Source organism: Bactrocera oleae, chromosome 3, assembly GCF_042242935.1.
Source record: "Bactrocera oleae isolate idBacOlea1 chromosome 3, idBacOlea1, whole genome shotgun sequence".
Lineage (NCBI taxonomy): Eukaryota > Metazoa > Arthropoda > Insecta > Diptera > Tephritidae > Bactrocera > Bactrocera oleae.
Window position 1 is genome coordinate 71942078 of NC_091537.1, and position 129373 is coordinate 72071450.

Here is a 129373-nt window from a genome sequence, read left to right on the forward strand (position 1 = left end):
GCAGCATACCGCCGCCTCTACGCCGCAGTTCATTTTGAACTCATCCGTAAAGATTGAGATAATATGCTCCTCCTTATTAACCCTCTTCACCATTTACAAATTCATAAAAGTTGTATTTTATTGATAATTCGAAAAAAAAAGTTTCACAAAACTAAATGAATTGACTTTAAATTTAATGTGTCTACTTTTTTTATACTCTTGCAACATGTTGCAACCCCCGCCCATTCCCCACATAGCGGTATTGTTAAAAACTACTAAAAGAGCTATAAATTAAGCCCTAAACACGCCAGACACATTAAATTTTATTTCTGGGATGATATGAGGGTTGCTATATATATTTCTGGCCTAATAATGGAAATACGAATATTTATCAACGAAAATGGTTTTTTTTTCGGTCGATTGCTGTTTTGTTTCGGGCTCATACGCATAGATCCATGATTCGTCACCTGTGACGATCAAATAAACGTCTTTTGAAGCACCGCGATCGTATTTTTTCAGCATTTTTTTACACCAATCCACACGAGCGATTGCCAAATTGTGCGGGATCCAACGAGAAAAAACCTTTTTTACGGCCAGGTGTTCATGCAATATCGAATGTATGCTGGTGGGAGAAATGCATAGGCATGTATGTTACATGACGGTCTTGCATTATCAGTTCACGTACGGCATCGACGTTTTCTGGCACAACGGCTGTTTTTGGACGACCTTCACGGAATTCGTCTTTGAGCGAGCGTCGGCCACGATTGAATTCGTTGTACCACTTTTTCACAGTGCTATAGGATGGTGCTCCATAGCCATACAAAGATTTTAGTTCATCGATGCACTCTTGTCGTGATAATCCACGTCGAAAGTTGGAAAAATGATCGCACGAAAATGTTCACGAGTTAATTCCATTTTTTGGCCGAGATGAATTTTTTTATTCCCTGTAAATAAAACAATTCACGATTAAATGACAAAACGTGCTGAGTGATGTTATGCTAAAAAATGTCAAACTTTCCAATGGAAATGTCAGATTGCACCTGGCAACACTTAGTGTTGCCTAGGCCAGCCAGCTATATAGCAGCCCTCGTATGTGATGACTTTATAGGAATCACGTTCAAAATTAGCAGGGGCGTGGCACCGCCCACTTTTAAGTGAAAAGCCATATCTTGGAATCTGCTCAACCGATTTCAACCAAATTCGATACATAATATTCTTCTCATATTTCTATGTCATAGTGCGAAATCGCATTACAACCACGCATATTTCCCATATAACAGCATTTTAAATTCCATCATATTCTTTTACTTTCCACTATGCAAATTAAGCAACAATGATTTTATCGATGGAAAACTTAGCGCGAATGGTGCTTCTGAAATGTGCCACCTTGTGACCAAAAACCAAAACTATTCAAACCCCCAGGTACTGAATATTCGGACCCCTGTGCCTATAGTTTACTTTTTACCGAAAATACCGATCAATGGGTAAGATATATAATTGAAATTCACATAATAAAATAATACAATTTTGCCAACACCTGACGTAATTTCCCGGACTTTGATCCTTGTAAGTGCGAGAGTATAAAATATGCGGTTACACCCGAACATAGTACTTGCTTACTTATTTAAAGTGGAATCTATATATATAAAGAAGGATGTGTTTATTATATATATAGACTCAGAAACTATTTGACCGATCATTATGAAAATTGGTATGTATATGTACTTTTGCATGGAGAAAGCTTTTATGCTATCGACAATGACGTAACTCGCCACCTGAAACTTGATTTTGACTTATCTTACTGGATTTATGAACATAAGAGCAATGCTTCCTAAATACAGTAATCAGGATATAATAAAATATTTAATAATATACAGGAGTATTCCAATATATTATAAACTTCGAAACGGCTAGACCGATTTCAATGCATTTTTCGGACGATCTTCAAGATGGCCCAGCGAGTGATCTTGTAAAGGTTGGTGGCGATCGGAAAATTAAAATTTTTTTTACTCCATAGATTATCTAATTTATTTATCTTTAATTTTTAATTTAATTTAATTCTTGTGGTGTTCGCCTGACATAGGGTCTGTCACCATTCCTAAAGATGTTAAACTTGGATTCATCACTCTAAAGCACTAGATCCCAGAATTATGCTTTTCTTTTCTTTTTTTATACTTTTGGTAACATACCCATATAATTTCTCTTTCACAAGGAGCTGAGCTCTTATTTTTGACCATTCTTTAGAAAACTTTTAAAACACGTATTTAAATTAGTGAAGACAATACACTTTTACTTTCTTAACATATTATATTTTTTTACGTAGATCGTTGCAATAACGACTTTTGTTAGAATGACTTGATTATGTGAGCATACGCAACTAGACCAACTGCGAAACAATTTAAATTTTTTCGCCAACCGCATTGCTAATTTCTCAGAAATTGTTGTTAGCAATTTCGACACAGCTAACTGAACTTTTGCAAAGCTACTTCAACTACTTTATATTCTTAAACGTTATTTTGCCATGCAGTGGCTAATCTATGTGAGCACAAGTGTACATCTAGAGGGTGTCCTCACATGGAATTAACTATTATGAATGGACTAGGTATTATGTTTGTTTCGAAGAGATAAAAAGTGATTCACAAAGACAACACAGAAGGCGATTTTAAGTGAACGACGGCTATCTGGTCCTAGCGTAGAAATTACAAATTAAGAAGTCATTAACTTTTTTAATGAATAAAACTTTAAAAATTACTTCAACCAGCCAATGCGATGTTAGTACTCTAATTTTAGTACGAGGAGTCTTAAAAAATACATAGGTTTCAATACTTGGTTCAAACATATTTCAATCTAAATTTTTATTTCTTTAGTAAATTCATTAATATCACATCAATTGCTGTGCACAGACATATGTTTGTATATACAAATATGCACCTCTTAAAATATTGTCAGAGCTAGAGTGTGTTAGTTTAAGTTCTTTTTCTGCTATTTCGCTTCAAAGCCACAAAAACCGCAAACACTTATACGACACGTACTCCAAGCGCTTGGCACACGAACACACACACACAAATCAAAACCGATATACATATTTGTGAGCAATACATTTGCCGTTAGACATATAAGAAGGTGTTGCTATCGGTGCTTCTTTCGCATGTTCAACAAATTGAATGAGTTGGTGTTTTGCCATGTTGTTGTATTGTTGTTGATGTTGTTGTCGGTGACGAAAGAGACATATGGTAACTGCCGTTAAATGGAAGGCAAAAAGCGACACATCAACATTATTAAAGAAGAATTCATACCCGCATACCCGAACGCCCAACAAACGTTTGTAGAAGTTAATGTTTTAACAAACGAGTTTATTTGTACGTCAACAGCTACAAACATGCAGCAGCAATGCAGAAGTAGTGTTTCTGCAAGCACCTACATTTGCATAACCACACACACATGCACATGCGCGTATTGATAGGCAAGCATGTATGCGCACACACATCAATTATTCAGCCAAGTACGTGCTAGTCGTAAGTGTTGCTTAATTACAAGTGAAATGTTTTTGTGGGCTGTAATGTGAAGCAATGTTTGCTGTGATTGTTGTTGCTTGTGTTTGTGTGAGACTTTTGCTGGCAGCATTACTCAACTGCCATGGCAAATATGTTTTTCCTAGAGTTATGTAGATTTAGCCAATGCTTTACTGTGAGTGGAGCTGTGTTTTCTAGATATATGTTTGGTTAGGTTTTCAGACTTATTCTACACAATCAAGAAACAAGTGCTTCAGAGTTTTTGCCTCCATGCTGAAAGAGATCATATTGTACTAATGTCACGTAAGTCTACAGAAACCTGTACCTATAGTGTATACAAATACTCAAATTGTGTCACTACAGCGGTTATTATCTGCTTAAACTTTTTCTCGTTATATTCTCCTAAGTCCATACATCCATACGGATTTAAGGTATGAGGACCTAGCTGCTGCTACTAAACGAGCTGAACCAACTTAATTCCGGCTATTAATCTGTGTTCTTGTGCCCAAATTAGGTTAACCCGATTGCAAACTGATTGGCTGTTCATCCTTTACATGCATCTGTGAGACCTATCGGCAGGCAGACCCACTTCGGGCCATTTGCGTTTTTCGAGCCGTCGGTGTACTACTGAATGTAGAGTAGTTATAGAGTTAAGCCTTCCGCTCTAATTATCCTTACAAGGATAAGGGTAACCTAATTGGTGCAGCGAATGTTTTTAATCATCATCCAATGTACGGTAGACGATTGCAACGACGCTTTATTTCAAGTGTGCAACGAAGTATTAACTTACAGTATTATTACTACGAAAAACAAGAGCTACTATAGTTCCTTTGTGATGCTCCTAATTATGAAATAAGTTTGAATGCAATGTTTGCAACTCAGTCCAAAATTATATGTATACTTGACATCCGCTTTAACCAGCTATATGCTATAACAAAAAGTCTTTGCGTTAATTTTCGAAAAATTTTAAAATTTCTTGTATCATAAGCTAAGCGCACCGCCCTCGTATAGTGCAGCGGCTTCCATTTATACTGGTTTTGAAATGATTCTATGCCACAGAATGAGAACCTTAAAGCAATTATTTGTTTCCAAGGCTGTCTAAATGGTACTGGTCCAACTCTATTATTATATATACTTGTAGTATTGAAATAATCTGGTATAAAGTAGAAGTAGAATTGTAAAACACCGGCGGTGTTCCAAATTTATTTCTAAATTACTGTCTTCCTTAAATAAAAATAGCCAACATTCGTGAATTTGGTGTGCATGTCGAAAGGTAATTCCTGCCGAATTATGCTTCACGACCGATCAAGTAGTGATCATAAGCGAGGAGGTAAATATTTTCAAGTATATACTGAACTTAATTTTCTTTAGTTAAAAAATTTAAAGCCTGTACAGCTGCTTTCAAATTCACCAAAACCCTTACCTTAACTCTTTTATAGTACAGCGGAAAGACCCATATACAAACAAGTAAGGAAGGGCTGTAACCAAACATTTCATACCCTTGCAACTTGCAAAGAACAAAGACGGAAAAACACCTTCAGGTTTTGACAAACTTTATACCAAACTAAGGAAAGTATCGCCGTGAGTTCATGAAGATTCTATCTGAATTTCTTTAAGATTTCTCACATATTGACTACGATACGGTATAAAGTGAACCGGAGGATCGAAAATATTTAGGTACATACATAGGGGCTAAGGGAAGTATTGAACCTGCTTTTACCTATTTTGGGCACAAGTTATAGTGCGATTTGGACCCTTTTTAGACATAAGATGAAATACCTTGAGGGCACTATCGCAGAGTTTTATTCTGATAACTTTATTGCTACTTGATTTGTATACTGTAAAGTAAAAGAAGCAGACGGAATTTAATAGTTTGTTATATGGGAGTTAAGCGTGATTGTAGTCCGATTTCGCCCATTTTTGCAGTGTTTAATAGCAATATTTGGGTAACTTCACGCACCAAACTTGGTCGAATAATTTCAGGTTTTCACCTAAATGTGGGTGGTGCCGCGCCCCTTGTCCAATTTTTACACCAGTTCCTAAAAAGCCCTTCTCCTGTGTCATCCTGGTTGTGAAATTTGATGCTTGTGGCCTATTTATTCAGTGAGTTATAGCACTTTAAGTAGTTTTCAACATAACCGTTACATGTCGAGTGGCGGTAATTATTCTCCGATTTTACCTATTTTCACATGGTTTGAAGAAGTGATAAAAGACCTTCTTCTTAGTAAGTTAGGTTGATATATCTTAAGCAACATGTTGCAAGAGTATACCATAAAAAAAAACGATGAAGAGCATATTTGATTTTCTGATAATATTATGCAATAGTAGAAAATCATTAAGGCTCTTTCATTCTCTTATAAGACTATTAAATCACTGACTGCAACAACAAAAAGTGTATAAAATTACCTTCATATAAATAATTTCGGAATTTCACGAATTCCCAACGTATTGCCGCATTGCCAATGACAAAATTATTTTGTGCGATTAAATCGCTCGCGTTCTGGGTAGAAGAATAAATTTTAATGAAATTTACTAACATTTTAACTTTTTATAAATAAATATGCGCTTTGAATCAAATGATAGCTACTAAATAAGCTTGTATGTATGTATTTGTAATTCTATGAATATGTAGGTGTGTATATATGTACAGGTAAGGCCTGTGTGTGTGAATATTTAATTGCACTTTCATATCAAAAATGTTCAAAGAACGGTAAATGAATTGCATTTAAAATATTTATGTACATTCTTTAACCACTTCCGCCCCATCAACCACTCACCATCCACTTCCACCCAGCGCTGTGTCAGTTTCAAACCATAATATTTCATTAAACATTTCATTGCTCGTACTTTCGGAGTTTTCAATCAAATATTCAGCAGGCTCTCGCGTAGCCGCAAATAAAATGTTCGGCTGTGAAATTACTGTAGCACAACAAATCTCAATTTGTGCGAATTACTTCCAACCAAAATACTGTTAATTCGAAATGATTAAATGAATGAATGAGTAAAATGAAACGATCCGCGAAACCAGAAGCAGCGGCGTTGGCTAATGGCCAAAGGCAATGACCAAAGCCAACTAAAAATTTTGTTGTGGTGATGTGGGTGTTTTGGTATTGTTATGCGCTTTAAAATTTATTTAAGGTACTGCGAAACTGGTAAACAATCAATTGGCGTAACTCAAATTTTATAAGACCTTCACGCTTAACGTCAAGAAGATTTATAAAGCACCGCACGTTCCAAAACAGACGTAAGCTTAGAGCTGAACCTGAAGGCCGACGCAAACGTCTTCCAACTAACGTTCGCGGTTGCTTGACGGAGAAGTTCTATGCCTTAAGGCTTCACCATTGATATTCAAGATCCCTCTTGCCAAAAAGCACTTAGCGATAGAAAATAATGAAACCCTCACTTGAATAGAAATATGAGGGATGCCTTATATATCTCGGGACTCGAGAACAAAAACAAATATTAATCATCGAAAATCGCGTTATCACTTTTCAAAATATTCTCCAATAATATCTGAATACTTTAGAATGCGTATGAATCAATTGTCGAAGCTCTTTTGCAACTTTGATTGAGGCATATCCAAAATATGCGTTCTGAATGCATCCTTTGCACTGCCTTTTCAAATGCCGAAAAACGTTGACCTCTTAGTTTATTTTTTACATAAGGGAATAGAAAGAAGTCGGTTGTTGCCAAAACAGGACCATACGGTGGATGAGTCATCAAATCGATGTTTTTAGTGCTTAAAAATGCAGTTGTTTTAGTCAATGAGTGAGAGCTGACTTTGTCGTGGTGGAGAGTGATCCGTTTTCGGCGGTTGGGTTTCCTGATTTCTTGAAAGACTACTGGCAAATAAATAGTTGTGTACCATTACCATTTGCTGTTCTGCGTTGTTCTAATGGTATGGTTGCGTCATGTCCTGTTTCTTTCAAAAAAATAGTATTAGAAGTGCTTCGTTTGGCAAACAACTTTAGTTGGATTCGGCTCATCTTGAAACACCCATACAGTCGACTGCTGTTTACTTTTGGGCTCATACGCATAAATCCACGATTCATCATCTGTCATGGCGATCTTGCAAAATCAGCTTGCGCATAGTTTCCGGAACAACAACTGATTTTGGACGACTTTCACGAAATTCAACCTCGATTGAGTTCATTATACCACCGATAATCACTGGTTTTCGATGGAGTTTCATCGCCAAAAATTAATTAAGTTCATCGATGCACTGTTGCCAAGTTAATCTGCGGAAATTTTCGCGATTAAATTCTAATTTTTAGCCGAAATGAATATTCCAGAACAATCTAACCGTCATAATTAAACGAACTTTCACACCATAATTTAGATTATTGTTTTCATTGTCTAGGTTATTCACAAGCTAAGTGTCAGCAGTCTTAAAAACATGTTAAAAGTTTTCTGATCAAAAATGATCTGGACTGACTGATGAAACAATAACATTTTCTCGCATTTTAATACAAATCTTTATTATCAACTTCAAAATATGCTCCTGAGCCAATCTAAGCACGCCTAATTCAATTTTCATTTAATTGCAATTTGTCATAAGCCTCAGTACAGTTTCATCAGGGAATTTTGGTTTTTTCGGCTTCAGTTTATAAATCTGATCACCAGTAATGATGCTTTTGAGGAATTTAACTAAAATGTGTTTAGTTGATCCATAAGAGATTTTGAGATTCTCTGCAAACTTTTTAATACCAGCACGACAACGATGTTATCATCAATAACAGAGGTGGATGGACGACTCGCACCTCACTGAATGTTTTGCGCAAGTCAAATACTTGTGTTCGAGATAATGTAGACTTCCCAAAATACTGGTGTAACATTTTTAACGATTATTACATATTTTAAAGATACCGCAGGACAAAGAGCCGTCTTCTTTCCAGGCTTGGTTAGTACAGAAGTAAATAGTAAGAGATATATTTTATATTTTGCCCGAGAAGCCTTCTTATTAAGATAGTTAAAATCCATTAGCAGATATGTCATTGGTCGAGAAAAAAGTCATTGCAAGGTTATGAAAGTTAAGCCGGCGATGAAGAGATCGCGTTATTTTCTAAACCTTGAAATATCGAACACAGTCCTTTAATTTTATAACATAATTTTAAGTCAAACAATTAAAGCTTGGTATTTCTTTCGATGCCGATACGATATTGTCTTCTTACCTCAGACAATGTTGATCAAAACTGATGAGTTTCAAAATAAATAAAAAAAAACAAGCTCGAAATCATTTACCTTAGTTAAGAGCACTTTAGTAGAACTATTTGTTATCAAATAAGCTCACATCTCTCTGACCAGTGATCGACGATGAGGGTAACGTGCTCGGCCAAAGCCCTAAGGACGCAACTCTTGCTAGTTATAAAGGCGGATAATATGGCAGCCCCTCCATCGTTGAGCTTATGCTTTTGTTCGCATAACAACAAATCCCTACTGAAGCGATAAGCATCACTGCAGAACAAAATAACTCGTACTGTGGTTTTTAAAAAATTCAAGCTGTCAAGAGAAATTTTACACAAAAACGTAACTTTTCCACACTGACCACAATATTTGTCTCACTTGTTCGGTGTTAAAGCTGGTCACCTATATCCGCGAAAAATGCTCTACAAATATCATGAAAGTGATATAATCAAAATAGTTAAATAAATAACAGATAACATTCTTGTGCATCCTACATATTTGTTTGTTTGCCTTGATATTTGCTTATGTTGCATGTAAATATACGTGATTTTGCATTCAGCACGTCAAGAAAGTTAACAAAATTAAAAAAGTGTCAGCAACAACTTGCAATTCAATGCTGAAAACATAATAAAACTTCAAAAAAATTTAATAACAGCAACTGCGTGCAATAATAATAATAATAACACGCACGCAAAAACAAATGCAAGCCCACATATTTATATAATCGTATATGAATACATATATATAGATATGCAAAAGTCGGAATTTATGTACAAGAGCTAAAGCATATGTCAAAATGTTGGTAAAATGGAAATGGAGTTTTTGCAGAGAATTTAATGAGAGGAGAAAGTATAAGAGGCGCGTATATGTATGCTTTTATGTAGAAAACAATCAGTCTTGCATTGTACAAGCTCCGCACTGTTACTCATACATAACTGTTTCTACGCACACCCAGCAGAGAATGTAAGCCATTTGTATCAAGTCATTCATTTCATTTAGAATCCACACGGTCAGAGGAAAAATATGAAAAGGCAGATGTAGCACATTGTTGTTGCTCAAAAGTGTATGGACTTCCACTAAGTTGAGGGATAACTTCACTACGAAACATCTGTAACAAAAAGTTTCAAGATAATAATGCAAATCTTCAAATGCTAAAAACTAGCGTTTTAGTTTTTATTTCTGTTTTTTTTTTGGAAACCGTAACTCGAGAAAATTAACTAAGTCTTCCAGGACTAAAAAGTTCAATAGAAGCTTGTTTCATTTTCAACTACTCGAATTCGAAGGTTATTAACATCAGTTCTCCTAATCATATATTAGATCAATTAGACCTATGAAATATTACTAACTTTTAAGTATAGGGACAGATTCTGTGTTATAATTGATTCCTTATAATATTATCAACCAATAACTTTCTCTCAAAAAAATATTTTTATATAATATGAAAGAATTTTGGTCAAAAACGTGAATTCATCTTCCTCATATTTGCTTATGTTCGTCGCTCACTGAACTGGTTTGACGTCTATCGGTTCTGAAAGGGCAACGTAGCACGAAAGGTATGTAAAAAATATTATTTATTCGAAACGATAGTTCGAGTGGTGATCTATCTATTAAGCTCAATAATCTGTGATGATAAAAATCGTATACCATTGTAAAGTTCGTATACCCAATAATTAAACAGAATTTGGAATCTGAAGCGGTTTGGGTTCCAATATAAATACCATGGCACTTCGAGGCGAGTGGAAAATTCCCCTTGAAGGTCCAATAAAAATGGGTATTCTGCAACAAGACAGTTTAAACCATGATAACCACTTCTTCCGGCTCCTGACTCCACAGCAACTTATAATCCAATTGGTCCAAATTACTTACCACAGCCTACGTGTATGGCTAACTACATAAAAATCTAGTATATGAAGTTAGGTTTTTGGTTCGGCAGCCATGGCTTACAAGGACAAACTTGATCTCAAGGTACATCATTTGAAGCAGTTTAAATAGGAGAAGGTTGCAACAAGTATGTTTGCTTTGAAGAGACGACAGTCTTCTCGAATCACGAAGCTTTTTAGTCCACATTTCTCTGCAAGGCTCACTCTTGAAAACGCCTTTGCTGTTGCTAAAGTTCTGTTTTGTTATTGTTTCCTTAATTCGATTTACATATACGCACACACACCTATACAAACAATGCCACCCGCTAACAAATCGTAAGCTGTTGTTTTTTAGCATCACAATGAATGCATCAAGAGACATGGAGTGGTGGTGAGTAAAGGAAAATGCGTACATTGGCCTGCATTCTCAGGCAGCGGCAGCAGCAGCAGTTGTTGACTGACATTGTTCAAGTCGTATTTGTTGTTTCTGGTTTGAAAACGACTTTTCCACATCAGCAGGCAACAGCAGAAACGTTTATGTTATGCATTCACACACGCACACATACGCATACATAAACACATATGGGAATACATTTTAAGCATTCACTGATTTGAGCACACACATATGCGAGAATTACGTGATGCTATGTTTTAGTGGCAGGTTTTACGTATTTGTGTGCGTACTCATGCATATGTATGCAATTTTGTAGAAAACTGCAAGTGTTAACAAATGCACAAACATATTGCGATGTCAGTCAAAAGTTTGCGAATTCTTGCCAGCACAGTTTTCCTTTTGGCTCCGTCCAAAGAATGGAAATATTATTAAATGCAACAATTTCAAATTGTATTATTTTATATTAGTTTGGCGTAATGTTGCCGCTAATAAAGTGAAATTTGGCGTATGGCAAGTTAAAAGCATTTTTCAACATTCTTGCTAGAAACCTACAAAAGAGGAAATCTAAAATACTTATGTAGTTCGAATAATCTTTAAAAACCAACCAACTGGAAGCAGGAAAAGCAGAAAAAATCGCCCACTTATGGTAGGTATTACATTTGTAGAGTTACTGTCATTAGTATCACCCTAATTTGAGCACGCCAATGTACCTAAGTTTAATAATTATACTAAACATCAAATCAAATTTGAGCCGGACTGATATAAAAAACAAAAGTTTCGCTGAAATTAACACAAATCTATATTATTCCCTTCAAAATAGGTCCCTGAGCTAATACAAGCATGCCAATGCTTATTAAAATTTTTCATGGACTTGTTATAAGCCTCGGCTGGGATGGCCGAGTGCCTTCATCGAATTTTTGTTTTTTTATAATTCGGCTCAGTTTTCGAGCATCATTCGCTGGACTGTTGCACAGTATTCATAAACCCACATTTCGTCATCAGTATTGATACATTAGCTGAATGTGTGGCCTTCAGTTATGTCGTCAAGCATCTTTTTTGTGTCTTCTAATATACGTAGAATTTGCAACAGATTTAGGTCTTTTAGTAAGAGTTTATGGTAAAACTGCCACGCGTCATACCCAAAATATTAATTCAAATTTCATGCGAACATTAAAACAGATTGAATCTAGGAAAATGTGTACGAAGAAAATTATTTCATTATAAAAACAACTAGTCACCCTATTGTTAACGATTTTTTCTATTATTTAACTATAATATTTTATTATATTCAGTTTTTTTTGAATGAAAAATATATATTAGGCTCTCTTTTGAAAATTCATAACTCTAAAACTTTTCATACTGAGTCAAAATAAAAAGAAGAAAAAACATTTACTTCGGTTGCAACGAAGCTATAATACCCTTCACAAATACAAAGGTTCCTTACAAAAACTTGCTTCCGATCGTTCAATTTGTATAGTAGCTATATGATATAGTGATCTGATCTAAATAATTTCCTCGGAGAATACATGGTTGCCTTAAACAATAACTCGTGCCTAATTTCGTGAAGATACCTTTTTAAAAGCAAAAAATTTCCATGCAAGCACTTTACTTCCTTCGTTCAGTTAATATTACAGCTATATTCTATAGTGGTGGATAGGTGCAAAATTTCAGATCGAAAGCTTAAAACTGACAGTTTTTGAGACATCAACATGAAATTTTGCATCATTTGTAGGATTCGATACCGGACGACTTAAGCATATAGCTGCCATACAAACTGACAGATCCAAGTCAAGTCCTTGTGTGGAAAACTGTTTTATTTGACGAAGCATTTTCACGAAATTTGGCACAGATAACAAATAGCTGTCATTTTAACTGGTCTTATGCTATAAAAATGCAGCTGTGAAGGGTATTAAAACTTTGTTGCAGCCGAAGTTAATGTTTTTTCTTATTTTTGGTACTATAATTCTTTTTAAGGATTTCGACTTCTGGATGAAGCAAAAAAGAAAGGTAGCAATAAATATGAATAAATAACAGATATCTTTAGAAGAAGCTTCTGTTTTGACTTTTGGTAATTTGTAGATCTTACGCAACTAGCAACCAAAAAAATTGGGAGAAAACAGTTTTTTAGATGTTTACTTGTTAAACTTCTTTAGCCTACATTTACTGGTTACACTTGAAATCTATTTTTATGCCATGAACAGGGTATATTAAGTTTGCCACGAAGTTTTAAACACCCAAAAGAAAACATGAAGTATCTTATAAAATATAATATATAATATATACGAGTATAAATCATGAGCATGATGAGCTGTGTCGATTTAGCCATGCTCGTCTGTCTGTATATACTCGAACTAGTCTCTTAGCTTTCAAGACATCGATCTGAAATTTTACATGCGTCCTTTTCTTCCCAAGGGCTACTCATTTGTCGTAACTGCCGATATCGGAATAGTATAACATATAGCTTTCACAGAAATTAAACGAAAGGAATCAAGAGCTTGTATGGAAAGATTTCATTATAGGATACAAGGCTTTAAGCCAAGGTAACGGTGCAATCTCCACAAAAATTGTTCAGTTGGAGCCACTATAGCGTACAGCTGCCATACAAACCGAGCAGTCAAAATCAAGTTTTTGTAAAAAATATTTTGCATTTGTGTGTATGTGTGGGTATTAATATATCTGCGATGCAATCTAACATTTCTCTTTTCAAAAGTGAGTTCAAAAAGAATTCAGTGGATAAATTAGAGCACGACATCTGATTGGTGCAGATATTAAATTTCATTGCATGGGCATGCTTAATGATTTGCTCCAATAATTTGATAAAATTGTTAATTTTTTTTATAAATATCTCATTTTTTTTATAAATATCTCATGTTTACAGCCATAAATTTTATATTGCTACCGATGACTTGCAATTTATTTATTTGACTTTACCATATACGTACACTAACAATATATTAGCATATGTTGCATGTTTACACAAACAAGTAAATATATAGATACATATGCATAAGGATATATGTATATGCCCTTATGTGTGTGAGTGCACGTTGATATATACGCATATTACTAATTCGAAATTGTTGTTTTTTCTGCATTATTTTGGTTGCTTTCGGTTTTGTGGTCACACGCATAAATTGGAGTTACGGCACACGCACACAGGCACACCACATCGTTTGCTTATTTAATAGTGGTTGAGGTCGCATGCCAACGACAATGTTACCACTACTATCACCACTATCACTGCCACCGCTACTGCCGCTGTCAGTGTCACTTTAATCGAACATCCGTTTCACTATTTTTTTTTTCTTCCCGCTGGCAATGATGTATGGCCACACCAGGACGCCACCGACATATCCTGCGAGATAGTCCATATGTAATATTAATATTTTAAAATACATGAAAATCTGCACTTGCACTGCACATATTTGCACATGTATATAATTGTGTAGACTCGCAAATGTAGAAAAAGCCGAAAAGTTACTCGCTATATACATACGTATACATACATAAATGTAACACAATAAGCCATATGTAGTTAATTTTTATGAAATATTTCGTTTCGAAAAAATCCTCTTATTTTTTATTTAAAATTAAATATTGGTCACGGCATTCGGTGGGATTTATTTATCCAACGATTGCTATACAAATAACACTCTTTAAGCTTTCGGTTTTTATATTTGTGTGTGTTTTTTTTTCACAAAATATTACAGGAGTTATTATATTTGTGTATGTAGGTGCAGTCATAAAAATACTTCTCATATTGCCATACTGACAGTGGCGTGCAAAACCAGGATTATAATTAAAAAAATGTTAATTTAAAAAAAATCGTATTTAAAAAAAATTGGTCTTTTATGATTTCCCTTACTTTGATTAAACATTTAAACTCGCATTGGCTTGCTGTCAATTGTTTTGAGCAACATTTTTTAATGACTGATCAAGATTGTAGCTATTAAATCACACTTTAACATATATGTATGTATTTATGTATTTAAATTCATTTTATTATATACTGTCTTATTTGACCTAACGAATTGCAAAAATACACGTTTTGGCATATTTTAATACTTATTGTCGCCCTAAATATAGCCTCCTTTTGAACCAAATTAACGATTCAAGTACTGTTTCTTTAACTTTTTCGATGTTATCGTCATTAACAGAGGTGGATGGACGACTCGCTAGGAAGTCGATGACTTCATGATCGTCACTGAATAATTTGTGTCAGTCAAATACTTGTATTCGTGATAAAGCAGACTCCCCAAAATACTTCCACAATATTTTCTACGATTCCGTGGCAGTAATTCTATTGGGAACACAAAATTTCAAGCAAACTCGTTGTTCAGTTTTGTTCCAGTGTAGAAGTCGTGAGACAAACTTTTCGCAGCGTAAACAAACTGCTCTCAAACACTCTAATTGACTTATGAACTGAAAATGTTTGTAACAATCAAAGAAAAAAATATTATATTCCTAATTTGATCAGATAGTATATGTAATTATTTATTAAAATCATATATTTGGTATAAACTACTCCTATGAATTGAAATCGAACTTATCCAATCCTTATCAAATATCTCGATACCTCGCTTCGTTAAGACTATTCACAGTTTAGGGTTTGCCATTGTGAAGTATAATGTTATACGAAACAATTTCAACACCTTTGTTTGCTTCAATCTCAGACTTAACTTACTTGTTTAATAAAGGGAGCTACATAACTCAAAAAATCAAAATTTTGTATTTTGATATAAATAAGCTGTGCCTAATACAAATGTTTTCTGAAGGCAGAAAACTCTCATATTTACATTTTATGTATCGTCAAACCGCTTTTAACCTATCAGAAATCAGCTGACGCACTTCATTTCTATTCATACTAGTTGACCTGGATACTTGTATCGGCAGGTATGAAATCGCGGAGAATAAGTGTCGTTATGACTCTACCTACTCTTCTCCCAAACAACTGCTACAACTGGTATCAGATAACATTTTCAATTTGACTCTGCTGAAGGTCAAAAGCTCACTAGATTTATTTCAACTTAACTCAGAGATCAAGGATCTTAAAACTAAGTGCTAGTATCTGATCATTGTTCGCTAAGCAAAATTGAGGCCCAGCGAATTAGTTGCAGCAAATTGAAAGACAGCTATCTTAACAAACCTATTCCACACGATAAACACCACACTTGCTACCCAAAGCCGCTTGGTAAACACGTTGAAGCTTTTAAAAAGTGCTGCTTTTTCTAGCGTCTTCCATCATACAGAAAACATATAAAACATAATAAGATTATACCTAAATAACATCGTCATAAAATCCTTTCCAAAGAGGCAACAAATTTTGCACTCTCCTTATATATCGCTTTCCCCCTTCTCTATTCGGTAACCAAAACTAGCTCAACGTGCAAAAAGCTTCCAAAACACTTTAGTATGTCTATAAGTAGTTCCATAGCATATATCAGATAATGTGAGGAATTATGGTTAGAGTTCAGCCAGCTTGAGTCTTTGATTCTGGCTATATTGATTCACATCACTCAGTTACTAGTATTGAAAGGTGTACGAATAAAGTTAGGATCACTTTATTATTCAACTCTAGGGATTTATATATGTATCAATTGGATTCGAGTTTTACTATAACCAGCTTTCTAAAAATGTCTTGAACTTTATCTGAATTATAAAGCAATCCGTGAGCCAATTATCTGTTTTTTCTTCGCTTATCAGTCTAGATTTTGCCACGAGGTTTGTAAGGTCCAAAAAAAAATATCAGAGACCCTATAAAAAAATATATAAATTTATATTAAATTGTGTAAACGTCTTTGTTTCTCCAAGATTTCATTCTCATCATTTCTCGCATATGCCAATATCGACACACTCTAGCATATAACTGTCAAACAAACAGACCGATCAAAATCAAGTTCTTTTTTGGAAACTTTTATATTTTTGAAGGGTATTATAGCTTCGGTGCAACCGAAGATAACGTTTTTTCATGTTTAAAACCTAAAAATGATCTTCACTAAAAAGACTTTCGTCGGCCAACAGGTTAACCGAGCTCTAATTAGTAGTAATCAGTACTTAAAGACAATGAAGCCTTCCTCTTTTTAAAGAAGAAGATAGAAATACTATACAACAATAATTCCTACCTGGCTAAGGCTATACTTTTCTGTATGAAATAAATTCTTTTGCACAGTCTGCGATAGAACTGAAAACATTTTGAACAACGTTCTCGTATCTTTCATTGTCTAAAAACATAGAAAAGTTCGAAGGAAATATAAAATATTAGAAGCGTAATTATATTACAATTAGAAAATTTAAGCATAATAACAGCTTTTTAGATTTACATTAACTTCTCTATGCTAACAAACAAAATGTATGTATTGCCGGTTTTAAGCCTCCTAGGACAGTTAGCAGACTCCTAACAGCAGTGTCTTTTGTATATTTTTTTTAAATTTTCCACTGCTTAATCAAATCGCGATTTTGGAAATAATGCTCATACGCCGATATAACATTGCAAGTCCTCTCAAGTTCCTCTCTCTCTGGCCTAATCTAAAATATTTCTCCCGATCTTTCGCTCACAAATATAAAAATACTAGCTCTACACACTTATCCCGTCCACTTTCATTAATGTTTCACACACATATCTTCTTTTCACACTTTTATGCTCTTCGTAATCCCAATAAATGGGAATGTGCGATAAACGATGGTTAGTGAGAGTCATTCACAATTTTATTTCCCTAATATCAGTTTTCGCATTTTAATCTCTACTAATTTCAACTTTGTGCTGTAGATATGAAAGCGTTTGTAAGTATAAAATATTAATGTATTGGTGTGGAAAAAAACACACACACTCACAGACGCGTACACATATAAATGTAGACCGTTGTTGTTGGAAAATAATAATGAAAAAATCAGATATCAAGAAAAATATGTGCAACCGTGAAATGTAAACTGCGCACACATCGAAAGTGCACTTACAGACACACACACACATACATACTCGTGCCCATTGTGAAAATTCTTGCTTTTAGCAATTTTCATGCTCATGGCATTGGAATTTTACACTTTCCGGCATTGTGCACCATTTAGTTGCATGCCAATGCCATAACACACCCAATGCCGCGAAATACAGTGTTTTATTCTAGTTACGGTAAAAATTAAATGCTTAATAGAAAATAATGCCAGTCATCGTAAGTCAGGCTTTTGCTAATAGTAAACGTAAAATTTTAGCGAGATATTTTCACATACTGAAATCGAATTGAAGAATAGAGTGTCCAAAGTTGATTAAATTTTTTAAAAGAATACTTAAAATAATTAAGAAGAGAGACCGCTTTACGGAGCGCCATCGGCATCTCTAACCTTTCCTAATATAATATAGTGAGTTTTGAGAGCAATAAACTTTGCGAATCGTCACAACTACACTAATAAACGAAACAATTTATGGTACATACGATTCTTCGTGCTTTGACTTTAAGAAGATCCTGCAGCCCACTACCCTCTTAAGCATATTGTTCTTTGATCGTAATATCTCTTTCTATAATAGCTTTATAGATGTCGCCACTAGAACTTATTGCTATATTTCAGTTTACCGACACTTGTTACGTCCTAAAATGAGACTGAAAGAACTCCAATTTCCTATTTCTGTTGCTGTTATACAAAATTAATGAAGATACTGTATGTCCCCTTTTTTTTCTTAGTAGGACTTTCTTATATTAAATTTGATGTTAAGTAGTCACATGAGCTTGATGTATCCATCTCTACAATTAAAAAGTTCAAAAATCGTTGAAAATATCAAAGTATTTGAAGTCATTTACGCTATTCCGCTGACCATAGCAATGTAATACGTGATGGAACCAGCCTATGATCTATCTACCGCTATAATTAAGGACGGATAATTGAAAAGAATTTTTTTCTTATTGTGTAAGCTTTTTCATTACAATTATTTGCAATAACCCTTTAGTATTATATTATATATCACCTACTCACTTAACTACGTATCCGTAATTTGCTGAGCTTTTAAGCTTTCGCAACGACTTTTATTTTAAGAATATTGAAAAGTTCGTGGTTAACACAATACCCTTCTAAATTAGTTAGAAGGTATTTAAGTAATTTATATTTTATTTTACCTTGATATTACCAGTCAGCACTTTCATTTAAAAAATGAAATTTATGTGAATGAGAAAGTTGATATTCGGGCGTATATTTCTAGCTTATACTTGGTGCATATCGTACCGGAGAAGTCCATCGCAAGACACTACACATTGGTCCGCGATATAGTTATGAATCAACGCATTTTTCGAAAACATATGAGTTTTTAAACATTTTAGAATGCATGATTGCCAGATTTTCTGTAAAGTTTTTGCTTTCCAGTTATATAAATGGAGTTTCGAAATCCCAAAGATGTCAGAAACAGTTTGCTACAATTAAAGAAATTAGCTCTATGAAGATTTGAACCCACAGTTCAGCCAATGGCAGACAGCGGTATGTCTTTTAAATGCAGTGACCTAAAATGTATACGGTTAAAACTTTTTGTTTTACTTTTCCAACAAATTGAATCACTGAACTCCCCAAAACCAAGTGCAGCAATGCCACCAACCCGCCAGAACCTAACACTTTAGCATACAGCAAATTGCTGCACATTTCATGTTGCATATTTTCACAAATAGCTGCTATTGTAGCATGTTGCAATTGTGCACTTGTTGCCCCACGAATATTACCCACATTGTGGTGGGGCATGTCGTGCGCCAACGCTGAGTGTTGCGAAATTTGTTGGAATTGTTTTTATTATTAAAATGCATAAAATTTAATTACGCTGTGAAGTCATTGTTGTTGCGGCGCTACCCTTCACTTCGCATGGGTACTTGATGCCATTATCTTAGTTGCCACCGAAAAGCTGCACCGCCATAACCAACCTCATTGTACATGCATTGTGTTGTTGCGCAATAAGTAAACGCCATCTTGTGCAATTGTTTTCATTTAATGTAAGACAATTCGAATGCGCCAGCAGTCAGTCGCTATGAATTCGCACTTTTTGTCGTGCCGACGGAGCCGCGCACATCTTTCAAAGGACGTTGCCAGCGTGCAATCTAAGACCCAGCGCAGGCAATCTCAATGGCACGCGTCACCAACACTAATGTAATACTAATGTGAATAATAGGAAATATGTAAGAAAGGCGTCCCAGCGGTGTGGTCGCATGCTGTCGTCAAGACGGCTCGTAGCGGTTCAAGCCACAAGTGCGCTCTTAGGCGCCTCACTTCCAAAACAAAAAAAAAATCGTAAGAAAGACACAAGTAAATGGCATTTTAAGCGCATTGTCAGACATTTGGCCCATGCGCCATCGACGTACAAATAGTACTGCTTCCAACCGACCGCCTGGACACAATGGCTGACGCGCCAACTCGGCGTGAACAAAAACTACGGACAGCAAGCTGTTCACAGGCGTACGTCAGAAGAGACAAATGCCGAGGGGAACAACAGTGTTTGAACCTTTCGACCGGCCGGTACAAATGATTCATTTAAACTGCATTTAAAGTTTTAGTGGCTTTAGTTCTTCGGTAACACCGTCGTATTTTTCGATTTGCGTCCTTTACGCCCGTTTACACCTCAGCTGCAACCGACGTTGCCGCAAATGGAATCAAAGTCCGTGTGGCTGCGGTAACTTAAAATTATTTGTTTCTATTTCAACTTTTTCTTTCGTGCAGACCCATTGCATGCAGCTTAAAACTTTTGCGAATATTAAAATCGCTCACGGTGGCAAGGTAGGCATTTGTGCTCAGCCGTGAAAAGGTAAAATGGCGTTCGTGTTGTTTACTTAGCAAGATAAAAGCTGGCTGATTTGCGGTTAAATCATTTGTAAGACAATTAGTTTTTTCCATTTCAAGTTTATTCTTTTGCCTTCATCATCTGGCCAGCATGAAAATACTTTTTATTTGCTACATGTGGTTTTTTTCTGTGAAACTTTTCTCTTGAAGTTGTTGGCTTAACATTTCTAGAAATTCAGTTGCAGTTTTGCTATATATTTTTCACAATTGCGGTGTGTGTCTAGATGGTAACCGTTTAATGAATGACATTTTATGCCGCCTCCAAAAGACTAAAATAGTTTTCTTACTAGATCTAGTATTTTTTAAAACAGCCTGTCGAGAAGCAACTGACATTAAATATTCTTCCTCAATATGATTAATTCAAATGCTATATCACGTTTTACGGAAATTTTTTTACTCACTTCCACCAAAAATGTTTTGGTAAATGGAATAATTTTTTAACAATTTTAGTACAGTTTCGTGGTTTTTATCGAAAGATTGGATTTGAATGAATGAATTGTTATAAAGGTAAAACAACTCGAAATGAAATCTACAAATTTGGAGATACAGCTATATGACTGTCAGAAGACGTGCATCATAATATTAAATAGCTGTTAATTGACCGATATTACTGACGTCTGCTGTCGGATTATTGAAAGGATATGAGATACAATCGGTCAACTCGTTTTCAAATAGCTTAGGAGATTCTGTCAGATGGATGCTTTCAGATTCATAAGTTTTGTTACTCAGTTTCGAAAGTGGAAAGTTTTAGATTTGGTTAAATGATTAAAAAAAATATATTCTATCCGGTTAGGTACATTAGAAAAGTATAATAATAATTTAATAATTGAGACAAACTCATTAATATTATAGATTTATTATTACAACATCACCAACAGAAGGTATGAAGGGAGCTCTTCGAGAAGTTTTGCATAATAAAAGTATACCATTTGAAATGTTTTCGTACCGAAAAAAAACAGCATAATATTAAAAATCTTTACAGTCTCCCACACAATAGGCTTCTGAGCCAATAGAAGAATGCCAGTACTTAATAAATTTTACCATATCCTTCTTATAAGCCTCGGCTGGGATGGCTTCAATGTCTTTAACAAATTTTGGTTTTTTTAGTTTCGGTTAATGTTTGGAGCACCATTTGCTGAATTATTGGGCAGTTTCGACGTCGTATTCATAAACCTACTTCTAGTAATTTTACGACTTATGATTGCGACCTCTACCCGGCTTCGATTTTGTAAACAATGCAGGTCCTTTAGTACGCTTAATACGAAAAATATTTACTAAAATGTGTTGAGTCGATCTATAAGAGATGTTGAGATCCTCTGCTATTTTTCTGATGTCAACACGACAAGCACTGTTTCTTTAACTTTATCGATGTTTTCGTCATTAAGAGAGATGGGTGGTCGACTCGAATGCTTTATATCATTAAAATACTTGTGATCGTCATAAAAAAGACTTCCCAAAACACTTCCGTAAGCGTGATTCCATTGGAAACATAAAATCACTATAGCAAACTCGTTGTTATATTTTTTTCATGGTAAAAATCACCAGACAATTCTTTCGCACCGTGAAAAGCCTCTGTCAAACACACACAATTTGCCATATGGAGATATAAACAAAGTTTGTACCAATCTGGAGAAAAAATGTTATCAGAGTTTTACCCATTTTGATTCGATGGTATAGAAGCCAATGAAACTTCAAGCTCGAAAGAATTAATCGAGCTTTTCACTTAACATAATATAATATATATAATACTTGTATTTACTTGATGACCTGTTTACCAAACCGATGTTTCAAGAATCACACTATAGACTTAAAACCCAAACGCATGATTTGGAAAATAACATTAACAGTTTTCTTAATATTCTTTTACCCCATCGAATCATAATGAGTTTCTACCCATTAATTGATCCCACCGACAGCGTCTAGAAGACTTTTCTGCCGTGAGTACCCCATGTTAATAGTTATTACCTTCAAAACTTCTAATCAATTTTCCAATTAGATATGAAATTGCAAAAGCGTACTGAGTTCAATTAACTAAAATGAAAATCCTATATCCTAAGCTGGTACCAACAACGAATAGGTTTCAGAATGTACTCTACTGTAATAACACTAATCTACTTTCACTTATATTCAGTTACAATAAAAATATAAAAATTTAAGCATGTGAGTATTTTATTATATACATATATATTGTATATACGGCTATTTCTCAGTAAGGATTTGCCGATACACACACACATATAATACAACTTGAAGGCCAAAGGCGAGTAGAAACCAACTAATGCAACGAAAATCGAAAAGAAAATCCCAACAAAAATGTTTTTAGTTTAAAAATACAAATAAAATGCAACAAAAAATAATAACAAAAGCAACAATGGTAAGAAATATCAAACTAACTCAGCAATAGCCACAATTTAATGCGGGTTCTCTTGGCACAATACTCCATTTGTGGCGGGAGGCGAAAGGAGGCAGTGGCAATAGCGGTGGCAAAAGCAAGGCAATCTATAGAATTTCCAGCAAAAATTGCATTGAGTGAAAGCCAAGGCAACACTATGCAACGGACTGCTGATTCTTTTTTCTCTCCTTACCGATATGCTCGAGCAATGGCCGGATATCTACTGCTTGTGATAGTTATTTCACTTCTTTACTCAGTGCGGTCTTCTACCGAGCAGTGTTCAAGGGTACAAGTTGGTAAATAACATCGTGCAAAATGTTTGAGGTATTTTCAGTGTAGAATCGAGCCGAGCGTAAGAGTTAGTGTATGAAATGAAAAGCGGTAAACGAGTACTGTTAGTTCGTGAAGAATTACATAAATAAACTTGACCGAAAGTCATTATTACTGCATATTCGTCTTCGCCTTTGCCTCCAGCATTTTCTTTACTTGAGCCCACAAAATTGTTTGCTTGCACTGATGTGTGGAAATGGCGAGCAAATATTTATAAATATTAGTCCGGATCGGTAACGGTGTGGTACCGAGTTTAAAGTGATGAGTACAATATAAGAAATATCGGATAGAAAAACAGAGTTTCGAAGAGATATTCTAGTGTCAGAAACAATATTGTTATTGAACCATCCATCTGGTGTTCCAAATATGGTTTATTCAAAATAAAGCTTTTAGTTTTTACTCTATTCTAGGAAAATAACATTTAATGCGAACGAAATTGAATTAATTTAACTAGGCATCCTAAGAACAAAGCGATATAAAGAAACTCAATTCTGGTTACGGTTAGAGCTATATAGGACTGAAAGCATGACTTTTAAATAAGATTAGATTAGATTCAGATGGCTGATCCAGAGATCGCACTTGGACTCCTATATGCAATCCTTTGTGAAGCCAATAAAACAGACTCAGGCATTTAATTTATATTCCCATCAGCTTTGTGGAATATCTGAAAGTGTGAACTGAGGATATGGCGACAATACATTAACCGATGATGGCCCAGCGCGGACCAAGCTCCCACGATGCCCAACTATCCAGTAGCAGAACACACGAGGAGAGAGGAGATAGAGGGATTAGGGTGCCTCTCATTGCTGGCTCGTTAGCTTTACAGTTACCTGCTATACCGATGTGACCTAGTACCCTATCTAGTCTTATCACAAAGGGACTCGATGTCATTGATAACGAGGTTAGGTAATCCTTAACTAGCCCTGAACACACGGCTTGAAATAGTCAGGAAGTCTGAAGCTGACGTTGATAGAGAGTTTCTTACAGTATACTCCTCCACAAAACTTTACCCACCCGTAAAAAAGCTCTCTGCTCCCCTCCTCCAAAGGTTACTTTCTACCCACCCACAGCTCCCTCGCATGCAGGTGGGCAGAAAAAAAGCCGCCAGGATGTATTCATTTAATGAATGACAAATCGAATGCAGCGCGAGGTAAAGTAAAATGGATTGGGGCAATATAAAAGCGCTGTATACGAGTATACATACGTGTATTTGAAACTTTAAGTTAAATAACTTCTCAGACTTCAAATATTGAAAATAATAAAACGAAGAATCAATGACTCAACTAAAAAAGTTTCAAGAAAGCAAGAATTTTGATATTTTAAATCCTGAAAATGAGATAATCTGCTAGGCAGTACATCCTTTTGGAGCGGTCTAATTTTGAGAAGCCGAAGCTTAATATTTAATGGGAATGCACAAAGCTATCTTTCGCCCAATATTTCATAAAAGAAGTCGAAAATTTTAAATATATTTTTCCAACAATTTGCCAAATGTCTTGAAAGGCTTAAAGGTAGATCTTATCGAATAACTTATAAGCTCCTCATTCTCATCAACAATTAAGTAGGTTTTGCACTTCTTGTAGACTTGAAAATACTTCCAAAGCTGGCTAGTAGTGAATCTGAAATAAATGTGGGTATATTTCGTTCACTTAGATAGATCTCTGTTTAAAAGGACTCGCTTACTATTTCCGAAGAACGTTACGCAAATGTTTTTAACTATATTCGGAATTAATATCGTATATACCATAAAGGTTCAAATAACTGTCGGAAATTCAATAGGAAGTCATGATTTGAGAGTTTTGCAAAATACCACACATTTGTATGTTCCAGTGACTTTTTCTGAAGCAATAATACAATGCTTAAGTCTTTAAAATCGAGGAGCTTTAAATTTGATTCCGGAATAACTAATTATAGGCATTAGGAATAACTTTAGCCATTATAATGGGATATTTCTAGATTTTCAAAATATCAGATATGTACTATCCTTACAGACATGTGAGCTGACCTCTTACTCTTTGGAAATTCTTAGAGAAAGGTATATGGTAAGCAAAATATCTGTTATAAATGTAAGGTCTCACAGAACCGAGCACACTAATCTAAACATTCTTAATGTACAATAAACTCGTACACATCGTGTACCATATGTTATGTACGATTGTATACGTTGAATGTGGTAGCGAGTTGTGTTGCACCAGCGTGTGGCGAAAATCCCCAAAGGCCAATTGCGGCTACATTGTTGGTTGACTGCATACATTGTATGTTGACTTTTATATACATTTATTTACTCGATTTCACACCGCTACTGTTGCTATGAACACGGTATATTACTTGGATTATTGTTGCTGTTGTTGTTACCACTGTTATTTGTGTCTATTTAATTTTTAGTTCAACAAAGGTGCATGCCAACGCCAAATTCGACTTGAAAGGCCACAAAGTTCATGGCGGAGCTGGATGTGTGTTTTATTATCTCTCGCCGAGTTGCCACTTCGTGTTTATGCAACTTGGGTGTGTGGGGGCACTTGTTGGTGGTTATTCGTAGAGGCGTAGTGTTGTCGTTCTCACCATCCACTTCCTGCTGCACTTATCCGTATTCACTTAATTGCTCCACAACTCATTTCCGCTTTGGCTATGCATGCAATTATTTTGCGGAAAACATTCGTTTCATTATTTTAAATCACTAAGTGATATCTAATTATTATGCATTATTGTTTTAACTATATGTGGGTGCAATAGTGTGGATGAATATTTGTCATTTAATTACGTAAGGGCGACCTAAGGGGATTTTTTTAGTTTCAATATAAAAACTGCTTATTGCCTATTGCCCTGAAGTACATAAGAAACTAGGCAGGCACGTGAAAAGTAAGGAAGGGCTAACTTCGAATGCAACCTATAATTTTAAACTAAATTAAAAGATATATTTACGGTTGCCCGAATCTTACGCAAAATCGTGTATAAATGTGACGCACACGGCTCGGCGATACTAGAAGAACATATGTACCGACTATTCGTCAATAACCCATATACACTGAAAGGATGAATATAATATTATTACATTCCGCATATTGTCTAACGTATATGTAATGAAGTAAACTGAAGGACGGACAGCAAAACGTTCGAAATGTACTTTTCAATAATATATAATTCTAAATATGGTATATCGCGATCAGTAATCCAAACAACCGTTCGGTAAACAAAAATATTTGCCTCTGTGCTTTTTTTAGACGTCTGGTTTTCAGTAAGGCAATACTTTTTCGAGTTGGTGCAAATTTATTACCAAAATAATCATTCGGTTAGCGTGACTCATCGCGCACTGCGTCAAATATACAGTCGACATAGTGGATAAAGCGCATTTTCAGAGATTCCCTACAGTGTGCACTGAAGACCCTATTCCTGCTGTAGAACAAAGTGTCGAAAAAGACCCAAAAGGGTCCATCCTCCATCACGCGCTCATTCAGAAGAAACATTTTATCAGCGATTAAACCCCATTTGGTTGAAAGAGTATATTAATAAATCCAAAGCCAATATTAAGACGCCGTTACATACTCTAAAAGACTCCTTTTGCCATGTTCTTTGTGAATCACTCGTCAATATGTCATTAGAAATGACGCCGGCCATAATGTTACAATCAGTGGGGAACGCTATAGAGTCATGATTTATGACTTCCTGCCTGAAATGAAGAATGTTGATGTGGAGGACCTTTGTTTCACAGAAGAGATCGCTACATGCCATACAGTTAGTGAAACAATCAATTTATTGAAGGAAACTTTTAGTAGCCGCATCATCTCGCATCGTGGGCCTGTGAAGTGGCATCCAAAATCGTGCGATTTAACACCGCTGGACTAATTTTTGTTTAGCTATATGATGTTACTTTTCTACGCAGATAAGCTAGAGACGATGTACGCTAAAATTCTGCTGTATTCATTGCTTTCTTTGTCTGAAGCAACCGATAAAGTAAGACATGTTTTTATGAGCTTGGCAATTTTCGTTTCAGAGGCTCGCTGCGCTGTCCGGAGCTCTTAGAAGCACTCCAACGGTTTAGTACTAGTTCAAGATGCGCCGAACTAGTACTAAACCCGTCATCTATAGACCTCTTCGCTGAAAAATGCGCATCAAAATTGGAGGGGGGACTATTGAATGCAGGAGCATTCCTTCATTCATGGGGGCTTTGCAAGCAACTGATGGCTCAAAAATAGAGGACGGAGTTGATGCGCGGATATACTGTCCAGAGTTAGCAATAAGGCTATCTTTAAAGTTGCTGGACTACTGCAATATATGTCAAGCAGAGATCTTTACTATTGGGTGAGCAGAGGAGCTAGCCTCTAATGCAACAACAGGCAACTCCATAGTCAGCATCTATGTAGACAGCCAAGCCAAGTGCCAAGTAAGAAGTGTCGTGGGAAGCAGGGCAGCAGTGGAAATTGTCGCCAGGACAGTGTTCACAAAGCCATCGAAGGATATGAGATAGTGGAAGATATTGCCAAGAGTGGCAAGGATACAAAACTGCAAAGGTCATCTGCAAAGCGATAGTTCCTACTCACTCTTGATAGAAGAGACTGTAGCTACATGATTTGAATGCTCACAGATCAGAGTCTGTTGGCTGTTCACGCCTTCAAAATGCTGTCGACAGATCTAGAACTGCAGACTATTACTGTCAAAAGCAAAGAACCAGGGAAACAATGGAGCATCTCTGGTGCACTTGTTCCGCATTATCAAGGTAAAACTTCAAGCATTTGTGGGTCTTCTGGTATGTGACACTGAAAGAAGTATTCTTAGTGAGGCCGCAGAACCTATAGAAATTCGCGTCAAACACTCTATGTGGCATCTGTAAGGACTACAATTGTATATATGTGGCTCGCGAGCCTACCTACTAACATAAGCTAACCTAAGTGGAATAACAATCAAGAAAGAATTTATTCTAATAGGCAGTCTTACTCTTATTATTCATAAGACTGATCAATGGCTGGATTATTTCAGAAATACCTTTGATCCACAGTCTGTCGGAAAAAAATAAAAAAAAATTTCGATCCGTATACGCCAAATATCAGATCTCGCTAAATACGTACTAGCCAAGTCTATATTAACTTGAGATTTGACGCAGCATGCACTTACTCTCCCATAATGTATTAAATTTGAAGTAAGGGTCAATAAATTGAATTCCTGTACGAATTCCAATTTTATTTAATTATATTTTTTTTAATTCCAACTTTTTTTGTGTAAGCAAATTGGTTAGCAATCATTAATAGCCATCGATTTGTTGACACTTGTTTGTTTGTTTTGTCTCTTAATGATGCCGCAGCCCACAAGTAGCGAGCGCTCGCATGCGCGCAAAGATGAAAGCCGCGCGCCGAACCAACAACAGCAATTCATGGTTCCACAACATTGTGGCCGGCAATAAATTGTACGTCAAACTTCGTAACAGCCTTGTTGTCCCAAATGCATACATAAATATATGTGTGTGTGTAAATGTTTTAACGTTGCTTTGTAAAGTATGTAAAAGTTTTTAAATTCTCTTTTTTTTAAGTTCCTCCGTATTCTCGCCTGCTGGCAGATTTTTTACATATTTTTTGGAATTTTTTTTGCAGTTTTATTTTGCTTTTTTGCAGCAAAGTTCCTTTGTTTAAATGATTTGGTAATTTGTTCGTACGCATGTAACTGTGTTGCACAGTGTAAATGTGGTACTATATGGATGAGTGGTTATAAGTGCTTGGCGCATGAAAAGTTTTCGCTTTTATATATGCTAGTTGTTGTTGTTGTCTATGCTTTTTTTTCCCAATGCCTTCTGGTGAAAAGTTATAAAAACATGCCGAAAGTTTTCACATAAAATTTACAGTTTACATTCATAAGCATAATAAATACCTATTTGTACGGCGGTTTTTATGCTCATATATACTTATACGTGATGGTTGGTATGGTTGCCACAGAGATATAATATAAATTTAGTGAAATTGAGCGAGACAAACAAAACAAAAGCTAGTGGTCAGCAAGTATTTGTGCTGAATGTGGGTAAGAATAAATGTATTCCTACGAATGCATTTGAATGAAATTGAAAATTCGAAGTTGGAATTTCAAATTTAAATTAATTTCGAACAAACTTTTATTCGTACTTGTAGACAAATCTATAGCGAGTTATGAAATCGAAAAGCTCTGGGTCCTATCACAGGTGCAGTTCCACGTTGAATGATAAAGCTTGAATTTGGAGAACTTTTGCAGACGCTTTAGAATCAACTGACACACACAATTCCACTCAAATCACTCCGAATAAATATGTCTGACCGAGAGAAAGATTTTTCTGCTTACAATTTTCTGAAATTCAAAAATCAACAAAAAACATAATTATTATAAGAGATAAGTACAGATAATCATAGAAAAATTACTACTTTTGACGAAATCTTCCCAAAAAAAATTAATTTTTGAGAACAAATTTATATACATTTCAGTGTGACTTAAAAGAAAATATTATTATTATTAAAAATTTTACTTTTTCCATAAATTCGTGATAAATATATCTGGAAAAATCTTATGAAAATTTCAATACAATCGCTTCAGCCGTTTTGGAAAAATTATCCCCACCTACTCTGAAAACAGCGTTTGGATAAAGACCTGATCAACTTTCGAAGAATATATTCAAATATATGCGTAATCGATACATGTTTTTTGAAATTCACAAGTGTATAGGTATTTGGATATTTTGGTGATGAACTGTTTAGAGTCAACAGCATTGAGAAGATATCTCATTTTTGCTCAGCTGTAAATATGGAAACAGTATAATATTGTTCCTTAAGGAAACCGATGAATATGTACATATTAACATATACATATAATTTTGTATATCCCACATCATTTCGAAATTTTATCGCGCCAGCAACTACAGGTCACGAATTCGGGTGAGGAAATGATCTACGCATTATTTCATTAGCGCCTAAAAATATATATAAAATACTATATTTTTCTCTCTAGACACTGCTGAGAAGCTTAGGGAGTACAAGAACCAACTATTCTATGAAATAGCTTTAAATATAGTAGGTTCTTAATTTTATTAGTTCTTTAACCCCATCACTTAAGTCGTACATCTTAAAATTTAGTGGACCTTAAACATCAAAAATTGCCTACGAAATTTTTTAAGAAATTTTATTCTTATATGTGGAAGACAACAAAAGCCAGTCTACTTGAAATCTCAAAATTGTAGGCTCTTGGGCTGTTTACCGATATTGACAGTTCTATCTACTATCATAAGGGTTGATGCTTATCTTCTTAAAGTACAATTTAGTATATTGTTGTGGAGCGGCAGCTTTTTTGGCTGGCATTTAAACTTACAAACAAGGATTTCAATAATATACCTAACTTACACAACAACAATGGCATAATTCAAAACCAATGATCTGAAATCGAGTGAAATGAAAGCTTTCGTAATAAAAGGGGACGCTATTGGATATAGTAAAGCAATTTCAGAATGCTGTGGAAACTCAAAAGAAGACAGAGACACATTTGGAGAGAAAAATTGGCTGAAAACAAAAAACTAATATAATGGAATTATGCGGAAAGAAAATAAAGTAAAGTGATATATTAGCTTAAAAAATTATCTCAGCTACTTTTGAAGAAAAAAACATTTAATATCAGATAACTTTGCAATTTAAGAACTAAATGAGTGATTTTTAGTATAAATAAATCAATGTAGAACAGAAGAACCTGCATAAATTCTCCGCTTGTACTATAAAATCGGCAGATTTTTGAAATTAAATAAATGGTTTTGATAAGAAATATCTACAAAACCTATTTCCTTGAAAAATATTAAGAAAATATTGCACCTAAAAGTTACTAAGCTATCCACAATCCGATATTGATGCGCTTTTAGTTTTATCTATATTTGTAAAACGGCGGCCCTATAAGGTTTTCTTTATTCTTCAAAATAGGGAAAAATCACAGGGGCCAATGTCTGGTGAATATGGCGGCTGGCGCATGGTTACAGTATTATTTTTGGCCAAGAATTCACAATCAAATTCTTTGATCTATGTCTTTTATCAGACGAAAATTGCCAGACGCATTAAAACACATTTAATCTGAGCGGCTAGAGACGAAATATGCTATGAATACAGCTGAAAATTTTTTCGTACTTTGTATATCAACACCATAAAAAAAAATTTGACTAAAACTGGTGTAAAAAATTGTTGTTTTGGTTAATCTCAGCTTCTTTTATCTCTTACTTTTTACAACTGTTATACGGCGTAGAAAGAAAGTTTATAAAAATATGATATTTTCCAATAAATTGCAACTGCAGTCTTATCCCGCTTACTCTCCTGTTTATTAGGATTGTTTGTCTTTAATTTCCTCTTCTATTTACTTCTTCGATATCATTAAGCTTTCGTCTCTCGCAGCTGTCTCGATTCCAAGTACAAGTCTGCCTATCAAAGAGCTCAACACAACTGGCTTCTCAGAACCCCCGTTGTGTTATTCATTGCCTGTTTACTTTATTAGCTGAAATAAATAGCCAAAGTATCGCATTAATCTTTTTTCGCTTTGAGCGCGCCGTGTGGCGTTCAGTTAATGTTGTTGTGGCATTTTATCTGCAAGCATTTGTTTATACAACTGTACAGATGAGCATATACATATATACTATACATTATTAATCGATGGCCAACAAGTTTGTGTATATTTATGTGTATGTTATTGTAGTTGTAACTGAATTGTTTGCCTTCATGATTGGTGTGAATAAAACTGTGTAAATATTAGCAATTAATGTAATGTAATCCGTGCGATTACTGTCACTGAATGAATACATAAGTTCATAAGTAATATACTTATAGTATAATAGGGTATTCACAGTGGCCTCTTAAATAGCTGTAATGCTTTTTTGTTGTTGTTGATTTTTGTAGTAAAGTATATGTAATATTTCTACCACATTTTTCGGAAATAATGGTAGTTAAGAGGAAACATTTGGATTTAATTTAATTTTTATGTGGCACAGGACTTCTCTTGGGAACTAAAATTTGTTTGACTTGATTCTGTATTTCTATAGGTTTTAGTATAATCAATGTTCATGTTTGTTGAACAGTAACGATTCAACATTTGTATTGATTCAACAGCAGCATGGGTAATTTTTTGTGTTACGTATACGTCCTGGTAACCAAAAACCTATTAAAAATTCTTTCGATGCCTAATACACTTTCGATTAGCCGAAATTTATATATAATTTTGATAACGATTTAAAATAAAGTCTGTCGTATTTTTTTCATATACTTGTAGTTAAAAGCAACTATTACTATATTAAAAAATGACACACCAAATTGCGAATGACATAGCCTTTACAGTTAAATTTATTTGATAAAAATCGTTCAGCGAAATAAAAAAGCATAAAACCATAGAAGCGAAAATTGTAACGTTACCTTGAATAATACTCTAAGCCAAATTTCGTGCGATATATAGTCAAACATAAAGCTTTTCCATACCAGAACTTCTTTTTGATCGGCCAGTTTTTATGGTAGTTGTATGTTTCAGTTGTTTGATATCAGCGGTGAGCAGCTTCTTAGAGAAAGGGATGTTTGCAATATTTCACATCGATATGTCAAAATCTGAGGGAATACTCCACGTATACAGACAGATGGACATCGACTCAGTGCGTCACACTTATCATTTGTATAGGCCCTATAAAAGTCCAAGCTTCTGCATTTTTGACATCATAAAAAGGCCAAGAAATAATACACAGAACTAAAAAACTTGTTCAGTGAAATCGCTTGTTTCTGGCGACACTCTCCACTGCTGCCCTGCCTTCAAGACACCTCTGGCCGATATGCGAGCCGAAGTTACTGCACTGGCCCGGCAACTCAAAAGGCTGTCTTATGTTTAACTCTGAATAGTATAACTCAACACCAACTCCGTCCACCATTTTTGAGAAATCTGTAAAAATGTTTAATGAGTTGCGCGCAGCTGACATATGAGGTTTGTTCAAAAGTGAGTGTTTATTCATTCATGAATATCTATTTTGCCCCCCCTCAAAGTTATCAAACAAAAAAACAGTCGCAACTTGTTTCACATCTTCCCTGATATCTACTTACCTAATAGCGTAAGTATATTATATCTCGGGGTGATTACTTTGAAGGGAAGAAAAAAAATATTCATGAACAAATGAACACTTTCTTAAGAAATACAAAATTTGGGATACTTTTTGAGCTCTTACCTTTACGCCAACCATATTTTTCTGTGTTTACTTTGAACCTTCTTACCCAATTGAAAAGTGAGATCATGTAGTCGTACTATCCGAACCACCTTTACCCACCGAGCTATGTCCGAAGATTCTAAATGTAAATTCTCCTGCAGCCAGCAGTCATCCGCTGATTTTTCCGCGCATTGTTTTCTGCGAAGAGGTCTATAGGTGGCAGGTTTACCACTAGTTCAAGAGCCGCAGTTGGAGTGGTTCTTAGGCCAGAAACTGCTGGCATCCCTTAAAAATCGCCTTTAGCCACGGCACACTTCAGCTCTCTACTATTGTCTTTTTGCTGGTGTTGACCGTTATGTCTAAGTTAAAAATTCACCTCTCTGATAAATGTTGAAGCTACCTCTAATCTTATGATGCGCGTTAGCATCAGCGCCCATCACCAACGTCTGTTTCCTTCTGCTGTAGACGCCTAGTAAGCCTTTGTTTGTAACATCTGAAGACGAGATCATGCCTTCTCTCTCCATCTCCTGTAGGACACGTAAAATCGCCATGAACTCTTCTTCAGATGCTACTAGCAAGGCGTTACTCGGCACGAAACAGAATTACCTACAATTGAATAGAGTTTAATATGCAAGACTACTAATAGACCTTAAGCATAAAATTTAAATTTGTTATACTAAATAATTCTACGATTTTATCAACGTTTAAAAAATAAAGCTGTTTGAATATTAACTTTAAATTTTCTGCTCTGCAAGCAGATTTATTGCACATGGAAGACATATAATTGAAATGCTCACACACTCACACTCAAGAAATTAAACAAGAGCTAATATGTGAACGTGCAAAACACACACACGTCCACCTTCATGTACACATATTTGAAAATAGTTTTCCTCCACCTTTCGCGCACGCACACCTGCTTGCGGTTGGCGACGTGCAAACTTGTCAAACGACAAATCAATTTATTGCCATCTTTTCAAAACGAATGCAGCAAAGCAAAGCGCTGTTAAATGGTAACAATGCGATTGCCGAGAAAACTGTCGTGCTTATGCCACAGTCTCATGTGAGCGAACGCGCCACGTATGTGTGTAATGTATGGATGTGTACTCTCAAATGCAACCTCTGTGTCACCATTGCATTTGAAAAGCTCTATCTTGGTACCCAAGTGCAAATTCGGTGTCAGCATGAGAATATGTAGAATATATCCAAGCACAAGTACGAGGTGTGTTCAAAGGAAAAGGTGGTGAATTTTGATTTTTCGCGGGCTGTGTTCATTCGATTATCGATATTTTGTTTTTGTTATAATTGGATACATATGTTTATCATGTGCTTGCATTAGGAGCCAATTTCGATTAGTAGTTTGTTTTTGACCACAGAAAAGTTTAGTCATGTTCTGTGTGCTCTTCGATCTTTGAATTTTGAAAGAATTGGATCAAAGAAAGGAGATTTTTTGGCCATACCGAAAAGTGCATTTCAGAAGTGCTTCGAAGATTGGAAAAAGCGTTGGCATAAGTATATTACAATCGAGGGGATTACTTTGAAGAGGATAAAAAAGACATTGATAAATAATTAAGTACTTTTCAAAAAAATTCAAAATTCACCTTTTCCTTTGAACAAACCTCGTACTTACATATATATACATAGATAATATACTACATTAGCACAAGGGCAACTTTGGGACCAAAGCAGCAACAAGGCAACTTTAAAACTATAAACCCAGGGAGGAAAGCAGAAAATGTGTGAGTACACATATATAGGTATGTGTATGTAAGTATGTATATATGTATACGTGCACCTGCTGCGCTTTATCTCTAACGGAAATGGTGGAGCATACATCGCACTTATAATCGCACCTCAATTGGCTGCCAATGTCTAGAGCATTGACAATTTTAACTCACAAATTTCTGCTTTTCAACTAGCAAATTGAACTACTCAATATGCCAAATAGACGAATGGAAGATCAGTGAATGGGCACATACCATATGTATGTGTAAATATGTTGTATATATATGTATTGAGTGGTTGTTGCAGTGCTGCTGTGCCATTGAAAATGTAAAAGTCAAACGCAAAGCCATTGTTCACAGCTCAAAGTTCGAAGTGTTTCCGGTTAGCTTGCGACTGGAGAAGTAACCAATGTAAGCGGCATTATTGAAAACATTAAGCGAATAAAGAGATTGCAAGATTATATTAGAGTTATGCTTTGCCTTGTGAATTTTGAAAGAGTTCTTTAATTTTTTAAACTAATTGCTGAAAATTTTAAACACAAAGGGGCTTACAACGTTTTTGAAATCAATCAACTTATTGAGCTGGTTTTAACTTGGGAAGCACGGCGTATACGCAACTATTCCAATCGAGCTGACTAAAGGCTATATACAGAATCCTCATTATTTTATGGCACTGGATGATTGATATAATAATTTGATTTATGCATTTCAGCCTTAATTTCGAAGAAATAATATTGAGGTTCACTTGCCACCGCGTATACGTAACTTTGTCATTTTATGTGGTATTATTTTGAATCTAAATACGACCAGCAAAATAAAACGTTGAATATATTTAAGATAGACAAGTATATCAAGTATGAGTTTATTCAAAATTAAATTCTATATCATACCTATACAAATTACAATAATATATTTAGTAGTTGGACTTAGTTTGTCAAACTTACTCTATTCTTTACTGATTGCCTTGAAATATTTAGAGTAATATTTTCAAGCAATATTATCTATATTTGAAGGGAAAGTATCTTGCACTTTAGCACTATGAACCTATAATAAAAAAATAAGATAATTCTGTTCATCTAAGAACCATATTTTTTACCTCAGGTTAAATTTAAATTGAAAATGCACACTTCTAATATTCTAATATTGCCGTCAAGGCTTGTGTATTTAGAGTGTGAAATAAAATACAGCTTCTATCATTTACAGAGACTGGTTTGTTCACCAAATGATCAAGTTTCTTCATTAGCATGATCAAAGTTGTTCTTTTTAATACATACTTTAACGCTGCGGTCGTAGCTGTTTCGCGCTTAGGCTTGATGTCTGCAAGGGCTTGTTCGTCTCACTTTCACTTATCTGGCAGTAAACGCTCGGTTGAATAATCCTGCGTACGAGTATTGGAAAACTACTAGTATATGTATTAAGGGGAACATTTGCAATTTGTTAAAAGTCGAAGGTGCTCCATTCTACTTACCGTCTTGTTTTCTTATACATATTTTGTAAACTATATTTGATTTCAGATAAAATCACTATTCACATTCATAGAACAGATATGCCTATCAACCACTTTCGTAATATGCAATGAAATCAGCCATTTTTACTATATGACGAAAATTTTCTTCTACAACGTACCAAAAATTACAGTTACGATCACGAAATTATAAATATACTTGTTATTTCTGTATGCTTGGGAATATAATAGTGGAATTTTATTACGCTTATTCTCGTTAGATAAAGAAGCTTTCCATATCTTTACACCCCCGTTCACACTATGAAGACTGAAGTCACATATACTCTCCTCAATACCTTGGAGCGACGTGGAGACGTAATTTCGAAAGCTCCAGAATTGTATTATTGTCGTAGTAGCCTTAACCTGACCAAGCAGAATATTATTTTAAAAATTTCTCTCACAAAACCTGCCCACAATTTTCACATAATATACTATCACTTCGTCAACGCACACATATTAAAATATCTAAAATATATTTATATTGAAAAAAATATTTTACAACTTCCTGGCTCAATTCTTACCCAATGATCTGTCACATTTTTACGAACTCATAGCATAGAACGTCCATTTCTAGTCATTGAAAATATTTCAATTTCAAACCAAACTAAAAACCTATGTACAGTGATGTGTGTTATTGAGACCATCTCCAGTTTTGTAATTGAATTGACAACTTCATTTCCACACACATACAAGCACGTTATCAATTTTTGTTTTCTTGTTTTTGCGTTTTGGATTTGTTATCGAATATTTTCGGACAATCTAATCCGCTAGTGAATGTGGGCATATGCTGGAATATACATATATATACCGAAACGGCTGCACATTCAGACATACATATGAATATATGCGCCGATGACTTTAAATGCTTATATGCACATTCATAACTGGATATATTTATGTTTGTGGCGATAGATGCTTGCATTCATACACTCCCACACTCATACAATCATTTATGCGAAAGCTATGTGTTCAAACCACTTATGAAAATCAAAAGCATGTCAATCAAAAAATTTTTGCACCAACCGAAAATAGTGAATATTCATTCGGTGACTGCAACGAGTTCGTCCGTTCATTGTATACACACATGTTCACATACCTTAGGGTGGGTCAAAAAAAATATTGCCTTTAAATATATGAATTTTTGAATTGAAAAAACTCCTTCTGTGGTACACTTTTTAGCAAATTGTATGCTCTAAGAAAAAACGCAACTTAAATAATTGTTTCCTAAATAGTTCAAACGTTATGGTCCTTGACCTCATCCTAATCCGATTTCACCTCTGACCTCAGACTGGTGCATTTTTGAGCATCACTCCTTCACTGACCATAGATAGATTGGCTTCAGTCAGAGAATATCCGCATATATATAGAAATCCTAGAAACACAAATGGGACTTGTACTGCAGGGAGTTCTCAACAGATCTTCCATGCGCGCCGGCGTGAGCTCATTGCTTACCACCATCGCGGTGCACGAGTGTTTCGAAATTTTAAGCTCTGCTTGCAAAGGTGCACTGGAGAGCTCCTGTCCACTGAAAATACCCCTGCGGTAAGGGGATAGAATATGCCCACGGCAAGGCATGCCTGTCGTAAAAGGCGACTAAAAGCCAATATGCACTATGACTGTTATTATATACTTTGCACAGTAATATCAGCATAGTATGTGCAGTAATAGTGCTATAATACTCAGCTTGAACTGATATTAGAAACACTTTAAATGAAAAAGCGAATAAAAAGACATTTGAAGTTCAAGCGACAAATGTCACCAGTCATTTGAGTAATGGGGAGCTCAACTGGCAGTAGTTTAGGCTACGCAGTCTGACCGGAGACTTTCCGGTACCACGGGGAGCAGAAAGCCCTTGGACTTCTGTTCAATCTGCTCATTGGGTTCGGCCCTTTGGGGAGTATCGTGGTGGCTGTGGTTTAAACCTAAATGCTGGAAGAACTGAATTTTCAGTTCGAAAAAAGAAGTTGCACAAGTAACTGGGTGCCGTACTCGAAAACGGAAAAGGTTTTAGGTCGGCCTCGAATCACACCAAGATGGTAGTGTGGACCCAGACACACTGCCACTGGTATCCAAATAAATACTTGCAAAAAGCTCGTATTGTTTGGGGCGCTGATCAACGCATTGTATTGATACGTTGTGTTTTTGAACACCGTGAGGTAAGGCCGTCGCCGCCAGGTACTCACGTAAATCTACAACGAAAGTTGTCCACTGAAAACAACGAGGGGTAGAGAAATCTCTCTGGTGGATCATATAACTCCCGAAAATCTAGGCATCTTGCAAACAGATATTCAAGAAGGCTCGCTGAAGTAGCTCACTTTACTGACGCATGAAGCTTGTATAAAGAGGATTTAATGGTACAACTTCTGCAAAAATGTCCTGAATCCTCTAGGTTCTCGCAAAACACCCATTCTCCGTGGCTTATCTTAAGGTGTAAGTAAAAATTAGACCTTAAGCAGCGAGGTACACTTAAGCTACAAGTGGTTGCTCACTTTCATAGCAATATATCCCCTGGTGAGATAAAAGAAGATTACACAGCCTTATGGACCTACTGGTTCGAACCTTATAAGTTCCCCAGGTTGTAACAGCGCAGCTGCAACAGGATGTCAAGGTGTCATACAACTGGCTGACATTCACTGATGCCAACTGCATAAGATTGGAAGCCTCTTCTTTTACTTACTGAAAACATTTGAGAGGTTGACGGGCTGGCACCTAAGGCGACGCGACTCGATCCTTATATCGAGGGTAGAATTAACTGCCTTGTACTTTTGGAAAGAAGCCATTGGCATAAGGTGGGGTCCATCACCGAAACTAGTTCAACGACACCATAGTCAAACCCATTATGTTCTATGGGGTCTTTGTGTGGTGGAGGGAGCTAGAAAAGACTACACTTGTTAGAGGCTCGACACTCACCAAGTTAAAAGCTCTGCCTTGCAGAAATATATTTTCTCTGTATATAATTTCATTTGAACCCATAAATTCAAAAGTTTAGTTTTTTTTTGGCTCATCCTAATATACGCACACACATGTCAACGTGCGGTAATATTTGCCACCGTATAGCAGCGATAAGGCTTTTTCGCCTGTCAAACAAGCCAAACATTCGCCACCCACCCACTTGCTCGCTCGCGTTTGGTAAGGGCGTGAATTGTATTTGTAGCTGTTGTTGCATTTTTCCTTTGCCACTGCAGCGAAATCGAATCATATCCGCAACACTTGAACTGTTGTTGTTTATTTTTACAGTGCTTGTTGTGCTGCCATCCTTGCATGCGGTGCTCTGTTCACAGTTATCCGTACTTTCCTTTTTGTTCTTTGCCTCTTTCGACTTCCTCGCGCTACTCTGCTTTCGCCTTTGCGGCGTATTGCTTGTGCGCGTGTGTGTGTGTACGCGCTTTTATCTTGTGTATGCAGTCGTTCAGTCGAAGCATTGTACAGTACTTCCCCCACACCGTTCATTGGCGTTCATCGCTTGTCTACATTCGGTTCTGTGCATTTTCTTTGTATGTATCGGTTGCATGCGCATATCTCGCGTCAGCCGCTTTTTGCGCAGATACAGAGCAGATTGCTTGCGAACCAACAATTCAACTGAATCGTTGGACCAATTGACTGGGTGTACATTTGTCTATTTATTCGGTTTTGTGACTGCAATCGGAGCTGGCGTGTGTTAGATGGAGGTTTTTTTATTTTGCACTGAGATAAACGATTTATGCGGGGAGAGATATATAATAGTCATGCATATATAGACAACTGTATGATAAAATAAAATAGTTTTTCTTTAAATCTCAATGAATGAAAAAAAACCTTAGATCCTTAACCGAAAACCAAGTCTAATCCTCTCTAGTGACACAAGAAGTCTTCATAGGAGATTAACACATTCAGAAAACAATAGAGCAGAGCAAAATTCGAAAAATCGATTCAGAGAATGCGGTTAATACGGAAGAGATTCGAACCCAAAATTATACAAATTTCCCATCATATTTGATGATTTGGGAGACCCTGCTTTACCTTGATTGTGAGCCACAAGGCTCATAATTTGCATAGATCTTTCACACACCCAAATATTTATGAAGGACATGTCAAGCAAGCAAGTCTCTTTGATATGTTTAGAGTATCAGATAACGCGAAAAACTATCTTTTCATCATTTTATGATATTTGTTTTTTACATTTTCGTCCATTAAAGCCTTTTTTGGACGTCAACCTCTGCTTCAAGGCACTTTCAAGTATCATCTGCACTCTTTTCACAAAGAAAAAGTGTTCTATTAGCACACATCTTCAGCATATTAATACAATCAGCTTGTGAGAGTTATAGAGATCCTGTTGTTCATTGAAGACGCTTCAAGTTGTATATTTATTCGGTCAGAATTCCAAGATAGGAATATGTTATATGTGTCTGTCTCTATATAAGAACTAGTCCCTCAGTTTTTGAGATATCGATCTGAAATTTGGCACGCCTCCTTTTCTCCCCAAGAAGTTGTTCATTTGTAGGCACCAGTGGTCGGACCACTACAGCATACAATTGCCATACAAACTGAACAATCGGAATCAAGTTCTTGAAAGGATATTTGATAAGATATCTTCACAAAATTTGGCATGTTTCATTGCCTAAGGCAATGATGCAGTCTCCGAAGTAATTGTTTAGATGGAATTGTTATAGCATATAGGTACCATAGTAACTGAACGGTAGGAATCAAGTGCTTGTATGGACAACTTCTCTATTTGAGGTGGTGCAACCGAAGTTAACGTTTTTTCTTGTTTTTGTTGAAATGGTAGAAACTAAACGTAAAACGAGCTGATGTTTTTTTAGCTAAATAAAGACAATGTTATTTAACACAAAATCGATTAAGTCGCCGTCTTTATTAAACATGCACAAATTTGGGTTTCTGCTCTCTTTTCAATTACCATACTTTTTCCAATATCTCTGGTAGATTAACAATCATTTTAGCGTAAGCGATTCCGTTGGTGAATGGTTAGATAATTAATTCTGTACACGCTGCTTTTCAAAAACCGCTCAAAATAACAAAAGAAAAGAAGTGAAGCTTTTCCATTCAATTTCATTCGTGCGACCATTTTACGCATTTTAAGCAAAGCGAAGGGTTGTTTGACAATATTCCTTCATTTGGCAACAAATCTAAACAATTTAGTTGTAATTCTTGATCCAAGTTCCAATATCGGATATAAAATAATTCATGCACAGAACAGGTAGTAATCACTTGGTGTCAGGTTCAGACTATAAGGTCGATTCATAAAAACATTCCAACCAAGCCCCCGAAGTGGCCTGGCGTAGTACTGTTGGAACATAATTCTTTTCCCCCCTCACGAACGTCCAATCGTTAACAGTACAGATCCGAAGTAAGATTTGGACCCAAGGAAGCAGTACAGAGTAGAAACACTTAGCAAAACTTTCTTAGCTTGCTTAACCATCCTTTCTCGCTTGACGTTGTGCTAAGTTACTCACTTTTCATCACCAGTAACAATCGGCTTCATAAATAAGACTGATTTGTTGCGATTTTGCAAGATGGAAATTCGGTTCATAATATTTTTGCAAACGAAACGGGAACGAAATCGGCGAAACCAAAATTACGCGTATTGGCTGTTACAGTATGAAGACCCTAACACTTTTCAGCGTGGTTGTTGCGTTCTCGTCTTTATTGAAGAAATCTATAAAATATGGAGTATTTTTCTGGTGTCCATCGTCTTTGACGATTGCTTAAACAATACTGAAATAAGCAACCACCAAACTGTCTGAGAAGTCTTTTAATATAAAATATTATCTTTCAAACGCCGTAAAACCTAACCCGATACTTACACAAGAGTATACTGAAGCTAGCTGTTGGAAGAATAATGTACTTTCTTTTTCTTAACCTTATAATATAATATATATATTCTAACTTTTCTGCTTTCTCAAAATGAACTCTTAATTTAAATTTCGTTTAACTTTGCGGGTGAGACGCTGCAATTTCGAAAGTTTCCCAGGTTGAAGGCTCACTACTTTATTAGAGAACCGTGCCTAAATAATAAGGAAAAAAAAGTAAGCAAATATTAGAGATTGCTATTAATAGCCATTAATATGTTTAGAGATCGTGCTAAAGCTTGAACAAGGTAAAAGAATCTTCACTTCTATCTAGTTCATCCCATCACATACCCTAAGGAGCGCTTGTCAGACAATTTTTAGCCTTATAGGCTGAAAGTCAAAATTGGATAAGTTCACTGAAAGTGAGATAGCTTCAGAAACTAACTAAAGTTTCTGCTCTATGAGTGTAAAGAATTTGAAATTTACATTGCCGTTGAAAAGCCCGCCTTTTGTCTATTCTTTAAGCTGCTCATTTATTTCTGACATACCATATTTATGGCAAAAGTATTCATTCTTGCGGTTACTGTAATTAACCACACTTGTCAAAGCAATTCTTTTAAAAATTTCTAAAAATTAGCCTGGCTTAATTCTCATTATGTAACCAATCTGCAACACACATTATGCGTTTGCTTTTGAATTCTAAATGACAACCCTCCACTTAAAAATACTTTGCAATGACTTAAGCTGTTGTGTTTCACATTTAATAACGTATTTAAGCCTGTATTCATATATACTTACATACATAACGCTGTTGTAGCAGATTTGATAAATGTTTGAATACTATTTAGTACACCCGTCAGTGGTTCGGAACACAAATACAAAAATAAAATGTTTAAATATGGAAAACGTTTATTTCTGTCAGGAGTGGTCAACGGCCATTATGAGACGTCATAAAATTTTTAAGGTCCGCAATTTCTAAGATAATATTATATAATATTAAGTTGATCGCCCCAAATTACTCGAGCAGCCCGGCCATATATTTCTCAAAAGGTATAAGGACAACATTATTAGCATTACTATATATAATATAAGTTTACACATACATATACTCGTATATAATTAACTGCATATATTTATGTACAAACTAAATTGAGTTCAACGCTGTGCACCACAAGCCTCAAATCAGTATTCATTTGCAGCTTCCGCTTTAGCATCTTTACTAGCCAACGCACACAAAGTATTTAGATAAAACAGAGAGTATAATAAAGTTTAAAAAATAAAATATAAAAATAATATAAATTGACTTCCTGTTGCGTAGCCGGTGCAATGGTATGCAAAAGTAAATTATGCGCGTAAAAAAAATGTTTTAGAAATTTATATATAGTGAGTATTAAAAAAAAAAAATATTGTGGGTGAAGTAAAAAGTTAGCGGAAGCAAGGGTAGGGGAAGAAGTTGCAAAGTAGAAGCCTTACGCTTTTCCTGTTGCATGCAACAACCACGTGGACGAGGGACACAGCTGCAACGCAATTGAAACATTTTAGCAGCAATAATGGAGGAAGTGGGTGCTTAGCAGAAATAAAACTTAAATAGCGAAAAAAATTAAAAAAAAAAATTGGAAAACAACAAAAAGAAAAAACAAAAAAATAAATATAAAAAATTAATAATAAAAAAGAGAATTAAAACTTTTTATTTCCAACAACAACCGCAAAAGAAATTACAGCAAAGTATTAATAGTAGATTTAAAATGTAGCAAATAAATGTGGAAAATCTGAAAATAACTGTAAAAGCGATGTATATAAAAGTAAGTGCTTTGTTTGCGTAACTCTCGCTCATGCTATTCTCTCTCTCTCTCTCTCTTTTGAATGTCTTTGCAGAACTTATTTTGGTTTTTATGGCAGAAGTTTGGATTGCTGCAGTTAATGTGCAACAGCTCAGCCAGCAGTATTGAAGAGCGACGCAACAACAACAATACCAACACTACTGCAACAACAACTATCACAGCTATAAAAGAAGACTAAGCATACAAACACAAAAGCGCCAAGTTGCCAAAGAAACTAGAAAATAAAGGAAGTACAACAACAACCACCACAAGTAAACGAAGCAGAATCGAAAGAATCAACAACAACAAGAAACCAACAAAAACTGGCATACAAAAGAGTATAATACTATATAAGTAGCAATAGTTAATGCAAATAAAGCGACCATAAGCGCATGCAACAACAACAACAATACGAAAAGTAGTAAAATCGTACAGCAACATAAAAACAACAGCAAAGAAAGCAGAAAAGGCGTATAACAAAATATCAACAACAAAGACAACAACAACAACAATACGCAAAGTAGTAAAATCGTACAACAAAATATCAACAACAACAACGAAACCTGTGAAAGCGTACAGCAAAATAAAAAGAGCTTACGCTTGGACACCTGCAACTCGCTGGATTCAGGCGCTGCGTGCAACTCCAATGGCCACAGCTGCAAAGCTAAACAAATAAAGAAAGAGATAAAAAAAGTTTAATAAAAATCCGCGGCAACTGCACAGCGCAGCAACGAAGTGGCATTAGTAGTTGCTGCCTACACACAACGCTTGCTGCGGTAGATTTAGCCCATATCTACATACACTCACACGCCCATATATGCGCACTCATACATATGCGTGCAATTACAGTTAGCATAAAACGCGCCACTTTTTTCACTTTCGCGCGCCTCTTCGCCTATCTGACTAACGCTCATTGCATTACTCCTACTCGCTGGCCATAAGCGCATTGGCCGCGCCAAAGTCTCACCAACACCTACACCACCAGCACCATCATCATGGGTCAGTTTAAATGTTGCTGCGTAGGCACTTTGTGGAGTAATGTTTTTCTACTACTCATCACAATCGGCTACCGGAGCGGAAGCGGCAGTGGTACGCTCGTGTTTGCACAAGGTAAGAGTCAAAAAATATACACACACATACATCCGTACACGCATACATGTGCATTCATTACAAAATGTTAACGCCATCGTCGCCATGTGTGGCCTTTTATATGCTTACGCGGGCAAAATGGAAAATGCAAGCAATTGCTTATGTACTAACACACATTATATTTACTATATACATATATACATACTTATATGTATACATACACGAACACGCATAAGCGGGTTTAGACACATATTCATGCGCATGGAAAATTTCATTTGAAAATTGTAGACAAATATTTGAGGCACATTTTTTTCAACATTTTGTGTAAGTGAAATTAAATAGTATAGACCAGCAACAGAAGCGAAAAAAATTAAAAAAATTGTGAGAAATATGTAGTGAGACTATTTGTGGATCACTCCCTATATAGCTGATTTATTTATTAGTTATCTGTTATTAGTTCGATTGGAGAAAGGAAGTACATATTTATATAATAAAACTTACTTACTTTGAAGGTTATTCATTAGACTGACTCTACCTCTAACGAAATAACTAAATTTACATTAACCCTAAAGATTATTAAAAAATTTAAAAAAAATATATATACTCTTCACAAATAGAAAAAATTTCTTACATGAACTTTATTTTGATCGGTCCGTTTGTAAGGCAGATATATGCTATAGTGTCTCGATCTCAAAAATTTCTTCGGAGATTACACCGTTGCTAAGGGCAATAACCCACGATGATGAAGATATCTCGTCAAATGAAAAAGCTTTTTATACAAGAACTTTATTCCCATCACTCAGTTTGTATGACAGCTACAATATATGCCATAGTGGTCCGATATCGAAAGTTCCGGCAAACGGGCAGCTTCTTGGTGAGAAAAAGACGGATTCAAAATTTCAGATCGATTTCTCTAAATTAAGAGACTAGTTCGTATATATACAAACGCATAGACGGACATGGCTAAATCGACTTAGCTCGTCACGTTGATCATTTATATACATTTTATAGGGTCACTGACGTTTTATTTTGTGTTTGTGGTGCTACAAACATCGTGGCAAACTTAGTATACCCTGTTCAGGGTATAACAAGAAAACATTGAAGCTTTTATTATACAAACTTTTGCAAATACAAAAGATTACTTACATTATCTTGATATCCTTCAGTATGTATGTGATCTGTGTGCTACAGTGATTCGATTTAACAAATTCTTTGGATATTGCAACAATGCCTTAGATAACAACCCATGCGAAATTTCGGGAAGATATCTCATCAACCGTAAAAGTTTTCCTTACAATCCCTTGATTTCGATCGTTCAATTTGTATGGCAACTTGTCGGATATCAGCAGTTTCGACGAATGACCAGCTTCTTAGAGCGAAAAGGACGTGTGCAAAATTTCAGAGCGATATTTAAAAAACTGTTTGTATATATACAGACAGACGGATATGGCAAAATCGACTCAGGTCGTCATGCTGATAATTTATATTATATATTTTATAGGATTTCCGGCGTTTCCTTTTGGGTGTTACAAACATCGTGGCAAACTTAACCTGTTCATACTCATGCGGATAAAATAGTATACAAAAAGCTTTTCATAGAACATACCCTTCAAGACTCGTATCACGGTCCATAAAATACCCGTAATCGGAAATTAATAAGGTATTATAACAAAGCGGCTAATTAGAACTCGCAGTATGGAAGGAAATATGCGCTTTAAAAGATTTTAAAAAGTAGGCGTGATCCCATACCCTAATGTATATATCTCACAAACCGCTAAAGCTGCATGAACCAAGCTTGCTGAGAACGACTACCACAGCACGTCCTGAAGTAGTGTGAAAATGGCTTAAATCGGATAATAACCATGCACTCTACCCCATTTAATGGGATAAATATGTCGGAAACATTAAATTTCAAATTCTATTATAAAGACCAACCACATAGGAGGTTGTGTCTCAATTTTTTAATGGGTATGGCACCACGCATCATTAGATGAAATCCCATATCACGACTATGTGATATTCTTGTATTTCACTGTGAAAATCGGTCTACAATTACGCCTACCTCTCATATATCAGATTCTTAAATTACATCTGAATCTTTCATTTTACAATATATACATAAAACAAGCACCAATGAGGATATAGGAACAACACTTTGTAGAAATATTGTTCTTTCAAAGTATGCCATTATTGATCTGAAAACGGACTATGAATATTTAAGCCGACACATAACAAATATGTAGACCACAGTGCCTATAACTTACTTTATACAAAAAATATCGGTCATTTTGTGATATATATATTTACGAAATTTAAGGAGCATCTTACCTGGTAATAATGCCTGTGTCAATATGTGGTAAAATAGGATCAATAGTTCCCCTTGACGCAATATAGCCAATACAGCGACTTCCCATTTCCCAACCGTTAATTTTTGACAATTATGCAACATTTTAACCGAATTTAGTGGACATGTTTTTCTTAACAAATCATGCTCTACCGCTGAAAATTAATGATATTGGTCTAGACCTTAATCTCCATATACTTTATATTGTAACGGATTTCTCGATGAATCGTCTATCTATAACTCACTCTTGAGTTCGATCACTGGATTGTTAAATAAAAGTCCCAATTTAATGGCTATACACTTATCTTTATTTGTAATTCTAACAACTTAACACTTATTGCTCGATATTCGGGTTTACAACTTATTGCTTATAGCTTAATTGCTTTTTATACGAAAACACTCTAATTAGAACTGTGTATGCTGCACAATCCGGCAACCCTTACATAGTACATCTTTAAGAACAGTTCGCTACTAGAACATTCTGGCAACCACGAATTCGCTGTCTAGTTGATCCCGGCAGTTTATCGTTGATTCTGATTTGTTCTGGTATTCGTGTTCGTTACAATATACTTGTAATAATTTCCGACTATATGGTTAACCTTTTCCTGTTCTATTCAATATATTAAATTTAGCCCATTTTGGTTGAGTTTGTTTGACATACATATACTATTTCCTTTTAATGGATTAGGTTGATTTAAATATTAATATTTTGGACTGAAGTAAAATGCAGTAATGATACTAACTGAGTCTGAGACATAAAATAGGTGTTAATAATGTACAATTTATGTTGTAAAATATATTATATTACATGAATAGTAGCCTTGGAAATAGTTCACAAGTTAGTATCAACCAAAATTTCACATGAAATATCCACTCTCACTCTCGGGCACTCCCTGTGTTGTTGTTTTGCGAGGTTAAGAGCCAGCTATTACTCTAAAAACACTGGTTACATTTTTCAAAAAACAACTCCCGGATGATTAAAAAGGAATCGTATCTGGGTTGGTATGGAGTCCATCAGGGTAGATAAGAAAATCATCAGAATTATCAATATCAGAATAATCGGATGTCTTTTTCTGACCACATTAGAGGAGCAAGTTTTCATAAGTTTTAGCAGTACTTAATAAACAAGAGCGTTGGTCCTACTATTTGGATAATAGCTATATTCCGGCTTTAACACGGGTCAACTTTCGTATTTATCGTATATAGGAAAGGTCGAAGTATCTTAGTCACTCGGCTTAAGAGATAAAGGTACATATTTATTCTCTTCTCCATACCTATTTAATTATAAATAAATAAAGTAAAAAAGAATGTTGTAAGTAATCCAAAATCGTTTTATGATTTCGTCAACTCCAAACGCAGGATTTCCAAATTTTCGTCTGCGATGAAATAAAAACCCATCACTTCAAGTGATAATGTTATTATATCCAATATGTTTGCAGAATTTTTCAAGTCAAACTACCGAATAATTCTTCCAAAACTTTTTCTTATCAGCAAGTGCTGTGTTCGAATACTTTAATTAACGCTCCAATTATTTCTGAAGAAGACGTCCTACTTAATTTAAATAAGTTGAAACCATCTTTCGGTTACGCCCCAGACATGACACCCTCATGCTTCCTAAAAAATAACCCCTCACCCTCATGCTTCCCAAATATATTTACTTGCCTTTGACAAGGATATTTAATTTGCTCTCTTAAACACGGTATATTTCCTTCAATATGGAAACAGTCATTTATAATCCCTTTGCATAAAAGTGGATTTAGATCCAACATTGAAAACTATAGAGGTATCGCAAAACTATCGGTTATACCTAAACTTTTTGAAGCTATCATCACTGACCATATAACCTTTTCGATTTCTCCATTAATTTCCTCATCTCAGCATGGATTTCGTAAAGGGAATTCGACTATAACAAACTTACTTGAATTTGTAAACCATGTATCATTGAGTTTTAGGGAACATAAGCATGCGAATGTTATATACACAGACTTTAGCAAAGCTTTCGATAAAGTAAACCTCTCGATTCTCATACATAAACTTGATCTGCTGGGCTTTCAGCCAAGATTCCTTCAATGGGTATCTTCCTATCTTTATAATAGAAAACAACAAGTGATATTTGAGGACACACCTTCAGATACAATTAATGTTTCTTCAGGTGTTCCGCAAGATAGTCATCTTGGCCCGATTCTGTTCTTGTTGTTTATTAACGATATCTCTTCAGTAAGTGAATTCTCAAAAATTTTATTATACGCTGACAACGTAAAGCTTTTTAAATCATACAGTTCAACTGAGGAAAGGTGTCTGTTGCAAACAGACTTAAACAATATGGTTGCATGGTGTGATAGAAATGATTTGCCATTGAATCTCAACAAATGTAAGACGATGTGATTTTCCCGTAGATCTGTGCACCCCTCTTCTTATGTAATAAAACACCATATTCTGGAACAAGTTTTTAACTATGTTGATTTGGGAGTTAATATGGACCCTAAGCTTAATTTTGGTCTTCATATTGATACCATGGTCTCGAAAGCAAAAGCTGTCCTCAGTTTTGTTAAGCGTTGGTCAAAAGAATTTAGAGATCTGTATATTACTAAAACACTTTATACAACTTTGGTTAGACCTACAAGTATATTGGAATATGGCTCTGATGTATGGAACCCTAACTACCAAACCCATTCTGACAAGTTAGAGTATGTTCAAAAACAATTTTTACTTTTCGCCTTAGTGCATTTCCTATGGGATTCTAGGGTAAGTCTACCTCCATACACTAGTCGTTAAAAACTTATTAATCTACATACATTTTCTAGTCGTAGGAAAATGCTTGGCATAATATTCTTAGTGAAAATCTTGAATGGAACAGTTTGCAGTTCTTTTCTCCTGTCTGTTTAAATTTAATATCCCAGTTCGCTTTTCGAGGCAGTTCAGACCTTTACTGTTAAAATCATGTAGATCAAATTTTTGAACTAAACGAACCATTCCTCATCCCTCTGAGAACTCTGGACCCGGGAGGAATTGAATAACTTTAAATTTTCGATACATTTTTCTTTTGAGATCAAGTACAATATAAAGAGAAAAAAAGTTGAACTTAGTTCTTTACTCAGTGACCATAATCGCTTATCTATTGATTTAAAGACTCAAATTTTATTGAACATCTCAGATAGCATTAAAGGCACGCGAGCTTGTAGGCGTTTCCACAAATAAACTATGACCGACTCGTCTCAATCTATCTAAGATGATCGAAAAATAAGGAGTCTTTCTAAAAACTTATACATGGTTATGAGGATATGTCTGATATATGAGTGTGAATTTCGTATATCTTTTTAGTTCACAAACACTGCAAAGTCTCATAATAGTTGGTAAATAACATTGTGAATGCGGCACCTATAGGTTCATCGACCGTTCTCCTGTCTGTCAAGAAATCTATTACATTGTCATTCTTTTTTGAAATACACGGAAAGGTGCGTAAAAAAAGGTAAACATAAGTCTCTTATATATAATCTTATAAAAATTACAAGGGAAGTGTAACTTGAAGAAGAAGAAGAGAGTGCACTCAATCGCCGAAGAGGGACATTTATGCGAAATATTTCCACTTTAAAGTTTCATAGCTTGAATGCAGCGTAATTGAGCGCTTGCAAAGTGCATTAGATATGAGAATTATGCAGCCATTGTTGTTGTAGTTTATCATCTACTGTTGTCAGCAAATTTATTTGTGCCACACATGTGCTTTGCGCATTTAACCCTCCATTTTCACTTGACGCAACGAAACACACACACATACACACATATAGACATTTGAATGCATTTAACACACGCTGCTCCATATAATTCTCACGTTCACAATCCATTCAACCAAGCAACTAACCAAACGGGCTGTCATCACTTCCATTTGCAGGCCATAATCAACCAGATGAGCCGGAGCCGGAGTTCTTGGCGCAATTGACCAACTTTTCAGTGCCGCAAGGGCGCGATGTCTCATTCACGTGCGTGGTCAACAACTTGGGCCAGTATCGGGTAAGTAGCTGCATTCGCCACATATTCTAAGCTTTATAAGTATAACGGACGGTGTAAGGCACTAGTAGATAAGTGGGTATATCTATGTATATATATATATTATATACATGTCTGTATCAAAAGTGAGGGTCATCTGCTGCTCAGAGCCAGAGTACATGGCCATATATGTATGTTTGTATGTATGCTTTTAGTGTGAGGGAGTGTGTAGCATGTCGCTATGTGTGTGTCTGCCCAGGGGCTAGCATTGCAATAAATTATTTTGCACTCTCAAGTGCAGAGCACGTTCACTCCCGTTCGGTGGGTGGTAATATTTATGTATGCGATTGTGGAAGTGTGTGAAGAAACGAACGCAACTGACCTTAACGTAGTCTTTTGGGTGCAATAGTAGTCGTCGTAGAAATTGGAAGCTCACGTACCATGGCTACATATACTTCATGAAATATACTTGTATGTATTGTGCACGAATTTGTAGTGTATTGATGAAATGAAAAGAAAGAATGTACTACGCTTCTATAGAATATTTTTAACGGTTTTAATGGAAGAAAATTAAATTAGATACGCGAAGAAATAACTGTGTTTTCTTCCTCTCATGTTTAACCGTCAGTTGCTGAGTGTAGTTCGGTATCTTAAGTCTGTTGAGCTATTTTTGCTGTTAAAGAACCATACGACCTAATGGTAAATAGAAAAGAGAACATAACATCAATAAAAAAATGCGCTGATTCTTGTATAGTTGGAGCGTAAAAGGGTCGGTTACTGGGTAAATCGTGATCTTAAGCACTCCAAAAAATTCTTGAAATTATTTGAGACTTGGCATTTCTTTATAGATACTTCAAGTATTCGAGTTTGTTTTTGAAACGAAAAATGTTTGTTTTAAAACTCAATCAGTTTTCAGAGGTGGCTTAAAATCTGACGAATCTGTACCTCGCAGGTAAAGAAAAACATGACTACTGACTTTCCGTATCCTAACTTTACTAGCCTGTTTAACTGGGTGTTGATGCAATTTTCATTCAGTTTAAGGTTTAGTGTTAGATCTGTGAGATTCTCTTTTCTTTTATGACTTTGTAGAGACCACGTTATGCACTTTTTAAACATTAACATCTCATTAACATATATATATTACTGAATATTATTAATAATAAACCCAACGATTACCCTCCTCCCGCCCAACCGACGCGAGGGACGCAATCCGCATACGTGCGGAATTAGCCGAGTCAGAAAAGGCAAGAAGTTTTTTAAGCGTTGAGATCTAAAACTGCTCAGCTACAGAAACAAAAATTTTAACAGCTAAGATTTATAGTTACAATATAATAAATTGTTACATTTTTATTAATTAAGAGAAAACAATAAAGTATTTTTAATTTCGAAAAGTGAGTCAGATATGTCAAATGTGCTGGAATGAGAATAAAAATTATGACATATACGGCGGAATGGCTCGTTTAGTTCAAAATTTGATCTACATGATTTTAGCAGTAAAGGTCTAAACTGCCTCGAAAGGCGCACCGGGATATTAAATTTAATTTCAGACAGGAGAAAAGAACTGCAAACTGTTCTATTCAAAAGTTTCACTAAGAATATTATGCCAAGCATTTCCCTACGACTAGAAAGTGTAGATAGATTAATAAGTTTTAAACGACTAGTGTATGGAGGTAGACTTACCCTAGCATCCCATCGGAAATGCACTAAGGCCAAAAGTAAAAATTGAATTTGAACATACTCTAACTTGTCAGAATGGGTTTGGTAGTTAGGATTCCATACCACAGAGCCATATTCCAATATACTTGTAGGTCTAACCAAAGTTGTATAAAGTGTTTTAGTAATATACGGATCTCTAAATTCTTTAGACCAACGTTTAACAAAACTGAGGACAGCTTTTACTTTCAAGACCATGGTATCAATATGAAGACCAAAATTAAGCTTAGGGTCCATATTAACTCCCAAATCAACATAGTTAAAAACTTGCTCTAGAATATGGTGTTTTATTACATAAGAAGAGGGGTGCACAGATCTACGGGAAAAGCACATCGTCTTACATTTAAAAAGCTTTACGTCGTCAGCGTATAATAAAATTTTTGAGAATTCTATTACTGAAGAGATATCGTTAATAAACAACTAGAACAGAATCGGGCCAAGATGACTACCTTGCGGAACGTTGTGTTCTATTATAAAGATAGGAAGCTACTTATTGAAGAAATCTTGGCTGAAAGCCCAGCAAATCAAGTTTATGTGTGAGAATCGAGATATTTACTTTATCGAAAGCTTTGCTATAGTCTGTGTATATAACATCCGTATGCTTATGTTCCCTGAAACCCAATGATACATGGTTTACAAATTCAAGTAAGTTTGTTATAGTCGAATTCCCTTTACGGGGGAATCCATGCTGAGATGAGGAAATTAACGGAGAAATCGAAAAGGTTATATGGTCAGTGATGATAGCTTCAAAAAGTTTAGGTATAACTGATAGTTTTGCGATACCTCTATAGTTTTCAATGTTGGATCTAAATCCACTTTTATGCAAAGGGATTATAAATGACTGTTTCCATATTGAAGGAAATATACCGTGTTTAAGAGAGCAAATTAAATATCCTTGTCAAAGGCAAGTAAATATATTTGGGAAGCATGAGGGTGAGGGGTTATTTTTTAGGAAGCATGAGGGTGTTAATTAAAGTATTCGAACACAGCACTTGCTGATAAGAAAAAGTTTTGGAAGAATTATTACAGTAGTTTGACTTGAAAAATTCTGCAAACATATTGGATATTATATCATTGTCACTTGAAATGATAGATTTGTATTTCATTGCGGACGGAAATTTGGAAATCCTGCGTTCGGAGTTGACGAAATCATAAAACGATTTTGGATTACTTACAATATTTTTTTTACTTTATTTAAGTAATTATTATAACATTTTTTGTTTAGGTCAAAATATTGTCGACGCAATAGAGAATACTTAGAATAGTCGACAAGTGAACCGGTTTTTTTAAAAGGTTTAAAGGCTCGAGTTTTTCTGTTTTTCAATTTATATAACTCTTTCGAAAACCACGGACTTATACTTTTGCTTTTATTAACAATTACTATTGGAACATACTTTTCAAATAATTTCATAATAATGTTATTAAAATGAGAGACGCTCAATTCAATGTCACCATTATAATTAGGCCATGTTATTGTAGAAAGTTCTGTATTTAACTTTTTAAAATTAGCTTTTGCAAAGTTAAACCGAGTACAGAAGCACGAAGTTTGATGATTATTATCCTGTACAATGCCTGAGATTTCGACAGATATTTCCAAAGCAGGATGATATGAGTCCTCTGGCAGAACAAGAGGATTACTCTGAATAACGGAACAATTTGCAGAGGTATCAACGTATACTAAATCTAAGCATTTACCAAATTTATTCGGAATCAAATTAATTTGGTTCAGACCCAACTCGGACATTTTTTCGAAAAACTCATTAAAACATGACCGATTGCAAATCGGCACGATATAGTCATCGAAAGGTTTCCGCGAAGCACACGGTAAATTAAAATCACATAATACAATTATTGAATCTGCATTATTTGCCATCGAGGTAGCACTATTTATTAAAGAAGCATGCTGCATGTATACAGATAAGTCCGAATGGGGTGGTATATAAGATAGGGTTAAATAAATAAAGCAACTATTAACGTATACTCTAATACATTTAAATTCAAATGAGTCGGTCCCTGGAACAAGAATATTTTCAGATGGGATAGAGGAATGTACGGCAAATAGAACACCTCCACCGATTCTGTTCAGTCGATCACATCTAAACATTTGAAATTCGCGGTTTAAAATCTCATTATCAAAAATGTGAGGTTTTAACCAAGTTTCTGTAAATCCAATTATATGGAAAATATTGTTATAAATTTCAATAGTATTTTCGATTAAGATATTTCTGTTTTGTCATCGAGAGTTGCTAAAAAAACTTACCCAATTTTAATCGTTTCTAAAATATAACATCTTACTTTTTGAAAACCCATTGTCTTGTTCAGACCCTATTAAAACGCCACACAAATTATGATGTAAAGGACGAAAATTAGTATATTTATTATAGGTATATTGAAAAGACTAGGTGAAGAAGTACTTTGCTTGATTGGTATGTATAACAAATAACTAACATTTACAAATGTGGGTACCAAACTTATAGAACTAAGCTTCTATGAACTTCGTTTTTTAATCACGAATCGAAGTTTGTAATATACTTCAATGATCTTGAATAATATCCAAGTTCATATATATATTTTAATTGAAGAATGTTTCATCATTATCCATAATTACCATATAGAGAACGTGGATTACAATAGTTAAACATACTGACTTCCATACAAAAAAAGGACACTGTATGGTGGAAGGGTGTAGCTGTTCTCCGAAATCAGGTAAATTCGTAATATGGTTATTTACATAGCTGTCTGGAACCATTACTTTTATTTTATCATGTTTTTACGTTTTTAACAAAAAAATTTGTTATAGTTTGCTTATATCCAACGCAATTTATCTATCCAATTCTCATATTAACAGAGCCTACGAATTTTACTCTTCACTAGGCATTTAACACTACAAATATTCTAAACAATTTCTCTTCAGCTTGACTTACAGCCGCCTGTGATTCCATCTTGTATATCAACATTATCACCTCACAACTCTAGAGAGTTCTTTTCGAAAGTTAATGATAGCAAGTGTTTGAAAAATGATGATGTGAAATTCTTAATGAAACTTGGTGAACATCTTCCTTGACAACCAAGCCACGCCCATAAAATACCATTAAACGAAAACTTTTACAGTGCCATAACTAAGCACCAAATTAAGATAAAAAAAAACTTTTATGGTATAGGAGATCGCAGTAGCAAGGGACACATGTAAGCTACAAATTTTTTAAAAGTGGGCGTGGCTTCCCTCCCTAAATGGTTTAGTGTAATTATCTTTCAAGCCGCTTTATATATATCAACCAAGCTTGCTGAGAAGAAGTCATTTTATCACCTTTTCAAACTTTGTGAAAATAGATAAAATCGGATAATAACCACACCCACTCCTCGAACTTAGCACTTCCTTACTTGTTTTTAAAAATTTATATATAGAAATATCTGACATATTTTTATCTGATTAGTTTTAGGGCATCCTTAGTCTCCTAAGGAGAGATTTTTTTAATTACTTGTTACAATATACAACTTCATCAGAAGCACAGGTTGGTTCAGAGAGGAGACAATAGAGTGAGGGAACAGTAGTATCGATGGTATCACAATGAGACTCCTATAGGCCTAAGTGCGTCGGCAGATAGCCCTACTACCTACCTACCTACCTACAATATAGTAATATACTTGCTTGGTTGGTCCATATGCTATTCATGAGAGAGTTTTCAATGTATTTATTAGAGTTGTGTGAGTAATTGAAGAACTGATAACCTCATGCGATTAAAAAATATTAGATGACAACAGTATATTACTAAGTATGGGTCGGTATGGTGGAATTTTATTTGATCACCCTGCAAACTTTTGATATGGTATGTTGGTGATGTTGTCTTCGCAGAAGCTACTTAATTACTTCGGCAGCAATTCATCGGTGTTTCAACGAATTTAAGTTCAGTGAAGGAGCACTGAATCTAAGCAATCCACCTGAAGAACAGGAACGGTTTTTTAGTTTTAGTTTTCATGAAATCATGAACTTTGGCATCGGTTATTATCGAAGACAACTGTGCAATCTCCCAAGAAATTGTTTAATCAGATCACTATAGCATATAGCTGTCATACAAACTTACCCATCAAAATCAAGTTCTGTAAGAAATCTTTTGTATTTGTGAAGGCTTTTACATATAACTTTGGTGCGTTTTTATCTTTTTTTTTGCGATTTCAAGCGTTTTCTTAAATTTGCATTTCGGGTTGAAGAAGAGTTTAGTCTTAAGAAATTTCTTATTTGAAGAAAATAAAAGGATTCAGGACTTGGAATGAATTCGTTTAATAGTTGGTGGTTCATATTAACCCACAATAATACTTAATCTTCCCCCAACCTGCTTGTGTCTTAAATTTTGGCCAGACATCAAACAAAATTGATCACAAAACCATATTAAATTACACATTTGGGTAACAATTAAAATTTATTAAGTTTATACATATCGGGTTCTCCAATAGGAATGATATGATTTATGAGTGTCGTTTCGTCCATTTTTACAATGTCATAATCTGTATTTTTTTTTTCATTGTATTAAAAATGTTTACGATTTCATCAAGAAAAGATATATGCAAGAACAACGTTTACAAATTAATCAATTCTTTTATCAAAATAATCCTTCTTCAATTGCAACTTTTCGTGCCTTTTGTCATTTTATGACATCTTCGATGAGGCTCACTTTCATCTGGATGGTGCGGTAAATAAACAAAACTGTCGATTCTGGTGCGAATAAAATCCACATATTATTCATGAACAACCATTTCATTCACCTGAATTGACAGTTTGGTGTGGTTTTTGGTCTGGTGAAATCATCGGTCCATACTTCTTTCAAAATGAAGCTGGTGACACCGTTACTGTCAGGGGAGAGCGGTATAGATCGATGATAACCAACTTTTTATGGCCGCAATTGGAAAAAAATTGATCTTGACAACATCTGGTTTCAACCAGATGCACGTGCAACAACCGAATTATTGCGAGAAAGATTTGGAGATTCGTTAATTTCAAGAAATTGTGGCACTGAGTGGCCTCCAAGAAGTTGTGATTGAACACTACTAGACTACTTCTTATGGGGTTATTTGATCACGTGTCTTAAGCAATAAACCAGACTCTCTTCAAGCTTTAGAAGTCAATATTGAACGTGCTATTCATGACATATGACTTGATTTAGTAGAAAAAGTATTCGAAAATTGGATTTATCGAATTCGTTCCTACAAAAGCAGTCGTGGAGGCCATTAGAATGATGTTATATTCAGAACTTAATTGTATCGATTGTATTTCACAATAAATCAAAAAATATTTGAATTTTTTTAACAATTAGTGTGTATATTTTTTTTTTTAAATCATATCACTCTTATTGATACTTACTTTAGACTAGAAATGTATATTAAATATTTCAATGATTTAAACAATATTTTAAGTATAATATTTGATATTTATTGTTAAATTTCTATTAATTAAATCTCCATATTGTCAAATATTCAGCGTTGGCAATCATTCACGTACAAATAACTGCTCACACCACGAAATGATGATTTATGTAAATGGAAACTACATATAGCTAGACTTAAATATGCTCAATTATTACTTTGCATACTTCACAAAGTGCTTTTCTTTAATTAAAACCAATAATTTTTCAACCATGGATTTTGTGGTGAATGCAATTTTAAGAATGTATGATTTATTGGGACTTCGTCAACAGCTTCTAGCAAATTATTTTATTTGCAAACATGAAATATAACTTAGTTGTGGTTGACTTTTGTACTTATAAATGCTTTAAATTGAATGCATATATCCATCTTATTAATTGTCCTTGCAGCTTAAGATTCGCACACAAACAGACAGCATATTTGCACAAATCAACTTGAATAACAAATTTATTTTTTATTGCTGCAATTGTTTATATGCCGTAAGAAGATTTGTGCAATATATAGTTGCAAAGTGATCTATAAAACACTTTCAGACAGCTGCGTAATACTATTGTAAATAAAACTATAAATTTAATCATTTAATGCACCAGAACATCGAGTGAAAAGGATATTTACCGTAGCTTATATATATGTGTGTTTGTTTATGTAAAATAATACCTTTTAATGTACATACACACACTTGTGCAATTACATATATCGGGTATAAGTATGTGTCTAAATTGCGTGTGTAAATATGCTAAGATACATTATGTACACTTGTAGTTCTGTAAGGATCTGCTAATGAATACATCTACTAATTCACATAACCACAATCACTGAGGCAGAGAATAAAAACAGTGACGCAGAGTATTGTGCTTGAAATAATCCAAATAAAGGGTTTTCCAATAAGAGCGATATAATTTTTCAAACTGTTTATATTTAATGTACAATCGATACAATTAATTTCTGAATATAGCACGACTTCTTTTGCTGGAACGAATTCGATGAACCCAATTTTCGAATACTTTTTCCAAAAAAAATGTACGCTCGAAATTTTAAATAATTCGAGGAGTAGCGAGTATATGTAGACGATTATTATGACCATAAAATGTCAAAAGCGCCCGAAAAGTTGCAATTGGAGAACGATTATTTTGATAATAAAATTAAATAATTTGTAAATGTTGTTCTTGCGTATATCTTTCCATGGTGAAATTGTAAACATTACTGAATACAATGAAAAAAGCTGCAGATCATGACATATCACCCAATATTAAAAATGCCCTAAACGACACTTAGAAATCATATCATATCTAATAGAAAAAGCTTAATTATTCCAACCAAATAAATTTACATGCAAATTAATGTATAAACAGTTCAGGCATGAAATTCTCACATTCAAATACACTAGGGTGTCCGTTATTTCCCAAATGGATCCAACGTAAACTAATTCTTTATTTTCAATTTGAACCGTTGCGAAATAGTTTTATTTTTCCCAGGCATTATAGTTTCCTACTGCTCTCTTCAACAGCAGAAACCGCAAATAATAAATTGCACACTATTTGTTGATATAATAATTTAATACATACAAAAAAGCAGATAAAAGTACTCAAAAAACTTCCTCATATTTTTATGAGAATCTAAATTTTTTAAAAAGACTAAAAGTAGTTCCCTTGTTGTCCCGAATTGGCACTTTTGATCAGATATAAATTCAGTTCCTTTTTGGTTATGTAAGTCCAACTGTTGCGGGCTTGCTACCTAGGTTTGTGGTATATTATTATGGGTCCACTTGGAGTTCAATTTTAAGCAGTTGTGCTTCTCGCTTTTTGTTCATATTCACAGAAAGAAGGTATTTTTATTTCTACATCGACATAAGTATGTATAATTGCCACTAGTTTAGATTCGGCAACTTCCAAACCAGGGTGTTGCTTTTAAAAATACGTTCCAATTTGTATTAGTTTCTGGATAAATTACTCTGTACAGCTTGATCTACAGAAAACATTTCACGAAGAATATGAAGCCCCCAAGTTGCAGAAGTCTCACCAAATAGCAGTAAGCGGCAAACAAACGTCCTAAAAGTGGTTCTTCTAACTTTTTCTAACTCTTTCGAAATGTGTAATACTTAAACACACGAACAATTTTCAGAGTCAATGTATCCTTATGCTCTTTTAAGCTGTTGATTTAATGGAGTTATTTATGCGACTCCAGGCTATGCTTCTTCTAATTTATATGTCAGCATAAATATGTTTTGTGCGCACAAGCAAATGAATATATGGTGGCAGGGTTGTATAGGTATTTATGTATGTACATATGTTAATGTATATATAATGCTGGTGTAATTACAGGAAAAACATACTAAGTGCATTATTAACGAAAACGAGATCTAAGTATAAAATCAAGAAATTGTTTTTTTTTTCAAATTATTTTTTAAGAAACTGTTTTACTTTTTAAAATTTTCTAAATATAATTGTATTTAATAAAAATTCAATAAAAAACTAATTAAAGTCTATTAGGCAGATAATTAAACTCTGGCTCTTTGAATTTTTTAGTTAGATACATGTTTGCTTCTTTTACCAAACCGAAGCTCTCTCCGAATTCCGACAACTATAACAATCGACTTATTTGCTTTTATTTATTATCTCAAAACATACATACTGATATACATAACATAGTTTGGCTTAAAATACCTTAAAGATACATATAGTACTTAGGATAAGTGCTACACATGTGCAGTAATGTGGTAAATTTCTATGTTTATGCGCTGCTTTAACGTAATAAGCCATAAAATCTTAACTTGTACTTAAGTAAGCTTCTTTATGTGAAATTCTCTTGGCTTTATTCTATAAAGGAAACGTGTTTTGGGGCTTTTTAAGCACTATTAATATTATTTAGCGTGATGTAGTTCTGTATTATTATAGCTTGTACTATCTATTAATATAACATTAGTTCGCTTTACTTTACTCAACTTTTAAATCTCGAAATGAAGAAAGTAATTGAGAAAGATTAGAACATTTGGAAACCCAAATTAAATAAAACCCAAAACCTGAGTACAAACAACTATAGATAATATAAAGGATTCCTGATGAAACGACTGCACAGCAGCTCTGTTAATTTTTCTATCTAGTATACCGCCAATTGTTCAGCGAAAATCTTTTATGAGTTGTTGAGAAACAATTAAAGACGACAATTGATTTATTTTAGTAGTCATCTAATATCAAATAAATGATTTTGAAGCCCAAGGCGTCCCTAATAGTATAGTATTAAGAATTACAAATATTTTAGTATCTATTCAATAGAAACTGATTCCATATTTCATATTTTTCAACTTCCTCAAAAATATTCTTAGTCGCTCTCGACTTAACGAGTCTTAGTGAGCTATATTTCAGCACCACACTCTTCAAAAGAATTGACGAGGGAAAATAAAACTATACATATGTATTCAACGCAGAATCAAACATACCATAGGTTAGGTTAGGTTAGGTTAGGAGGTCGATCCCAGAAGGGATCCCACTTGGACAGCTTAAGACGCCAGTCCGTTGTGATACCTACGACTCCTATAGTCCGGATCAAAAGACCCTTACAAGTCGACAAGACGTCTTGTGCTGGCTACAAACTTGTTAAGACGGCCAATATCCATTACGGATAGGTATTCAGGACCGCCAAACGTGTGATTGCCGAGATATTTCAATCGCAGCCTAGCGAATGCCGGACATTGGAGGAGAAAGTGCTGGGATGATTCCACCTCGCCCTTCTCCATACAACTTTGGCAACTGGCATCGGGTAGTACACCTAAGATAGTCGTAAAAAGTTTTAAGTTTCCAAATTACTACCAGAACTAGAAATCGGGTCAAGATAGATATCTTAGCAAATTTAAATGAACATAAATTATTGGACATAAATTTAAACATTGCATTATAAAAATGCCGAAAATTTTGTAAAATCAGTCCCCAAATCACCCCAGTTCCCATCTACTACATATAATGGCTTTCGTAGTTCGCATTGCTTCCTCCGGATTCATCATGCGAGGTATGAGTACCTTCACCTTTGGAATGGACGGATTGCAACTACTGTCCTCTATTTCCAGAACGGTACCCTCCCAAAGACCTTAAAGCTTCGAAACCACTTCCTTTACCCATAACCGTTGGGGGTCGTCTTTACATTTTAGAATGTTGACCCCGTTAAACCAGCCCGCACCATCGAAAGTTAGCATAGACATGCCTGAGTCTCTATCCAATCCTGCGAAGCGCACATCCAGCAGTTTCAGCTCCACCGCTTTCCATTTCTCCCGAGTTATGGTATTTGCCAAGGGGGTTGAGTGCCACGGATGAATACTTCTTGGCTATATCGCTGACCGTCGCTGCCGCCCTGAACGTTGGGGGTTTCTCCCCGAGCCTGACGTCTGGCTTTACAGCGTCGTCTATTTTCCTCGGTCGTTTAGCCGGCACACTGTTTTGCTTCCAGTAGACAGTTGTATTTTGGCTGCAACTCCCTCCTCGATCCGGTTTGCGAATCTCGCAACTGGGGATATGAATTGCGGCCGGAAATCGTAGTACAAGCGAACGTTTCCTCTTCTTCCTACGCCCGGTTGAACTTTTAGTTTCGTCGAATATGCCTATGCCTATGATCTTTCCAAATTGCAAGGTTTCACCCGAACTTAACCTTTCCTTACTGGTTGTTGATTTGAGTTTTTTAAACTAATGGCAACATTTTTCAATTTTCTCTTAATTTCCTATTCTCGTGATTTTTATACCCTGAAGAGGGTAATATTAAGAAAAAATCGTCGATGACCCTATAATGTACATATATACCTACATAAATGATTGGCGTAAGAAGCTGACTCAATTCATCCAATACCGTCTGTAAATACGCGAACTATTCCATTAGGCTGCTAATTTTTCCGAACCGCCGATATCGGACTACTTTGGCATTAGCTCCCATACAAAAGCTTTACTTTAAGCTATCGATGACAAATATAGTGACACCTGTAAAAACTATAAAAATAACTTAAATTTTCATATGAATTTACCATACCACCATAAGTAAGCACCACACTAACGCTTTCCAATAACACACACATACATACGTGGATATTTCTTTACCGCTTATTGTGTATTTGCGGTCACTCTTATGTGGACTTTTGTTTTTATTTATGCAACACACTACTTCTAAACGCACTTATGGCCACACAAGCAAACCTCTGCAAATGTGTGAATGTGTATGTGAATACAAAATTTTCGCAATAAAACTCACTCTACACTCGTATTCATTTTGTCTAAGCTAAGCGTATTTTGAGCGTGTGTACATATATACCTACTGACATTGATACATATTTATTTGTTTGCTTATTTATTATATATTTGCTATGTGTGTGTTTTCTATCAAGTTATGTATACTTTTCAGGTTGCATGGATTAAATCCGACTCGAAGGCAATACTCGGCATTCACACCCATATGGTGTCACTTAATCCCAGATTATCAGTGACACACAATGGGCACAACACCTGGAAACTTCACATATCCCACGTACAGCTCAACGACTCAGGCAGCTACATGTGCCAGGTGAACACAGATCCCATGAAGAGTCTGGTAAGTAAACTCACCTAAAACCTCAACCTAAACTAAATGAAACTGACCGGTAGTGAACCAAGTAAATGGGTAGATAATAAAGGTATTACTTTGTGTGGAATGAAGGACTTAGTTGGTGGCAGGATGCTGCAACATGCAGCAGTACCAACTGGACACAACTAAGTCAGCGGCTGAGACAGCGTGTAGCTATGCTTTGGGAATTGAGTAACTTAAGCCGTTAAGTCACACATACCACAGTATATGAGCATATGCTCAGCTGCTGGCTGCTGGCAATCCCAAACACGTTTTTATATATTACTAAACATATGTGTGTGCTTGTGTATATGTGCGCGCATAATTCTAGGTGTGACCTGTAATTTAAAGTGCAAGGCATCTCTGCTTTATCCACTGAACTTTAACATTTCGTTACAACTGCCAATGTTATTTAAGCTTAGCTGGTTGCTGGTAGCTGGTAAACAAGAGCAACAACTTCAACGCAATTCACACACCAGCTAGCTTAGGTAGCTTTACAGCATTTTTTACACCGAGGATACCGTGAGTACACTTCCATTTGTTATGCGAAAAGCTTCAATATATGCCACTAAGTAGCTCATGTCCACTTAAACGATTGCCAGGTGTTCGAATGCTGTTATATCTACTACCCTAAGCCTTAAGGTCTCTCAGTGACGCCCTGGCGTATGAGCAACAATATTTGTGCTAAGAAAGAAAAAAATGCAAGCATGGCAACGCCATCGTCAAATACTCAACTAATCCATAAATATACATTAATATGATATGTTTATAATAATTCTTAAGTACCACCTAGCATACACTAACATACAAACAAACGGATATATATTATAAATATATATGTATGCATGTTCCAGCTCAACTATGCAAGTGCGCTGCCGCAACCAGTCAACCCTATCGCATATTTCTACGTTCATGCTTCAGTAATCGGTCTCGGAAGCCATGCCTAAGCAATGCTGACTGAAATAATAATACAGTTAGTGATAATATTTGCGGTCATTTGAACTTATAGATGATCAAAAGGTGACGACTACACATATTAGCGCACATATGTATAGTATATACATACATAGCTAATAATATATATACATATATACACAAATACAAATATATACATAAATTTATACCCACTTTCAAACACATACATGCAAATATACACATAACTACAGCATCTGAATGTCAGGCGTTAAAGCCATACATGAGTTATCTAATAGCTCAAAGCATACGCTGAAGTGTAGAAAAAGGGTAAAATGTTAGCCGAGTAACACAATGCAAACATTTGTACATTTATATATATTTCTTCAAACCACATACTCTTGTATAATATGTGCGAAGTACTTGTCCTCTTCACACATACACGCGCAAAGTGTGCTACAATAATAATAACGCTGCCGTTGGCTCCACATTATGGCTAGCTCATGAATATTTTTCTCATGGCCACTCTTCGATGCCTTAGATTATTCCAATCAAATATGTGTATATGTATGTATGTGTGCGCATTAATGTGCACAGCTCCGTGCAATTCATGTGGTTATTTGCCTGTGAGTTTACGCAGAATTCAATTATCTATTGATATGGGGGCCCAAATGTTTGTTTGCTATGTATTTGAAATGAATTTTTATTGTCGCATATACATAAATTTGCCTTTGCCATGCTTTTGTGGAGTAATAAAATAATAATTGAAAATTGCATGCGGAAATAAATTATCTACATACGTATTAGTAATTTGTAATCACAAATTTACTTTGAAAAAACAAAGACCAGTAAGCGGTTGTGGGAGTACGAGTATAAGAAGAAAATTTGGTTTATAAAAAGTAGTCAAAAATATCTGCTTTATGTGTAACGCAACGGAATTTTATCACACTCACGGTCTACAAAGCATTACAATAGTGATTAAAGTGTAATAATACATATATCAAGATTTTAATATCATATTTCAATGGTATAAATAAGAAACCTAACAAGAAAAAACTTTAACTTCGGTTGCACCGAAGCCATAACACCCTTCTCTAATACAAGGCTCCTTACAAGAACTTGATTCCGATTGTTCATTTTGTATGGCAGCTATACGTTTTAGTGGTGCGATATCGGCCATTTCGACAAATGAGCAGCTTCTTAGTGAGAAAAGTACAAGTTCAAATTTTTAGATCGATAGCATAAAAACTGAGGGGCTAGTTTGTATATACAGACAGACCGACAGACGGACAGACAGACGGGCATGACTGAATAAACTCAGCTCATCATTTTTGTATACATTTTATAGGGTCTCCGGCGTTTCCTTCTGGGTGTTATAAACTTCGTGGCAAGCTTAATATACCTTGTTCAGGGTATATTGCCACATATTTGCAATTTTTTTAATAAAAAATGTGTTAATTAAGTAAGTAGTGTATTATGGTTATCATACTGAAGTGTTTTAAAAATACTAATGGTTAAAATCAATTTTTGAACTAATATAAATAAATAATAAATTATTTCAGTAAGGACTTCAAACTAAAAAGCTATTTTTTAGTGGAAAATTTGTTAGAGAAAGGTTTCCATTTGTTCGCATTTCTTTAATCTTCTTAATTATCGTACAAGCAGGCTAGCCACCAGTAAACAATTTTTAATTCAATAAAATATCGCACAAATAATTTCCTACACGTACAGTATCAAACTAAGTGAATAAGCTTCAATTAAAAAAATGTTCGAGGTTGCCACTTTTTCAAATTTCTTTATTCTACTGAAATAACTGATTCAAAAGAGGGAAGTCTTAGTCAGACATTGTAAACATTATATTTTGTAGTTGTTGCCACCCATATTATATCTAATGTTCGAAGAAATGTATTTGTTTTTAGATAGGTATATCACCAGGTCCAAATGAAAACTGAACGGTTGGGTCTTTATAGTGTGAGTTTCAATGTCTAATTTGACACAATCAACATAAATTGTCACCACTAAACGACAGACACTTGACCATACTTAAGATGGAAGATTAATGTCTAAATTCAGTTTATATAGTTTGTCTTCTTACTTTTCAGTAACACTTTTTTACAGAATTCCGGTCCAACTAAATCTAGATCATATCGTTATCGTCTAGAGTTCTGACGAAATGAAGTGACTTATCTTTGGACTTCTGACCGAACATTTGAAAATCAGTGGCAAGTTCTTTGTTAAAACAAGATTTAAAATCATAAAATATCTAGCTCTTTGTAGACTATATATTTTTCTTTTTTTATTTAATTATTGTATATTTGCGTCGCTTTGTACGAACTTACAGCCAATTCGATTTTACGTCCACAACCGATGTTTACCATTCTGTTCCATTTCAAATTCATGGAACAAGACTTGGTTTAAATTAATGCAGCTTGAGATCGCTGAAACTTTTATTTATGACTCGAAAAAAATATACATATATATTGGGATCTCACATGTCTGTTTAAGAATTTACCTAGCTTCTCCTCCTATGTTTAGTATTCCAATCTATGGACAGACCGACAAGCTGTAAGGCGGCTTGAAAGGGCTATTCGATTTTTTGAAATTATTTTTTCTGGTAGAAATAACATGAAAGGTTTGGCATTACTTGCCAAGGAAACGCGGTCAGTTCCTGCGTAGTCGCTAACGATCCTTTAGGTTACAACCCAATAGCATAAGATACACATATTGATGGCATACAGCTCTACTAATTCTATGTTAATTTATCATTTAAAGAGTTTTAAGAAAACCTGATATAACTTAATAATAAACCTGATATAATAAAAGGTTTCACATAACTTCAACTTTAATTGATTAATAATATTTTCCGTACAATAAAACTCACAAAGTATGACTATTTAGTATTTTATATTTACATAAAGTTATTCATAACTCTTTTATGTTAATTCCTCAACTGCACCAATCATGTAATGCTTAGTATACTTACGTGTTTATGTGTATGTGTTTTACTTTATTCCACATTCGTTCACATTTTGCACCAATCCTTGCACTTGCCACCATCATCACCACCTGAAGTCTGGCTATTTGGATGTTGTAGTGCCGCCGGATATTCTAAATCATCCGGAACAAAATCTCGAAGAGGGTATCTGTAATGAGGGTGGCACAATTGTGCTCATCTGTAGTGCCACGGGCGTCCCTGAACCGACAGTACAATGGCGACGTGAGGGCGCCAAGGATATAGTTCTACGAACGGAGACAAGAGAGAAACAAGGTAAGAATATGTATGTGTATAAAAATTGAAGGAAATAGCAAAAAGAAAAAACTTTTCAGTCGAGTTGCTAAAATTAGTAAGTGTTTTAATTAATGTATAAAAAATCATAAATAACAATATTTGTAGTTCTTTTACCCAATACAGGTGAGAAAATTACCGATATATGAAATTTTCCTTAGCAAGCATTATCATTATTTAGCGTTCAAAATCGGTTTAAAATACTCATAGCATATAAATATACTTTTGAAAGATATACAGATCAAAGAAAATATCCCTCAAATATTTTTGAAGAATACTGCCCAGCTGGTAGCCAGATAAAACTACGAGACCGTTCTTGTTGTATATACTCAATTTTCGTTGTAACGATTGAAGCCAAGGGTTTTTCTGTACCACAGACTTTCTCGGGAGACTGAAGAAGCATCAAGTTTGAACGTTTTCAAGGGATTCATAAAATATTATTGAATATGTTAATCAAAAATGGTATAACCTTTAAATCTTTTTAAAGCGATGAACCAATACATCATGAGCTTGTTGATAAAAAAAATTCTTAACAAAACTGTGATTTACAACCATAGGCAAATTTCGAAATGTAGGACACATTATATAGAATCTCTCAAAGACATCTTAGCGGTTTAAATATTACTACCTGACCAGTATCAAAACTAATGCATACTAATGCATCTAATGGATAAAAACTTGCCCTATCCCCATATAACTAATATCAGGATTTTCAAACACCCGGTTGCCCTTACTCCTTATATATTGATGATGGTATGTGAGGTATCTAAATATCATTCAGATAGCATTTTTTCCGTTAGCATGTAACATATGTGATAATGCCGAAAATGGATAAAATCGGGTCAATACTACCCTGATCCTAGTGACTGTATGTCTGTCCGTCCGAACAAGCGATAACTTGAGTAAAAATTTAAATATCTTAATGAAATTTAGTTCACGTGTTCCTTGATAAAGAAGTGAGGACGAGTTCGTAGATGAGCGCAACCTTACCACTGCCACGCGCACAAAACGACATTCTTTTCATCTTAAACATTTAACCTTTTTTAAAATTGATGTTAAGCCAAACCCTAAAATAACCGTCACCGTAGAGACCTCTCCAAGCACAAATTGTTTAAATTTGCTCTTTTTTAAGGCTAACATTATATCAGTTCTGCTAACATGAGGGATGAATATAAAATACATATAATTTTGCATCTACTAGATTTATGTAGTACCTAGTATTTAAAGGTCGAACTTCATAGGTTTCTTTTTCTTTAAATAAGTTTCGAAATGTTCTGATACGTGGAACTTTTCCGATTAACTTTAATGATAGCCGGAATAGCTGCTAAGAATTAAAAAAGAAGAAACAAATACTACAAGAGATTTATAAGATTGGCTTTGATGTATTATATTTATTAAACAAAGTATTATCGTTTAATTGATTTGTCAAAATTTTAAAGTTCTCAACATCAAGTTTATGAACTTAGGTAAATCACTAATACCAAAGTTAAAACTACAAATCCAGTAAATCCTTCACCCACCTTTAACAACTTCAAATATTTCCCCTCACCGCCCACACACAGTGCTACCGTATTCCCTTCAATCTTTTGTACGCTGCGATTAAATGGTAAGTAAAACGATACTCATTTACCCGTTGCCGCCCTAATTGAGCGCGAGAGTGCAACTTATGCGAGACAAAGGTGGGGCAACAATCCACTCAAACACTTCAACTTTGCCTGAGTGTGCTTAGCCTGCTTTGAAAAGGTTGGATGTTCTCACTCACACACATACATATGAACGTTAATGTGTTGGGGCCAGCGATTAGGTGTTGAGGACGTTCATTGTGTGCGCATACCCCGGATGACATGTTGGTGTTGTGTTGTTATTGTTTTTTGTATGTTACGAATTGCGGTGTGTGTATTTTGTGCACAAACTCAAGTGTTTGGCATGCCACATAATGACTGTTTAGCAAAGTCGGTGTCTCCACACTAATAGCTGCTATGAGTACTACTCCTCTTTTCTTTTTTATTTTTTTTTGCCTTATTATTTGTACGCTTTTCTTTTTTACTATATATTATTTGAAGTTCAAGGGGATGGAAAAGGTTTGTGAAATCTTTTAAAGCATATTTTTATATTTGTTATGGTATGTTTGGAGTATATACTTATATTTACAGTATACAGAAGTCACATTATATTACCAGCATTCGTACGTGAGCAGTACAAAAAGTTTCAATTACGCATATGGGGTGGTCCATATAGTGGTTGAGTTCTTTGACAAACCTTAGTCAGAGATGGACTGTCGACCAACATTGGTAATGTAGGAAGACCAGTTGTCCTCCACAAGTCAATGCTTTGTGCGATATTTATGATTACTATAAGAGATTGATGCCTCTCAAAGCATTCGAGAGAGACATTACATGTAAAAATAAAGATGTATTGGGTTTATTATGCTTCGGCACCGGCATATAGTGTAAGATAAATATTGTGAAGAGCATTAAAATTTGCGGTTTTCTGAATAGGAAGTCACGGGCTTCGAAAGCAGTTGGAGAGTTGTGATACGGTACGTTAGGGATGAATTTGGCTCCAATATCATTTCATTACTATAAATATTTAATAAAAAAGTAAGACCACTGGCGTTCTTAATTACTTCCTATGATCTCGTAAAACTCATTGAGGATGCACGCAAAGGAGCTCTATCAAGGTGTCTACTTTTCATTTTATGAACTCAGTATAGATTTTAAAATATCTGGCAACACTCAACTGATCGAGCTCTTGGTACGAATTTCACCGCTGGAAGATAAAAATAAAGTTGACGTCTTTCGGTGTGTACTCCTTCCCACGATAATTTTTTGGCTTAGCCTTCCCGAAGAGTTACCAAGCAGGAACCTCGTGGCTTCAAAATTTGTGACGGCATATTATTAGTGTAACCTCATATCTGGATTAGGATGTCTACTAAATGAATGCGAAAAAGGACTTTCAAACTCTTTTCCGTAGTTACTTTCACCGACAAGAATAATATTTACTAAGTACGTGAACTGATTTTGCTCCAGTGAGTTAATATTACTATTTTTATTCACTGCTGTCCTCCAGAAAAATACACAGACTAAAAGTCACAAAGATAGTGCCAAAAACTTTTGACAAGACTTTGTAAGAAAAGTCCCCATATGACGAGCTACCCGTAAGCCAAGCAAGCCAGTCAAAAGTTCATTCCATCAGCACTAGACATTATTTCGTATAAAACAATGACTCACCGAAAGTGAATTTGGTTAATTTCTGAAAAATAATCAACATAAACCACCCTGTTTAGACATAAGTATATATACAACCACAGATTGCCAGGTTAGCGTAATGTGATAGACATAATCGAAAAGTTAATTAATTAGGTCACCACATACACTTTATTCACCCTTTAATGAGCAACTTTGTTCAATTTCTTTACCTTTTTTCAATAAACTCTCCTCCCTTCAACGCTTGGCATTGTGGAGAGAGCACCACACTCGAACCACATATCAGAATGTCTCCAATGTGAATGCTGCAATTTATTTTCTGGCTTCTATTCTAAACACACAAAAGTATACTAAACATTATTTATTTACCAATTGTTCGTTTTTTTCTCATTGCAGTGGTCAAAACGGTGGAGGGTGAGCGGCTCGTGCTGACGAATGTGCATCGCACCGATATGGGCGGTTATTTGTGTATCGCCTCGAATGGTGTACCGCCGTCCGTGAGTAAGCGCTTCGACGTGCATATCAATTGTAAGTACCAAAATAATAATAGCAACAACAGCAAACACAAAAAAACATTAGTAATTACATTTGTACAGTTACATTGTAAGTGGAATGCATTTATCCTAATTTTAGTATACATGCCCATTTGTCTTCGTACTTATTTGTAGTTGAAATTGAGTTTCGTTTTCAATTAAATCTGCCATTTGAAGGCCACAACGCAACTTTTTTTCTGTATACAATCGGAAGCCAAAGAAACCAGATGATAAAAAAAATCTATAAACGAAAGGAAAGTCTAAAACTTAGAAAACATCATTAAAAATGGCTTAGGGGTGAAATGATATTGACAGTGTAGCCGTGACCCATATAATATCTAAGCAATTATCGTCAATTGCATAGGCAAGAGTTCAAGGCGCCCGGCTCATATGCCTATTTATGCATATAGGTTAGGTTTAGGTTAAGTTAATAATGCTTGCGGACAAAGATTCTTATTTAAATTTCTAAAGCATGAAATCTTGCTATACCATACTTATAATGCAATTCCTCGGAAAGCTTCAGCAATATGGCTCCGTATCACCAAAGTTTCGTACTTTGTGAATGAGGAGAATACATAAAACAAGTGCAACTAGAGTTCATACTTCCACGAAGACAAGCGAGAGGAATCCCAATGGTTCAGTGGTTCAATATTTAAGTTCTAGTCAACATTATATGCCGGCGAAAGCTGGCTTCTGCTGGTAAATACAATTGTGTTAGCCACAGACAGAGTTGATTTAATGCTTATTTGTTATTAGTTTGCCACGGAATCTGTAACACTGAGAAGGAAACGTCAATGACATTTTAAATGTACATATAAATGGTCAGCGTGACAAGCTGAGCCGATTTAGCCACGTCCGCCTGTATTTATGCGATTTAGTCCCTTTGGTTTTAAGACATCGATTTAAAATTTTACACACGTTTTTTTTGCTCCTCCATAAGCTGGTCATTTGTTGGAACCGCCGATATCGGACTACTATAGCATATAGCTGACATACAAACTGATCGATCAAACTCAAGTTCCAGTAAGAAAACTTGAACATGTGAAGGATATTATAGCTTCGGAGCAGGCGAAGTTAAAGTGTTTTCTTGTGTTTTATTTTTTTTTAGATATTCTTTCGACTTTTGTCCCAGTTCTGTCCTGACTAATTTATTGTGCTGATAAATAGTATGTGCAATTGCAACAGATGTCGTTAAAAATTTGAACGAATCTACGACATTCTTACGTCGGTTTTCAGTTTTGTTCATCGGTTGGATAGATGACTATGAGCAGAAAATTCTTTTAACTAACAATGGGGCGTTTTCTTACTCAAATAGAGTACAAACTGTATTGCAAAGGTTCAGTAACCAGTCAAAACCTATTCTTCTATTCAACTTTAGAAACTTACGTACAATGTTGCCCGTCGAATACTACCCTAAATATCCTTCCAAATATCCTTCCAAATTTCCGTAAAATTGTCGTACATGTGTATTAATTCCATGTTTACAAGCCTGGTTTAACGTAGAGAAATAAATTTAAAGTTTTAGTTTTCGCTATTTAACTACACGCTGAAATGTAGGCAACTTTTTTACCCGTCATTTTTACACTGAGTTTAGAAACTTGAAATATGTTATAAGCTGAAAAGAAAATGTGTTTAGTCACGAGCTTAGAACTGCCACAATAAAAAATTTGATTCATATATTTTTTAAATCTCCCATATAAATGGTTAGTCAGGTAATTCTTAAGTATTTTGTGTCAAACGTAAGAACTGTTGTTCTTATCGGCTTATGTCACTAAAATCGAATCGCGTTCATACTTTAATACCTTTGTTTACTATACAACATTTGTTTTCCCTCATCTTCCAACTTTACTCTGACGTGCCACTTCAATTAATTGATAAATTTAAACTGAAGAGCATGCACGTTCAGCCTTTAGACCATCCCTTAGTTGAATATTTTCACGAATGAGATTAAAAGTAAGGTCCTAAGGTCGGTTTATGCAATTTTAAACTTTAAATATATTTCCCTGGACTCTTACCAATACATATGCCATCTTTTTTATGGCAGAAAAATGCTTTCAAAAAAGTGTTACTCCAAACAGTAGTCCTTAAAATAAATAAGTACATAAAAATTAGCACAATTCAACTTTTAACATTATTTGTACATACATACTCACATACACACCCACCTGTCAAGCAATCACTTGACGATGACAACATCACAGCACAAATATACAATTTGTATGAAATAGTTGCGATGCTTAAAGTCAGCTTTAACTCGGGCATTCATAAAATTAACAAAACAACTTTGCGGTTTTCTCTATGGTTACACACCCACATACAGGCATATGGGTATTCCAGTTTTTTCGTATGTATGTATTTTTGTATATACATTTAGCATAAGCCTGCAAATGCCCACACATATACTCTTAGCTATGCACAAATGCACACGCCGACCACATCAACCATTTATATGTTGGCCTCAAAGCTTTTTTTTTTATTTTATGCCTTCCCACAAACTCACTCCAAGTATCCAAGATACAAGCGGTTGGGGTAAAGCACTATGCTGCTATTGTTTTCTGCACAGCAGCCAACGGGTAATGACCTGGACCGACAAATAAATCTAGAAATGTTTTTAAAAATAGTTTAGTACGCAAATTCGAAGGGGTTTTCTTTGTATGTACATATGTACGTGTGTACGCAAATATATATTTACAAATATACATACGTATGTACTTACTAAATACGTTATATGTATGCATATGTTTTAGTCTGAATTTCGTTAAACATTTTCGTTTTACTTTCACGAAAGTTTATATTTGATTGCTGGCCAGCTGGTTTGATACTCTGGCAAGCCAAAGAACGTGGTTGTGTATGTGGGTCTGTGGCGTTGGTGAGGAAAGTCTGTCTGTTAACAATTTGGTGCGAATACTAAACTTCGACGACTCTGTACGAAGTTTATTCCAAAAAGGTTATTCCAAATTCACAGTAGACCTTTCCTAATGCAAAAAAAATTCACATTCGTGGTATAATTAAAAAAAAAATTAAAAAACGTTAACTTCGGCTGCACCGAAGCTATACTACCCTTCACAAGTGCATTTCTTATAGCATAAAAGAGTGCAAAAAGATCCTTATCTTAATTTTGATGTTTTTCATACAAGTACAAGGAATATGCTTTGATCGATCAGTCTGTATGGCAGAAAACTCGTATATGGTAGTAAAGTCAAAATGTCAAGAGATCTCAATTTAGAACATCTGCGATTCCTACGAACACGAAAGCCATTAAGTTTTCTTACAGTTGTTGGCAAGAGTAACATCTGATACAAAACATACTTATAAAAGAATTCAATATTCATTATTCGACAAAAGGGTAAAAGGACTACAATCATGTTTGGAATTTTACTAAATTTATTGCATTATATGTTATTATGTTTTTATATGATCCGATCATGATCAATTGACTTGGGATAGCATATCATAAAGGCGCTATTTGTGCAAAATTTAATACTAATATATTCATTGGTGCTTGATCTGTATGCTGGAAAATGAAAGAAAGAGATGGAATTTAAAGTTGTGTTACATGGGAAGTAGGCGTGGTTGTGGTCCGATTTCGCGCCGTAACAGAGGAATGTCAAGATAATGTTGAATACCGAATTGGGTTAAAATTGCTTCAGTAGGTACTGAGAAATAGGATTTTACCTAAAATAGTGCTCTCTCATGGGTGTACATTTATTTAGTAAGTTATCGCACTTTTAGTGGAGAAGAAGATGCTGAAAAGATTTGCCCTCAGCTAATTTGGTTTATTTAACTTTAACGGTTTGGGAGATGCGTATATTAAACCTGTTAAGGGCGGATCTACTCCCACTTTTTAAAAATGTTTCAAACCACAGATGCTCCTATCTAAAGCAATTCGTTGTACTAAAAATATTATGATGTAATACTATGGAGCTTAGTTATGGTACTTTAAAGGTTTTCGTTTAATTGCTTTTAGTGGGCGTGATAGTGGTCCGATTGCGCTCATTTAAAAGACCGACCTCCCTTGAATGCCAAGGTGGTATGGTTTTTGCAAGTTTCATTAAAATGTCTCAATTTTTAATCGATTTGTCGCTTGCACTGACGCACGGATGGAGAGACAGTCATTCGCAATTCAACTCGTCTCACCATTCTGATCATTTATATGCGTATATATAAGCCTATATCTAACTCGATTAGTTTTAGGTGATACGAACAGCCGTTAGGTGAACAAAACTATTATACTCTGTAGCAACAGGTTGCGAGAGTATAAAAACGATCTGTTTCATTCATCCCCTAATGGTTATTTACATTTTTCTGCTCAACCTGACAGTTGCATAATTAAAATAATATTGTCGAGTTTTTCGTAAGGTTTAATTACCAATGCAATTCCAGAGCTACTAAAAGATATCCTATATATCTGTCTAAAAATTTTGCCTTTTTTACTTTGGGATAACTGATAATAAACTATCGTTAAGCTCAGAAAGACTTGAAAGTAGCCAGTGGTAAGGAAAACATTTTTTACCAATACTTTGGAGGAGGGTACAGGAAACATCAAAATATGCAAAGGTATAGATCCTTAATCCTGATCAAAGTCTCAAAATATAAAACTCATATCAAGTTGTGTTCAGTTCTATTCAGCAGATTTTAATTGTTTTGAATTAAGTATTTCTGCAGTGAGGAATTGTCTTATAAGAAGGTTTATAAAACGAGTTGACTGCGGGTGAGCGGTCTTCCCATCAAAGAATGGAACAGAGTTTATATATAACTATAAATAATTAATTAAAAAATAATTCATCTCTAGAGCCAAATGGATTTACATATAAGTGCATACATATACATATATAGATTTGGACCCCATCTGTCCACTTATTTGCACATACTCGAGGCATTGTTGGGTTAATGGGCTGAGCTCATCTAAGTAAATAAGCGCAGGACCTACATTTCACCAACATACATGAATTTAGTTCCAAATAGGTACGTACATATGTGGGGACTCACAAAAGTATGGGGTGCATGTAAAGTCTGAATTAACACGCCGGTCACACATTGTGCATTTTACATATTGTTGTCTCTGCCTTTGTCTTCACATTGTTGGCTAACAATGTTGTTTGCACTTTTGTCAGACGGAAGCATCAGTTGCATTCGCCACTGTTGTGACATGCATTTGGACTTATGTCCAATGGCAGTAGGACGTAACTCACTTGCTATTTATGCATTATGCATTCGCTTAAATTAAATGTGTGTATTTATGAAAATAGAATTGTGGATATATGTACATATGTATATGTAAATATTAACAAATTTACTAAATTACAACTAAGTTGACCATTTATTCTCGATCAACTTTAGGCAAAATTTCTCAAGCATTCAAAAGCTCCAAAAAAAAGGGTGACCAGATAGTAATAACAGTATTCTAACAGTAGTACAATGGTGGCTATCAGAATTTAAAATTCTAACCGTCGGTCAAAATTATTTAATTTTAGAAAGTTAAATTTTTCCTTTTTTCGAAAGTTTAAAAAACTACCAACTAATGATGTGTAGATACTCTTTTGGTAAGGTTGAGGAAAGGTAAGGTAAGAGGAATAATCGCTTTCAATTATACTTTAAAAGACCGCTAAAACAAATTACTGTCGGTTCTAAGAAAATGAACAGCGATCTTTATTCAGCCAGGTACAATCCTTTCAGAAGCATTCCAACAAAAATTTGAGTTTTTTGATTAAATCAAGAGATATTTAGATACGGTTCATGAGCTTTGCAATAAGTGCATTGATACCCATTCAAGCATTACTGTGTAGACGAAGCTTGCATAAATTTTTAAAATAATTAAAGTTATAATACATGGATTATTTGTGGTTTTAACTAAAAAATGCTACACATTCGAGATGTGTGAACACAAGTTGGTCAGAAAACACAAATCGAAAACCGGAAATTCTCATAGCTTCAGGCCAATTCCTTAGTCTACGCTAACAAAAAAACTAATTTTAAGATCTTCGAGGCAAATATTTGAACCTCTACAACCCGATTAACTGCATTCATATTACGACATTATCAAAAATTTTAAATTAAGACCACACATAAAGGATATGTGTGAAAAATCCCGGTAACACCAATGATAGCAATGTGTCTAGAAGTTTTTCGAAGATTCAGAAACCTCTTCTCAGATTACTGGAGTTAATCAAGAGCTGATAATATCTCTTTGAAGTAGAGATTCTACTTCTGAGAATAACATATTTGAAGGAAAAATTTGCGATTGATGTGCTAAGAGGTATAGCTCTTCTTGTCTTTTTAGTAAGTGGTGGTAGTTTGACCCCTACGCTCCTTGACATTTACACAAAAAATCCTACGTGTTAGGAAATTTTTGCTATCATTTTCGGTTTTAGAAACCCAAAATTAGCATAAAACAGCCACTTACATCACAGTCGCAAAATCACTGTAAACTAGTGTAATCTTTGCCAAATTCCAATAATATTGTCAATTCAAAAAATTGTCTGTACATAGAATTGATCTTGACCGATCAGAAAATAATATTTGTAAAACTTCGTGAATATATCTTATCAAATAAAAATGTGTGCATACAAGGACTTCATTTTGACCGATCGATTTGTATGGCAGCTATATCCTGTAGTAGTCCGATATCGGCGATTGTGACAAATAAGCAGCTTCTTCTTCTTCAAATCGCTATCTAAGAAACAGAGAGCCAAGTTCGCTTAAATACAGACAGACAAGCGAACATGGCTAAATCGGCTCAACTAGTCATGCTGATAATTTATATCATATATATATATATACTTTATAGGGTCTCCGAAGTTTCCTACGGAGTGTTACAAACTTCGTGGCAAACTTAATTAGATAGTTATCCTTAATAGACTATTCATCATCTGACCCTTTTTATGTTGCACCAAGAAAACGAAAAAAGTATAACCATTTTCAGAAGGTATATTTGAAAAAATTACATATAAATGTTGATCGGATTTTTAATGTACATCGCCAGTAAAGGCTGAAAAGCAAATATTTGTATCGTATTCAATTGTGATTTGTTTGAGCTTATTTTAAATAATAATGATAATTGAAAGCCTTCCCAGACCGTTTTCCCTGCAGTCTATCCTCGACTTCAGATCTCAAAAATTATTGAAACCCCCCAAAAGTTCTTCTAATATGAATCTGAAAAACAATTACAACAAAAACTAGAGCAATAATGAGTAAATAATGAGAGAGTGCGAGTACTTTCATAGGTATGGCCAATTCTGTTCAACTCTTTTTTGTACGCCAGAAAATATTCCACTGTAAATGAGAGAAACACGGTTTAAAGAATATTTTAGTATTCTATGAAAAGTTCTTTCTTGTTATAACAGAGTTTTGAAAATCCAGTCTAATCGGTCATATACATATGCTTGAAAGATATTTCACTACAAAAACCTTTTGGAATTTTTACTAATTGCTTATAATGCTTACCACTAAATTATTTTCTATATCATTTATAAGACCCTTATATTTTAATCTATCATTAGTCTAAACACTTGAAAGAAAAGATTTCACATAAACCCTTCCCCCGCTTCAAAGCAGAATTGCTCTAGGATTGAATGCCACATTTTATTCACATATCACTCCGGTTGCATAAGCGGTTAAAAGTATTTGCGTAGTAAACTGGAGCTTTTTCGTTTGAATTCATTTGTTGCATAGTCACAGCTGATATATAAATTTTTAGTACTTTACTGCAGTTCCGTCGAAAAATACCAGAGAGTAACAAATGAAATGCTCATCAAAAAGTTTTTAGCAATAAAATTGGCGAACATACAGAATGAAAGTACAGTATGTGTTACATAATATTTATATATTATATGTACATAACGTTATATGCCCCCACTTGTCCAGTGAGATAGTAAACGACATCACCAAGCAGATTGTTCTTGAATTAATATTCATAAGTACATAAAAACTCATGTCTCTAAAAAGATATCTAGTATAATACTAGTACACTTGTTTTAATAAATAATATGTTAGAAAATCTTTTCGTAATGCTTTTTGAAGTATAAAGTTTTAAGACTACAACCAATTATAAAACAAGAAAAACATTTAGCTAGTTCTCTCTAGCCACGTTGTTTGATATAAAGAAACTTCAATTCGAATTAAGGTTAACGTAAAGCCGTTCGATCTGAACAATTTGTCCAGAGATTGTAGCGTTGTCTTGAGTAATAATCCATGCCAAATTGCGTGAAGGTATATTTCCATATAAAAAAGCCATACAAGGACTAGATTTTGATCGATCAGTTTGTATAAGAGCTATATTCTATAATGGTACTATATCAGCGGTTCCGGCAAATGAGCAGCTTCTTGGGTAGAAAAGAACGTGTAAAAAATTTCTGATCGAATTCTCAAAAAATGGGGGACCAGTCGCCGTATACACGTATATACAGACAGACGGCCATGGCTCTTCTGGGTTTAACAAACTTCGTGGCAAACTTAGTATACCTTGTTCAGGGTACAAAAATTTATACAGTACCAAATCGAATAGTCTCCAACTGATCAATGGTGACTGGTTTATCAAGTCCAGGGTCTTTGGAATAAACGTCGTCACGGTTAACAGTAATGTTAACAACTTATTCAGCCGAAAAAAAACATGAACCAGTAATGCCTTCGGCCTTTAAGCTGAAAATAAGTCTCACTAATGAAGATAATTTGACGGTAAAAACGTTAATACGAGTTTGTCGCTGAGAGCTCGAGTTTTGGAAATAGATTTTTCCAACTTTAAAATGTTACAGAAATTGTCTACAACTAGATCTGAATTCACAAAGTTCTGCATCAATTTCCGAATATTTTCCGGCTACCCAGTTATATAGGATTACAAAGAAATAAGGTCAAGTGAGTTGGCCCGCATTGGGGCAGACGTAAATTCAGTTCCTTAAAACTGTCCCTTCAGCTTCTTCGAGAGTTGCTTAAAGCAATAGACTCTGGAGAAACAATTTAAGCCTTAGAACACTAGCTATAGAAGGCATATCAGACTATTAAGCTTCTACTTTTAAGTAATAGAGAACTAAGCAACATTGTAGGGACATCTATCTCTACGATTCCACCTTCAAAAACTTTGGTAAAGCAAATCGGCAGAAAGTTGAGCGTGTGCGGAGAACGAAAAGACTCTAGAACACTATCTTTGCGAATGTCCTGCCAATCTCAATTCTCAATATCTAAATTTCCCAATATTCCAAGTGAAAAGCTATTGGGGGGTTAGGATGGAAATATCTCACATTTTGCTAAATTCACAGAGAACTAAACTCCTCTATGGGGCCAATATTTTGAGTTGAAGTACAAAGAAAGCCTGTTTCAAAAAAATTACGTAGCTGCTTTTTCATGGGCATCCAATCGGATCGTAACACTAGCATGCATATGTGATGTAACATTAGCAGTACATTAAGGGATTGAAATTGTTTAATCAATTCAGATCAGATGCAGTTAAAGATGAATTACTGATCAGAATTAACAAGAAGTATGCGCCGTAAAAACATTTTTTTTTTTGAGAGGCTGCCAGCGATCATATAAAATTCTCGTTTGCCTTTCGGGGCAACCGGAAATTATATAAAATAGTCTCTCTTTTAGCATGAGCTGTATAAATAAAATATTTTATTTATACAAAATTACTTGCATAAAATTGCATGTGTCCATGTACATGTGAATGCTCTGATCGTATTGTCAAAGCAAATACAAAGCCATGTCTAGATATCACAATATGTTTTGTTTACATTGTGAATAAACATAAATCTGCTCAAGGAATAATATTTTATGCACAATGATATATGACAGAAGTCCTGTTGCTGACAGTAAAGTAATAAATATTTAATAACCAAATTAGTTATACAAATAAATGCTTTCGGAAGCTTTACTCCTACAAGGGAACTTTTCGAGCCTCGAAATTGTTGATATTTCACAATTAATTCTTCTCTTGGTTTGCTGATTCGAAACTGACTTTAAACCTAACATCTCCAACATAAGAGAGATATATTTCCTTCTCTTTTACAATAAGCTATTACCATATTTCCAATGTTTGAAAAGACCCGAATTTTTTCCTAGCAAAACACTGTCAACTAAGCTGCGTTCCTTAAAACTATTTGAGAAATATTTTCTGCTACAGCAACGGTAACGTAAGTTGTTTGCTTGGAACTTACATGACAATTTTTAATTAAGTAGTTATTGGGTACTTATGGTAGTTAGTTGCACTATTGATATATAAATTCAAAACAGTTTAGTATATAATTGATAAAATTCCCTTAATTACTGAAAGTTTATTCTGCTGGAGACTTTCACAACAACTTATTGTTTATTATTGTTAAATTAGACTTTTTAAATGAATAAAAGCCTACAGCATTGATGATTACTACTAGAGTATATGTAGTTATTTATTTATATCCTATTTAATATTTATGATTTCACTTTTGAAGCCTGCGCCCTACATATTATATATTAAAAAGTACATACATATATAAACATTGAACACATGTCCGCTCTTAAATGAACAAAAGCCAACAAGATGTAAACATAATACAGACCATTCGTACGGCCAACCCGTTTGAGTCGACTAAATTAATCGGTTTACATTAAAAATGTACAACGAAGTTGGCAGAGTAAAAGTGAAACTGTAACGAATACCGTACGTTGCACTCAAGTATACTGAAAACACAACATACAAACATATATACCCGGCATATATATCCAACATATATACCCAATATGTATACCCCTGAAGTTGATTGTGCAAAGGACTGGCAGCGAGGCTAAGCGCTTTAATCCGCCTTATTTATAGCATAGAATTATTCTATAGGAGTAGAGGGAAGCAAGCAGTCGTAAACTGGCTAAAGAGTAGCTGCAGCGACAGATAAGTTAAGTCAGACGTGTCCTTGCCAGAGACAGATGTTAAAATAGCAAATTCTCAATAAAAATGGGTAAACAACAACAACAAAGGGGCAAATACTCTTTTCAGTAAAATCGTTAGACACACTTAGTGGTGGTGATGGGAGGAAATGGAAAGCTATTTAGATTCCAAATAATAACAAAACAACATTTATTCGTACCGAGTAGATAAAAATAGAAAAGTATCTAAATATTGTATATACCAATAAACATGTATAGTGGTATTGATAAATATATTCAATGTCAGCTGAAATGGTGTTAAAGTCATGACATATTCGTTGAGCGAGTAAAAATCAACCCTGCGGTCACTGTTATGCAATTTGTGATGATATGCTAAAGTGACCGTATTGACAATACGACAAGAGACATTTAATCATTATGCCGTCTGAAGTATGTTTGTGTTGCCTGTTTGCGCTACGATAATCGAATGACGAATGAGGTAACAAAATGGCTGCCTTCAAGAGTGCTGGTGATAAAAAACATGCTTTAGGTTATGCGTACCTAAATTAAGGTCACGTACAAGTTATAAAAATGTCAATATTTTAGCATATTTATTGATGGTCTCATTAAAAGCAGCTTTTATATTTTTTCGAATTGTTTAAATATTGTTTCAACTTCATTTACTTTAGAAAATAATGTAAAATTGAACTTTTTGGAAAAACTGTACTAAATTTACCAAGCTTCTATATATGATATATACCCTTATCCACGGACAAGAATCGGTCTTCTACGCTCTTCAAAAGTTCGACATTTCAAGCAACCGTAAGAGCATATACTTCTTACCTCGAGCACGTTTCATTTTTCTGAAAAATCTTTCTTCTTTTCTTGAAACAACTTGTATGCTTATCTAGAGAAACTTAAAATCATAATTTAAATCATTGAAACTGCACTTTAACGCACACCTGGATACCTTTTTCATACAGTTTGGATAGAGTCATGAAATCCTTTCTACTATGGTATCGAGATCGCTAGTACTGAATATAATATTTTGAGATTTGTAGCTGTATACTCGTATAAAGAAACTTTGCTAGATCTTAAGTAGTAGTGTATTTGTAGTTTTCACCCAATTTTGAGCCCATGTATGAATTTGCAGTCGTTAACATTTTTTTCTAGTCATGGCTTAATCAGAGCAGACTTAAAGCGTTTATCAACAAAGCTACAGCCTTAAACTTTGAGTTCCGATCTGGAGTTAAGTGGATCTGACCTAGGTGGATGGCAGAAGCCCACGCTTCAGGATGGCCAGTTGGAAGAATCTGATAATTTTCTATAAAGCTTCTCTAATTTCACATGGTGTGGTATATGGTATGGAAAACATTGGGTGATACACTTCTAAATACATGCAAGCAACCTTCGACGGTGGTCCAGAAAGAATTTAAAAACTGTATTCTAAAATCTCATTAGTAGAAGGTATTTCACCACCATTTCACGTATTTTATACCACTCACATACCCTGAACAGGGTATATTAAGTCGAAGTTTGTAACACCCAGAAGAAAGCGTAGAAGACGCTATAATATACATATATATAGGATCAGTGTGATGAGCTGAGTCGATAAAGATGTCTGTCTGTATATACTCGAACAAGTCCTTCGGTTTCGCCGATATCAGACAACTATAGCATATAGCTGCCATACAAACTAAACGATCAAACTTAAGTTCTTATATGGAAACATTTTTATATTTAAAGGGTATTGTAAGTTCGGTCCAACCGAAGTTAACGTTTTTCTGCTCAGCCTGCCAAATGATAACTCTAACCTAAAGACACTTATTCAAGTCCAATAAATTGTTTCGTTAACAATAATATACAGTTACAAATATATAAGTATTAGCAATAAGTTCCACTTCATTAACTGTATACAATAAATAGCATAGCAACTATTATATTTCAACTTATATCTCTTACTAACTGTATCAACTAACCTCTAACTTTTCACAGTTCCACCGTCAATTAAGGCTGTCAATCAGCTGTTGGGCGCCCCCGTTGAACGTGAAGTCACACTTGAATGCATTGTAGAAGTGTATCCGAAACCGCTCAATGGCTGGTATCGCAACGAAGGTAATGTATATTGCACTTTAACAGAACTCACTGTTGCAGTGATGTCTCGCCTCAGCTCGTCTCAACTCGTCCGAGCTCATGGCGTCCTGACTTTTCTGCAATAAAAACGTAGTAACTGTAGTATTGTAGTAAAGTCAATGTAATTGATGTAATTGCCTGTCATTTCTCATGCAACTCAATGTCTTGTTCTTTTGCTATTTTATCTCCCCTTTTTTTCTTGTTTTATCTTTTCGCCGCGACTATCAATGTGGATGATGCTACCATTCGGATAGGTAACTTAAAGCTGCATAGTAGCAACAAGTACAACATATCGGAGGCCATGATTAACTTGTACACGTGGCATCTCAACCTGACAATACGTCATCTGACAAAGGCCGACTTTGGCGCCTACACTTGTTCCAGCGTCAATGCGTTGGGCAAAAGCGAAGCGCGTATACGACTACAAGGTATGTATGAGTGTAGTATGTGTTGTTTATTTTTAAGTCACTAAGATTTAAAGCGGTGTTTGGATCAGTTTTGCAATCCCAGCAGGGAAAATTAAGAAGTTAGCTTCTAGGTGCATTTCATTTAAAATTATTGCTAAGTACAGTCCATTCTCTATTTTCTAAGAGACAATTGACAAATTTATTGTTGTTCTTTTAGAGAACTTACTAGTTATCTTCCTCTGTACTGGTTATATTCACCTGTATACACTTTTTTTTTTTATAATGTCACGTCTTCAAATATTCATAAAGCCAGACCATTTCCATTTATCCGGTTCTTTAAATTGTTTCTTTTATTCTAAATATCAAGAATTAATAATACAATCGAAAAACTAAGTGATTTCGTAATTCAGCACGTGTGCTTTCCTGTATCAAAGTGGGTGATACTTGATTTACGATCGTTATCCTCAGTGATGCTGTTGTAAGTTGGATACCGTCTAAGCATCAGCAGACTTTTCTTGTATAAATTTTTGAAATATTCAATTACCTTCGATTACGATAACCGTAATTGTCGACTTTAATGTTTGTATATAACCAAAGAGAGCGTTAATGTACTTAAAAGTATATTACGACTTTTTACCACTCACTGCCACTGCATAGTACATGGGTCAAGGAAGTAAGAGTCGAACTGAATATCGAGGTCGACATACAAATCTTCTTGACAGACAGATCTCAAACTAGGTCTAATATTGGCAAACTACTCTCCTTCTTGGTGTAAAATAAACCAATAACCAAGCAACAAGGTACAAAGACCATAACTCACTTGCTGTGAGCACTTGGCCGGTCAGCTGTAAACTAGGCCGTCATCGTTGATCAGCGGGAATTAGATTTTGTGTTAAATACATAAGAGGATTCGCGAAAGCTCCAGTGTTCCATATATCCTCAGAGCAACACCTTTATAATTAGGCCGCAATGCTCCTCCTTCCAGCCAGGCTTTTCCAATTATAGTATCACAGAGAACAATGCTCCAAATTTTGCGTGGATATTAGGAAACCTCTTCTCATAAGTAGCCACTTCTAGCATTTTAAGAGATAGAAGCACCAATAAATACATTCTTAGCTGACTTGTGAGCCATACGGAAAGCCTTAAACTTTGGCACACTTTAACAACCTCAGCCGCACTAAATAATAACAATATGTGAAGTGGTACACTCTCCACTAGGTGTGACATCTCTCCTATTCGCTCAACTACGATCCAATTGATTTCAGCCAGTCAAATTCAAATATTTCCCGGTATATTCCTACAATCATCAACATGTGCATAGCTTGAAAGAGTTATGACGTACCATGCTGTCTATATTCATACGTTCCGTACACCCAACGGATTTGACTGACAGCAGCATCTTTGTGGAACCAACTGATAGAAACGCCAAGCTTTCTAGAAATCAATTTGAGAAGATCGAATTGGAAATCAACAGAGTTTTCATTTTAGGTAGAATGTTTCGCCTCGTAAGCAACATCTCTGTAAACACGCCATATTCGGATGAAAGTGAGGAATTTTCATAAAATTAGCTGACGTTTTCTAAACTGTCCTTAGGAGTACTTGCTACGTTTTAGTCTCTTTCTAAACTATGGATACCCTTAGGCTAACACAAACTGGTTCGCTACGGCCGGAATTTGAACAGATTTATACGAGAAAGGCATATGCCTAGCGCATCTCTTTTCCTACGGGTATCCTACGTACGGGCATCTGCTTTGCTCTCATCTGTTATAAGTGGGAAGTTGCGAGTTTGAGAGCTTAGATGGATGGATTGGATCGTTATACATTGCAATTGCTTTGCCGGCACTTTTTTTACCAATCTACCTAAATGCATATGTGTCGATGTGATGTATATTCATTTATATGCAAGCGTGTATGTGGCACCATAATGAAGGGTATCATATGAGCCAACCGGCCAACTACAACAAACCAAGAGTGTTCCTACTATCTATTATGCTTTCTTTTGCCATTATATGAGCGCGATAAATCAATGGGGATTTTAGTGAATGGCGAACAGTGATGCGGTGCTAAGTGTATATATGTATGTTGGATGAGTGTGGGGTGAGGTGGAACAATATCTATCAAACGAACCGGCAGCCAGCCAATGAGTTTGTGTCATTGTGTTGTCTCTCCTCTCGCTACAACTAATAGATAAACCACTCAGAGCGACAGCTATGTGTGGATGTAAGCCATGCAGCTCAGCGGTCCAATCCATTCAACGCTGCGGCCTTTGTTCCAAGCGGCATCAGCATCGCATCGAGATACACCTATCGCTCGACAAAGATAGAGAGAGTGTACGTATGTGTGTGTGTAAGTCGCACGGATGTAATACATCCACAATGAAGTATGGCACAATTTGGTGAAAAGTTTCTTCTTCGACAGCCGTTCGACAATAGATCTACAGCCATATCCGCTACCAGCCGGCATGGCCTCAGCTTCAGCCTCATCTTCCGCTATAAAACAATGAAAATTGGTGCACACATATGCCATATGTATATTCAAATAGTATATTAGTTTAATGTGTCTAATGCCGTAGGGATTTTCATTTCACTAGTCGATTGTCGATTGCCAGCAAATAGAAAACAAAAACAAACAAAATCACAAAGCCAATTGCATACATATACAAGTTGGGCACCCCTGCAATGGACCGACACAACGCCAAACCAACCAACATATGTACTCACAGACACAAACACATCCGCATAGTGGTTTAAAAGACTTCTTCAACCGAAAATCGGTTTCACCGACAGCGCCGTTGTCTCTTTAGCTGCAATAAAATTTCATTTAAACGAATGAATGTGCGTCGATTCGATTTTATTGCCATTTCTCTCCATTCACTATTCGCCATGCGGGTGACAGAACTGTAAATTGAATTCAAAGCTACTATATGTTTGCGTGTGTGTGTGTGTTCGCGCTCCTTTGCCTTTTACTCTTTGAGCAACATAGACTGTTGGCATTGTTCTGGCTTCTAAGCGCAGCTCATCGCTTGCATTTTTGTAGGTAGACTCTAACATACGTGTGTGTGTGTATTTGAATATGCGTGTGTTCTGAAGAAAAATTATTTTCTCACCACCACGATTTAAGTGGGTAATGCAATGTGGAATTGTTAGTATTATAAAAGCTTTTGACTGCAATTCGTGAATTTATTACATTATGACAGACAAAATGCGCCACTTCGTGCAGCACTTGCTCCGCTCTCCAACAGCGGATATTCTCAATGTCAAACGGTAGATTAAATAGTTGCTAGCATAGCTCAAGGATATGAATTTAATGCAGTAATTTGAAATTGCGCACAGTATATGCAGTGGGAAAAGTAAGGAAAAGTAAATTTAAGCGAACTTTAAAGATAAAAATCTTCAAGCGCTCTGTAACAAACCATTTTTTATTCCCGAAAGGATCTTAAAATTATTTTCTAAACTGCTGAAAACTAATTCCAGCAAGTCTAGAGAAGGAAATGGCATAGATAGATCCTGCAAATAGTTGATAAAGTAAGAATCGTAAACCAAATTACAACCTTCAACACGTAGCTGTAAGGCACAGTCTTCGCATAGTACTTACCACCGACTTGAAATTTTAATCACATTTCGTCCGTTCTTTTTGTTACTGATGGGTTAAAATCTTGCTCAAAGCCACATCATTATCTACAAAAAAAGCTGTTTTCCTAGAGCGACCGCTCCTTCCCAGGCAGTATCTGACTTGCAAGAGTTTTTGCGGATTTTTTCTTTTCCCTCGAATGACGTTGCACAGTTTTCGAATATTTTTGGACTAATTTAATTTTTACTGGAAACTCTAAAATGGTACTCAGCTATAGTTAAAAAACAAATAAAGGGTGTTTTTCTTAGACTTGTGGTTTTCAAGAAGAACTAAAATGCGTATAATCCAGTCGCCAAATATAAGGATTTGCCATTATGTTTGAAAAATGATTTCGAGCAAGGGACCGCCGCGGCTGGCTAGAATAAATTCCAGCCGAGAGGCCCAATTTTCGACCACTTTTTGTAGCAATACTCGCCAAATATTCTTTTTCAATGCGTTCATCGTCTCATTCTTAACTACGTAGACAAGCGACTTCATATAAATACAAAAATAATAAAAACAGATAGTTCAGCGGTATTAAATCGACGATTTTGGAGATCATGCCACAAGCCCACGACGCCTGATAATGCGCTCACCAAAAGTTTTCTTCAATAAATTGATCGTTGCGTTGGCTGTATCCCATGTAGCGCCGTCTTGTTGGAACCAAAGAACCTCCAATACAGGCACGAAAAAGTCATTAGTCATTGCTCTATAGTGTTCAGCCATTGACTAACATTATTACCGGTTTCATTTTTGAAGAAATATGGGCCAATGATTGCCTCTGCTTATAGAGAACACCAAACTGTGACTTGAGGATGCGACAATTTTGTTTACTAATGTACCCGTTTAACCAAAACTGAGCTTCATTACTGAACAAAGTTAAAAATTTGCGTCGCGTGAACTGAACCATAATTTTTGATCAATTTGTTTACTTTGTTCCGGAGTAGGTCTATTCATTATGATATAGCGAACCAAACTGAGTATAAATCAAATAAAAGCTGTCAAAAAAGACCAACTTGGAAAAAAAGTATTACCTCATTGAAACCATACGTTAAAACAACACCCTGTACCACACGTGTCATGTAAAAGCACAGAAATCGAAGAGATTGAAGTTAAACGTATTATATCCGATTTAGATCGATCTAATACTTTAATTAGGCCATTTAAAGTGCTTGATTTCGATAACATCTAAATCGATAGACGAACATAATATACATATACATCAAATTTTGATACCTTTCTTACCACCATCGATTCATCCTCCTTCGGAAATACAAGCAACAATACCAAACCTTAAAGCCAAAAACTTAAAAAAGAACTGCTCAGGTATTCGTTTCCACATTGCGCAGCCCGCGATGCGGAGAGATAAGGGACTAACAACTATTTGGATGACATATGTACATTCTATCTAGTATAAAATATGTTTGCGCCTAGCTAAAGCGAAGTCAAATAATATCAGTTTTAAGACGCTCCCACATAAGAAGATGTATGCTGGATAAGATGGAATCATTCCATAAAAGAGATATCTCGTCTCACCGATATTAATCGAGGTGGATAAAACCTTCCATTATTTTCCCATAAGTTTTACGCATATCACAAATTTCCGAAAAGCTTAATAAGTCAATGACTACAACTAACAATGTTTGTAAGGAGGCCAATCTATAAAATCTTCAATTTAAAATATCGTCTGTACAAAGAACGCGTGCAACACTCGCTCAGAAAGAATCCTTTATCTAAACTTTTTTTATTACATATTTAGGTTCTCGTTTCAGAAATTACTCATGGTATACAATATATAGTAGACTATTTTCTAAGTAACCTCAGAAAGTTTTATGAACTATGACAGAATGTTTTGTAATTTCTGCCGAAGATAGACCGTAATTTTTTAACTTCCCGCTAAGAAAATTGAAAATTTTCTAAAAATCGGGAAGATATTGGTTTCACCCCATTTTGCAAAAATCGAGTTCTCAACAGATCTCGACGTTTTGAGGGTCGAGGAAGCTTCCCCGAACATTTCTACGATGATGTCCGTATGTCTGTATGTATGTGTGTGTGTGTGGATGTATGTGACCCTCTTATAACTTTTAAACGGCTCAACCGATTTGAATAAACTAAACGGCATTCCAAAGGGTTTCATTGCACTTGAATTTCGTGTGAGTTTGGACCCAATCGGACCAGTAGATTTTGAGAAATCTCAAAAATTTTCGAATTTCTTCCAAACGACTTGACCGATCGACACCAAAAACTAATCAGTTCTAAGCCTTAAAAACACATCGTTTGCCGCAAACCGGGTCAAAATCGGTTGATTTACTTGCGAGATATCGAAAACGAAAAATTTCGAAGAGCTCAAAAGCAGTGAAAAAAGCGAAATTTGAACGTTAGCGTATGAAATTAGAGGGAAGTTGCAGGGATGGCCCTTGAGGCCAACCGTTTTCCACATTTTTTTTTTGTTAGTTTCGCACTAGTCTTGTACTGATAACCGCCTGACAACAATGTGCTATCCAACACAGCGAAAATTTGGATACATTAAATATGAATTTCATTTCCACTTTGATGTGTCTTCACATTCAACCAGCTCTTCTAAAATGCAAGTCCGATATTTACTGTTAATTAAAATTTTCAAAGATCCATTTCGTTTAAAAGATAGCAAAGGTAGCTTTTTAGGCCTAAAAAATTTCTGGAGTATTACACGAAAGATTCAAGTTTTAACTTACTCCAAATACATTACACGTAGTTTCAAATTTTTTGAGAGTCATTGTAAACCAAATGATTATGGAGGACACAATGAAATCAGTGAGAACACGTGATAGGAAAATTTGCTTTCATTTAAGACTAAATACCATTTGAATATAATTTTTCTATATGTTCATTGTAAAGGCATTAGATTCATTATCAAAAGTTGTTTGCGTGTTTGAGTGTATACGTCTTTAAGCGTTGTTTAAAATGAAATGAATGAATCCAGTCTCATTTAAATAATTCCAAACGGTTTCTTGAGCAATATTAAGCTCTTGGGCAATTGAAACATATTTACATAACGGTCGGCCTCAACGGTTTCCATCATTCTCGATCTCTACTTTAATACCAAAAATTCGTCTAAATGTTATCTCATCTTAATCATTTATCTTTGAAATTTAATTCAATTCCAATTAGAAGCGCTCAGTTTTTAAATTTAACCAAACTTTAAGCTCTCAGTCCTCTGTATATGAGTTGATATATCTGTGAGTGCACATTGAAGTATGCAGCAACAACTTCTTAACAGCTCAACCGGAAATTTTCACATTTGTCAGTTGCTCAAATCGGTCTCCGTCAATTCATCGCCATCGCGCGCACACTAAACCACACACAAATACATATGCGTGCACATAAAAATGATCTTCTTATTCCATATAATAATAATAGAATGCTGGTGACGGTGAAAATTTCCTCAGCTTGCGGTGATTTCGCTTCAAGCAATGCAACTGCAATCACCTGCAGGGGGGAGCCGCGCCGTGCTGAGCTGCGGTGCGATTGCTTTTTAACCTGCTACCAACGCGCAGGAAATAACATTTCCACAAAATGACTGAAGCCGAAAAACCACATGACTCACAGAAATGCAATAAAAGGACCGCAACCACTGAGGCAAGCACGAAAGGCAGGAAGGAAGAAATAAGAATCATAGAAGTCAGGCTCACGGTTACCAATGTACTTACATATGTACCAAAGCTACGCTGCGGGGCAATAAAACTGTCTGCCAATTATTGGGCGAACTGGCTTGAAATGCGAAATTATAGTTTGCGGTAAAGTGGGTTTTCCGAATATTTCTACGAAATATTGATGAAATTCATTTTAAAGCAAAGTGCCTTCTGTCGTATGCCTGCTGCTGCTGTGTTATACGAGTATGCTTTACGCCTCATAATGCACCGTGCTTTGGACCAAGGTAAAGCCTGCGCTAACGACTTTCGTTTACACAATTTCTCTGACAGTTCCGATTAGTATTACATATAGCCCGCATCTTTGGGCTCATAACTACTCAACGCCATCAAAGTAGAGTATGTATTATTACATCTTGAAATAGCGCTACTAAAGGCCGTAGCTTTTGGTAACTTTGGATGATGAACAAACCAAAAATTTCCACTTTTAGGAAATAGAGTATTGAGTAGCGGGGCAAGTGCCAACACAAGGCTGTTTTCCATGAGATCTCACCTCAGAAAATATAAGCAATGTCGGAACATTATTTTTTCGAATGCCTAGTCTACAACTAAGGTAGTAGTAGATGTACTACTCCGAAGTGCAGCTTTCACTCTGAAGAGCTGCAATATTGCCTTGAGCTCTCTGACAGTGCGCTCAAGACTTGCCGAGGGTGTTTCACATCTTTGTCAATAGTATCAGTATCCGACTTGTTTTAGTGCCGGATCACAGCAGAATCGCTGGAAACTTCAAAGCCAATGAGCTTGCTAAAGTTGCTACCCTATTGTCCTCTTGCACTTTAGAATTTGATCTACCATATAGTCAACAAGCCAAACTTTTGCGACTGCGAAATCCTTCTGGCCCAAAGTGGAACTCTAGAGGTCCTCTGAACTACTCACTTTTAGCAATATTCATCTCTCTCGTCAATAGGCTCATACGCGGTGAGATTACATAGACCCTTTGTTTTCAACTGTCCAGCTTTTGCCAGACCTAAGTTGAAGTTGCTGAGATTATAATAGCCTATCCAGGAGTTTTGGAGATTATAATGGACCAGAATTTTCAGCTGTCTAAGTGGGATGCTGCGTCACCTTTGATGTGAGGATCAGCCCTGCGACGTAACCTAACCTAACCTAAACCAGTTGAGACAAGGAATCTTCCTTGACTCCGAAGGTTCCAATTTAAAAGAAATTGGACTAATACAAATATATTTATGTTAATAATTAGATTTTAGGCTTTACGAAACAACATGTCCATTGATGTTAGGTGGGAAAGAAACAATCCCTTGCGCTCAGGTTCAGATTTACTATTGGTATTTAAAGCTGGCATAAAAATACAGATTTTTTTTATCTCGAAATTATTATGTTTGAAGGATATGGGTGAGTTTACCCATCCTCATAAACCAGGGTTTAACGGTTAACATTTATGAAATATTTTAAGTGTACTTGTAATATTTGTTGTATTCCTATTGCACGTTATCGGTTAACTTGAAACCTTCTGAAGGGATTTGCCTGCAACATCGCAATATCCCGGCAAAAGCTTTTAGTTAAAAATTAAGCACTTTATTTTGCCTTTAACCCTCAACATAGTGCACTGAATGGATAAGCCTAGTTTTCAGTGAAACAGAGTCGGAACAAAAAGGCGGTGAAGCGATTATCATCTACGGTATTTTATTAGGTCATCATATCAGAAGAATGTTATGTACCGAATTTTATTGAAATCGGTTGAGCAAGTCCTGAAATATGCGATTTCACCTAAAAGTGAGCAGTGACACGCCTATCTTCCAATTTTGACACCGGCTCCTATAAAGCCCTCTCGTTCCATCCTGGATGTAAAATTTTATGTCTCTGACGCATTTAGTTTTTTAATAGTTTCTAACAAAACCGTTTTATGTGGAGTGGGCGGGGTTATCATCCAATTTCACCCATTTATCGTAAGAAATTTAGGTGATTTGGGAGCCAAATTTCAGTTCTGTGCCTTAATTTAAGTATTAGTTATGGCCCTTTATACGTCTCGAATAATATCGTTTTGTGGGCGTGGCAATGGGCCAATTGCGGACATCTACGAACTCGCCCTTACCACGTTTCATCAAGATATCTTATTTTTTTACTCAAGTTACAGCTTGCAATCCAGCCCGGTATTCAACTCGTCTCATCATCCTGATCATTTATATATACAATTTATATAGCCCTATGTCTGTCTTCATTAATGTCAGGTGATACAAACAACCGTTAGGTGAACAAAACTGTTATACTCTGCAACAACATGTTGCAAGAGTATAAAAATAATAAATTATTGTCCGCAGAAGAAAAATAAGAAATAATTTTAATTTACACTATTTGTTGCAGAACTGCGTTTACCGCCCAAACCGACAACAACGCCAACACCTTACGTTTACACCACACCGAAGCCGCGCCGCAAACCGCCAACAAACCATCAGAACAAAGGACTCAACGAAGTGGTGCGCGCCAAGGAGACCCATCACGTCACAAATCAAATGCAGGAAAATGACATCTACGCCGGTCTGAGTGGCACTGGCGGTGCCTTCTTTGGCAGCGCCAACACGCTCAGCAGCAACGGAGCGCTGGGCGATGCTGCAGGCGTTGCCCTAGGTAACGGTAATGTGAATAGCAACGTTAACAACAACAACAACAATGGAAACGGCAACATGCACAGCGTGAATAGCGGTCTGACAAACGGAGCGGAAGGTAAGTTCAAAAAATGTGAAAATTTGTTGTAATGTGGGAGTACCAACATACAGACAGACATATATTAGGTACTTACGGTGTTTGGTGAGATAAAGTGTGCCGACGCGGGTACATGCCGTTTGTAAGTGGCCCGGTAAACAAGAGCGCAGCTGGGAAGTGAGCGACAAGTCAAGCGTTGAACTGGTAAAATGCACACCAATCGGTTTGTAGCGCTTTAGGTGTGTGTGTGTGTGTGCGTGGCTTTTATGAAACTACATTACATACATTTCAACAACTGCTTGGGTATTTGAACTCAGCGCACTGTTGTGTAGCTTAGCATTCCATACTTGAAATCTCGAAGATGTCTGTAAATCTTCTTAGTTCGTATAGTGTATTGTAGGTGTATGCGAGCGTATGATGTTGCATGCACCGCTCGACAACGTCATTGACGTAATTTGGTGGCTGAATGCTTCGTTGCACTGTTGCAGCATTGCACTGCCGTGCGTCTTTGCTTTGGAGACTGACTTTCTAACTGAATGCACGCTGCATTCATACGGTCCATTCGGCATATTGACGTGGCGCACACACAGCACCGGTGCAACCCTGCAAACCTAAGCTCACCAAGTACAGTTATTGTTTGTCGTGATGTACCGCAATACGAGTAACGCAACGATGTTGTCTGACATCCCCATGGTATTGCAGCAGCAGCAACAGCAGCCAAGTGGCATTAGTATGGCAAGAGTGCAGCATCTTTACCTCTTATGCACTTCAGCGCCCACATGAAGTTAATTTTCCAACAGTCAATTTCAATTTTCAAATATGTTCCAGTGCAAAACTCAAAATCCGGTTAGTTGTGTGAATAACTGTTTCAGCGTAGAACGCTCATGAACGATGCACTAAGTGAAGCTGTGCTGTCAAATGTCACCAAGGACGTTAGCGCGTAATTAATAAGCTTCGCCCCAAATTTCTTCAATATATTTTGTCAATAAGATGAACTCACTGTTAAGCATTATTTGCATTTAATTTTGAAAAGTATAGCATTGCTGCTTACACATTTGACCTAAGTTCTATAAGTCTGGTGTGCTCTTCTTGGAGATAAGTTAACGTCGAACTGTTGTCTCCGATAAACATTAAGATTTTTAGGAGCCATGCTCCCCTATCCGAAATGTAAAAACGATCACCGTTATAAAAAAATATTTTAACTGTCACTTGGAAGATACAAGTTAGAAAGATTTTGGTTCTCTTCGCAAGAACCAGCTTTTCTCATATTAAGTAGAAGACCTTTGAAAGCCAATCGACATTGCAATTCACATCTGACAAGTCATATTTCTTCTAAATAAGTTCATTAAGAACTTCAAATGTTCTAGTTGCAAAAATATGTTATAACGTCAGCACAGAGCAACTTGATATTTTGCTATTCTATCAAAATCCCGTCAATTTCGGCATTAACTATACATACATAGCTAACCAACAGTTCCATTAGGAGCATTAAGTTCGAAATGTTCTAATGATACCACATTACTTAATATTTATGTTTAAATTTTTTTATAGCATAAAAGGTTTGTTTACCTAATGGTTCATATTTTTATATTATTTATATGTATATATCATATCTTTCTTCCATTATCCACCCATGGGTCTCGAATCGAAAAAGCTTTATTTATTTTTCTTTTTATGCTAATTAACCTCCTATCTTTAGTGACAGTGAATTTAAAACCTGGATACACACCGAAAAGCCAGGGCAAATTAGTTTTAAATATATATTTTAGTTCTCTTTGGAAAACAAAAGCTAGAGAAAAGGTATTGAAGCAAAGGTTGTACTTAGCCGTATATTAAAATCTTCAAATTAAAGGCATTCATTTTTTAATAAGATTTATGTTGTTAAATCAAAAGTAAAATATTGTGAAGTTATAAAAAGAGAAATTTGACATTCGTTCAATTTAGAATGCTGGTTTGGAAATGCGATATGTCAAACGATATGGCAAGACAGCAAAGACGCAAACCCAGCACAGTGGAGAATGAAAAGTGCTTGGGTTATTAATCAAATAACTTGTTTTATTAACAATATGGTTTTCTTCTTCGGCATAATCTCCATGTAGAGCAGTATAATTTCTTAACATACATACATTACTTCTAGCTTGACTTCCTCATTTCAATGAAATATTTTTTCAGCGAACTAATTTTAGTGTCTGGAAAAGAGAAGCAACTAGTTCGTAGCGTAAGTTCTGTACCTTTCACTTTATTGTACACTTTGGCAGTAGTTAAGTTTAGTACTCTAGGACAACCGAAAAGACTTTCAATTTGACGCTATCGCCCAGTCAGGCCAAGAATTTCTTAACCGAAGTAATATACTACATTTCTGGATATATTGCATCCTATGGCTCTACGGGGGTGCAACGGGCCGCAGTCTGAGACTTCTTAATTGTGATTTCGTTGATAATATGGGTTATAGATTGAGTGTTATCAGCCTTCCTATCCGGTTCTGGCCTATCGACTTAAGCCTACGGGACTGCTGCCAAGTTTTAGTTTTGCTTATTTTTGCAACCACATTTACTCAACGCAGATGATAAGGTTCTACCGTCTTTATTCGTTCGAAAGAGCGTTGTTCGCTAACAAAAAGCAAGTATCACGCGTAGGTGAGGCTGAAAATTGGATGGCAGAGACCATATGTTTGCTTTACCATCCTTGGTCCATTTTGTGTAATTTGGATGCTCACACCCCAGAACTACATAAACTACCTTAAATTTCATCCAAAAACCCGCCGTTGACTGATATGATGTTTGGGATCCACACATATTTTACAACGGAAATCACTGAAAAAAGATTTTATTTATATATATTTATATGTTTCCTTTAATTAAATCTGTTAATCCAGTAATTATAAGAACACATCAATTACTTATTTTCCTTCAAAAATTCTTTATTTATTTCCTCATCCTTTGCTTACCTATATATTTTGCTTATCAATATCTGTTTACTTACCTTAATACTCTTGATACTGTTCTCTTAATGAAATGTTTCTCTTAATCTGCACCTCCTTCTTAGAAATTTTTCTTTTATTTTGTTTAGTTTCAACAATTTTCCCCAATTTCCATTAAAACGCAAGCTTTTGAGCCGCTAAAAGCTTATTTAAAAAAAAGAATCGAACAAGCAACTCGCTTTTTCGCTGAGCATCCACACAAAGACACTCAGGTGCAAGGTGAAACTCTTGGTATGGACTACTCGGAATCACTTTGCGTAAAAGTAATTAAAGAAAAATCATTAGACAACAGTAAGAGTGTATTTGCACTTTTATAATTACAGTTATACTTGAAAAACACCACTTAATTATAACTTCTTCGATGTGCGCGTGTGTGTGCGCTCAGATTTGACTGCCATACCGGCGAAGTAATCGGGTTTAACAGAGATTTAGTGTTGCTCATCGTTTTAATTAATTACATTGTAGCACCCGTATTGGTTAAGCGAATTTGTCAAAAGAGTACAAGCGGAAAAACAGAGAAAAACTAGCGACCTAAAAGAAATTGTAGCTTTTCACAAGGCGAAGTCAAAGCGAAAGCGTAAAAAAGGCATGCAGTGAGGCGCCCAGCTGCTGTGCACAATAAAAAAGTGCAACAATGTTGCAGCAACAGCAGTTGTTCGCAGAAAATCGCATGCGACATATAAAAAACCATACAAACAAAGATGCTGCAGTTGCAGCACTTACAAGCGAGCATTTGGCGGTGAGTGCGCTGAAATTCGCTTTTGCCTTAATTGACTGCTTCAAAAGGCTACACTTTCCGCTCTGCGGATGCCGAACAAAAAGTACTGAATGCGCAAAAACAACAATTTTAAGTGAATTTAGTAAAAGCGTAAACCAAAACAACGCTAGCAACAGCACAAAAACAACACAACAGAGCATTAATAATAACCAAGTGCAATAAACAGCGAAAGCTTTGCAATACAAAATATTTTTCCAGAAATTTACACAAAAACTACATATTCGTAACATAATGTGATAAAATCATATTTCACTTTTTACTGCTCTCGCTTTCTTACTTAGTTTTTTTTTTTGTGGTCGGAAAGCGCATTGTGACACTGGAATACAGTGCCGATTAAAAATAATACCAAAGCTTATTACTGAATATTTTATAGCAAACACACATTAAATATGAAAGCTCTTTTCCTTCGAAGGAGACCATCAAAAATAATTTAAACGTATTTCAACGTAGTCGCACGACAGTTTTTTGGAGTCCGTCCTTATACCCCGAAAACGGCTACCACAGAGCTAACAGTAACAAAAGTCCCAAATCTTTTATTGTCAAACCTATATTCAAACAAATTGAAGCTGTGATAGCTAAGACAGTAGACTGGCGTCACAAGAGACCACGTGGGTCGAATGGTTTATTAAATATTGGTATAAGAGAAATGTCGGTGCGATGCTATTACGGTGCTCACTTCAGATAACAAACGCCACCAGGAGACCATTTCGCAGAAGTGTATGACGCTATTTAAGTTTAAATTAAGGATTTTACTGGTGAAACTTCTCCGCAGAATGCAAAAATTATTCTATTGTCGGGACAGGTTATGTGCGCGGTTTTCTAAGATTCTCAAGGTGAGATTTACATCGACTTGCTGATGCATGAAAAAACATTCAAGAAAACAATGTTCTTACACCCAGACAACACCCTAACTCACAACTTCGCGAGTAAAGAGTAAATTAGACGACGAAATATGCTCTAATCGCCATGTTCTGCGAATTTGGCTTTGTACGACTTGTTTCTGTTGAAAAGCCTCGAAAAAGTCACTTGCCGTACAGAAGTTTGAAGTGGATTGAATCAGGAAATTTTTTCCGTCACGAGGGACTACTTTCCAGAGCTCCAGAAAGCGTATTTTTAGACAGGTGAAAGAAGTTGGATTATCACTTGATCATGTGTAAAAATGTAATTGCTTATCGAACTGCACTCATATATTATTGAAAATATTTAAAGATAAAACAAATTTCAGTTTATTTGTTGCCTTGATTGGTAGTTTGACTAAATTTGACAATCGCAATCGATGAAAAAATCGCCCGCCGAGATTTATAGAAACCAGCTTCTGCTACACTCAAGTGGCATCCGTGACATGTAGATCGAATTTTGTTGAAATCTGTTTGATACCTTCCAATGGAAACACTGTGATGCTTCAAGTTGAAGCAAAGCTATTGAGCTACCTGATGATGCTCTCTTAAAACCACATCTTCCCTAGAAAGTCTGTTGGAGTTCTGGAGTATATGCTATCTTGTCTTAAACAAATTGCGATTGAACTAACTGGCCACCAAATAATAGGAATGCCAATGTATTTCAATGGCTCTCTTAGTTATTAAACTGATTGATTCCAGTCAATGCAAAAGGAAACAACAGCTCTTTCAAATAAGTAAAAATAATAAAAAGTATAAGGTTTGGACAAGACAGTATCGTAAAAGTCAAGTCCACGATGAAAATATCAGCTAACTCGACAACTAGATTGAGACAGCGATGTAGAAGATATTCTTCCCATTCCCACAAATTTCTGGACTGTTTAACCGAAACTGACCCAAATTATTATACGGCCAAGTACTGTCAACTTGTCAGCATTTGTCAAAAATAGTTGATAAATATTTTCACCAGCAAAATCAATAACAGCCAATGTTGGTCACCATAAAAATAAACTAGAATGGATCTATAAATTATTTTCTACATATTAAAGAAAGCGTGTTTGTAACACACAGAAGGAAGCATCGGAGGCCCTGTAAAATATATATAGGTATATTATATAAATGATCAGCATGACGAGCTGAGTCGATTTAGCCATATCTATTTGTCCATCTGTCTGTATATACGCGAACTAGTCACTCAGTTGTGAAGATATGAAGATATGATATGAATATCTTTTTTATTTGACGAAATATCTTATCGAGATTTGGCATGAATAATGGTTCAAAGCAACGGTACAATATCCGAAGAAATTATTTGGATCGGACCCCACTATAGGAAATAGCTATCATACAATCTAAACGATCGCAATCAAGTCCTTGTGGGGCAAACTTTTTTATTTATCGATATATGTTCAAGAAATTTTGCACAAATTATTGCCCCAAGAACAGAACGAAAGAAATTGTTCAGATCGGACCATTATGGCTCATAGCTGCTATACAAACTGACCGATCAAAATCATGTTCCTGAACAGGATCTTTTGTGTTTATGAAGGCTATTATAGCTTCGGTGCAAGCGAAGTTGATGTTTTTTCTTGATTTTAATCTCTTTATGCAATTACCCAGAACAGCGTTAGCGCACACTGTGTGCCCCTAAAAACATCTAATGGCAGATGCGCCTTTTATTCACTTAAAAATTTAAATCAATGCATAAAAACATACAAGTTTGTATATACCAGACCTATGGTATATACAAACACGCATTATAACTTCCTAATGCTCCAATATATTTTTTCTATAACTTCTTCTTCTTACTATTAGTTACTTTCTTTTTCTTACAGTACACACACAACTACCGACCCGCAATGCTGGTGTCTACGAGAAAACGCAAAAATCGTCGACCGGCGTCGTGCCCTCCCCGCGCTCTCCGTGGGTCTTTACAAACGCTGCAGCGTCACAAATGCATTTTAACGCACAGCGACTACTACATGCGGCAAATACGATTACACTCCTCTACGTCGCATTATCCTTGTTCAAATTCATATCGAATGAGTTGTCCGTCGCCACGCTCACAGCCACGACACTATGGCGAGCGAATGGCTGAAGCGAAGCACAACGACGACGGCAACATACAAGCGACGATGATAAGAGCGTAAAAACAACAACGAAATGGTGGCGACAGAAGCAACACATGCTCAAAGTGTGTGGTGTTTGGTTGTTACTCATGATAAGTTGGAGTTGGGAATTCATCGTCGTGAGTGCTACTTCGTTCCGGCGGTGCAGTATGCGGCATATCTAATGCAAAAAAATGTATATAAATAGACATACATACATGCAGAGATATATATTGATGGAATGTATGTAAGTATAAGTATAATAAAATTTAATTTATTTATTTACTTATTCCTGCTAATGTGTACATTTAAATGGACGACAGTGCGTATGAGTAATATTTTGTAGAGAGAACTTTGGAAACCCCCAAAGCAATAGTATGAAGCCGGCAATAAACTCTCTTATTCCAGTCACTAGTTACTTTATTGAAACTTAGTACATTTAGAATCTGCGTAACTCTTCCCATTCTACAATATTTGCATTTGGGCGAAGATGCGGACTTTTATAGCTAAATTTGTTTGAAGGTTGTGGAAAAATGTCTTATTAAGTTTTACCCAAATTAATGAATTTATTTGCAAAACGTAATAAAACGCAAAAAAACTTAGAAGCTCAGTTTGCATGACAGATATATGCTATTGTGATCCGATTTGAAAATTTTGTTCGGAGATTGAAGCGTTACCTCAGGTTTAATATGTGCCAAAGATCTCTGGTGAAATAAAAAGTTTTGCATGCAAGGACTTGCTTTTGCTCGATCAGTTTGTATGATATCCATATCTAGTGATCCGATAACGGCGGTTCCGACAAATAAGCAGAATCTTGGGGAGAAAAGGACGTGTCAGATCGATATCTCAAAATCGGAAGGTCTAGTTCGCGTATATATGGACAGACAAACGGGTGTGACCAAATCGACTCAGCTGGTCAAGCTGATTATTTCTATATATACTTAATAAGGTTTCCGACGTATGCATCTGAAAGTTACAAACTCCGTGGCACACCTACTACACGCTGTTCAGGGTGTAATTATTTACGAGTTATAATTTGACATAATAGAGCTCTGTTTACGCTTTGCTTTTTTCGAGGTAGTCAAATTCTTTTTTCAGAACGATAGAACAGTCTTCGCTTTCTTTAAAGCAGGAACGTCCACTTAGAAACAGCTGAAGTTCACTGTTTCAACTATTTATTAGACTCAGATATGTACCAGTAATGTCATATTTCAACAATGGTCACTGAAACTGCTTGCGACACTTAAACAGCGTCAAACACTGCTGTGAAGTAATCTCACAGTTGCACTTGTTGTCCGCCGCCCATCGCGGCAACAACTTTTCCATGCCCAAAATACTATGCAATATTCACTGGTGTATACCATATATGTAGGTTTTTGAGACACGCCTGACTTCACAGGTGGTTAAAGTTACGTGTCCAATTCGACTTAAGATTTGACGAGAATGTTTAACTCTTGCGATAGGGGCGTCATCGGGCATTAAGACTATATAAGAGCTTTATTCTGTTAATATATATTTAATATATTGAGTATGAAGAAAACATCAACAAGAGGATCGGAAACCTTTATATTAGGGATATAAGCTTTAGAACAAGGTCTGGACTAAATCGTATTCAATGCGAAAGTTTTTAATTTTTCAGAAAACTTGTCTATTTAATTTCATTAAAATATCACTCATTTTTGACCAACCGAAACGACATTATACTATCTGATATATAGCAAAATTAAATGAGCATATACATTTAATTTTGCTAAGACATTTTACATATTGACCGATATACCTATACAATTTGAGGGGTTACATGGGTTTCATCGAGCAAAAAACGGTGTTTTTTTCTTTTTTAAAATTAAATATTTTATTAAAACTTTTTATTAGTCCAAAGATACATATTTTGTGAAATTTACAAAGGAGAATGTCGGTCATTGCGCCGTCATTTCCGAAAGTCCCTCGGAAAAAATATACCTCCGCATTTTCAGCAAAACTTCTTACATGAACATCCGAAGTAAAAAGCAAAAAGTATGTGTTTCATTTAAGACTACAAACTAGGCACTGGACCAAGAAAAAAAAAGTGAAAATTTTCTATTTGACAGACGCATTTAGAAAAAAATACAAATTATGACACAAATGTGTCGTCGTTTTTTTTTAAATTGTTGTAATTGACCAAAAAGAAATCCTTTGTTCAAGACCTTGTAAATTATACCTGACAACCGACTTTGAAACCACAGTTCCGAGAAAAACACGTCTAAAGTTTTAAGTGACTATATATCTGAAATCGAGCGCGCAACTTTTAAATGATGTATTTTCAAAACTTTTACTCGAATTAATTTGAGCACTTAGGACAATATTCTAGAGATGTTATATGGTAGACTTAAAGAAGACAATAAGGAAATCGATTTTTTGAAGATGTGAAAACCATGTAACACCCTAAAGCCATCTCAAAATTCGAAAACCTTATTTTTTCGGTATATGAGCACTATGGAGAGTATAGGCTCGACTTTACCCAAATTTGACACACGGGTAGAGATTCTGTGTGAATTTCCGGTATAGGCACGGGGGGCTTGAAAAGTCCAATTTCACCACTATTTATGCAAAATTGTCCGATAACTTCATTGTCAGTTCTTTTATGAAAGTTTCTTCATTTATTGTATGTTCTTGTATGCAAAACTTTTTTATTTTACAAGATATTTTCACGAAATTTGGCAGGAAAGCAGCGCTACCATATCCGAAGAAATTTTTCAGATCGAAACACTGAACGATCATGTTTTCTTGGACTGATGGACAAACATTTATATCTATATTTTTATCATTTATATATATATTTAACTCTATATCTATCTCGATTGGTTTCAGGTGTTATAAACAAACATTAGGTGAACCATTATTGATTTCGTATATATTGTCATGAAGCCAGATCACAAAGCACTACTTACAAGATCTTACGATAACTAACAGGCGAAAGCATTCCTGTAACCCAACGTGTGGATATATTTAAAAAACTATTAGTGTGAACTTCATATATTTTGCTCTTTCATTCTTCGAGTGTCCAATAGTACATTTAACATATGAAGATTTTATCGACAAGTTCTTTAGTTATTAATTCTTTGGTAAACCCAAATTCAATCTTCAACAGAACTCATGAAACTCTGAGTCTTTAATAACTGTGTTTTAAGTTTAAGAGAGACTATTATGTAAGGGTACTACTAAACATAAATAATTTTTAAAACTTATGCTAACCTCTAAACTTAGATATTAGATTTTGACTCAAATTGTGGCTGATAAATGTGCTGTCCTTCTAGAAAAAAATAGCAAACACAAAATTTTTTAGATATCCAAGTCCGAAAATAAAATTACGCGCTGCATTTAAATATTTTACTAAGCAAAAATATGCATAGCCTAACATAGAGGGCACACAAGGTCAAAACAAATGCGCTCCAAGATACCCTTGCAACCATAAGCGCTCGATTACGATGCTGCACGATTTTACGGCTGTCAACAGATATTCTCGTCATATCTGCATCTATACACATGTATTGCCACACATATATACATAATGTAAATAGAGCGCTCCTTCTCATGCACTTGAAAATATTTGAATAGAATAAAAATGCATGGAGCATCTTAACCGACGTACTTGAATGCTTCCATTTGTCTGTCGTGTATATATGTCCATTTGATTATCTCGGTTTACAGTAGAATGCACACATATAGATTTAAGCTTGCATTATACATATATGAATAAGAATGGCAATTTGATATGTCGGAAGTTTGAAAATATTAACAATATTGCTGCTGACAACTATCATCTGTTAATGGACCACTACTGAGTATTATGGGAACTACGATATTTTTCATAATTAAGCACCATTTAAAGCGAAGGATTTCCAAACATTTGACAGAAATGGAGAAGAAGAAAATTGAACGCCATTAAGACTTAGTTCCAATAACTTTAGTAGTTTTCGAAGTTAGAAGTTCGTAAAATTGTATAGAAGTTAGATACCGATACTCAACCACTAGTGAAACCAAGCGATTACCTCAGAGAATTATTTCACTGGGTTTAACCGCAAATTAAACGTCGTCGAGATCTACTAAAGTAATGTGTACTAAACTATAATCCTTATAATAAGTTATGCAACAGAAAGTCGAAAATTTATACTTTGGGTTTTTTTTAACAGTTTTAGCTCCTTTGCCTTTAAAGGTTTTTAAAATTCTGCTTAAAGTTGCTTATATCGCCTATACCTAAGATTCGGCCTAAAAATCTTCAATACCGAACAGAAAAAATTTCTGATTTCCACGTTTTTAAGTACTAATAATTTATTATCGCCTTCAAAATCGGCTCTGAGCCCATACAAACTTGCCAATAATTAATCCAATTTTTTATACTTTTGTTATAAGCCTCGACTGGAATGGTTTTTAAAAAAAATGTATCTATGAGATATGTTGAGATGCTCTGCTATTTCTCTAATGAAAAAAATGATGATTTTCAGCACTGTTTATGAACGTTTTTTTGTGGTGGTTATTGTGCCATAACGAAAGTTTATTTAATTCCCATGCAGACCAGGTGGCTGCCAGCAGGAGAAAAGTCTTTAACATGTGATGCAGGCATCCTCGAGCCTAACTGTTGACTATGTATACGCTGTTCCATTTTTTGTCGTATTCGTTTCAGCGTTCCTTGTAAGCCAGGAGCAGCTTGTTGCCATGTTATAATATCGTATATGAAAGGGAAATAAATATATTATATAGTCGTCCCACATTTTTATTTTTTGGTTTGGTTTGGTTTGATGCAACTGTCGGTTATTTGTATTACCTAAAACTAATCGAGATTTATATAGGGTTTTAAATTTGTAAATGATCAGGATGACGAGACGAGTTCAAGTCCGGGTGACTCTTGGTACACATATTTCTTTGCACTATAAGAAAGTATTGCAGATGGGCGTAACCAGACCATTGCCACGTCCACACCACACCAAACGGCATTAATCGAAAACCTCTAAAGTGTCATAACTTAGCTCCACAATAAGATACAAGACTGTTAGTTGAACAACGAATTGCATCTGTTGTTTGAAATATTATGAAAAAGTGGACGTGACCCTCTAATAGGTTTAATATACATATTTTCTAAACCATTAAAGCTGTACTAACCAAATTCGTTCACAGTAGTTCCTTTCGGCTCCCCTACAGACAATGTGAAAATTTATGAAATCGTATGATAGCTCCGCCCACTTCATATAACGGTTTTGTTAAAAAACTACTGAAAGTGCGACAAATCAATAAATAAATGTGGCAAAGACATGAAATTTTACAAGATGGTACGAAAGGGTTTTATATGAGATGGTGTCAAATTAAGGTGAAATCACATATCTTAGGACCTACTCGACCAATTTCAACGAAACTCGGATCATAACACTACCCTGAAATTCCCATGTTACGAAGCGAAAATGAGTGAAATCGGACTGCAGTCGGCTCTACTTCCCAAGACCACAATTTTACATTCCATCTCATTTTTTCACTTTCCAGTATGCAAATCAAGTAGCAATGAATGTATCCTCCTGATACCTGTTTGGCTGTATGTCAAAAATGGGTTGAATCGGATGAATACTGCCCTTAGCCCCTATATACCTAATAGAAAAATTTTCGAACTTCCAGCTGACTTGATACTGCATATATCGGTAAATATGAGAGTTAACTTAATTAAAATGAAAAAGCGTGTTAATAATGTGTATGTATGTAAATCGGGTGAAAACTTGCCCTAGCTCCATACAACTATTATCAGGATTTTCAAACATCCGGTTGACTTTATTACTATATATATTTTGGTGATAGTATCTGAGGTAACTTAATGAAACTCAAAACTTTGAGCATTGTCAAAGGTAAATGCAACAAGCTCAAACCTAAAATATATTATTTATATATTTTCTAGTTTAAAGATGATTTTAATATAATTTTTGCTTACGGAAGTAAAATATACTTTTAAAACTAAGTGAGCTTGCGACCTATAATACAAGTTAATAAGATGTCAAATTTGATTGTAATTCATTAACAATTTCGACGAACAATAAATCTTGAATTCTTTCGCAATATCTTTTAGTATAAAGATTTGCATCACCTGAAGCTATTTTCCCGGCTTTGGTCCTTGCAAGTTGCAAGAGTATGAACAACCAACTTAGCCCTTTCATACTTCTTTCAATGTAAATATTATAAGTCAGGGCTTTTGTGTGAGACAGAGGACATTTGTAGAAGCAAAAGTGCAGTTTGCTTTGTGCTTTTCGAGATATTTTCTTTTGTTTAGAATACTAACATACACATTTCATAATACAGTTATTTCAAACTCAATATATGCTCATTGTGCATTATTTTAAATATTTGAATATCAATTACAAAGGGAGGTCCTTGAAACTGATATGAACGAGGTTTTAGTATCAAACTGCTAATATACTCTAGTCGATAAAAAATAACGCACGTACAACGTTTACAAATTGTTCAATTTTATTATCAAAATAATCGCTCTCCAATTACAACTTTTCGATCGTCGAATTGTTGAAAATACATAGCGTACATTTTCTTTACATGATGTTCAAGTGGCAATTAGACAAAGAACCGCTCAAGAATTGCGACAAATCAAAAATTGGGTTCATCGAATTCGTTAATGCAAAAGGAGTAGTGGAGGGTCGGTGGAACCAGTGTGCGATGAATTTAGAATAATTTTTGGAATCTAGAGCATGCTGCTCAGAACACGGCAAACAGTCGCTTGAATCACAACAACCTACTTAGATGTACTGATTTGGCTCTCTGACTTCTTTCTATATAATTTTTTGATAAACAAAATCTATGACGGCGAATCTCGGACAATTAACGACCTCAAACAATGTCTCAAATGTAAACAAATTTTCTTATAAATGTTTACCTAACGGCGTAAAGTTGGCATACCCTATACATACATGAGTTACAGAAGGCCAAATGAAAGAAAAAAACAAGTAAGAAAGTAATAAGTTCGCAGGTAACCGAATATTTTATACTCTCGCAAACTTGCAAATAAGAAGCCTCACAGATTGACCAATGTACAACATAAATCAAACGAGTGTTTGAAAATCCGACTATTAGATATGTATGGATATGGGGAATTATTGCTCTGATTTCATGAATTTTAGGCAAGAGGACACATTGTTATTAGAAAAAGATTTCATCGCAATTTTATTAAGATTTCTTACATACAAGTATTGACTGGTGGATGCGGTATAAGGTCTACCGGAAGCTCGAAAATATTTTTGGTCATGCTGTCATCAAAAAAATATTCTTCCCGAATTTCAATACTAGACTTCACAGATTGAACGATATGTTCGGCCACATGCACTGAGATTCACATATTTGGTGTCTGGATCCATGAAAAGTTATACTTCGATTTCGATAATGGGCGTTAGATGAATTTCCTTGAGGGCACTATTTGTACTAAGTTTTATTCTGATAACTTTATTGTTGTTTGATTTATACAATGTAAGGAGAAATATTCAAGTAGATTTTAAAGTTTGTTATTTGAAAAGAAGGCGTGGTTGTCATCCGATTTCTTTATGATAAAAGTGTTTGAGTTGCACACCGAATTTGTTTGAAACCATTTTCACAGAGTATAAAGAGTATTTCTTCTTAAACCATTTACGAGCGGGCACACGACCAATTAAAAAAATTTAGCTTACAGGTGTTTCTCTCTGCTATGATCCTTTGTACCAAATTAAAGTTTTGTATCTTAATGTAGTACTTAGTTATGGCACTTTATATGCTTTTTGAGGTGATACAAGCAACCGTTAGGTGATAACATGTTGCGAGAATATAAAAATATATATATCAATTTCAAATGCGATTGCTGTCCGTCTGATATATCGTTCCGCACATATCTTTTTCTCCTCAAGGAGCTGCTCATTTTTGGAACCGCCGATATTGGACTACTACAGAATATAGCTACCATACAAATTGCTCCAATTAAACTGATCGATCAAAATCGATTTTGGACCTTCATCAAAGAGTATTTTTCCCTATTAAGTAATCTTAATTCGGCTTGAAGGTTGTTTACATCAAACAATGTGACTATAAATAACTAGGAAAACGTTTTCCGTTGACCAAACCGCAAGCCATTGGCCGGTTATGTTTTCAGATTTTGTTGTAGTGTGTTGAGATTGAGGATATTTAACTTCGTTGTAGCCGAGATACACGTTTTTCTCGTTTTCGATAGCATTAGTTATTTAAAGTCAATCAGTCTATTGAGGTTACAAAATTTGTATAAAATATATCTTCTCACAACATTTAAGTGCCATCTTAATATACATACCAAGTTATTATTCAAATACAAATTTTCAATTTCTTTATTTGACGTTTATCCCTTAAATATTTGTTATTTCTCATTCATGTGTTTTTCATTGCCATTTTCTTTTTTTTTCGTTGTTTATTTTTGTCAACCAAAAATTATTGCATTTCATGCATAATCACCGAAACACTCGCATATGCGTTCGTATTCTCATTCGCTTTCGCCTTGGAATTGCGCAACTTCGCCACTTCCTTGCTGCTCACTTTGTTCACTGTCTTTTTACCCGCTTTCTTCCCTGCTGCCTTCACTAACCCGCATTTGTATTTGATGTTCTGTTTGTTTACTATTTTTCGGGTAATTGAAAAATGAGCTTGAAAAATTTTCTGTAATAAACTATTCCAATAGCTTTCGCCACACTATCTTTCGCCGTTCAGCTGTGTCCTTATCTTGAACATCCTTAGCGTACAACGAACATGCAAATATGCTTGAAATCACAACACATACGCAACCCACCACCCCCCAACCCGCCTCTTACATTTGTATTTGCACAATCATTTAAGCGTTCACACACACATACACACGAACATATATACAAACAAGCTTGCATCTGTTTTTAGTGTGTCTGCGGTAATCTGCAATCCGTTTGTCAGCGTATACATCTGTATAGCTTTGAAGCGTCGCATTTGTTCACGCGCATACACGCATGTCCTTCGATATCCTTTAGTGGCTTTTTGTGCGCATCAGTTGCCACTCCGGTGTTGTTATTGTTGTTGTTGGTTTTTATATCTAGCTGCGAAACTTAATCTGCTTGTTTGTGCGCGCTCACAAAATGTATTTATACAAAGTGATATATGTATAGATTTGTGTGTCTGTGCATGTGTGTGTGGCCTGTGAAAGGATATGTGGTACGCGAATTTACTAAATGTACATCGTAAAATAAAATTTCAGCAAATCCACAAAAATTGATTAAGCTCCATTCATTCACTCATTCATTCATCTATATATTTATATATGTATTTATTCATTTATTTTGGTATAAACAGACTTTAATCACTGTGGCGTTAAAAGGATTTTGGTATTAACTTGAAACAATTGCTGGTTATTAATTTAAATAGAAATATATTTTATTACACCGTTTATGCCAGACTTGATTACAGAGAAATTAGTTTGAAGTTACACAAATTATTTTTTAAAGAATATGATAAGACAAACTTCAACGATTTTGCAGAAAGTATTACGTCTTTGGCAAATTTCCTTTGAAAATATTATCATAAAACATTTTCTTTGAAAACATAGATTGACAAGTAAAGAATGGACAAGTTTGGGTCCAACCGAACATTTCATACTCTTGGAAACACCCACAGGTGTTGGCAAAATATTATTTCAAAAAATGTTGCCAAAGAATTCTACATTCATTGTTCGAACAAACTGAATGGTTTACAATCGAATTTGTGTCTTATTAGCTTTATTATTTATTATTAGCGAAAATTATATTAAAATCATCCTCGAGTGAGATTTATCTGCCATAAACTTAACCGAAGAGGTTGATGTGCAAAACGTCAACCAGACGATCGGAATTGATTATTTTAAGCTCTTAACCAATTACATTTATATTCAGCGCTGAACCACATAATTTTTAAGAAAGCTTGTCCACTTAAATTCAATAAAATATCACACATTTTGACCAACCTAAACGGTTGAGAGACAGCTGGGAAGTCTAAAATCATTATATAGGGTATATTGAGGGCAGTAAAGCTCTGGGAGGATTTCACTAACTTTTGGCATTGCTCAAATATATTTAAGAACTTATTTTCAAGCAATTTTACAAGTATATAACTCAAACACTGACCGACATATTCAACATAGAGTTTGTTAGAATAACGAAAGTCATTGAAAGAAAGACTTGGTAATTTTTGATCATAAGCACCCATGGCACCCTATAAAGGCAGCATTCGTGCAAAGTTTTAGCCTGATTCATTCATTAGTGCTTAATTTGTATACTGGAAAGTGAAAAAATCAGATAGAATTTAAAATTGTGTCAAATGAGAAATAGGCGTGGCCGCAGTCAATATTCGTTTAATGGTGTTTTGTGGGCGTAGCAGTGGTCCCATTACCTCCTCCCGTTTTTACGAAGGAATACGTGTACCAAGTTTCATTATCATATCTTAGTTTTTATTCAAGTTACAGCTTGCACAGATGGACGGACCGACGGAGAGGTAGAGAGTCACCCGGATTTCAACTCGTCTCTTCATCCTGATCATTTATATATACATAACCCTAAATCTAACTCGGTTAGTTTAAGGTGATACAGACAACGATTAGGTGAACAAAACTATTATACTCTATCGCAACATGTTGCAAGTGTATTAAAAGTATAATTTCATAATGTCACTCTCATAGAAGCCATCATCCATATTGACTAAAAACTAGAACAGTCGATCTTAAAAGCGCAAGAGAAGTATTTTTCACCAGCTATATCATTCACCATAGAGAGGAAAAGGTTGTAATCAGTTGGTGTCAGATACAGAAACTCTCAACCTTTCGGAGCATTGTCCTGAAGGAACACAATTTCTGTCCTGTTGGAAGCCCACTTCTGGGTGAATGCAACTTTCAGATGGATAATTGTAGCATTCACAGGGCGGAAGCAAGAGTTTGGTAGTATAGAAGCAGCACCGTAGATTGATGATGATTTTCTGATAATCCCACAAAGCATACTTGTATAACTTTCGTTGTAGATTTACGTGAGTACCTGCCGGCGACGGCCTTACCCCACGGTGTTCCAAAACACAACGTATCAATATAATGCGTTGATAAGCGCCCCAAACAATACGAGCTATTTGCAAGTATTTATTTGGATACCAGTGGCAGTGTGTCTGGGTCCACACTACCATCTTGGTATGATTCGAGGCCGACCTAAAACCTCTTTCGTTTTCGGGTACGGAACCCAGTTGCTTTTTGCAACTTTATTTTAGAACTGAAAAAACAGTTAGGCTGAATTTTCAGTTCTTCCTGCATTTAGGTTTCAAGCACAGCCAACACGAATCTCCCCAAAGGAGCCATAACCCAATGAGCAGATTGGACCGAAATCCAATTGCTTTCTGCTCCCCGTGGTACCAGAAAGTCTCCGGTAAGACTGCGTAGCCGAAACTACTGCCAGTTGAGCAACCCATTTTTCAATGACTGGTGACATTTGTCGCTTGAACTTCAAATGTCGTTTTTATTTGCTTTTTCATTTGAAGTCTATAATATCAGTTCAAGCTGAGTATTATAGCACTATTCCTGACATACTATGTTGATATTACTGAGCAAGGTACATAATAACAGTCATAGTGCATTTGGCTTTTAGTCTCCTCTTACGACATACTTGTACGAAGCATACTTGTATAGTAAAACCTTCTTAGCCATCAATCCTGGCTTTGCCATTATTCACGCCGGCCCTTCGCTATTCGACCGTGAACGTTTTCGATTGACGCCTCTCAGAGCGTGATGTATATTTAACATCAAAATTAGAGGTATGCAATTGATGAAAACACAATTTCATTTGATTTTGGGGTTACCGAAGTAAAACTGTACTAACTTTTTGATTGCTGATGCAGAGTCAATAAAGAGGAAATAGAAGAAGTAGGTGCGCATTGAAATTTTATAAAATACATACCTAGCTGCCAAAAGCTTTTTTAAAGTTTAGAGCCATTTTACAGAGTCAGAAATTTAGAGAACTCTTTCCGCAGGAATATATATCATAACTCAAGAACGCTTTTTTATCAAAAATGGAAGTATAAATTTCTTCTTGGCCTGCCAAGACTAACAATGAAAGTATAAGGTCTAGTAAAAAGAAATCTATTGATTTTCCAATATATGCCTTTCTTTATATTCGCGTTGTAAGAATGCGAACGAGTTACGCCATATGGTGTTAAAAGATTGGAATAGAAATATGTCATTATCACAACCATTGCATATCAGTCCATATACCATGACCCGCCTATAATTATTGAGCAATCAAGCTCCTAGTCATTACTCTCCTGCCGAGGCCTACACACGTTCATAGTACCGATGCAAATTACAGTTCCAAGATTTACCCGCTAGGTATACTACTGACGTGGCCTTGAGCATAATTTACTCCACACATAGCTACTTAAACTAGTTACTCGTTACAAGTTCGCAGAAGATTCTTTTTATCTGGACATTTTTCTCCGACGAGTGAATTTAAGTTTGTAGTATCTACAAATACTCCTTTGTATAAAATGTTATTGAATTGAAAGACTTACATTATGAAAAGTATATACTTTTAAATCGTCAAGTGTTCAGATTTGTTAGTTCAGAAAAACGCATGCAACTCAACATGATTATACATTTCCTAACAGCGCCATTTATATTTTGAACAATGGTCATTAGGGTGGTTCTTAAAGCTATAAAGAAAAACTTCGAAACTGACTTCTTAAAAAGCATACTCCACCATACTGATATATCCGTAGAATTGGAAGTGATTATGTTCGGAATATGGGGATTAGCTCACGGTCTATACCGATTTCATTTAGCTATATGCAGTGCTCATTATGATTAAAAAAGTAAGGAAAAGAATAGGTTCGGGTGTAACCGAGTCAATTTCATACACTTGCAATTTGCTAAAAACATGTTGCTATGAATTCAACATTCGTTATTTGACGAAATCTTGAATGAATTACAAGAAAATTGGGAAAACCCATCGATAGTGACTATTATAAAGCGTTATTGGAATATTTGAAGTCCGCAATTGTAAAAAAGCGACCGCATACGAGTATCAAGTCAATCAAAACAATAACCAAAATGCATGAATTGCACTTTGAATTACTGCCGCTTCCACCTCATTCTCCAGATTTGACTTACAGCGTCTGTTGGTTGTTCGCAGCCCTAAAAAAAATGCTCGCCGATAAGAAATTTCGCTCGAATGAAGAGGATATCACTAAAACTGAGGCTTATTTTGAGGCAAAAAACAAATGATTCTACAAAAGTGGTATTGAAATAAAAGAGCGGCGCTGGAAGAATTGTTTTGCACTTGATATAGATTATATTGATGAATAAAGCCAACAAAAAAAGCCGTGTTTTCTCTGTTAGGCCCGAGACTTTTTAGCCCATGTGTTACAATGCAATCTAGATTTCTCTGAAAATTAATTATTATTAGCACAACAAAGCTCGAATGCTCTTTTTCCAGACGAACGACTTGAAATGCTTGTGTGGAAGTATATGTATGCATGCATTAAGCCTGCATATTTCACATCATTTTCACAAACATTCCAAGTATTATTACATCGGCATTAAAAATTAACCAAGCATACAATGATGCACTTCGCATGCGAATAATATAAATTATTAAATATAATTAAATTAATTAACTGATTTTAATTAGCTGACAATGTCATATGCACGCACATTTAGATGGATCGCTGAGCACAAATCGAGAAAAAAATTGCTGAAAAAAAGCATAAATCAAATATGTGTTTGTGTGCACGCTCACCATGTGCTAGACCGCAGTGCGGTGGCTGATATGCGCAGATTTTGAAAAAAAATAAAAATCGAAAAAAAATACTAGCAATGATATACAAACAATAGCTAATTCATTTTGCATCAATATATAAATCTAGAGCCGTATATACCATAATTAAATTAAATTAACTAGCGCTTTTATATGCTTTTATGCAGCCAACAATACAATTGAAAAATATTCAAACTAATAACTAAAGAATAATTAATATTAATGATAAATAATGATTGTTTCAATTGCAGGTGAACTGACTTGAAAAAACAACAACAAAAACAATACCACGGAATTACATATGAATTACAAAAAGAACAAGAATTATACGTATTAGCAGTTAAGAGCAAATATATACACACACACATACACATATGTAAGTACAATAAGAAGTAAGCATTAGTCAATATATAATATTTATTAAGAATTAAGTTGAAATCACATATATAGATACATACACGCATATTAGTAACGTAATATCATCAAATGCATATATATGTTATAATCATTATATTAAATAAAGTCTTCCGATACATATGTACATACACATACACAAACATTTAAATAGCATTTAAGTAAGAACGGCATTTAAGCAGCAATATAATAAAGCATACTTACATACATATACATATATGTATATTGGTAAACAAATATACAAACACACCACAAGGTATAAACAATTTCCATTCATATTCTAAAAAAAATCAACAACAAAAACAAAACCATATAACAGTGCAAACGCTTATTTTTAGTGGCAGTTATTGAAATCCTCTTTCAGCATTAATCTGCACTCGCAAAACATTTTCTTTTGGCTTAAATCTCCAGCTGCAATTTTCAATTGTCTCCCTTAATAGTTATTTATTTGATTACTATTTTTTTTTCAACCCGTTTGTAATCGCTTTAGCTGCGTGTGGTATTTGGTATTTGAATATAATTCGTTTCAAATTTATTCATGCTTTTGATATAACAGATAATAAATATATTATGAAAAAATAAATAAAAAAGAGGTAATAAAAATAAGGTTAACGGTATTTAAAAACTGTCGTTATAAGCAAGCAATGCCAACAGGTTTTATACCAAAGGGATATTTATAACTATTTGCGCATATTTTTTTTTAAAAAAGATGTGAAAAAAATTGTAGAAAAAAAAATGTCGAATACTATACTGAAAATTTAATGAAACAAATTGGTTTTTTAAGCTTTTCAATTTCACGCGTAGTACATTTAGGAAAGCATATTTGCCATCAGAATTATATTAAAAGCATTCCAAACAATACAACATAGTAAAGGGTGTTCTTTTAAACATGTAGTTTTCAAGAAGCAATAAAACGCATATAATATATATATGTTATGGCTAACAATTTAGTTTTATAAAAATAAAAATTTACCATTACTTTTTAAAAAGTGCAAGTGACGGCTGAGTCTGGCGCGAATAAATTCCAGCTGAGGGATTTAATTTTCGACCAGTTTTTGCAGCAACTGGGGCCGTATGTCAGAAATAACGCGAGGTATATTCTCTTTCAGCGATTTCACATAACCCCTCAAAATATAGCCCAGCGTTAAAACTTACGATATTGTAGGTCACGCTAGCACCTCACGACGCGAGATCACCAATCGCTTACTAAAAGTTTCCTTCAATGAATTGATTATTTCATTGGCTCTTTGGCATAACTCGTGGAGTATCTTCACTCCAAAAGCGACAATTTTGTTTATTAACGCACCCATTTAACCAAAAGTGAGCTTCATCGCTGAACAAAATTTTCTTGTGAAAAATGAGAACGATGGTCATCCTATTTGTGACCTATTTACAAATATTGTTCCGGAGTAGGTCTGTTTATTATGACAAACCAAATTGAGTACAAATCAAGCAACAGCTGTCAAAAAGACCAGGCTCAAACGTACTGACTCATTGAAAACCACACGTTTATAAAAAAAAAACGCCCGGTACAATATAACGATAGGCAACTGCTTATAGAGACTAATTCTTTAAATACTTTTTTTTAATATCTTTTCACCTTTATTCTAAAAAAAAATGTTCCATGGAGAATGCGATTTTTTCTTTTACACTGACAAATGAGGTTAATTTTGTTATATTTCACGATTTGATCAAATTTGACCTGGACTGAAAAAAACAACAACCTTTTCACGTGTTTTAAAACTTTATTAGCGCCTTCAAAAAATGTACACTCTATCCAATGCAACCATGCCAACACTTAATGCAATTTTCTATACACTTGTCATAAGCCTCGGCTGGGATGGCCTTCAGTGCTTTCAGCAAGTTTTGGTTTTTCGGTTGCAGCTCATTCGCTATATATATTCTTTGACAATTTCAATCATCAACGTCATCAAAAATCAACCTCTCGCCACCAGCAATTATGGGTTTGATAAATGTAGCTCAGCTACAGCATCTTTTTTACAACCTCTACTCAACGTCGTTTTTGCAAAAGGTTCAGGTGTTTTGGTGCGAGTCTAGCATTGACATATTTATTACCCAATATTATGAGATATCGAGATCTTCTACTATCTCTCTAATGCCAACACAACGATTTTCAAGCACTTTTTCTAAGTTTTTCGATGTTATCGTCATTAACAGCGGTGGTACGATACGCATGAGCAAGTTTTCGATGACTTCACGACCTTCACTAAATGCTTTGTGCGGTTCAAATGCTTTAGTGCGATAAAGTAGACTCATTGTTCTTTTTTTCATGGTAAAAATCGCCATACAAACGTTTCGCATCGTAAACAAACATCTGTCAAATAAACGTTAGTTGACAGATAGAGATGAAACTTCACAGCAAAACTCAACACTATTTTGTAGTAGTCTATTTTTATCGTGCTCTTCCAATTTTAAATTATTCTAGTGATATGCAACCATTTGAAATTTAACAAAACTTCTACCACTAAAAGCATTTCAAAAAAAAAACTACTAATAATTCTTGAAGTGAGATAAGATGAACCCCAACACAAAGAGTTTGTTCAAACACGTGCGACTCTAAAACCTTCGCTTTACCAGTTTACTAGATTCAAAGAGACACTAAAGCGATTTTTTGTATTATGTTATAAGTTGTCGCAGATCATGTGATCATTGGAAAACTAAATGTTTGAATGACAAATCCATATTTGTTCAGAGACAGTTTATGGTTTAATAAACCCCTGGACACACCTACACTATTCTAAATAACTCATTACTATTTATTTCAAGATATATTTCCAATAAAATATGTGTGCCCAAAATTATAAAAGGCACAATCGAAAGAAATCCATAATTTTTGCATTAAATTGAGGGTTTTATTTATTATAGTTAGAATGACCTACTTTCATAGAAACGTCGTCGCTATTAGCAGAAAACTGGAACAGTTGTTTTTCACAAGTCTCTCTTGACCAGCAAATTCATTCACTATAGACACGAATAGGAGTAATCACTGGGTAACAGATCTCCGAATTATAAGTTACAATATTTAGCACCTAGACAATGAAAAGAGTTCTTACATGATGTTTCGACTTGACGAATATTTATAATTTTGCCGATATTGCCCACAACTAATTTACTAGATCTGAAACAATACATACGTAGACAGACAGAGGGAGAGAGCGAGAGCAGAGAGACAGAAGGAAACAAAGAATGGGACAGAGAATTACAGAGGAGGAAAGAGTCTTTTTAAATCCTCTCCAAATCATAGCAAATAAGATATTTTCATTTGCAATCGCTTTATTCATTTCTTTAAATTAAAATTTCATAATTTTCAATTACCACATATATTTCCACAAGCTCAAATATTTCCCAATTACTATTAAGCAATCAATAATCCAACTCTTTTAGCAGCCAGCTATGTTATAATTTGTAATCTGCCTTCAAGCAATATATTGCTCTTGCAGTTATAATTTATATGCGAATAATAAGATGTTTTTCGCATATATAAATACACAGCAAGCTAAAATCATATGTTTGTAAATAGTTGCCAAGCAAATATTAAACGCCAAGCTTTGACCCAACGCATCCACTTCGGGCAAGTCGAAATGGTGTATGAAAATCTTATTTCGAATTTTCGGCCAGCAATATGCATGTAATTGCCAATTAAACGCACACAAAACCGCAAACAATCGACAGCAAATTGGCAACAAAATTGCGTATACGCCCTGGTGCCTCGCTGGTATTCGACCACTGTGGCGCACGCATTCAATTCAATGTAATGTATTCAAGTACATGTGCATGTACACATGCAAACATAGACATACTTATATACATACATACACACACATAGATACGTAGTGAGCGCATAGCAGACGTTATTCATATTTTTCTGCTTTTTGTTTTATGCTTGAGCATTATTAACAAAACAACAGCCGCAAATTACACATGCAAATTTTGCCAATGGACAACAATAACAGCAGCACGATGTTCGGCTTATAACCAGCAGCACCTAGGTGGTCCGCACAGATACACTCGTGCATACACGAGCATTGAACGATAACCGGATGTGCGTAGTTAAGTGCGTGCGTGTGCGTAGGTGTTGCTGGCAAAAACAGGTCTTCAGACTAAAAGCTATATATATACATACATACGAGATATATATATGTATTGCTACATATGTAACTATGTAAGTTTGTACTCATATGGTTAAGTTTAAGTATGCCTATGTATGCATGCAAATTGGCTTCAATTGTCTTGCTAACTGGGTATAACCCAGTATATACCTGTGATAGCAAATGTTTGAATAATCCTTTTGGGATGACTTTCTTAGCCTTTAACTGTACATAAAGAGTATTGAAAACTTTCGGAAATTTCAATTTCATTCCTGAAATTTTTTATCAGAAAAAGGTGTCTATGGATAAATATTAAGTGAGCCCAAGTGCAAGTTAGACCAATGCAATTAAATGTTTTCAGTTTTTCCAAAAATTTTAGAATGTAATTTGAGATTTTCAATGTATAACTCTAAAACTCCATCCTAATATCCATTCCAAAAAATTTGGGTTCTCTTGACTCCATCGCCAATATCTAAGAGAACCTCAGAAAAAAAGTGTCTGATGATTAGGAAAATTTTTCTGCTTAAAATTGGCTCAAATCCAAAAACCAAAAAGATTTATTATAGTATGAAAATTTTGATTTTTAACAAAAAAGGCGGTCCTGTAAAAAAACATTGAATTTTAGGGTGGCTTAACATTCGAAATCGTAATTTTTTGATCATTACCCGACAAATATACTTAGGAAGCGACTTTCCTTCGAAGAAATTTCCCTCCAACTCTGAAAACAGCGTACTGAGAAAAACGCATATTTTCACAACTATTTGTCGGATGAACATAAATTTATTTAATGTAATTTATATAACATAAAATAAAGAATATTTTCAAATATATAAACATATATATCTCTGACATGTTTTCTGTTGAGTCGGTTGCTTTAACAATAGAAAAAATTTGTATATTTCGATGACTTTCTCAAAATCTCAACAGAGTCTTCCGCTTTAAATGCTATGCATAGTTTGTCGAATTTCTTACCCAGCCTATAACATAAGTCTACTAAAATTCCATCGAAAGAATATTTAGAAAGAACATTAATATCATTTTTATTCTTCTGATTTCTAGTCAGTTAGTCCTCAAAATAATATTTGCCGCTTATATTTGAATGATCTTCAAAGTAGTATCAGACAAATCTTTGTGTGACATATTTCAAATAAAAGTTGTCTGCTTTTAATGTACTGTATATACAATGTACTGTAATTCAGCCAGGTTGCCCATGCATTGTCATATCTTACCTTAAAATTATCAACAAATTGCGCTTATAGACCAATATGAGTAAGATAAAAAGTTATAAAGAATTCCAGAATATTTTCACATTGTTTAACAGACTTTGGAAAACATTACTCACTCAACAAAGTTCTTTCTCTTTAAAAATTATATTTGTGTTATTAAATAAATTTTTCAGAAAATATTTTTTTAATGCGTGATGCGCATAGTAAAGCAGCAGCAAATGTCTTTTCAATGCAAAAGCAATAGTGGATAAACTAGAAAGGATATGGATAGTATCAAATACCAAACAACTACATTTTTTTGTGGGACATAATCAATCAACTCTTTCTTTTGCAATATCTTATCGTAGTTATTTTCTTCCAACAGTTTTTGAATCTGATATGTGGCTTTTAGAGATGTGCTTTTTATCACAAAAATAACAACTAGTGTGTCTTGACTTGTTCCATAAGAGAGAGATATATAAGTTGAGAATATCTGTTATATCCCTGATACATACAATATTATCTTCGTTGATTGCGGGAAAGAAACAAGGTTAAGTTTTCAACAGAGAAGAAAAATAATGATGTTGAGAAGGCAGCAACCTCAATGCAATCTTCGGTTTAACATAAGCAGCTCTGCATAACAAAAGGCAATGCTTTATCCTATATTCAGTTCTTACCTAATTGATTTATTGAGCAACAATTTTGACTAGATGTTTCTATATTACAAAATCCCAACATAAAAGGATCCATAGATTTTTCTTTGATCTGATAGCTTGGTAAATTCGAGTTAGTTATTGGAACTCAGTCAGATATGTATAACAAAATTCATGCTCGCATGTTGACGAAGCCCAAATATAAAATTTTAGAATATTTTTCCTATACATACTACTTTAAAGCAATGAGAAACTTGGGTGTGTATTTCTAACATTAAAAACTATAATCTCATAAAAAATATTTCTTCGTCGTTATTAATTTGTGACTTCTTGGTTTTTGAACTTGCTATACGACTTATTATACGCAACGTATTTTATGAGAGGTTCAGAGCCTTAGAAGTATTCAAATATCGTTGACGTATGCATGAGAGTCCTATTTCAGTATCAGAAACTAGAGGTTGGACATTGCTTTAAATGTAGATACCGCAAGCAAAAACAAAGATCTCGAATTTCATATTTTCCATTCAGAAAACACGTCAAAAGCAGAAATGATGAGAAGTTCGTCGAAGCAAATCGAAAAGTTATGAAAGTTCATAATTTTATTTAAATAAACCGATACACTTAACATCTTCCGCAGACTGTGCAACATAAATTCGATACTGGGTCAACGCCTCTGCCATAGATAAGCCACCTTAGAGGATTAACATGCATAAGTAAATGTATGTCATTATATATGCACCAACATACACATACGTGCTTGAACATATGTAAAGTGAATGTATATACCTTAGTATTTGCAGCGTATTTAGTGCCATAGCAGACCTTCCGCCAATAATGGCAGATGCATTTCTAACAACGACAACAACACTATTGCACCAACGCAGCTGACGATGGTGTTTAAACGTGTGTACCGAACCCGTAGTAATCTGCAACAAGAAACAAGTGGCCCAACGACATGCTTTGCATGCAACCAGCACTGCAGCCATAGACACTACCGACACGCCTTTTCACTGTTTCAACAGCAGCGTAAAGATTCCTGGTTGTCCGTTACCGTTCGTTCATTGCTGGCACAAAGCATACAACGGTAACAGTGACATGATGTGGCAAGTGGCAACTGGCAGTTGGGCTGGTCAGTAGCTAAAATATTTATTAGTCACATTTGTATTGGGAAAATGTTTGGACACGTAAGTGGCTATTTACCATGCCAGTTGCAACGGTCGAACGACGAACAGACGGTCATTTCATAAAGAATTAAACCTTCGAATGCAACCAAGACAATCGCCACATACACAAGTGGTCACAATCACGTACACATATATTTGCACCTCTAGAACACTTGGTTGTGTAGTCTTGCTCGTCTTGCTATCATTGCTATATAATTATCTATGTACGACTTATATAATATATAGTATATATACAGATATCTATGTATATTAGGGAAGCCAAAAACAAGATATTTTTTCCTAAGATTCCGTTAAAATATCCTCGAAGGGTATTATCTTCACAAATACAAAATATTCCTGACAAGAACTTGATTTTGATCGGACAGTTTGTATTACAGCTAAATGCTGTAGTTACTCGATCTGATCAATTTCTTCAAGAATTGCACTAATGCCATAGACAATAACCCATGCCAAATTTCGTGAAGATATCACGTCAAGCGAAAAAGCTTTCCATACAAGAACTTATTCTGAATTCTAATCGTTCAGTTTGCATAGCAGATATATGCTATAGTGGTCCGATATCGGCGATTCCGACAAATGAGCAGCTTTTTGTGCAGCAAATGACATGTGCAAAATTTGAGAGCGATATCTCAAAAGATGAAGGTCTAGTTTGCGTTTATGAAGACGGTGCAAACAAAGTTAACGTGTTTTTTTTCTAATTGTTCATAATATCAAACAATATTTTCAAGCTATTTAAGAAAAAAGTTTAAATACAAGTATACTTGTATAAAGGTATCTACCCTAGTATATACAATATAATATAGCTATTGTGTATAAGTGCCTAAGATGTTGCACATACTTGTATGTGCATTGCAGGTTGTTTACTTTAACAAATTGTAACTAAATATGCAATTGCAAAACACCAATACCTCTTCTATACGCCTTCCGCCCCCTCACCACTCTTCATTTACCTTATTATTTTACTTTGTAGTGACCAAGTGCTACACATTGACCAAAACTGTTTGCTATGCTTTTGCTATTAATAGTACATATACACAGTCATGTACATAAATTGCATGTGAACTGTCATAACAGTACTAGCAGTGATTAGAGTTTAGTGTTCAAGAAAATAGGTTTAACACAAATACTACCCAATGCAACCGTTTCCACCACAGCCGACGGTATGCAATCGAAAGGGTTGATAAGGACGCCACTAATATGACAAGAGCAACAAAAAATTTACCGAAAGTACAATAACAAAATTATCAAAATGTAATCTCAAAGTAGTGCTTGATTTGTTGAAAATTCGGGTTCGTCCGCTTACGTTGACAGGCATTTTGTGGGATGCTTAAAGCAAATTTATTATATAATATTTGAGTTATTAAATATTGTTGTAGGCGTCTTATCTATTATAGCTTAGTCTCATAATTCGCCAATAAAGGAACACTATAGCATATAGCTGTCATACAAACTGATCGATAAAGTCCCGCAGGTAATAAGTTTAATGTTCTTTCAAATAATGAACTCATCTGTCAAAAGCACCAAAAAAGCTTAAAATAAGCGTCGGTGAGCTTTCAATTCTTTGATATAAACTGCTCAATATGTACTCTTGCACCAGTGTATTGTGATGGCTCTAATATTCATTCACATTTGTTAAGCATACCAGAAACTAAATAGAAATTTTCTAAATATTACACTTTTGGACAGGTACAACCAACTCTGTGCAAAGAAATAGACTTCAGCAATCATTCACTCGCCATTTCTCTACACACAATGTGTGGGACCTCTTTTTCTTTCAAGCAAAGTTCATGTAGAACCTACAACAAAGTTAGCGAGTTGAATTCAGACAATATTACAATTTAATCTTTTTTCTCAATGCTTCCAAAATTTCCTTTCTAGCTTTAAGATCAATTTTTTGGAAATGAAAAAACTTTTTTTTTTATTTTTGTACTTCTTATTATGAAAAAGTTTAAATCTTAAAACTTGGAGCGATGATAAATCGAATATATTTATATTGCTTTGTTCTTGATTTTAGTAAGTAAAGCCTCTAATTAGATTATATATAAATATATATATATAACATATTCGATTTTGTAAAGTTTTGTTTATTTACTCTCCGAACTGTTGAATAGCTCAGTTCTTCCAAACAATTGATTGTGGCAGTTGTTTATTAGTACGATTAAACAGTATGAGAAACTGTATAATGTGTTCGACTCGACTCTCTAATTCTTTAATTCTGCGCGAACACAGTTAGTGTTAGCTTTACCGATGTCTAAATATATAAAAAAAGACAGTTCTAGCACTTATAGACACTATACCACTACTGAGGAGCCGATAAGTTTTAAGAGATAAATACAATATATAATGCGGAAATCCAATTGGAAGGCAAAATCGAGCCTTGCTTGTGAGAATAATTTTACATTACACTTACATAGTCTGAAAGTCTACTAAAATTTTAAATGTGTCCATACTTGTATATTCAAAAGGTATCCTAAATAAAAATGAAATTATTTAAAATTGTAGGATTCACTTACTATCAGCAATACCTATTACAAACTTCTACAGGCAAAAGACAGGTTTTTTTCACTACAATTTCAAACCACGTGTAGATATAATATTTATAGAAAACACACTTTTGAAATGTGGTAATAATATCGTTCTTAAGTTAGGATTTAAAATCTCTTTGTAATATACACAAAGTTATAGTTTTTGTGATCAAATGGAAATACTGGCAGCTCACGGACTTTGGGACTCATCTCCTCTTCCTAGCCAGCTCGGAAAGTAAAGTAGTTATTTCACGTAGGTTAGCAAAAGATAAGGATCGCTAGGTCTAACTCTATTAATGAAAACCAATTTTCATATTTCTAAAACCAAACACTGGTTTAAGAAATTAAAAAAACAACTACATCCCCAAAAATCGGATTAAAAATAAAATGTTTAATCCTAAATACCTGGTTCCAGGTTTATAATTAATAATTTTTAAAAATTTCGTTCTTGTATTTTAAATTATTTCGAAGTTGCGAACTTTGTTTGCTATCATTTAGATTAACCTTGTAATCGAAAAGCTTATTATTGATGAAATTTTAACATCGTTTAGCAGTATTTGTTCTATTTACATTTAATTATTCTTAATTATAGTTTTTCAGTTAGAAATATTTAAATCTTTCGTTTTTATTCCTCTTAGGGAAACATTTTTTTTTGATCCAAATTTTTTAATTGTATAAAAAGTAAAACTATTTTATTGGGAATTTATATAATATTTTTTAATTTTTATATAATTTTCACATAATTATTTTTTGAAGTTTTCAATGTGGTTGATTAATATTACCATAGATCTCATATAGTAATTTTTTTATTTTTTACATAATTATTTTTAAATACAAAATCAAAATTAAATCAAAATTCAATTTAATTGCTACAATAATCGCAAGTACGCCAATTACTGCAATACCGCTCATTCAAATGTGCATACATTACATACACCTACACAACAATCGGGTAGCACTAGGCGTATACGTAACAGCAGCTAGACGTACAAATAACGCAATATGAAGCTTACAAATACTCATAAATGCATAATTATTGGGATTTTGTAGCAAAATGGTAAATAAAATGCATGCTACAATTGCAAAAATAATAAGCCTACAACAACAAAAGAGCATCATTTAAATCAACAACGCATGCAACACCAACAAATTGCTGCAATTCACACATATCAAATAAGCAGATGCAAGCGGAAGCATGTGGGCGTTTGTATATATATGTATATGTATACATGTGTGTCTGTCTGTATATACACATGTATGTATACTTGTATGTGTACGCTGAGTAGCCCCCACCAATCATTGTGCCGCTTAAAGGCAACGAAGGACAAAAAAAACACATTCAAAAGGCGAAAAGCAAATATTTAATGCATTTCGAAATGCGGAACTCACACGTATATAGTTACGCACACATACACTCCCACGCTGTGCTATGTTTTGCTCACATTTAAAACAATTAAAGCACTATAATACACGCCATAATTTTGTTTTGTGCTGTTTTTTCTGCTACGCTGCAATTTACTGCTGCCCGCTGTTTCATATATTCATGCACATAACGGCATAAGCAAGTATTGCAACCACATTGAAAACGTGCAACAACAGCAATGGCAGATTTGTATGCGCTATTATACAAATTATTATACAAATTCAAAGGCGGGCGTGTATTCCGACAGATAATTGCATGCATGTATATAAATATATAGCATGCGTGTCTGCACATGCTATGTGTGTAAGCACAAACACTGAGCTTTTGTTGAGTTATGCTTCTTGATATTGAGCAACATTTGGCTACAGCTACTGTCTGCCTATCTGCCTGTCAGTCCATCGGTCGGCTGAGAACAATTCATTTCGCCCACTCACTGAACACATTTTGAAGCGGTGCTGCAGATTTGTTAATAAGTTGACATAATAAGTATGAGTTGCTGGCAGCAAATAATTATTTTTTACTTTTTCAAAAAAAATAGAATTTGTTATTAATGTATTTCGAATACTGCAAAAAGTTTTGAAATCAGTGGACTATTTACTATCTAGAGTTCTCTAATGCTTTTATAACTTTTTCGATTTTTTGCAAGTTTCAAATAATACCGGGGCTCTAAGCCTTTATTGAAAGTTCGGAATATTCCTAATTACTTTGGAATTACTGGACTATTTACTATTTAGAATTTAAGAATGTTTATAACGTCTATACAACTTTTTGAAGTTGTCAAAATATATGCAGGGGCTCTGAATCTAAATTTTTTAAAGTGTTTTGAAAATTCCACAAAGTTTAAAAATCACTGGATCAATTAATGTTTGCCATATTTAAACCAATATTTTAACCTATTCATAATTCTACAATGGTTTGTTAACAGAGATACAAAATAATTATTTAGGAAAAGTTTTCCATAATCTGAGCTCTTTAGACGTCTTCACTAGATTTGTTGAGATCTATTACATTTTTTTAATTTTACGCGATTGGATTTTGACTCTCAATTTTATACTGCTGTGCTTTGTATATGCCACAAATACTTACCAACACGGGTCTAAATGTAATTTACCATTTATTAGATTATTTTGCCTTTTTAAAGACTTATTATGATTAGAAAAACAGACTATGGTGCCAAAGCTTAATTAAAAAAAAAAAAACACTTTACTACACTATTATATATTTTGTTTTCAAATTTACACATTTCATGTACGATTTATCCTTTTTAGCTAAAATTCACATCACAAACTTATCGATTGCAAATAAAAGTTATGAAATAACGCCCAAATTTATCGATTGTAATTGAAACTTATCGGTTTCAGCTAAAATGTTGGGTAAATCCGACGCTCTACAATTTCTTCTGGACTTCTAGACTTAATGTTATAGAGTAAATTATGACAACCACTTAAGAAATATGAATATGCTCTACAAGACTTTCACTCA

General features: G+C 35.1%; 1 protein-coding gene across 1 annotated transcript; it reads left to right on the forward strand.

Annotated features, from left to right (window-relative positions):
* The first annotated feature begins 44932 nt into the window (after positions 1-44932).
* On the forward strand, positions 44933-117006 carry DIP-lambda (Dpr-interacting protein lambda). The gene is made up of 10 exons (XM_070106372.1): positions 44933-45539; positions 51752-51870; positions 64354-64539; positions 68536-68731; positions 72352-72483; positions 85314-85433; positions 85706-85879; positions 95479-95838; positions 102307-102826; positions 116630-117006. Exons 1-9 carry the CDS (start codon positions 45425-45427, stop codon positions 102567-102569), a joined length of 1665 nt encoding a protein of 554 aa, XP_069962473.1. The 5' UTR covers positions 44933-45424; the 3' UTR covers positions 102570-102826; positions 116630-117006.
* Positions 117007-129373: the final 12367 nt, after the last annotated feature.

Bases quoted from the DNA above. Each gene is read 5' to 3' on its own strand.
- DIP-lambda (XM_070106372.1), top strand. From the start codon at position 45,425: ATGGGTCAGTTTAAATGTTGCTGCGTAGGCACTTTGTGGAGTAATGTT. The intron at 45,540-51,751 runs GTAAGAGTCAAA...TTCCATTTGCAG, and splicing joins TACGCTCGTGTTTGCACAAG to GCCATAATCAACCAGATGAG. The intron at 72,484-85,313 runs GTAAGTACCAAA...AACTTTTCACAG, and splicing joins CTTCGACGTGCATATCAATT to TTCCACCGTCAATTAAGGCT.